This window comes from Ctenopharyngodon idella, chromosome 13 (genome assembly GCF_019924925.1).
Source record: "Ctenopharyngodon idella isolate HZGC_01 chromosome 13, HZGC01, whole genome shotgun sequence".
NCBI lineage: Eukaryota > Metazoa > Chordata > Actinopteri > Cypriniformes > Xenocyprididae > Ctenopharyngodon > Ctenopharyngodon idella.
The window spans coordinates 7,973,085-8,094,980 of NC_067232.1; the positions used below are offsets into that span (position 1 = coordinate 7,973,085).

The 121,896-nt window shown below is 37.2% G+C and overlaps 4 protein-coding genes across 17 annotated transcripts; 3 read left to right on the forward strand and 1 right to left on the reverse strand.

The window, feature by feature from the left end:
• Window positions 1-11,290: 11,290 nt before the first annotated feature.
• Window positions 11,291-31,678, forward strand: opn4a (opsin 4a (melanopsin)). The gene is made up of 11 exons (XM_051916171.1): window positions 11,291-11,825; window positions 18,462-18,604; window positions 19,776-19,909; window positions 23,539-23,742; window positions 25,339-25,510; window positions 25,727-25,888; window positions 26,430-26,537; window positions 27,785-27,980; window positions 28,065-28,235; window positions 28,594-28,641; window positions 29,187-31,678. The coding sequence occupies exons 1-11, from the start codon at window positions 11,673-11,675 to the stop codon at window positions 29,448-29,450; spliced, it is 1,755 nt and encodes a 584-aa protein (XP_051772131.1). The 5' UTR covers window positions 11,291-11,672; the 3' UTR covers window positions 29,451-31,678.
• Window positions 31,679-34,120: 2,442 nt separating this feature from the next.
• On the forward strand, window positions 34,121-78,033 carry ldb3a (LIM domain binding 3a). Of its 11 annotated transcripts, XM_051916164.1 has the most exons (16): window positions 36,802-36,967; window positions 37,094-37,286; window positions 49,995-50,146; window positions 53,279-53,354; window positions 56,538-56,560; window positions 58,243-58,446; window positions 60,638-60,804; window positions 60,901-60,937; window positions 69,482-69,640; window positions 71,714-71,770; window positions 72,711-72,883; window positions 72,989-73,361; window positions 74,403-74,583; window positions 74,685-74,805; window positions 74,917-75,032; window positions 75,123-77,669. In XM_051916164.1, the coding sequence occupies exons 2-16, from the start codon at window positions 37,191-37,193 to the stop codon at window positions 75,210-75,212; spliced, it is 2,025 nt and encodes a 674-aa protein (XP_051772124.1). In that variant the 5' UTR covers window positions 36,802-36,967; window positions 37,094-37,190; the 3' UTR covers window positions 75,213-77,669. The 11 variants fall into 11 exon arrangements, with proteins under 11 accessions (XP_051772121.1, XP_051772122.1, XP_051772124.1 ...); XM_051916161.1 differs by lacking the exons at window positions 36,802-36,967; window positions 56,538-56,560; window positions 58,243-58,446 and adding exons at window positions 34,121-34,260; window positions 54,501-54,787 and having other exon boundaries at window positions 75,123-78,033; XM_051916162.1 differs by lacking the exons at window positions 36,802-36,967; window positions 56,538-56,560; window positions 58,243-58,446 and adding exons at window positions 35,600-35,769; window positions 54,501-54,787 and having other exon boundaries at window positions 75,123-78,033.
• Window positions 78,034-78,320: 287 nt separating this feature from the next.
• Window positions 78,321-104,020, forward strand: bmpr1aa (bone morphogenetic protein receptor, type IAa). 3 transcript variants are annotated; one of them, XM_051916174.1, is made up of 13 exons: window positions 78,329-78,534; window positions 86,282-86,418; window positions 91,769-92,048; window positions 97,583-97,745; window positions 97,861-97,963; window positions 98,065-98,161; window positions 98,704-98,794; window positions 99,157-99,295; window positions 99,377-99,569; window positions 99,666-99,963; window positions 100,059-100,234; window positions 101,487-101,617; window positions 101,794-104,020. In XM_051916174.1, exons 3-13 carry the CDS (start codon window positions 91,979-91,981, stop codon window positions 101,917-101,919), a joined length of 1,587 nt encoding a protein of 528 aa, XP_051772134.1. In that variant the 5' UTR covers window positions 78,329-78,534; window positions 86,282-86,418; window positions 91,769-91,978; the 3' UTR covers window positions 101,920-104,020. The 3 variants fall into 3 exon arrangements, with proteins under 3 accessions (XP_051772135.1, XP_051772132.1, XP_051772134.1); XM_051916175.1 differs by having other exon boundaries at window positions 78,321-78,534; window positions 97,588-97,745; window positions 99,377-99,963; XM_051916172.1 differs by having other exon boundaries at window positions 78,323-78,534; window positions 99,377-99,963.
• Window positions 103,899-121,374, reverse strand: mmrn2a (multimerin 2a). Of its 2 annotated transcripts, none has more exons than XM_051916159.1 (8): window positions 120,951-121,374; window positions 112,934-113,056; window positions 112,068-112,174; window positions 110,722-110,799; window positions 109,820-110,002; window positions 107,452-107,867; window positions 105,831-107,364; window positions 103,899-104,741 (listed from the first exon to the last, which is right to left on the reverse strand). In XM_051916159.1, exons 1-8 carry the CDS (start codon window positions 121,277-121,279, stop codon window positions 104,338-104,340), a joined length of 3,174 nt encoding a protein of 1,057 aa, XP_051772119.1. In that variant the 5' UTR covers window positions 121,280-121,374; the 3' UTR covers window positions 103,899-104,337. The 2 variants fall into 2 exon arrangements, with proteins under 2 accessions (XP_051772119.1, XP_051772117.1); XM_051916157.1 differs by having other exon boundaries at window positions 110,722-110,805.
• Window positions 121,375-121,896: the final 522 nt, after the last annotated feature.

Below are 121,896 nucleotides of genomic sequence, written 5' to 3' on the forward strand. Positions count from 1 at the left end.
TTATTCGGTTACGAGATCTCAGTGACGGTCAGTTTTTATTTGGTTAGGAGAGCTCAATGACGGTAGGTTTTGCTGGGTTACGCGATCTCAATGACGGTTGGATATATTCAGTTATGAAATCTCAATGACTGTCGGTTTTTATTTGGTTATGCGCTCTCAATGACGGTTGGATATATTCGGTTATGAAATCTCAATGACTGTCGGTTTTTATTTGGTTACGCAATCTCAATGACGGTAGGTTTTGCTGGGTTACGAGAGCTCAATGACAGTTGGATTTATTCTGTTACGAGATCTCAGCGGTGGTCGGTTTTTATTCGGTTACGTGATCTTTATGACGGTAGGTTTTGCTGGGTTGCGCGATCTCAATGACGGTTGGATTTATTTGGTTACGAGATCTCAGTGACGGTCGGTTTTTATTCGGTTACGAGAGCTCAATGACGGTAGGTTTTGCTGGGTTACGCGATCTCAATGACAGTTGGATATATTCGGTTATGAAATCTCAATGACTGTCGGTTTTTATTTGGTTACGCGATCTCAATGACGGTTGGATATATTCAGTTATGAAATCTCAATGACTGTCGGTTTTTATTTGGTTACGCCATCTCAATGACGGTAGGTTTTGCTGGGTTACGAGAGCTCAATGACAGTTGGATTTATTCTGTTACGAGATCTCAGCGGTGGCCGGTTTTTATTCGGTTACGTGATCTTTATGACGGTAGGTTTTGCTGGGTTACGCGATCTCAATGACGGTTGGATTTATTCGGTTATGAGATCTCAGTGACGGTCGGTTTTTATTCGGTTACACGATCTCAAGGATGGTAGGTTTTGCTGGGTTACGAGAGCTCAATGACGGTTGGATTTATTTGGTTATGAGATCTTAGTGACGGTCAGTTTTTATTCGGTTACGCGATCTCAATGACGGTAGGTTTTGCTGGGTTACGAGATCTTAATGACGGTTGTATATATTCGGTTACGAGATCTCAGTGACGGTAGGTTTTGCTTGGTTACGAGATCTCAATGACGGTTAGATTTATTTGGTTACGAGATCTCAGTGACGGTCAGTTTTTATTCGGTTACGCGATCTCAATGACTGTAGGTTTTGCTGGGTTACGAGATCTTAATGACAGTCGATTTTATTTTGTTTTATTTGGTTACGAGATCTCAATGATGGTCGGTTTTCTGGGTTACTAGATCTCAATTATGATCGGTATTGCCGGATTACGAGATCTCGATGACAGTCGGTTTTATTCGGTTACAAGATCTCAATGACCATCGATTTTATTCAGCTTTATTCGGTTACGAGATCTCAATGACTGTCGGTTTTGCTGGGATACGAGGTCTCAATGACGGTTGGATTTTATTCGTTTGCGCGATCTCAATGACTGTCGGTTTTGCTGGGTTATGAGATCTCAATAACGGTAGGTTTTGCTGGGTTACGAGAGGTCAATGACAGTTGGATTTATTTGGTTACGAGATCTCAGTGGCGGTTGGTTTTTATTCGGTTACGCGATCTCAATGACGGTTGGTTTTATTCAGTTACGAGATCTCAATGACGGTAGGTTTTGCTGGGTTATTAAGTCGTAACAATGGTTGGATATATTCGGTTATGAAATCTCAATGACGGTTGGATTTTATTCGGTTGCGCGATCTCAATGACTGTCGGTTTTGCTGGGTTATGAGATCTCAATGACGGTAGGTTTTGCTGGGTTACGAGAGGTCAATGACAGTTGGATTTATTCAGTTACGAGATCTCAGTGGCGGTCGGTTTTTATTCGGTTACGCGATCTCAATGACGGTTGGTTTTATTCAGTTACGAGATCTCAATGACGGTAGGTTTTGCTGGGTTATTAAGTCGTAACAATGGTTGGATATATTCGGTTATGAAATCTCAATGACTGTTGGTTTTTATTTGGTTATGCCATCTCAATGACTATCGGTTTTTATTTGGTTACGCCTTTTCAATGACAGTAGGTTTTGCTGGGTTACGAGAGCTCAATGACAGTTGGATTTATTTGGTTACGAGATCTCAGTGGCGGTCGGTTTTTATTCAGTTACGCGATCTCAATGACGGTAGTTTTTGCTGGGTTACGAGATCTCAATGACGGTTGGATTTATTTGGTTACGAGATCTCAATGACTGTCGGTTTTGTTGGGTTACGAGATCTCAATGACGGTTGGATTTATTCGGTTATGAGATCTCAATGACGGTTGGATTTATTCGGTTACAAGATCTCAATGACGGTAGGTTTTGCTGGGTTATTAAGTCGTAACAACGGTTGGATATATTCGGTTATGAAATCTCAATGGCTGTCGGTTTTTATTTTATTACACCATCTCAGTGACGTTCGGTTTTTATTCGGTTACGCAATCCCAATGACGGTAGGTTTTGCTGGGTTACGAGAGATCAATGACAGTTGGATTTATTCGGTTACAAGCTCTCAGTGACGGTCGTTTTTTATTCGGTTACGCGATCTCAATGACGGTAGTTTTTGCTGGGTTACGAGATCTCAATGATAGTTGGATTTATTTGGTTACGAGATCTTAATGATGGTAGGTTTTGTTGGGTTACGAGATCTCAATGACGGTTGGATTTATTTGGTTACGAGATCTCAGTGACGGTCGGTTTTTATTCGGTTACACGATCTCAATGACGGTAGTTTTTGCTGGGTTACGAGAGCTCAATGACAGTTGGATTTATTCGGTTACGAGATCTCAGCGGTGGTCGGTTTTTATTCGGTTACGTGATCTTTATGATGGTAGGTTTTGCTGGGTTACGCGATCTCAATGACGGTTGGATTTATTTGGTTACGAGATCTTAGTGACGGTCAGTTTTTATTCGGTTACGAGATCTCAATGACTGTCGGTTTTGCTGGGTTATGAGATCTCAATGGTGGTAGGTTTTGCTGGGTTACGAGAGGTCAATGACAGTTGGATTTATTCGGTTACGAGATCTCAGTGGCGGTCGGTTTTTATTCAGTTACGCGATCTCAATGACGGTAGGTTTTGCTGGGTTATTAAGTCGTAACAACGGTTGGATATATTCGGTTATGAAATCTCAATGACTGTTGGTTTTTATTTGTTTACGCCATCTCAATGACTATCGGTTTTTATTTGGTTACGCCTTTTCAATGACAGTAGGTTTTGCTGGGTTACGAGAGCTCAATGACAGTTGGCTTTATTTGGTTACGAGATCTCAGTGGCGGTCGGTTTTTATTCAGTTACGCGATCTCAATGACGGTAGTTTTTGCTGGGTTACGAGATCTCAATGACGGTTAGATTTATTTGGTTATGAGATCTCAATGACTGTCGGTTTTGTTGGGTTACGAGATCTCAATGACGGTTGGATTTATTCGGTTATGAGATCTCAATGACGGTTGGATTTATTCGGTTACAAGATCTCAATGACGGTAGGTTTTGCTGGGTTATTAAGTCGTAACAACGGTTGGATATATTCGGTTATGAAATCTCAATGGCTGTCGGTTTTTATTTTATTACACCATCTCAGTGACGTTCGGTTTTTATTCGGTTACGCGATCCCAATGACGGTAGTTTTTGCTGGGTTACGAGATCTCAATGACGGTTAGATTTATTTGGTTATGAGATCTCAATGACTGTCGGTTTTGTTGGGTTATGAGATCTCAATGACGGTTGGATTTATTCGGTTATGAGATCTCAATGACGGTTGGATTTATTCGGTTACAAGATCTCAATGACGGTAGGTTTTGCTGGGTTATTAAGTCGTAACAACGGTTGTATATATTCGGTTATGAAATCTCAATGGCTGTCGGTTTTTATTTTATTACACCATCTCAGTGACGTTCGGTTTTTATTCGGTTACGCGATCCCAATGACGGTAGGTTTTGCTGGGTTACGAGAGCTCAATGACAGTTGGATTTATTCGGTTACAAGCTCTCAGTGACGGTCGTTTTTTATTCGGTTACGCGATCTCAATGACGGTAGTTTTTGCTGGGTTACGAGATCTCAATGATAGTTGGATTTATTTGGTTACGAGATCTTAATGACGGTTGGATTTATTCGGTTACGAGATCTCAATGACGGTAGGTTTTGTTGGGTTACGAGATCTCAATGACGGTTGGATTTATTTGGTTACGAGATCTCAGTGACGGTCGATTTTTGTTCGGTTACGCGATCTCAATGACGGTAGTTTTTGCTGGGTTACGAGATCTCAATGATAGTTGGATTTATTTGGTTACGAGATCTTAATGACGGTTGGATTTATTCGGTTACGAGATCTCAATGACGGTAGGTTTTGCTGGGTTACAAGATCTCAATGACGGTCGGTTTTTATTCGGTTACGCGATCTCAATGATGGTAGGATTCATTCGGTTGCGAGACTTCAATGACCGTTGGTTTTACTGGGTTATGATATCTTAATGACGGTCAGTTTTATTTGGTTTCATTCGGTTACGAGATCTCAATGACGGTTGGTTTTTATTTGGTTACGCCATCTCAATGACGGTAGGTTTTGCTGGGTTACTAAGTCTTAACGGTTGGTCGGTTTTATTTGGTTAAGAGACCTCAATGACGGCCGGTTTTACTGGGTTACGAGATCGCCATGACAGTTGGAATTATTTGGTTACGTGACCTTAATGACGGTTGGTTTTGCTCGGTTACGAGGTCTCAATGACGATCGTTTATATTTGGTTACGAAATGTCAATGATGGTCGGTATTGCTCGGTTATGCAATCTCAATGACGGTAGGTTTTGCTGGGTTACTAAGTCTTAACGACGGTTGGATATATTCGGTTATGAGAACTCAATGACGGTCGGTTTTTATTTGGTTACGCCATCTCAATGACGGTAGGTTTTTATTCGGTTACGCGATCTCAATGACGGTAGGTTTTGCTGGGTTACGAGATCTCAGTGACGGTTGGATTTATTCGGTTACGAGATCTCAATGACGGTCGGTTTTTATTTGGTTATGCCATCTCAATGACGATAGGTTTTGCTGAGTTACGTGATCTCAATGACGCTCGGTTTTTTTTCAGTTACGAGATCTCAATGACATTAGGTTTTGCTGGGTTACTAAGTCTTAATGATGGTTGGATATATTCGGTTATGAGATCTCAATGACCGTCGGTTTTTATTTGGTTACGCCGTCTCAATGACGATAGGTTTTGCTGGGTTACGAGATCTCTATGACAATCAGTTACATTAGGTTACGAAATCTCAATGACAGGATCTATTAACACAACCCAACAAAACCTACACTGAGATTCAGTTATCAGATCTCAATGACGGTTGGTTTTATTTGGTTGCGAGATCTCAGTGACGGTTGGATTTATTCGGTTACGAGATCTCAATGACGGTCGGTTTTTATTTGGTTGGCGTTCTGAGAGCATGCTTCATTTTCTACCTCATGCCCGTCATCCGCGCTCTTAGTTTGAGGAGTTGCGTTTCGTTGTACTTTCGCAGAAGAGTCCGATTGATTCCAAAGTGTCTTCAGTGACATTTTACACTGTTAATACACATTTCAGTCAACATGTAGAGTCAGTACAAAAGGTTTTGCAGAAATAATTGCTTAATTATTTCAGTTTGGCTTAATTAGGCGAGGAGCAAAATGCAATGCGTCTACACCATGGCACGCATCACCAGAAGTCTTATATTTAAATGTCTCCTTTTATTTTAAGTTGATTTCATCTAAGGCTTTGGCTGAAGTCAGTTGTAGCTCTTGTGTTTCTGTTTGTCTCTTTTTTCTGTTCTCTTCTTTCCTTCAGTGATTCTGCTTGTTAACAGGCTTGTTAATGCTATGATTCTATAAATAATATATAAAGATTTTGTGGCTCAGATAAGGTCCAGTTCTGGTTTATTTCTTTGCTCTTGGCTGACATGTGGCATTGCTATGGTCTGCTTATGGCTCAGATCTGGCAAACAGGAGCAGTCCGCCCAAGTGCCATCATTCCATACCATATGTGGCCCAGATCATCATACCACGCGTGGCAGATAGGCCGGATCTGGGCCGGCACAAAGTTGCTATCTGGGCCGGGCACTGGAGAAGTTGCTCGATGACGGGCAAATATTCCAATTCAGTAGAAAAATCGCTCCTCTTTTTAACATAAGGTTCACGTCCAATATATGTTGTGATTTTCTGTTTATAGGCCTACCTCTTTTGTAAAAGTGTCTAAACCAGTACATTAAGGACTTTACTTCATCTCTTCCATTTTGCTTTTCACTTTCTGCCCTCCGAGTTTTGCACGTCATCAGAATCACATGATTGCAAACAAGCAATGCTAGCAGGCTAAAGTTAGCATTTTTCCAGAACACCTACTGCACCTTTAATATGCTAATTTAGACTTGAGAGGCCCTCTAGTGGCCATATAGCTGCTGTGTGCTTGTGTTGCATTTTATTATGTGATATTTTCCCTGCTTTCCAGTCATAACAGGAAGGTTTGTTAACCTTGACCCAACGTGAGTTCTTCTCGAAAGATTTCACTTGTACTTCAAACATTAACAATCACAGTGAAATGACAATGAACTTCTATTTTGCATAACACTAATAAGGTTGTTTCAGTTCCTTAGCAACAAGAAAGAACTTGGGTAGGTCTAAAACAAGTCTCTATGTTAATTTAATGAATGTCTTTGTATAAAGTTAAGTTGAGCATAAATATGCGAAAGAAAATTTAAGTTGAAGTAATTAGATTGCTAATTGAGAAAAAGTAAGCAGGGTAATTGAAGTATGTTGTAAGTGTAGTAGGATGTTGAAAGTGACGTGACGTGTGGCCAAGTATGGTGTCCCATACTCGGAATTTGTGCTCCAAGTGCACACACACAGCAGTGAGTATTGAATACACACACCCAGAGCAGTGGACAGCCATTTTTGTTGCGCCGTCCAGGGAGCAATTGGGAGGATTAGGTGCTTTGCTCAAGGGCACCTGTGGGTAATGAGAGTGGAAGAGAGCCACATTTCCTGCTGGTACTCGAACATACAACCTTCGGGTTGCAAGTCTGACTCACTAACCATTAGGCCACAACTGTCCAGGTAAACACTCCATAAGCAAGTATAAGTAGGCCAGTTAAATGACCTACACTTATGGACTTTCATGTTGCTCTAGAATAGTGCAGGATGTCTACTAGTAAAGTGTTAACCAGTATAACACAGCAATGTCAAAATAGTCTGCAAGTCAATTGCAAAGTAAACTGCAACAGGTCAGTGGAGCAACTGCCAATTCAGTTTGGCGTGAATTGACTTGTGCTGTCTGGGAGGAAAAGAGCAAAAGGTCTTTGAGTTTCTTCCTTGCAGATTCACAAAGAACTTGATGAGTCAAAGCAGCATCTACAGATAAAGGCCAGACTGTGCTTGAGTGAAACATTAGCTCTTTATTGGAAAAGCATTTACTTCTCACAGCAGAGGACTGGACACAGGATGTTTCATAAGATGCAACATGAGGTACTGTTTTACCTTGTAAAATGCGTCTTTTTTTCTTTTTTTTTTTTTTTTGTACCAGGTTGATGAACCAGGTTAAAAGCTTTAATCTATCTCATCTACCTGTGGTGGTAATACGATTTGTGCTCTTTATGTACTCTCTCTAAGTTACTTTGGTAAGAAAGCACCTGTACATAAATGTTCTCAAAGTAATTTTCAGGGTTCATTACAATATTCTATATTCTCTACAAAGCCTCAAGTTTATTTTCTTTTTGTAAGACGCCGTCAATCAAATAATGACTGTTTTAAACACCAGCTGTTCTTCCTAACTAGCCTTATTTACAATATTGTTCTGGATGCTTGTATCCTGCAGATATGAAGATGCATTGATGTAGTGCCATTGATCCACCAAACCAGCCATCTGTGTGTCAATATTTCTCAGCAATGTTGCCTTGTCCATTCAGCTGAAAATGTAAGTGGGTCATTCTAGGGGCATATCTCATGCTGGTGGATCACCTGACATCGTTTTCTGATCAAGCAGTGAGAAATAGAGCACTTGAAAAATGGAGATGCAAACCATGCGGTGCTGGACAATCGCTGTGATTTCTCATTTGCTGTCCAGCTAAACTCCAAAAGCGTGTGAAAGCAAAAGATGCATATTTTATCATAATCTGCAAAAAGACCACGCAAACAGTTTGATCATCAGCAGGGGAGTTATGTATTTACTGAAATCTGATAAGACTGAGGGGTTATGTTGGTTTTAAATCACTGTACTTTCCTCTGTGGTGTAATGGATTTTTGTTCTGAAAGCGCTCCATTTGGAATTACTTATAAAGATTTAATGAGCATTAAACTAATCAGCATGGGAAGTCTTCATGCTGCTAATAACATGCAAAGTCTTGAATCTTCTGCAGTGACCATGAAAGTCACATTTCATTTAAGTATGAAAAAAATGCTTCTTTGAAACTTTGTTTTTGATCTCCAGGATATGAGTTGTTAGTGAAAAGGTATAATCTACTTAATAGGTGCATGGATCTTATTTTGTCTGTATTATAATTCTGTAGTTCAGAAATCCAAATCTGAGCCAAATTACTCCAAAGTTGCTTGGATATTTTTCCATCTTTGTGGACTAATAGACATGTCTGTCCACAAGAGGCGATCTAATAAAGCCATTCATTGGTTCCTGTCTTTCATTCAAAAACATGATAAGTGAGAGAACATTTGGTTCCTGAGCTCTTTTTCCTTCTATCTGGCTACTTTTTTGCTATGCCTGTTTCGGTGGTTCAGTGGTTGTTTTGAGTGAATAGAATGGATTAAGTTGTTCTATTTTATGAAACCTATTCATGTTCCTGAATTGGCAATGCTGAACTAATCCATTCTTTCACCTTTTCTTCAATAGATGACCCACAAGTAGTAGAGTGAAGATGGCTATCTTAGGCCAGGCTCTTTGTGCTCCAGAGTTTTACTGTTACATGTTCTGCTCAATATTTCTCTTACACAGAAATGATTACTAATGCCGACTGAGTCTTGACCAGTTGAATGTGTCTCTTGCTTTCATCTTTTCAGTTTTTCTGTCCTCTGTTTCCATTCAAACTAGAGCTGTTTTGTCAGCGATTTTGTGCAATGTTGTGAGGTGTAGCTTTATTACAGCTACCTATTTAGTCTTCAGTTATATGTGATTGTAGACTATTTTTAGGGGCCTTCAGCCCCCTATATTCCATTTTGAGCCACTTAAAAATCTGTGATTAACATCCAAATCTTTCCAAGAAAACAGACCAAAAATATTTATGACTCATCCACTACACAGGTTTGATTGATTTTGTGAACTAGGTCAAGCATGTTCTTGTAACACTTAGAATGGAGAATTGAAAAGAACCCATTACATCTTTCAAGGATTCCTTGAAAGACTTCATAGAATTGCTGTATGTGTATGAAGGAAAATATCAGGAAATATTTTGGAAAATATTTCTTGTATTCAGGAAAGTGTTTGTGTTATTTGATATTTAGTCTGGAAAACTGGTGGTCTGGTTTTGCACTAGACTTGTGAAGAGAAGCAATTCAGTGATGCAGGTGCCCACATTAATCCCTCATTAGCACAGCATCTGACCTCTTTCTTATTGCCCTCTGTTCACACGTCAGACTGAGATTAGGGTTATTTTAATATATGAATAATACTATTGATTTTTAGTACGTTTTTAGAATGTCATACTTTGGAGTTTGTATCTTTTTAAAAGAAGATATACATTCTTTTTAAATTTTCTAACTGTACAAAATAAGTGTTTTGAAGTGAATTTGGTGTGAATGCTGGTTACTAACAAAACAGAGAGATTTGTAGGATGAGAAAGACTACTGTTTTGCATCAAATCAGCATTCAGTGATTTACCTGTGTTACTTTTATGTGACTGCAGAAGCACAGATGTTATCATCAGCACCTTGAGCTGTTGCCTAAATTGATTACAAAGGGAGGTTTAGGAGATATGGTTCATTGTGACTGACTGATTCTGACCTGTCCGTAAGAATGATTGAAGGGAAAGTGATTTAACCCCTGCAAGGAGTGTGTTGACCGATGAGGGGGCTGTTGAACTGCCATTTGCCTCCTTAAGTGCAGGTGTGTGAGAGTGACCAGCCTTTTGGGCATCTGCACCAAAATCACACTGAGGCACCTCTGTGTTCTCTGAACTTCAAATCTTATTTTTTTTAAATAAATAAATAAAATAAAAGGCCACTTAGTTGTACTTAAAAAGAGTACACTTTCATGACTATGTTTATTAAAACACTTAAAGGATAGTTCACACAAAAATGAAAATTCTTTCATCATTTACTCCCCCTCAAGTTGTTCCAAACCTGTATAAATTTCTTTGTTCTGCTGTACACAAAGGAAGATATTTGGAAGAATGTTTGTAACCAAGCAGATCTCACCCCCCATTGACTGCCATAGTTCTTTCCTAATAATGTCAAATTAAAAGTTTTGGTTTGTTTAATTTGTCATGCTTTAAAGCACACTTATTTTGATATTGACTAAAAAAGTAAAGCATAACATTTTAATTGTATTGTGTTGTTCAATATTACATTTAAAGGGACCATATTTTAAAGGTACGCTGTAACTTTTTTTTTAGTCAGTACATCATCAATCCTTCTTCCAAACATGTTTTTGTCTGACTCTGATTCACTGTGGTAAGCCTAAGTGTTTATATTTTAGACCTGACTGGATGGTTTTCACAGGAAGTTGCATACATACATCACTCACCCTTGTGTGTCTCATCATATCTGTAAATAGAGAAATGTTGCTCCTGCTACTTTGACGCGTGTATGGTGTGGGAGTGGCATAGGTTAGTTGGCACAGCTAGTTGACGCAGAACAGACTGAGTCTGCTAGCAAAAAGAGAATGATTAGAGCTCTGACGAGCTCTAATCAACATTGGCTTAGATTTTCGGAGAGTTCATTGTAAAACACTATCTATTGTGAAGGGTCATTTCATTGTGGTTGTTGTAGCGCTGTGCTGGGATTTATTTTCAAGGAAGTACCATGTCTATATGTAGGCTATATAGTAACGTCTTCAGCTAGTCAGATTCAGGGGCCGTTTACACATCACCATTTCCAACTAAATGAACGAATGAATGAGCCATTTGTATAGGCTTTCTTTACTGTGTACACACAAAGCTTAACTAAAACGGGAAAAAAAAATTATGGGTTTTGGCCGTTCATTTTCATGAAAATGGTGTTTAGGGGGCCTGAAAATGCAAAACTTTTAAAAACGGCTTTCAAAGTGCAAGTTTTTTAAAAGATACCTTTACCGTCAAAAATGCGAATTTGCGAAAACTGTGACGTCATGCGCATGCGTATTGCGTGTTCAGTCTATAGGCGCTAGTGTTTCTCTACAAAGTGACATCGCCAACTAAATGTTTCATGTTACTTTGGTGTAAAATTAATAATCTGATAGACAAAAATGGCCATTAAATCTCGATTGCTTTATTAGTAAGCCTACCTTCACATACTTCGTAACAATTGTCTACTTACAGTATGTGGGTCACGTCACTATGTTGCTCTAATTTCCGTCTGAGTGCGTGTTAAATATGAAGGTGTGCGAGTAGTCTGTCAGAAAGCTACTACGGCGCGCGCGCTGACACAGTAATTGCCACGCGCACTTTTAGCGCTCCCATACAGTGAGTGAGTGAGCATGACTGAACAGAATCTGACATCTGTACGGCACTCGCTCTAATCGCGTGTAACGCTTTTATCTCCGCCTAAAAAGTCTTCTGGTGTGCCGCTCTCTGTCAGTTACGCGAGTGATGGTTAGCAGCGCCGTGCGCTCAGTGAGGAAGGGCATCTCGTGCCCGACACAAGACCCGAACTGCACGCGCATCGTGGAAAGCCTCTCCTCGTGGAACAACTCCGTGATGAGCGAGTACAGGCTGGTTGATTTACCCCCCACGACCACATCAGTGAGTCAAGCATATTTTTCCAACCGCTGTCTTTTGAGTGTTTTTCATCTTTTCTTTTGCAGATGTTCAGGTGTATTTATATGTGGCCAAACGCTTTAAATGTTTATCTTTTTATGTTACGGATTTGGCTCCAGTGCAAATTGCAGTAGGTATTACAATATTCTAAATATCAACATGTTGTGTTTGCAATGTACTGATTTTGGATATGTTTATGCTGTGCTTTTTAATATAGAGATAAATAGCTTAGACAAAACATCCTATATTTTAACTGTTCTGAATTTAAATACAATATGGGTGCTTAAAAAGTTCACCTCTATCAGTATGGCGAGCAAAAGCGGGAACGTTTTTTGGTAGATTCCTGATGGTGCACTCAGACTTTGAGTTACATTGCTCCTCAATGTAAACAATGTAAAAACAATATTTAATGTTATATCTATGTGATAATGTTAAACATTTAAACACAGTATAACCTTTTCAACTTTTTTCAGGTGAAGTGGGGCAGGTATTTTAAGTTTATAGCAAATTTGTTTGCTGTAGTTTAAATAGGCTACTACAGTGATGCATTTATAGAAATTTACTTCTATGAAAAGTGACAAAAGGTCTGTGTTGCTTCTAGGGTGGAAAAAAAAAACATGTCATATCAGCTTAACCAGTGTTTGCAAAATGGTAGCTGGTTTGTCACTGGGTAAGGTGGTCCACCAGCCTTAACAAGCTTGATTAATCTCTAACAGGTTGGTAGTCCAGTGCCAATCTATCACCAACATCAGCTTGGACCAGTGGATATATTTCAGTTACATGAGATTTTGATATAGTGAATTTATACTTTTCCAGGAGTTAAGATATTCTAATAAATATCATTTAAAAAAACCTCAAAAGTTACAATAATGTTACAATAATCTTATTTTAATTGTTTTAATATTAATACTTATAGTTTAGACTGTGTCTTTATGCTACTGAGTCAAGTCAGGTGGATTGCATTTTTCTCATTTGAAATCTCAATTCTTAAACACAGATGACTGAAACTGTCCTTCGCCGTTAATCACTTACTTAATTTTACCATATATGGCTCAAGTCTGTGATCTGAGCCTGAAGATGCATTTGTGAGGTTAAGTCCTTGGGGTATTCCCTGTTGAGAAAATGATTAAACACTGAGCTATGAGAGGACTTATGAAGGCATGTCATTGCTGCAGAGGAGTACCACTGAATTACATATTTATGCTAATTGGGCATGACATGTTGCATGTTGATGGTGCAGTTTCTATCTCTTTCTCCCATCATTAAATGAACTGAACAGATAGCCCGGACTGCTGCTGTATACTGATGGATGTCTTTGCCCAACAGAAAGTGTGTTGGATCTGTGTTAATTTAACCAATAAATAAATAAATTTAAAGTTAAAAGGCTGTTTTAATCCGCATATATACTCAGATCTTAAACTTTTATTAGTTGTAAGATTGTTTTTTTTTTTTTTTTTTTTTGAGTGACATCCAGGCTGCTCATTTAGTTATGTAATTGAATCTTAATGGCTAATGGCTTGTTCTCATCTTTAATTTAACATGTCTTCATCAGAAGATGAGATCTAAAAATTAGACTAAAATAACTACAATGAATTAGATTTGCTGAGAGGAAATTATGACAGGCATTGATTTAAAAGAAACGCATGATTTCAGTTAGATGAGATTATGACTTAATGACCTGGACTGGGATTTGAATGATTTCATTTTTACATAAATCGTCTACAAATTTAATAGGACTCTGTTATTGACCTAATCTCTGTTGCAGAAATGTTTTAACACAAAATGAACAGAGGGGGGTGCTGTATTTATTATATCCTGAATCTGTATTTGAGTGGAATGGGGAAGACCTTGAAACGGTCCCAAAAAGTTGTTACTGTAATGGATCACTTTTTGACCTCTCTGAAATTATTTTATGTAACTCTGAGCCTTCTTGTTTAGGAGGATACATATTTGGGTCAAGTGAGATTTATTAGGTGATGAATCATATTTGCATAAATCATACACATGCACTTGTGCTTGTGACCCGTCTGTAATAAAATGCGACCCAGAAACCCAATGACACCCAGATGATAAGATGTTTTTTCCAGACCATAGTGACATAGATTTAAGTCTATCAATAACATTAATGGGGGTTTAGCGTTCTCTTGCTCATTTGTCTCAAACTGATGGCAACAAACCTCACAGGACAACCAGCTTCTCTGACCATGAGAGATTAGGATAAAAAAAAAAAAAAAGCATCATAATCATGCGATTATGATATAATCATATTCAGGTTCATGCTCACATATTGACCTCTCAATGTGTTCTTTTCCTCCTATTGGTTAAAATAATGCTCTGTGAGCAGAGACGAATGAAGATTGTTTTGTAGATGTAGGACAGTTTATTTGGTGTAGGAGAGTTTGTTGAATTTGGGTTCTTGTGCTTAATATCGGTTTGTGTGGGCGCTTAAATGTTTATTATGAAAACTATTATTATTGTGAAACCTTCTGCAAGTTCCATTAGCATTTAGCCATTCATAATAAACAACATTAAGAAAAAAAGTGGCTGGTTGTTTGGCACTGAAACCCAATATATTGTGTATCAACCAACACAGGCTTTTTTGCAAGCCAGATTTGGACAAAATTGGCACGTCTTTTGCAGTGTTTCTCTGCAGCATTATTTCTAATTTGTAGAGAAATATGCCCCCCAAAAGGACAACTGCACACAGTGGAACTAAACAGCTTCGTTAAGGAAAAACTGTTTCAGATGAAAGAGTGGGAGGTATTGGCACTGTGTGTGTTTAGCCAAGCTCAGGCAGCTTTGCTTTCTAACGGAGCTAACTAAGTAATCATGGTAATGCAGTCAATCAAGCACAGTAGCATCTGGAGTGCAAGAGAACTTACCCAGATATGAAGGACAGCTGTGAACATCTGGTGAATGACAGTATATTCATATCTCAGTTAGTTGGGCCAAGGATGCAGTAACAATACAAAGCAATTTTCCATTTTTAAATAAACTTTTAATTTCAAGGATGACATAACAGTAATAAAATAAAAAAAAACATTGATTTTCACATAGCAGATTAATGTATCTGAAGGTTCAGAATAATGCTGTTAATTTACAGACATCTGAAGTATCATAAAAGATTAATAAAACCTCTGAAGTTGTAATGTTACTTGACTTTTGCTTCTGTCTTAACATTTTTCAGCTTAAAATAATGACACAACTAATGTTCATTAAACAGGGGAGTCAAGGTTTTGTCATTAATGTAATCATATTTGAAGGAACATATTGGTGGAGAAAAAAAGACATGCTTTTTATATTCTTTGATATGCTTTAATAATTTCAAATAATTTTCTTAATATAGGTCACTAATCACTATGTATGATTCTTTTAAATTAATTACTTATTACTTTGGCTTGGTACATCATGTTTATGAATTACTGAACTACTAAATTAATGAAATGGGGCATATCACAAATTATGTATATTATATAACAAGCATAACCTTGATGTAACACAATTCACTGTACACTTAATTTTAATGTTCAATTGTAGTTTAAAATTCTAAAGTCATTGTGTTTGAAGAAAAGCACTCATTTTATGAATCAGTAGTGTTAACCATTACAATGACATTGAGTTGTATTTGTCCTCGGGATTGAGATAAATAATGGTAAAAAATGTCATAACAGTTATTCTGCTGTGTTATGTTGCTTTTGTGGTGAGGCGATCCTGTTTCCATCGCAAATCTTTTCATAATCAATTATCCCACATTCTCAGAAAAAAATAGTGGAAAACTTGCGATACAGTAGCTTGTCACTAGGGCAGTAACAAAAAAACATCTTTGTACTTTTATTTACCCATAAACATTCTTAGGGTACATATTACTACTCTTAGGTATAATATACACTTTAGGGCTATATAAGGTACAAAGATGTCCCTTTAAGGGTAATGCCCTTGTGACGAGCTGTTTTTCTGACAGTACATTTATCACCTGCAGTAAATTAAAAATACTTTTAAAATACCCTTTCTTCTCTGGAAAAACTACATGGTTTTGAAGAGGCTGGTTCATTTTGAAACATCTTCGAAAAATCCCACCAAAATGCCTTAACACGGTTACTGTCATATTACCCTGAGTGAGAAACAGATGTGGGACTCAAACAGTATCTATTTCATTAGAATCCTTCTCATTCCAGAGAAATAAGACAGTCTTATCTCAGCCCTCAAAGTTTTTCATGGCTTAGATCTTCAGTTGATCCCAAACTCAGAAGTAATGAATGAAAACACACAGCAATGGCTACTGCTATATTTTGAAGAACCTTCAGAACAAATAAATTCACCAGTGCAGCTCAGGATGGAAGTGGTTTAATACTTGTTTTGATGACACAAAATGGCCCATGTCGGTTGAGTAAGATGAGAAACATGATTTGTATAAATTCAGCTGGGGTTTTTATAAAAGGAACCATGTTTGTACATCTTCAAGGTTTTGATCTTTGTTTCAACAAGTCGGATTTTCATCAGCTACATTCACAGTAGTTCTCAACTGGTGGTTTGTTAAACAGGGGAAATCACTTAATGCAAAAAGTAAAATTAAATAACTAAAATAATCACAAGGACAGCAAAATAAATTAAAAACTGAGGAATAAACACTTCTCATATATTGTATTTTGTTGATGTCAAAGGCTATGTGTCTAAGCAAACCTCTTTTGGCTCAAACTCATCTTTCACCTAGAAGAAACTAGCCAAATTAGACAGATTGCGTGACTTGCGTGAAAACCATGAACGCATCTACACAAAAGAAGATATGACCCAGAAAAAAAATGCATGGTTCTGTTATAGCTGACTCTGTGTTTTACATAACAAATGAATGATTTTGACAGTTTGTTGGTAAAGAGTTGCCTCCACATCATCACTTGACACATACCGAAGGCAATGACTGAATCTGCTTTGTCATATTTCCTTCGTCATGGCCACATGGTTACACTCATCTTCTTTGAAATGACTTTTCCGGGAGTGCTTGTCCTGCATACATACAGCCTTCTCGTGTGCCCAGAGCTCTGACACTTAAAGGTCTTTTCATTAAAGCGTTTCCTGAGGAAAATGCAGTAAACAAATGTCTGCCAAAGAAATGTTTGCGTTTAATCATAATTGCTCTGGGAAAGCCAAATATTTCCTCTTGTCCTCTTTTTACACTGTATCATGCCAAGCAAAATAAATAAAATACATCATGAATAATTTATTAATTATAATGACCAGCAGAATCACACAACTATTTACTATATAAATATATGGATATGAAATATTGATTTAAGTTAAAATAATTTGTTATTTTGTGGAAAACAATAGGCCTAGCAACAAGTTGGACATTGCAATGATATTACAATATTAATTTATATATTAATATATATCACTGTTTTGAGAAATAACAATTTTTATAGAAATAAAACTGACATGAGAAAGTGCAGAAAATCAATGAGTGCCCCACCTTCTAATATAATCTATTGTTTATTTTTGTTCTATTTCAGAAAAAGGGTGAAGCAATTTTAGTTTCTTTTTAGTTTCTACAAAACTTTTTTTTCAGACTTAATGCTTTGTCTTAATATGGTAAAATGCTGTCTGGTGCTGGAGAAATGCATATGATAACATCCCAGGATCTGAGAAAGCGTCTAATTGAACTGAATATTGTGAGAGATAATGCCATCAAAAACAGTACCTTTGCCACATAGTATTTCTTAAGTCTCATTCTTCTAAGTATCTGTTTCAGTTTATTTGAAATGATTTACTGCTCAAAGTGACAGAAAACTTTTCTTATTGCCTTAAATTACTGTAGATCTTGTTTATTTGTCATTTATAAATCAAGAGAAAAGCTAAAGAATAATCTATTCTATAATAAAGTTTTCAGCTATTCAAATTCATACTCTTGCTTTCATTACACATAAGACAGAAACAGATTTTTATATGAACCGATTAAATGTCCCGATCTAGACCCCTGCTTCCAATGAAAAGCTTTAAGAAATGCCAGCTCACTGTCATTTAGGCCTGTTTAAATCCCTCAAATATTGAAATGTGCAAGAAAAAGCAAATAATTGGATTTCATTGAAACTACCATTGTACAAACTTTTCAATACTAATACAATGTGTTTAGTATAAACTATAGTGAGAACTTAAAACAACTGTATTGTTCTGGTGAATAATGAATTGTTTACTGCAAATATATACAAGGAAAACAACCAAAATGAGGCTTATTGTTCACAAAAACATAGTACAACTGTATATAGGTCTATAAACATAAAAAGCCCCTAAATCCACCTTCTGTTTTCAATACTCTATTATCAGTTTGTAATATAGTGCAGATTTCCATTTAGGTGAGATACCTACAACTGGATATAAGCTTTTGAAATGAGTGATGTATTTATCATTTATCATATCAAATATACAAAAACATTACAGTGTGTCAGTATTGTTTATATATCTGCTGTCCTCCCATTTAATGCATGAATGTCTTGTTGATGTCAGCTGGGTTCAGGCTTAATGGTGTTTCTTAAACAGATTGTGCCCTCTTTGATGCAAAGGTCATTATAAAACAGCAACTGCTGCTTTTCATCTGAGCTATTAATTAATGTGTTCTTCTGTGTCTTCAAGGTTGCCATGGTAGAAGAGTCAGTTTACCCTTTCCCAACGGTGGATGTGCCTGATCATGCTCATTACACTATTGGTGCTGTCATCCTTACTGTTGGCATCACTGGCATGTTGGGCAACTTCCTGGTCATCTATGCATTTAGCAGGTGAGAAGAACAGGCAGGAAGTTGAACACGTATTATGAAAACAGTGTGTTCATTATCAAAAGAAGCCAAAATGTAGATAGATTGGTGCATTAGTAACTTACAATAGACAATTTACACAGTAGTTAGTTCCACTACTCCAATTTAATTGGTTGAGCGGCATTCCAAGATCACTGGAATTTTCACAGTTTGTGCATGTTTGTGTTTGCACGTGGTGGGGAATTTTGACAATTTCTGCCGATTTCATTGCTATTAGGTTGTGAGTAGGTGGTGACTGTCTGAGTCATTCAATGGAATTGTTCAAATACACAGATTCCTTCAACAAAGCAATTGACATTCTGAATGAGTCATGAATCATTTACTTAAAGGATTTGTTCAAAAACACTGATTCAGTCAGAAACAAAACAGTTGACTGTCTGAGTGAGTAATTCATGACTCTTAAAAAACAGACTATTTCAGGAATGAGGCAAGTGAATTTATTTATGAGTGAGTCAAGGAATAATCTACTCAACTGGTTCATTCAAAAACACAGATTACTTTTGTAACGAGACATGTGACTTTATGAGTGAGTCATGTGATTATCTACTCAACCAATTCGACTAAAAACACAGATTCATTTAGGAATGAAACAAGTGACTGTCTGAGTGAGTCATGTAACGTCGCTCATCCGATTCATTCAAAAACACTGGCTCATTCAGGAATAAAACAAGTGACTTTCTTTATAAGTCATGTAATCATCTACTTACCCAGTTTGATTAAAAACACAGATTTTTTTAGGGAACGAAACAAGTGACTGTCTGAGTGAGTCATGTATCGTCACTCATCCGATTCGTTTAAAAACACCAGTTCATTTAGGAACGAAACAAGTGACTTTGTTTATGAGTGAGTCATTGAATCATCTGCTTACCCAGTTCGATTAAAGCACTGATTTGTTAAGGAACGAAACAAGTGACTGTCAGAGTAAGTCATGAATCAGTCACTCAACTGACTCGTTCAAAAACACTGATTTAATCAGACACGTAACTCCACTATGTGTTTCTTGTAGACAGCGGTTTGACTTAGTTTGGAGCTATTTGGGTTGCACAGGGAGGTTGATTTTCTCACAGATATCATAAAACTAATATAATCTACCTAATGAAAGGAGAAATGAACAATTGATTGCATGTGTGTGTAGGAGCCGGACCCTGAGGACACCTGCCAACTTGTTTATAATAAACCTGGCCATCACAGACTTCCTCATGTGTGCCACCCAGGCACCCATTTTTTTCACCACCAGCATGCACAAGAGATGGATCTTTGGGGAGAAAGGTACACACACAAATGTACACGCACGGTTTCACTATGAGGACATGTTGATAAAATGTTTGAAGGAAAACGTGATTTGGTCAAATTATGAGCTCAAACAGGATCAATCAACTTGCAAGTACAGCCAAACTATAGACACAGAAAGTCAAATGCATAGACTTATCCAGCCTTATCTTCGCAGATAGATCATTAATGCATAGGCAGTGTCTGAAATAAAACATGCAGGTCCATGATTTATTGTACTACTGTACTTTTTGAATTATAATGAACAGATTTAAGATTAAATGAGAGTTAGATGGTTTGATTGAATGGATCAGTTCTCATGTTGAATAGGTTCAAATGAAGGAGAGGTTGCCTTTGGAGACGACCTTGGTTTCTCAGTACTAGCAAGGATTCATACCATTCTTTCTCAAGTTTTTGCTGCTAAGAATGATGAATGCATTTCTGACAGATGTATGTAACCTTTTCTAGTACAGTTGTTTCTTTGTCATCGGTTGACAAATCATAATCTCTCTAAATTGCTCTCAAAACAATTTCTTGTTGATTTTTAGCTCTAGCTAGTCATTTTGCTCAGCTGTGAAATGCTGCCTTTGTGATATTAGATGATGGAAGGCTTTTTTTTCCTTGAGGTGTTTTAAATGTCAGTTCCTATCAGGACCGAATCTTAATTGCCTTCATCAGCCTTGACTGGGTTTTGTTGGAATCTTCTGCTTGCTGACGTTTGCAATGAGAGCAAGTGCTCTGTGATTATAATTATTGTAGTGATTGATGCTGATCTTTTGTGTTCAGCAGGTTTACTGCACAGTAAAAAAACTGTGTTTTTTTTTTTTAACCCAACTGTTGGGGTACAAATATTGGGTCACTGTGTTGGGTTTTTTCCCCCCAAAAAAGGTTGGGTCATTTTTAACATTGTTAACATTATTAAGTGAGTGGACAGCCATGAAATTGTTTTCTGCTCTTCCCCTCTATGACAGGAAATCAGGTCACCCAGAGATTCAAATATTCTCAAATATTAGGAATGTTCGACTTGAAGCGGCACTGCGCAGATCGATCAGATGACATCAAAGTACACTGTATGCTTTCGTATCGCTCTCGCAATACTTTGATGTCATACACCGATTCATCTGCGCATTGTCGAACACACTTATTGTCTTATGTGGAGATGACAAATTCAAGGTCAGTTTCATTGGAAAACATGTAGCAGATCTCAAAACCAATGATATAACAATCTGAACTTTGGTGGAGACCATATAAATCAGTGGTTTTCAACCAGAGGGGCTTCAGCAAACTTCCATGGGGGCCTCAAGATGAATTAAAATCATTTAAAATAAGACAAAACAAGCACTAAAATAAGCCAAATAAGTCAACTACATTTTTCTAGTTATGCCAAGCTTAAATATTGTTTGGGTTTACAATGAGTAAAAAAAAAAAAATTAAATCCAGTAAATTATGAACAACTGGAAAAGTACCTTCAAATATTGTTCTGGACAATGGAGGACTATGGAGTCAAAAACATTGAGAACCACTGATATCGGAGACAATCAGGGGAAAAAATTACAAAGGACCACAACATGGAGTCCAGACAGATATAAATGTACTGTATGTGCAGTGTGTTATAAATCAGTCCTGCCTGTAACAAAATATTGTCATGTAAAACACCTAATTTGTCATAGCAGACACTAACATCAATATATTATGTAATTTACACTCAAAGCAGTTTATTCAGCATATTGAAGGCACCTGCCCCATTGACTTCCATTCAAACAGAACAGCCCCTGGTCTCACTTTTGGGATCCTGAGGCGTTATGCTTGTCTGAGCGGAGTTTGAAGCCTCCCTCATGGAGGAGGGGCTCTGACCCAGTTTCATTTGGTGAAAAGAGTTAAAAGATGCTCTTCCTGTTTCTGTAAGGTCTGACTGCACAAGGCACAATTATGACCACCGTTAATTCAATGGTGACAACCGTAGGCTTGATCCCTGTGAAAGCTTTCACAATCAATCAGATACAACTCACAAAAATGCTCTCTTCCAGGATTAACCTGAAAGCATAATCTACCTGACAAAGTGTGAGAGAAGACATCCTGATGTTTGAGAGGATTATCTTCAATAACAGAAGCTTCTGTTTTGTAATTATTAAAGTGCATCCAGTTAATGTGTTCTGAGAAAACAAGCACAATTACCATAAATCAGACTGAATGCATTGCCACTCATTCTGTTGTTTACATATGCTTTGACAGCACCGAAGACAGGTGTGTGTGGATATTAAGGAGGTGGCAGACTGTGTCTGTCGAGTATAATGGTGTGAAATCTCCTGTTTCTCTGCTCCACAGGTTTTTCTTCTGTTTGACATGTTTTATTGCTGACCTGATGTTTTATGAGCAATAGCCTTCAGACAGACCCATATGAGCAATAGCCTTCACACAGATCTCTTCCTTTATTTGTGTGTTTACGTGAAGTTGGCTCCACTTAGAACACTAGCGTTACTAGGTTACCATAATGTGCATTTGGATATGTGGGGTGGAAGTTAATTTAAAACCATGGTTTTCAACCAGGGGTTCGGGGCCCACTAGAGGGCCTCAGCAAAATTCCAAGATGGCCTTAAGATATCAAAACAAAACAAGCATTAAAATAAGCTAAAAATCCTTTGTAGAACCAGTGTTCCTAGAAAAAAGTGTACCTGGAAAAGTCATGTAAATCATAAATCAATATGAATCAATATACACTTTACTTGTTATGACAAGCTCTAAAATGTTTTATTGGGTAGAAATTGAGATATACTGTATCCTTAATCCTTATCCAGTAAATCAATGACAATGGGGGAGCCTTGGAATAAAAAAAGATTGAGAATCACTATTTTAAAAAGAAATCATATGTACAAACTGCACTGCAGTACAAAATAGTACGCTCAAAAAAGTTTTCCAGTGCACTTTTTTGTAACATTAAGGAGTCAGTTAACCTAAGCATATATACACACAAATCTGGTTATCAACAGAAGAAGAAAAGAAAGTGAAAAAAAAAGTGAAAGTGACATGTGAAGGCCAAGTATGGTAACCCATAATTGGAATTTGTCACAGAACACACCTTGCAAACCGTGGACACACACACACCTGGAGCAGTGGGCAGCCATTCACTGCGGCGTCTGGGGAGCGATTAGAGGTTGGTTTGCCTTGCTCAAGGACACCTTAGTCAATTCCTGCCAGTATTGAGAATTGAACCCGCAACCTTTGGGTTACAAGTCCGACTCTCTAACCATCAGGGCACAACTGTTTTGGGCAACATAAACACTGTATGTTTTTCAGACCAGAATATTTTAATGAACTGCTGCCGCAGAAGTTGGCCCTCAAATGGAGCCAGCAGTGGTCTGTGTTCCTGCCAGCCAAGAGTCTTCAGACCTAAAATCTGGTTCACCCTGCCCCTAAAAAACAATAACCAACATTTCAAACATTTTAAGAAGTTTGAGCTGGATTTAGATTTTGTTTGGAAACATAAATGTTAATTTTACACTAACCAAACATACACTAACAGGGTGAACACATTTATCCACCAAAACTGCTAGAATTTAACACAGAAATGTATCTGTATAAATAGTGCTTGGTTACAGACTCACTTAATTCTGTTCCTCCTGTCTCTCCAGGTTGTGAGTTGTATGCATTCTGTGGGGCTTTATTTGGCATCTGCTCCATGATCACACTCATGGTCATCGCCGTGGATCGATACTTCGTGATCACGCGGCCGTTAGCCTCCATCGGTGTGTTGTCTCAGAAGAGAGCTCTGCTGATCCTTCTGATAGCCTGGGCCTATTCACTTGGCTGGAGCCTGCCACCCTTCTTTGGATGGAGTAAGTGCAGTATATCTGTTGTTTTACCATTTTAAACCGACCAAAATATTTTACTTTAAAAGTGTTCTTAAAAGATTAATTCACCCCAAAATGAACGTCAAGCCCCAGTGGTAAAGACATCATAAAAGTAATCCAGGTGACTCCAGTGATTTAATCTCAATTTTATGAAGCAACACGAGTGCCTTGTTTGCACAAACAAAAAAAAAACATAATTTACCACTTTATTTATAAAATATTAATCTCCAAAGTGTGTTCAAGCAACAATGTCTGCTCTTCGGTCAACACAACACACATGCGCTGCTATGCTCTCTGGAGATTAATACTTTGTAAATAAAGTGGTGTTATCATGTTGTTGTTTTTTTGTGCAAACAAAGCACTCGTCACTTAATAAAATAAAAAATGTTTTAAGCCAGCTGTCAATGTGTCATGTCATGACTGTGCATTTGTAAGCAATTAAAGGGACAGTTCACCCAAAAATGAAAATTATCCCAAGATTTATATGATATGATTATCTTCTTTAACATAACACAATCTGAGTTATATTATTACGTCGGGGCAGAGATCACTCTTCCGCCAGAACTCGACTTGCATACAGCCATTACCGGAAGCCAGTGATTATAGTTTATAAAGTTTTAAATATGGATATTTTTCTTACAAAAACTCATCGCTTCGCTTCAGAAGGACTTCATTAACCCCCTGGAGCCATATGGATTGTGATGGATTGAATCACTTTTTTGGGCTTTAAAATCTTGAATGCCATTATGAAGATGGGAAGAGCCAGGATATTTTTTAATATAACTCCGATTGTGTTTGTCTGAAAGAAGATAGTCATATACACCTAGGATGGCTTGAGGGTGAGTAAATAATGGGATAATTTTCATTTTTGGGTGAACTGTCCTTTTAAGTGTGGTACTGTGTTAATGGAGTTGACTATACCTTTGATGCTCACTTAAAAATCCTTTCACAGGATGCACCAGTCTTTTATTAGCTCAAATATATTGGGACAGGTACTCTGAGCATTCTGGATCATCCATGTGTGAGCACACCAGCATGTGAGTTGTTAGCCAATGGCTGGCTTTGCAAACAGCGCATTGTTGGACTCTGATCTATGCCGCGTAAAGGTGGTCTCTGAGGACCGAGGCTTTTGGCTTAACAGGGATAGACTGGTAAAGCCTGGTGCTTTTGCCTCTCTAGCATTTTCTATCTCTGGTTTACAGGCAACCTGCTCTTCACACGAAGGGTGTCTGTCTCCTTTAATGCTTCTGACAGCCTATACCACGCCACGCCACACCAACCTCAAACCTCAGGAAACTGATGATTGACAGCCCGCACGCATGAAAGTCAGATTGTGATTGGTGGCGATAAGAAATATTATGATTATAGCGTACTTCAAAAATATCCTCAGCTGTGTGTGCATTGGGTTGTATTTCACTGGGTTTGCCCAGCAGCCAGACAGTAGTCTTAAATCCTTTTTCTCTGTGAGTTTGTTCCAGTTCTCACAATATTTCACTGGGTGTAAAAGGCTTAACTGCTGGCTATCCTTCACTTCCCTTTTGCAAATTCTGTTATTTTATGTTTTGTCTGTCTGTTTTGCAGGTGCTTATGTTCCTGAAGGGCTGTTGACCTCTTGCACCTGGGATTATATGACCTTTACACCCTCCGTGCGAGCTTACACTATGCTCCTCTTCACCTTCGTCTTCTTCATTCCACTTATCGTCATCATCTATTGCTATTTCTTTATTTTCCGTTCCATTCGCAGCACTAATGAGTGAGTTCTTTGATACAGATCTAACTATACAATACGAATTAATTATACCAAACGTCAGCAGTGTTCCAACGTTGTTAAAATGTCTTTTGTATTATATATTATTCTATTATACATTATTCTAGGTATAATAGGTATTATAAGGTATGACCTAGTTACATTAGATAACCAGTGGTAGGAAATTAATGTTGTTTAATTGTTGCTTTTTGTTTTTGAAAGAGCTGTGGGCAAAATTAATGGAGATAACAAGAGAGACTCAATTAAACGATTCCAACGACTGAAAAATGAGTGGAAGATGGCGAAAATTGCTCTTATTGTCATTCTCATGTATGTCATCTCCTGGTCTCCATATTCAACTGTGGCACTGACAGCCTTTGCTGGGTAAATAAATCCCAATCCTCACACACAATACAATAATATATAATATAATATAATACAATATACACTACCATTCAAAAGTTTGGGGTCTGTAAGATTTTTTTTAAAGAAATTAATTATTTTATTCTGCAAGGACACACTGATCAAAAGTGATGGTTAAGACATGTATAATGTTACATAAAATCTCTATTCTATAAGTAAATGCTCTTCTTTCTCTATTCATTTAAAAATACTGAAAGAAATGTATCATGGTTTCCACAAAAATATTAAGCAGCACAACTGTTTTCAACATTGCTAAAAATAAGAAATGTTTCTTGAGCACCAAATCAGCATATTGAGGATCATGTGACACTGAAGACTGGAGTAATGATACTGAGAATTCAGCTTTGTCATCACAGGAATAATTACATTTTAAACTTCTTTTAAATATAATATAATATATTATAATATAATATAATATACAATTTTACTGTTTTCATTTTTGAGCTATTTGATTTAGCATAATGTAAATAATGTATACACTTACTTTGCATGTGTTTTGCAGGTATGCTGACATGCTCACACCGTATATGAATTCAGTACCTGCTGTAATAGCCAAAGCATCGGCGATCCACAATCCCATCATCTATGCCATCACACACCCTAAATACAGGTACAGGAGTCTCTATTTATCATTGTCAGTTTATTTGGAACGAGATTGGTTGAATTTTGACTTCCGAAGTGGTCATGAAAAAACTTAATGGTACTATAAGTGGTTAATGGACAAACTTACTTTCCATTAACTGATTAGATTACATTACATTACCTGGTCTGGCCCCATTAAGACTAAACACCTGAGGCAAATTGTGATTGTTTTAATTTTACTAGTGTCTAGCTCACTGAGCCATTCATTCACAAATTGATCAGAAACAGGCCTTGCTTCTGGGTTAAAGTGTAAAATTCCATTTTGATTGATTTAATTAACCTAAATATCCATTTGAGCATAAAGAGTAATTAATCCAGCACCGAGCGTCCTGATGGTATGGTACCATGTGGGTACAGGCCTGTTAGCCCTTTTGATTTGATTTTCTCCCACAACACTAAACCACAGCATGTTTCCCTAAACACATGTTAGTCCCTATGCACTGACCAAATTTCCTTCCATTCATGCAATGACAAAAAGTTTGTTTTAATTTAGTTCTAAAATGTAATAATGTTGTTTTAAATGTTGCAAAATTGTGTATCTAAGGCAGAGCTCTGAAATTATTGCATATATTTTGACACAAAAGATTTTCAGTAAACTTAGTTTTGCCTGTTACCTGTATACTGTATCAACTATTGCTCCCCCAATGAGACTTTTACCACAGCTGCTGCATAAAGACCCCATTGCTGCCTTTAGAATAGATGTTTATATACACACTTCGAATTTTTACATTTCTAATCATTGTTATTTTAGTATTAATTATACACTCTTTTTTTATAGTATATTCTAATATATTTAATTTGCTATTTTTATTTTTATTTAAGTTTTAGTCATTTTGTTACATGCTTTTGTCATTTTTATTATATTTCTAATTAGCTTTAATTTATTATTAATTTCAGTTTTAGTAATTTTAGTAGTTCAGCTTAGTCGGTTGCCAATTCAAACAGGTTTTGTTTAATCTAATTTATATTTTATTTTATTTCAGCTGAATTTTAATTACTGAAAACATTTTTAATAGTTTTTGTTTTAGTTAGCAATAACAACAATACCAGTAATCTGATCAATCAATGTCTGCCAGTAATTTCTCATTAGAATTTTACACATCAATGCCAATGTTGATATGATTATTATTTTTACTGAACATATTTGGATCTAGTCATATATGGATTCACCATGTCTAAGGTGTCTTATTCCTATATCTCATCTGTGTCTGTCAGGTTGGCCATAGCGAAATACATTCCATGTCTTCGTGTGCTGTTGTGCGTCCCCAAGCGTGACCTCCACTCATTCCAGAGCAGCTTCATGTCCACACGCCGTTCCACCGTCACAAGCCAGTCCTCTGATATGTCCGGACAGTTCCGCAGAACCAGCACTGGCAAGTCCCGGCTCTCCTCAGCCTCCGACAGCGAATCTGTGAGTGTGTTTGCCTGATGGACTTCTTATGTGGGTAAATGTGATTGTAATGGTTGTATTTTATGACCTCTTTCTACTCTTCAGGGCTGGACGGACACTGAGGCTGATCTCTCGAGCGTGAGCTCCAGACCTGCCAGCCGGCAGGTGTCTTGTGACATCAGCAAGGACACTGCAGAGATCCCAGACTTCAAACCATGTAACTCATCCAGCTTCAAGTCTAAGCTCAAAAGCCATGACTCGGGTATCTTTGAAAAGGTGACCTCACAGGCTGAATGTATTCCATATGTGGCAAGTATCGAAGGAATGCAGGAATGTTACCAACATTTTTCTTCAAGATAAAAGGCTAATTCTGTCATCCTCTGTTTATCCCCATCTTGCTCTGTTGAACATAAAAGAACTAATCCAACAATGTTCCACATAATCAAAGTAGACAGTGACAAGCATGAGTCATATGGACTATAGAAAAATAATCAATATGACTCAAGTCTTCTCGAGCCTCACTGAAAAGTATGCCCAAGCTTGTTTCTTTAAAAACAAATCTTACTGACCCCAATCTTTTGAACAGGGGTGTATGTACCTAATTAGTGACCTCGCTCTCTCATTTCTGACCTAGAGCTCCTCTGATGTGGATGATGTGTCTGTGGTCGGACTCGTTCAAACTGTAAGTCTGACAGTGAATCTGTTCAATTTAATAGTTCAATATAAACCAGTCTCACTGCTGACCTGCACACCTCAAGTTGTTGCGGGATCCTGTAGGCGGTATGGTTCAAGAACATTGTGTTCTGGTGTCACTGGCAGAGCAACTCGCCCAGGCAATCAAATTTGTGCATTAAAAATCTGCAAGCATAAATTGCTAGAATGCTATTTGATGAATCATGATTTGCTGTATAGAGAACAAAATGGTAATAAGTGAATGAATCTGAATATTGATTGCAGAAGAAAAGCATATAATAAAATGACTGTTCCATTTTTCCACTTAATGTCTTTTTGTGTGGAAGAAATATGTGCCCTTAAAAGAATAATTCTAATAATCATCTTTCATACATGAATGGCTATTAATTAAACCAAGAATTATGCTGAACTATGCTGAGGTCATGTTGAGCTTAATTGCAGCAGTGTTATCTGCAGGAAAAATTAATTCTGATTTAATGTACAATAAAGGCTGATAGTCGACAATATCCAAACTTTCTTTTGTGCTAATTGCAGTCTGGTGACAGTACAGACATGCCAGTTTCAAGAGGTGCGATTGGCCGGATTCCCAGCATTGTCATCACCTCTGAGTCGAGCTCTTTCCTGCCCTCAGTACGGCCCAGCTACAGAAGCAGCCGCTCAAGTATGTCCAGTGTTGGGGCAAATCCGCCCAGAAGAGACTCTCGTGGAGGAGTCCAGCAGGGGGCAGTGCTTCTCTCCACTGCTGCTGAAACACCTGAACCTGCTCATTTAGACAACCCTCGCCCTAAACATCTCTAGTGTTTATACCAATCGCCATCTGAATCTTACCTTTAAGCTTTGTGTCAGGGTTCAGTGTTTTTTTTTTTTTTTTTTTTTTTTTAATGAGTTATCATGTTATGTGGTGTAGACATTTAGTAAGAGAGTAAGAGAGAGTTGTATTACAAAATGTAAAATGTGAAAGTCATACATTGATTATCTTTTCTTTTACATGTGTAATACAATTTTATGATGACCTCAACTGTTACAGTATGACCAGCACCTTTGTTTCCCTCTGTTTTAAAGGGATAGTTTACCCCCAAGTAATTCCAAACCTGTATAAATTTCTTAGTTCTGCTGAACACAAAGAAAGATTTTCGGAAGAATGTCCGTAACCAAACAGATCTCGCCCTCCATTTACTACCATAGTAGGTAGTCTAGATAAATAAATACTATGGTAGTCAATGGGGGGCGAGTTACTGACATGCTTACAAATATCTTCCTTTGTGTTCAGCAGAACAAAGAAATTCATACAGGTTTGGAACTACGTGAGGGTGAGTAAATGATGACAGAATTTTCATTTTGGGGTGAACTATCCCTTTAACTGAATATTTAGGAGACAGTGCTTTAAATCAGGCAAAGTTACTTATGGAGAATTGGATGGATGGAGAGAAAGGGCATCTCAAGTTATTTTAGTCTGGGCATCAATGTCAAATAGCATATACAGGTAATATCAGCTTACTTGAGTTGTTTGTGTTTGCTTTAGTATTAAGCTTTAAAGGTTTGTGTTTCGTGTACATTATACATTTTATTTCAAAAGTTGTTTCCTTTAACCTTCAGGATTTTTACAATGCCATTTTCAACCAGCATACCTGATAGTTATGTCACTATCTTCACTCAAAGTGAGACTCTGCCTGAATGTGTTTTGCTTAACAGGATCATCTTAAGACTGCGGCATGTGAGTTTTGCTCTTGAGACGCTGAAATGTTCTCTGATTGCTTCCACAGAGCCTAAATATCATAACATCCTGTTTAGAAAACATGGTGATTTCTGTTAGGATCTTATTTTAATAATTAGATCTTGAGACTTAAAGCAACACTAAGTAACTTAGTTGATAAATTACAAAATGTTATTTAATGAGAGAGTGCAAGAAAACTTCCAAACCATGTAATAAACCTATAATAATGCAAGTGTGGGTATTGGGACAGACTAAGATCTAAGGACGTTTCTGTAATTCTGCCCCTAACCTCTGATCTTTGATTTGAAAGCATTGTGTTCATTTCTTGTATGTTGTCTTTTTTTATTTGTAGCTATAGATACATGTAGTAAATGTGTGCTTTTGTTTGTAAAGGTCTTGTAATATTATTAATGGCCTCTGAAAGTAACTGTCTGGTGCAGTAGAACTCTGAGAACTTCAGCGTTAAGAATGTGGAATTCATGTTATCATACTTTGCAAATGTATGCAAACAGAGCTATTCAATTCACCATAAAGCATCAGACTTATATTATCTGTTTATTATATTTTTTAAACAATGTAATCTATTGATTGATGGGATAAAAAAGGTTTTTGTGTTGCTTTGGAAAGAACAAAGACGTAATCTCAAACAGCACAAGCCACAGAATGCATATGCTTGGAGCAGGGACACGTCATTATCTCGATAAATCACACCAACAGAGAATTCGCAACTTATGTTATACATGCTGTGTGTGTTTCCATCAATACATCATCAAGATGAATGACCCTACATGAATATCGATCAAATGCTCACATGTACATCCACCTCTACAGACATGTTGCTTTTTAATATTGTAAAAAATGTGTAGTAGAGTACGCAATCAAATTATAGTCAGCTATTAATGTTTAAACAGTTATGTTGAATTTACTCAATGACAGGTCAGAAGGACTGGCTGTACCTCAAATGTGATGGTGGCTGCTCTTCTAGATAGTTCTGGAAGACACGTTTAGCAAATAAACTTTGTGGCACTCTTTGGAGTTAGATCTAGTGTTAGGACTCAGTTGAGTGGTTTATTTGTTAATGTAAAGGAATCATTTATTTGTCCAGATGACTACAGTCTGGACTGTTTATATTGTTATATTGTATGTCTCAGATTGAATCCAAGTTTATATTTGTTAATGTGTATCCATTTAAATGAAAGACACCGTATATATATGTATCTGACACCAAGGAGAACTTTATTGTATCTTTGTAACGCTCTTATATGTGGTTGCTCCTATTTATTTATTTTTTAAATAAAACTGCAGTTCTACACATTGTTTCCTTTTTCTATAAAATATGTAGTGCACTGTAAAAAAGAATTGTTGTTTTAACTTAAGTAAGTTACCTGGTTGCCTTAAAATTTTGAGTTCATTGAAATTAAAAATTTGAGTTAATACAATGAAGGTGATTGTTTTAATCAATAGAAACACAAAATATTATGTTATCTGAACCGCATTAATTATCGAAGTTGATTTGACGAAAATAATTTTTACAGTGTGGAGCAAGTTCTTTCATAATAAAATTTGCAAGTATTGTAATTTTTCCTTTGAAAAATTATATTTACTGTGTCGAGTGACATAACTGAACTTAAAAGAATAGCTGGGTCTATTTATAGAGATGTTTCTCTAGCCTTTAGACAGTGCTGTCCTCGTCCAAATCATTACTGACAGCATCTGTGGATATCAGTTTTCTCAACCATAACTCTCAGGTTTTTTCATTTGCATTTAGGGGATCATAGCAAAAGTTGCTTCTAAGAATGAGTGGGCTTTCACATGACACAAGGCCTACTCTTACAGGAACACAATGAATAGGGAGGGATGCAGACTTTTACTAGTAGGCCTATTATTTTCTTGCTATGGTTCTGCCAGCAGTGAGTTGATTGTATGCTGCATCGACCCAAAGGATAAACACATGCTGAACTGTATGAGTCCACCTTGTGGAATGTGCACAAAGGATTGTGGGTTATTGAAAGACGTGAAAGCTACACTTGGTGCATCCTTCAAAATGAGTTGAAAGAAGGATGAAAACTGCCTTCTAAGGATCCTTTAAATTGAGGCACTTCGGCAGCACTTGATGACATGGGTGCTGAGATATGCACCCTTACTTGGATGCAGCCTTCCATTTGAGAAGCACTTATAGAGTGCATTGATGCTCCCTGGTTGTCACGGTGCATTGTGGGACTTTTTAGGGAGCAAACGTTTCAGTGCACTTTAACACCTTAATTAAAAAACATTAACTAATTTTACTGGGCCCAAACTTTTGAATGGCTGTATAAACTCTAGAATTCAGTTTAGTAAAGGCTCAGAAATATTGAGCATAAAATTTGCTGTTGTATGAGACATTTTAATCATTTCTTCTCTCAAAGGTACCCTGGATCATTCATAATGCATGTAATCATGTCTGTGCACTCTGATACGTGGTTAAAATGCTCTTACACAATGCACCATCTGCTCTTTCAGGCAATGCCCTCCTGTGGGCAACGTGCCATTTGCCAATTCAGAGGTGGTTCTTAAAAAAATACATATGACATTAAACATTACAGCAAGAAATGTTTGCACACCTCTGCCCAATAGTCCTTCATGTAAATGGGTTGGAAAAGTAAATATATATATATATAGTTTTATAACTATATATTTTGAGTCTTACCCCAAGCAGTTACTGGTTTATGTGCTCTCTAGGGAGGCAGGATCTGCATCATAACCTGATGTGGCATGGAAAACCCCCTCAAGTGTGTCACTAACAGCAGTCGTTCATTCAGCCACTGTGACTGGCGTGTCCTCTGGGGTCCATCGTTATCCTCAAACCTCTAAACCATGCCACTTGTACATCTGCGGATGTTATAAATAACATTAATTCATTACATTTAGCTTGCCGTTATGTTCCAGTTCTCAGCTTGAGAAAAAAAAAATGATTATTGCAAAATAAACAACAACAGAAGCTATCAAAATCATGGAAAAAAAGACATTACATTATGGTACACGCTGAAGTTTAGAAGATGAAGTATTGAAGCTGAAATTTAGACTAAGAGTGTTTAACTAGTCTCCAGCCTAGTCAACAGGCCTTTCAACAGGTTGGCGGACCAGCTAAACCAGTAGAGAACCAATTTGGCTGGGAGACCAGCTAGACGAGCTTAAACTATCTAATACCAGCAAACCAGCTTAGGCTGGTTTAAGGTGTTGTTGTTTTTTTTTAGGTTAACTAAAACAGTGGAAACACATAATTTAAATATTCAAAATACATAAATAGTGGCTGATAATTACGTTTTTAGTAAATTAAATATAGGGCCCCACAGAATGTCTGAAGGGTTTTGAGCCTTAAGGGTTAGACTCATTTAAGGTGCCTCATTTCCAAAACAGTTGACAAGGCCAATAGTGGGACTACTGTCTCTTTAATAATTCCTCTCTAATGAAAATCCCTCGTCCTCCGCCTCCCCGTCCCGTGTGCGAAATTACGAACTCTACTATGTAAAAGAGACTTGGCTAATTAATATTTATTAGATCATGCTGGCGTTGCTTGGTAACCCCACTAACATGTGCGTCACAAAAGCTAATTAATATTCATGTACCAAAATACTCACCACATGATGATTCGTTGATTCGCCAGGTGATTAGCTCAGCGTCTGTATTTCGGCGAATCAGGTGGACCTACCGGGGGAACGCCACATTCCTTAATTAATATTCATGAGCTAAGCCTTCAGCATAGTATGATTGGTCAATTTGCGTGCGCTGTGCTTACGTACACCGGGGGTTCCAGGGATCAGGCATGAGTGACAGAGCTCGCCTCTGGGGGAAACGGAGCGACTTAAAACTGCAAGTCTCGCGGCTGTTAGTATAAAGCAACTTTTATCATGCAATGTAGGTTGAACCAAAACTTGGAAAAAGTTGTTTGTTTTTTAATGATTTGTTGAATGGAAATGGAGGCTGCACACTGGACTCGAGACGCCCAGTGGCTGCAGTCGCGTGACAACATTCTTCTCTCTCTGCTCTCAGTTAGGTCTTGATGAGTTTTTATCATACCTACCGATATATTACTATAAATATAATGTGAGTCTAAAAATATACTATTCTGTAGTCAGTGGCGTTTCTGATAATGTTTTGAATTTGTTGAATTCGTAGGCTATTGGCTTTTGGCAACATATGATTCAGTGATGCTCATGCTCTTTGAGGTGTTTTGTCATGCCTGACGTGTGTAGTTTCTATCTGGTCAAAAATCTAGTGATATCCATAATATATGGTTATAGTAGCTACACGTAAGTATAGGTTACAATTTTGTGTATTGTGACATATCTTCAGGTGGCAAGTATTTTTTTTTTTTTTTTTTCTTGGAAGGTCAATATTTTCTTGGGAAACCTTAGTGTAAACAGTAAGTATTTATAATAGAAACTTTTTTTAACAATACAGTAATTGTTACAGACACTAAATAGACATGAGGGACATTACATAAAGACTGTTTATGCAGACAATTGACCAAATAATCAATTATTACAATATCCTGTTGCATTGTGTTTTTGTTTGGAATAATGTTGGTTGTGCTGATCATGTACAGAACAAATGGAACCCAGCTAATAATGTGGGATATATTAAAATTGCTCATGAGCAAAAAATTAATATGTGATACAAACATAATTTATAAGTGTGTGTATATATACATTTAGAGATACAGACAGATAAGAAAGAAAGAAGACAGACGCACAGAAAAATAGATAAGAAAGATACTGTAGATAGACAGATAGACTAAAGCTCTTTGAAAGTTTGTTCTCTGAAGAGTTAGCAGTTTCTACACTCACCAATTTTTAATGTAATTTTGGCCCATTTAAACATCCGTTATGGGAAAACCATAGCTCTGGTTAGAAAAGATTGAATCAGAAAAGCAAATTGAATCAAAAAGTCCTAAAAACCCTAGTGCATGTTTTTACAGTAAATAGTATTGTCTTTGTCAAGGCATTATAATGACAAGCACTATATCAGAGTAATGTCACACACTGTCCAGGATTTGCAAGCTTGTTCTCTGAAATGCTGCCTATGAAGGCCTGATTGTTGAACATTCATGTACAGTATTACTTCAAATTCTTCCACTGACAAAGAGGGCTAAACTTAGCTGCTAACTAGAGGTCTCCCAAATTAGGCAGGGCGAACAGGCAGGTCCTCAGTGGTTATCTTCTCTCTGATGTCTCAGTGCGGACCTTGTGATGGCAGGAGAGAGTGCTGGTGCACGAGAGGTCCTCTTATCTTGGTTCTCTGAGAGCAATAAGAGCATATCAGGCGTTTCTCACTGCCACTTGTTCATTGTCTAAAGCTGCTCATAAAAAAACCTCCAGATGCCTCTGGATGTTTGGGATAACATTCTCTCAGATGCCATTCAAGGTTCGTTTGCAATAAAGAAATTAAGAATAAGAGAAAATTACCTCCTACCTTAATAACTACAATGTTTTAAAAGTTAGTATGACTTTAGAGTGATTTATTGCATCTAAAGTTATTGTATTAATGAAGTTACACTACTGTTCAAAGTTCTGGGGTCGGTAAGATTTTTTTAATGTTTTTGAAAATCTCTTCTGCTCACCAAGGCTGCATTTATATGATTAAAAATACAGTAAAATCAGTAATATGTCAAATATTTTTACAATTCAAAATAACCGTTTTCTGTTTTAATATATTTTAAAATGTAATTTATTCATTTTGTGATGGCAAAACTAAATTTTTAGTAGCCATTACTCCAGTCATCAGTCTCACATGATCCTTCAGAAATCATTCTAATATTATGATTTGGTACTCAAAAAAAACATTTCTTATTATTATCAATGTTGAAAACGGTTGTGCTGCTTAATATTTTTATGGAAACTGTGATGCACTTTTTTCAATATTCTTTGAAAGAAAGTTCAAAAGAACAGCATTTATTTGACATAGAAATATTTTGCAACATTATAAATTTATATACTGTCACTTTTAAATAAATTTAATGCATCTTGGCTGAATAAAGAATATTAATTACTTAAAAAAAATTGAACAGTAGTTTTTTCAATGTATTTAAGGTGATGATAAATTGATAGGCTTTTCATTTAAACAGGTGACACCATTCAATCCAAGAATGCATTGTGAATGCATGAGATAAGCTTGTTTGTGTCTGTAGGGGCTGCCAATTAACTCTAACCTTTTGTTAACCCCTTTTCAGAATCAGCCATGTTGCACTTGCAAGCAATTGGACTCTACCAAAAAGACATATGATTAGCCCTGAATTCAGTTTTTGTACAGTCACAAACCCAGTTCCCTGTACGTGATCCAGATGAGGCACCCTAGAAGAAAGGAGTCTAGAAAAATCTTTTAGCCTAAGAGGGGGCTATATTAGCCCTGTGAATCATGGGAGGCCTGGCATACTGGGTGTCCCCTTACATGCCATATAAGTACCCCTTCCTCCCCCCTCCCCTCAATGCCATAGTGCTATCGCTCTCGGCAGAGGGGCAGCTATTCTTAGGCTGTCTGTCCAGCTCATCCGAGCAGGCAAAAATCCTCTTCCTCTGGCTGATAGCTCTTCTCTGTTGCTCCAGTTATTTTGCATTGTATTTGGGTGGGCCTGAATTCATTGTTTTACGCTGTTACCTTGACCCTTGTGGCCTGCAGTTTTTTGGCCGTTTTTTTGGAGAGGTGTGAGTGTTACAATCCTTTTACGCTTTTTTTCTTCTTCTTCTTTCAGAGGCTGTTTGGCACGTGCCCCGCCCCCTCCCAATCCATTTTCCCCATCATTTTGGAGAAATTCTGTTGCTTAAACAATACACAAGCTTTTTTGAACAATGAGTTCTTACAACGTATCACTCGCTGGACCTTCGCCTTGGGGCTTCCGGTTGCAAGGAGGCAAGGACTTCAACATGCCCCTCACCGTTTCTAGGGTAAGAACCCAAAATCTTGACCAGATAGACAGTGATTCATTAGTTCAGCACCGTTCATCTGAATCTGTATCAATGAGTCTAATAGATTTTAAGTATCGTCTGAATAAAAACTTAAGCACTTCACAACAATATGAGTTCAGTTTAATTCCAGGTCAGTTTAGACCTTCCAAATCCAATTCATTCTCTTGTAAGATTGAAAATATGATCCATCATAATATATTCACTACAATATGGCTTTTTGTAGTTGCTTTGTTCATTCATTGTTATCTTGGTACTTGATCTTGTGCTGATCTGTTGCTGATCCAGAGTTGTTTGCTTTGTATGGTTATGTTATTCATCATATAATTATAATGCTTCTTCTATATTTTATATTTTATGGTCCTGCTTGATTTGGAAGCTTGCATTGGGCATGTCTGCTTAGTGTTATAAAGAAGTGATGGGTGTCTCGGTGTAAAGTTTGTCTTTTGGTGCTGTTAGATATTGTGAAATGGCTTTCATGAATGATTTTATATTCTTTATGCAATACTGCTTTATGGGGAACCTCATAAGACCACCCTGTAAATCCATATTTACAGTGTAGATGTACAGTATTGATTGTAGTGTGTGCATTCAGTTCATTGCACTCAAGTCGATTCATCCGTGTTCTGCTGTTATTCTTGCGTGTGACATGAAGTCTGATGACTAATGCTTCTCTTAAACAGCTAGTTCTGTGAAATTATACAAGGAATTCAGCATGAATGAGTTCAAAAGATATTTTTAAGGGCTTTATTTTGCCAGTGTTGTAAGATATGAAGGTCAAATATTACAGAAGGGCGAGTTCTCATTGTACTACTGTAACAATTATATCTCAGCAAACACACATAGTAGACCTAGCAGAAGCATTCTACTTCCTGAAAGTATAAACAGCCCAGAGAACATTTGACCTGCGTTTGAATTTATCTGTTATATGTGTGACTTGTGTGTGTCTATGTGTCTTCAAAATAAAACAGCCCACATGCACTTTCCTATTCTCAGATGTCTAGTGAAGACAGATTCACTGCCCCAGTATGTTGCTGGCATTAGGGGGTCTTGAAAAAATAGATCCTCTTGTGTAAAAAATGTCAGACAGTGATTCAAGCGGTCAAACAGTGGCAATGCATGCCACAGAGAGATGATGCACTGCCATTTTGTCACCTCTGCCAACATAGCCTGCAGTCAGGAAGAATGTCTGTTCTGTACACTATCCTAGGTGGCCCACAGAGTTTGTCATTTTACAGTGACGTAAACACCCTCGACAATATCGTAATGCACATAGGAATCTTCTGATGCTTATCTAGGCCTTTTATTTGCAGCATTTGACAGCCATTTGGCCTCACTGTACTAGTTTCTAAGAATATCTAAATCAAGAGGTGTGTGGCAGGTCTGTTTGTCTTCCCTACAGGAAAAGACCAGTAGCACAGGGCCCAGTCAGTCACTGTAGAGTGACAGGTGGGACCCAATAATTACTGTTGTTCTGGCTGTTGGGTGGCTCAACAGGGGGCTTTTCTATAAAAGCACCTCACAGGTGTGTGGGCCTGCTGTAAAGGAGGCAAGAAGTGCTCGGTTATTCTGTATTTGAATCAAGACGTAGATCTGCTGTGAGTATCACATTAGTAGGTCTGAGGACGATCCTTGTAACTTAAGAGGATGAATATTATTCTCCAGCCCACAGGAGACAGACGGCCTGGGTGCTATTTACTGATCAGCCGGTGAGAATTCCAGTTCAGTGCTGGAGACTTTGCTCTGAATGTTAACACTTGCGATACTGTATTGGACCTGTTGCTGCTTCTGGGCTGTCAAGATTAAGGAATAATTAGATGTATATATTTTTTAATAATATAATATATACAGGGATGCATTAAATTGATCAACAGCATGTAAATATTTAGCTGCGCAACTGTTTTCAATATTGATAAGAAGAAGAAATGTTTCTTGAGCAGCAAATCAGCATATTAGAATGGTTTCTGAAAGATCATGTGACACTGCAACAGGGCTGTGCACAGACATTTTGGGGGGCAGGTGCTCAAGTAAAAAAAGACACCCCTCTTATAATTATTTATGAAAAGTTACATATTTTTGACCATATTTTACACACTATAGGGCTGTTATATACCAATTAAATGAAATCAGTATCAACAAAATCCTTCTTACCATTTATCAAAATCCATCCATATTGCAATTACAATTGCCTAAATAATGTTGTGAAATTATTGTACTAAATATAACATTTTGAATACAGAAATATGAAATTTTGAAAAAATGAAATGGTAATATTAAACTAAAACCAACAGTAGGTGGCTGCAAGGCGTAATAAGTAAATCATAGAATCATTCATTCAACCAATTCATTCACAAAAGAAGCAAGTGTCCACTGATTTTATGAATGGATCATTGAATCATTGACTCACCCGATTGATTCAAAAATGGTGAATCATTCAAGAACAAAACACCTTTGTGTTTTGCTGGGAGACACAACCTCTGCTTTGTTTGGAAATATTTTCATTGGAAAAATAGAGCAATAACAGTCAAAATTGACAGCGTTGTGTCTAAAAAATATTGTTTATTAAACAATTTTATAAAATTAATATCACATTTTGCAATTGTGCTGATATTCGAGAAAATAGCTCTCTTGCTCGTGTGATATTGCTTAACTATATTATGTTATAAACACAAAATAGGGCAATTCATATCTTAAATTGTGGGAGCATTATTATTAATTTTGGTGGCATTTCCACACTTGCTTGACACCATTTTACGTCAAAAGCAGACTAGCTTGTTTGTTGTTAAGTTTAATGGAGGGCTATTGCCTAAGTTAGGCTGGCTGTATTGAGATGTTTTAATAGTGGTTTAATTTCACATCGGTGACAAACAGTGCTGAAGTTTAGGGCAAACAGGATCGTTGTCTGGCTGTCACCAATGAAAGCAGGTCCGGGAGTCGTGGATGCTGTTCGTCTGCTCTGCAGAGCGCTGTGGTGGCTGTGACAAGGGATGTTGGAGAGTGGGAGGGGCTTGTGCGGTCTCGTAGAATTATTCAGAATAAGTTTAAAGCTTAAGGTAAGAAGATATATGATTTTATGCAGATCCCACATTTCTTTTTATTTTATTTATTTAAAACTATACTTTTATTTTGCCATCAATCAGTATTCCAGACTGATGAGAAGTCTTGTCTTGTTGGTTTTGTTTACATTATACTTAATTTTACAGTGTTTTGAAGTGTGCTTTTATATGTTTTCATATGCTTTTATACGTAGCAGACGATATACAATTTTTACGTTTTAACTTTCTTGGGATAATATACTGGTCCTTCTGAATTGGGTGAAATGTTGGCAGATGCTCCTGTGTATGACTGTGTATGCTCTCATTCAGCGCTAGGTGCTGAAATGAGGGTTTCTCCTGGCTGAGAGCAGCTCAGACTGTAACAGATGGCACACAGAAAGCATGAACTTGCAATTCAGTTCAAACTGAAAGCAGCAGATGAGGGATATAAATACCTCTGGGTGGTTTGGATGAAAAGAAACTGCTAAGGAAAATAACACTTTTTATCTGGAGAATGCATTAGACAGTAATTAAGTAACATGGTTCTACTTTATTTTAAGTGTCTTTAACTATTATGTACTATGTATGATACAATGCACTTTTTCTGTACATACATACATATGGTGAATTCAGGTTGATTGGGACACATTTTCCCAGTCATTTCAATGGCAAAAAGTGTCCCAATCAACCTGAATTCACCCTTACATCTTTTTACGTTGTACTTGTTCGCGTATTTAAACATAGATGTATGTAATTAATTTCTTATTATTTATAATTACTGTTGACCCTTCCCTTACCCCTTAACTCACCCTTAAACCTAACCATACCACCAAACCTGTCCGTAACCTTACACTGTAAAAAAAAATATGGTAGCAACTAGTTAGCACAACTTAAAATTTAGCATTTTTTTTTATTGAGGTAACTCAAATATCCAAATTGTATTGACTCTTATTATCACGTCCATCACCAATAAAATCCACCCACACTCATCTCTGAGACCTGCTCAATTTTACTGCACAAAAAATTGACTGAACTTTTAAGGCAGCACAAACACTTGCTTTTTTAGTTGAAACATTACTTATTAGTTATTCTAATGTTGAATTTTTAGTTGTGATAACTAATTGCAGCAGTATTTTTGTATTCCACCTCAATAGTAGCAAAAGTGTTTTGCAATACATTGCATAAGCACAAAAAGTACATTGTACCCAACATTTTTTTTTTATGTAAGTACATAGTACTTAAGGACACCTAATAACATAAAATGTGACTAGAAACAGCAACAAAAAAGACATTGGCAAATGGTAGAAATGGCTTTGGAAGTTATAAAAGGTCAGCTGTGTAAAATTATCCAAAAATGTTAAAATAAAATCTTATCTAAGAAGTCACTAAAGGCATTAAAACAATGCCAGTTGAGAGGTTCTTAATTAAAAAAAAAAAAAAAAAAATGTAGCTATATTTAGCTATTTTTTGCATTATTCTACAGAAGTTGAGGTCTAAGCTTGTTTAAGCCATTGTGTTGTCACTAGTGACTAGCATGTACAGTATAGCACAGATGACAAAATCTTTTGACACTGAATTAGGTACTGGTAGGAATGGAGGCGGGTTGAGACCTCGAGTATAAAAGAGGAAAGTTATGGGCTTACCCAGCACTAAATTACATTATACTAATGTTCTGTGACATTTCATTTGACACTGTGGTGTCATTAGAAATGCATTTGCTTCTGAAATGATGTTACATTTAAATGTCAGCATTGATCCACTGTTTAGGATCTGCCAAAATAATTTGAGAATGTCTCATCCAGTGAAGGGCACTTGCAGTAGCCTTTTAATATAAAACACAGCATAATATTATTAAAGCTCTCTTGATGTCCCTTAGAGCACCAACTGGTGGAATAGTGTTTCACCAAGTGGTATTAGGGGTTCAAATATGGAAGTTTCAAATTAAGGTTCACTCTCATTCACATGGTATTCACTGAGCATCCAGTTAAAGCTTGTGAAGATTGGGTTTTATGGTTGGCATGAATTTGATCTGCATTAATACTCTGAGTGTGTTGGAATAATGACACAAATGTAGCTGTCTCTTCACTTGGAAAGCATTCAAAGTTGTGGGATTTTTTTTTTTTTTCTAGATTTCTAGAAATAGCACAACACTCCTGATGAGAGTGTTCCCAACAGTGTTGATTTTCATTGTGGCTTTCCAATGCTGGACTGCTTATATGACATCTCTCCACACTCCCATTCTCTAATGAGCCGAGGGAAATTGTACATTCCAGTCAGTCTTCAAGAAGATTGATGCTGGCAGATGAACACAAATCCACTTCATTTTTAAAGCTGATTACTGCTTTTTTTGTTCCCATGAGATAGATGACAGAAAGGCTGTATTAGTCTTTTCTGTCTTTTATGGTTGCTTGATTTTTGTGTAATGTATATTTAACTGTATTTATAAATTGTTTTATAATATATATTTTCACTGGTCACACTACAAATATTGATATTTAGCAACATATACTGCCGTTCAAAAGTTAGATATTTTTTCTTGAAAGAAATTAATACTTATATTCAGTAAGGACATTAAATTAATCAAAAACATGTATAATTTTATAAAAGATTTATATTTCAAATCAATGCTGTTGTTTTGAACTTTTCTATTTATCATAGTATTCTGAAAAAAATGTATCATGCTTTCCACAAAAATATTAAACAGCACATTGATAATAATAATAAATGTTTCTTAAGCACCAAATCAGCATATAAGAATGATTTCTGAAGAATCATGTGACACTGAGGACTGGAGTAATGATGCTGAAAATTCAGCTTTGCCATCACAGGGAGAAATTACATTTTAAAATATTAAAATAGAAAACAGTTATTTTAAATTGTAAAAACATTTCATAATATTACTGTGTTTACTGTATTTTTGATAAAATAAATGCAGCCTTGGTTGGTGAGCATAGGATAAGTGTTTCAAAAACAATTATAAATCTCACAGATTTAATAGGTTTTATTTAATGTTTTCTTAACAAAAATATAATCTACTAGAAATAATAGGTTTTTAATTTTTTTAATAGTAGGTTTTTAATTTTCAGTATTGCTTGAAATTATACCACTATAATCAAGCTATGTATGAATTCATTTCTTGAATAACAAGTCCATGTTGTGCAAAACATTCAGATTTGTTTGACTGCAACAATGTTTTGTTGATTGTTCTATTTTTGCGTCATCATGCTGGTTAGGTTATTGTGAAATGTCCTTGGTTCATAATCACACTCTATGTAACATCCAATATCTTCTTATAGATTGAGGTTGTGCCACTTCGCACAGCAGTTTTGTGTTCATTGGACAGACAAATCGCTTGTCACTGGAAACATCGCACCAGGTTAGGACATGGTGTTATTCTGTTCTGGTGTACTAGACTAATCTGATGTTGTTTGTACACACGTCATAAAGAATGCAATTAACTGAACCCAAAGTATTAAGTCAGGGAAAAAAAACACTCATGTTCTTCATGAAGTTTGAAAATAAGTCTGTAGCAAGTTGTGTGATCCTTAAATAGTGATGTTAATCATGTTAATATAGAATAGTCTCTCTCAGATAGTCCCAAACAAGTAGGCAGCAAGTACCCATGGTGTGTGCCATGACAGCCTGAAGCTGGTGCTGCTGACAGGCAGAGCTGTTTTTAGATGGCTGCTGAAGGTCAAGTCAGTCGTGCTGGGCAAGACTATTACATACCAGCATCCACCAAAACTACATGCTTCCTTCCAGCAATACAGAAATGTGGGGTGTTTTTAACCAAAGCTTGTTCTCAGACAACTCATCAGGTTGGCTTTGATGTGCTGTGATTAAGATTTCAGTCTTTTTCACATGTGTTTTATTCATTTGCTGTTGGGAAGGTTTATATGAGGCTCTTATATGAGGGGTGCTACAGCAAGGGAGGATCAGATCGCATTGCATTCATATGGTGTCGGATACTTTTCGGTCTTGTTAGCATAAATGAGCCCATCTGGTTAAGTACTCAGGCCTCAATCATGAGTAAGTACTGCTACTTTAGTCTTATGTAACTGATCAAGTCTTCACCATTTCAGATGTTTAGACACTATGACTCAATTCAAACTATGACTGGTGTAGATCTTAGTGTGTTCACTTAGACATCGCAGAGAACAAGAATATACTAATTCAAAACTTACCTAAAGAACTGGTTTCATCCTCAGCTGTACATACCGGGAAAATTATATATATTTCTTTTTTTATGCAGAACACAAAAAAGGAAACAATTTGAAAGGTGTTTTCTCTACCATTTTGCAATTACAATGAAGTAATTTCAGCACATAATTTGATGTTGTAACGTGTATGTTCTGAATCAGTTAATGATTCTGTTCAGCTGTTCTTGTTTAGCTCCCTCATTTGGTCTGTCTATAATATACTCCCTGTTTTGTTCAGTTGAAGTTCTTTGTCCGTTCTTGTTGATGTTAAGTGGTTTGTGTAGCGTTGTTTCTTCTGCCTACGTTTATTTTGGTGGATTATATCTTTTGTTTTTTAATCTTCTATGTCGTGCAATTTATATTTACACCCACCTGACAGATGTACACTACCATTCAAATATTCAGGTTCAGTAAGATAATGTTTCACAATATTACTGTTTTTGCTTTGATTAAATAAATGCAGCCTTGGTGAGCATAATAGACTTATTTCAAAAACATTTTACCAACCTCAAATGTTTGAATGGTAGTTTATGCTGAGTGAAACAGGATATTCCCTAAAAACAAAAACAAAAAAGTATGGTGATTTTATCCATCGGGAGTTGATTGGATCATGCAAAGTGGAAAGATTACAATCACATTTTGCATTGGAATGATGCATAGCAATCGTGCACAAGACCAGGAATGTTTATTAAGAAAGTATAGGATGTATTTTGATTTCATGTTGACTTATTTTGCAAGTCCATCTGTCTATCCATCCAGCCATCCAATTTCTCTCTCTAGTTTTCTCTGTGACCCCCCCACCCCCACCCCCCGTGATTCACTTGACCCACAGAACAGCTCCTTTGTGCTGTTGTGAGTGAGCAGGAGATTGGAGCTGGCATATCAGCCACTCATTCATCCAGGCATCAATTGGAATGAGCTGAGAATGGAGAGTTAATGCATGTTTTGTGTGCCAGGCCTGGTAATCCACCCTCAGTCTCTCCAAGCCTTTGTTTTCCCATGCTCCCTTCCTTTTCCTCCTGCCGTTAGTTTTGCTAACCCCGGCACAAAGCAACAGTATCATGCATTCCTTAAAACATGCAAATCTGAATTAAAAATGTTTTTGCAAAACGTCTTTATCCATATTTTTTTTTCTGCCATGAAGGTTTTATATGATGTGACCTAATATTCAACATAATTTAATGAAGCCTTAAAGGGATACTTAACCCAGAAATGAAAATTCTGTCATCATTTACTCACCTTCATGTAGTTCCAAACCTATATGAATTACATTTTTTCCATTTAATTTGCTGCACAGGTCAGAAGTCACTTTATGAGGACGTTGCCCCCAGCACATGAACACTACCATCACAGTGGCCTTTCTAAAGGTGACAGGACACTCGCCTTGCTAGATGAGGCAATTAGACTTGACATTTATAGAGGAAGACGACTCTTAAAACAACCGCAGCACTCTAGTGGCTAGCACCCATTTACACAGACACAATTAGTGCAGCTGTCAAGCAGGAAAAAGACTGCAATTGCTACCCAATGTGGGTAGTTATATGTACAGAACATTTTTTTTTTAATGAAGGAGGAAGAAGCCTATCATTTAAAGCTATTTTGGACTTATCGCAGCCATCTAACTGCAAACATATTCATTCCAACCTCGATTTAACCAAAGGTTAGACGGACGTATCCAGACCAGCAGATTTTTTTTTTTTTTTTTTGCAAAACCTAGTATGGCTTATTTTTACAGGCCTGTACCCCAATAAGCAAATGAGACAGACTTCAGTTATTTGTGAATTTGTGCCAGAGTATGAGAGAGCTATTCAGTTGGGGGCTGCAGTTATATTCAGTTCATAAACTTGGGAAGTGAACTTGAGCTGGTTAATTATTTTGAGAAAAAGATTATCAAATACAGTGCCATGTAGTCTACAAGAAGGGCAACTACAATCTGTCATATTTGCTCATGAGTATGTGCAAAGTGCCTGGATATATAGTACATCTAGGTGTCGTATTGCATTGATCATGTTAAGCTCATCCACAGTGTGGACGTGACCACAGTAGTGGAAACACAGCTGTCACATACCGATGCATTTTTAAAGATATTACACACAGTAGCCACACGCTGCAAGGTATTCCTCTAACAATGGCACTGATTTATGAGACACCAACTGAATTATCAGTAACACTTTAGTTTAGGGTCCAATTCTCACTATTAACTAGTTGCTTATTAGCATGCATATTACTAGGATATTGGCTGTTTATTAGCACTTATAAAGCACATATTAATGCCTTATTCTGCATGACCATATTCTACATCCCATAATCCTACCCAATACCTAAACTTAACAACTACCTTACTAACTATTAATAAGCAGTAATTAGGATTTTATTGAGACAAAAGTTGTAGTTAATAGTTAGTTAATACTGAGAATTGGACCCGAATCTAAAGTATGACCGATCTATTTTAATATTATCAAACCCAGATTAAATCTGCAGATTGAATCCATATTTTTTGATCATTGTGTAAAAATATGCATAATGGATAAACATGATCAAATAAGATAAACACAGCAAAGAGTACTACACTCTTATTGAAAGCTGAAAGCATAATCAAATTAAAACTGGGAAAAAAACAAAAACAAAACCTAATAAGCAAACACTCGAGGGGGGCAGTCAAAGATTTTGTGTTTGCCTAATAATGATCAGCTTTATGCTAATAACTAGATTTCCTTGATTATTAGTTCATCCCTATATTATTATTTGTCTTGTCATTGATGTACCAGAATGAGGGCCGGTTCACACAGAATGTGTTTTTTCTGTTAAAAACGAGAGATGCAGGTCAGTAGAATAAAAAATGTGGAAGGTCTAGAGACGTGTTTTTCAAAAGTTGCATTTCTTTTAACTTGAGCACTGCATTTTTAGAACAGCGCGTCATAGGCTAGACGCTGCAAAAGACGCAAGCGCAACAGTTAAAGACGTTCGTCTAGCACGTGTTTACATTTAAAAACAATGGAAAAGTAGCACAGTGGAATGGAAAAAGTAAAGAGTCTGTAAAGAGTATTAGATGAGAATAACAACAACAGCAATAAAGTTGTGGCCCCTGCTGAAAAATCCAGCATGAATTCCATGTTGGTCCAGGCGGGTTTATGCTGGTTAGAGCTGGCTAATGCTGTTATAGTGCTTGTCTAGCTGGTGGACCATGCTGTTCTCAAGTAAAACTAAGCTGGTGTAGCTGGTCCACCATGCAAAACATGCCTTATGCTGGTGACCAGCGATACTGGAATTTTCTGCAGGGGCCACATTTACCATTGCTTGGCGAAATCCAGTTGATTCAAAAGACATCCATGCGATCAGAAATTTTGCTTTAGGGTGAAAGATTTCACCACAACAGTTCTTGCAGCAGGTTCAAGTTGGTTTTATAAGAGTGATTTGTATAAGTGCCTGAAAGTTTTGTCTCAACAGTATTTTCATTGCATCATACTTTGTAACCACATAGTGCATAATGATGTTGTTTCACCTGTTCTGCTGCTCCACTCTGTCTGTCAGTCTGGTATTCCTGCTGGACCCTTTGCTGGTTTGTCAAAGGCTCAATCTAGGCACCACAGGCTTTCGAAGCTTCCCTGTAGTTAATGAGAATCAAAGGGCAGACACTGATCAATGTCTGACACTGATCTAGATAATTGAAAACCATATACTGAATTATGACTGCTGGAGGACTGGTTCATAATGGAATTTCTAAAGATCTTGGCACAAATATTTCAGGTAAGATACAGAGGTGACCCATTAAATTAGTTGATTTGATTGCTCTGTTATTATTGTGGCTTAGAGTGAAGCATTTAAAGGGAAAGTTCACCCAAAAATGACATTTCTGTTATCATTTGCTTGCCCTCATGTCGTTTAAAAACTGAATGAATTTCATTCTTCTGTGAAGCACAAAAGATGATATTTTGAAGAATGTTCTGTTTGGTTACCACTGACTTCCATTATGGACAAAAAATACTGATGTCAGATAATTAACAGCAAGCTAACTAGCATGTGCATGTGTCCTGATGCCATTTCAGACTTCTCATTTTCTTGTTATAGCTGGTCTAGCTCTCAGGCTATAGGCTTTGCAGTCTTGGCACTTTTTAGACCAAATCCTTGGCTCAGATGTGCATGCATTTTTAAAAAAAAAAAATCAAAACAGATGGAAATACAAAAAAAATACACTCACACAGAGAGCTTTTCAGTTTTTCTCAATGGGAGTTTTAGTAAAAGTCCCTCAGGGAGCAAAACATAACACAGTGTCAAAAATTCCTCATCTAGCCAGAGGAGATTAGAGAGAGAAACATGCACACATCTGAAATCAGCTTTATTCATTTTGCATTCACATCAGTTTTCTGTAAATTAGACAGATCTGCACAGCCATGCACAGTGACACTTTGGCTAAGGAGATGCTTCTGGCTCAAAACACAGCTAAAACCTCGCCAGTGCCACCCATTTGTTCAGGCTGTAGCTTTCCTGTATCAGTATCACAGAATCACAAATGGTGGTCCTCAACATTCTCCTTACATGTAATGGAGGAGCAGACTTGATCCATTTTTCATTACTAGTTCCATTGTAGAAGTTAGTTTTTCATCAATAAAGTGTCCAATAATGAGTGATTTGTTGTCCTAATTTAAACTGTGTGAAATTCTCACAAAACCTTTTGGTAATTTTGAAAACAGCTGTTCTGATTAATATTTTTGTGGAAACCATGATACATTTTTTTTTTCAGGATTCTTTGATGAATAGAAAGTTCAAAAGAACAGCATTTATTTTGAAATAGAAATCTTTTATAACATTATAAAAGTCTTTACTGTAACTTTTGATCCATTTAATACATCCTTGCTGAATAAAAGTATTAATTTCTTTAAAAAACAAATCTTACTGACACTAAACTATTGAACAGTCGTGTGTGTATATATAATTTCTATATTACTATAAGTTCAATGGAAGATGTAAAGGTATTACTCACAAAGCCTGTCATGTGAAACATGTGAAATATGACCCAGAAATGTTCTTTGCTTCGTTCACATTATGTTCATACACATTTTATCAGATTGACTTAGGGTCTGTAGACTAAGAGCACCTTTATTCTGCAGTCACAATTCTATTTTTAGCAAGAGGAACACATTATCTGTTCTAGTACTAAGCATGCAGCATGCCAAATGTGTGATTGAGATCTCATTGTGCACCCAGCTGTCATGGATTCAGAATATATGTGTGTGTTTTTATCCTCCACTGATTTTATTGAGAGGGTATCAAGCAAGTACCTGCAGAGCCTTCCGCTTTGTTCACCTTTATTTATACATCCAACCTTCATTATTAATCCCATAAGGAGGCAGGCAAATAAAAAACAAATGATTATCTTGTCCAAGTTTTGTGTTTGCAGAGGTGCTGACCTGTCATTATTTCATTTAAAGGCTCATTTGGTTTTTTTTGTTTTTCAGATTACACCAGGGAGCAAGGCAGCCTCCAGCAACCTGAATCAGGGTGATATCATCGTGGCCATTGATGGGGTCAGCACAGAGGGGATGACACACCTGGAGGCCCAAAACAAGATCAAGTCTGCCAACTTCAATCTGGCCCTCACCATGCAAAAGTACAGTGCATTGTTGATGTTTTGGAGATGTGTGTGTGTGTGTGTGTGTGTGTGTGTGTGTGTGTGTGTGTGTGTGTGTGTGTGTCCAAAAGTTTGAATGATGACATTTGAAGAAGGATGTGGCAGTAATGGAAAATTCAATATTGTCTACAACATAAGTAACATTTACAGTTTGGAGAATAGAATAGAATAGAATAGAATAGAATAGAATAGAAGTGTCCCTGTTGGATAGAATTGTCCATCCTGATTAAAATGACACCAGGAAGTTTTGCTCAGGGATAACATCATGATTCCCATTTGAGTTTCTTCTAGGCTTCCATTCTGGTGAAGTTAGTAAAATGATCTGCCATGTTTACACTATGATCCACACTGATATTTCATCTCTCTTGGCGACCATAAGCTTGTATCAGTATCTTCACTGACAGCTCTGGGACAGCCTAGTTTTTCTTATCCTCTTGTGCGATTCTGCAGCTACAGCCCAATTATTAATTTAAATGATTATATTGAATGCAGATGTTAGTGGGTCTCATGGGTGACTGTGATGAAGGTGCTATTGTTCACTCATTCACTGCAGTGTAATAAAAGCAGGCTTTGACTGTTAAATGTAATCAATCATGGGATTAACTTTTATGAACCGTAAACAGACCGCAGCTTCAGTATATCACAAACATATGTGACTGAGATTGTGTGTGAGTTTAGATGAGCTGTCCAGCTGTGTTTTTATTCAGGGAAAGGTCATGTGATTTTATTGCCTTCATGTTTCCTCTGTTAGTCGAAAAAGAAGATATAAAGAGTATTATGACACATTCTGACAACTCACTGGCCTTATCAGATCAGACTAGCTGCTGAGTCATCATGTTACGTGTTGCCAACATTATTCAACAAGCGCCCTATAGCCAAGCATACACACATTTCAAAAGCTCTTCAAAACAGACAATATATCAATAATTCAGTAGCTCTAGCTTTTAGGAGCTTTCTTAATGGGCTCTGACGAGTGTCCATTCATCCATCAGCAGCTTCATACTCCATTTAACTTGATAAGCTATTTTCCAGCTTTGTTCTTCAACTCAAGGCTGGCCAGCACTGACACAACATACATAGCAATAAACAAAGCTATGTTCACTCTGCAGTTGATCAAGATCACTTTCTTATTCTTACATGGATCTGATTTTTGCACTATTTGCACTATTACACAACAGTTAGATTAGAATTCATGCTCTTTTTTTTTACCTTAACATTCACTTAACTAACTCAGTATTCATCATAATTGCATGCTAGATTTACCCATAAAATGAATATATGAATTGCACTTGGTGAAGAATTTAACCGAAAGGTAATAAATAAAGGGAAAAAAGTATGTGAAAAATACATTGATGGACATTGTGTAAATACACTACCGTTCAAAAGTTTACCGTTCAAAAAAATACTTTTATTCAATCTTGCATTAAATTGATCAAAATTGACAGTAAAGACTTACATTGTTACAGAAAATGCTTGTTTTAAATAAATGTTGTTTTAAACTGTCTATTCATCAAAGAATCCTGAAATTTTTTTATCATAGTTTCCACAAAACTGCTGATAATATTTTATTACATTTATTACATTACATTTTAAAGTTTTTTTTCTGTAAAATAGAAAACAGTCATTTTAAATTGTAATAACATTTTGCAATATTACTGTTTTTACTGTATTTTTGATCAAATAAATACAGCCTTGGTGAGCATAAGTGTCATTAACAAAATCTTATTGACCCCAAATTTTATATACATATGTTGATGCCAAATGTTGCTTGCTTCGAACATTGGCAAAAAAAAACTAAAATGTTAATGTTCTAAATGCTAATGTAAAAATTTGAGACTGGAAGACTATGTTCTAATGTCTTATTCATGTAACAAAATATGGTATCATATTAATTATGAAATGTGTTGATGGTGTTATGATGAACATGACAGGCTAGGGTGCATTACATTGGATGTTTAGACTGTCTGGTATGGGCCACATTTAAAAGGTCATGTGAACAGCTTTATATCTGAACAACATCAGATTTGAGCAAATAAAAAAATTATTTGGGTCATAATTGTTATTGGGTTGCATTAGAGGCCCTTGTGAGTTACATTGATCAACTAATCAACAAAGCGTCTTGAAAGATATCTTCTGGGCATGTTGTACAAATATCAAATATTAATGCAGAAGACCAAAGCCACTTTTCTCGTTAAGTTTTCTGTGTTGTGTGATGCATGACCCATGCAGAGGGAGAGCCACACCTGGGTTAGCGTATCTTCTTCATGTCTGCACCAGTCGTCCGTAAGATCCTTGAAGTTTTTGAGTTTAAAAACATCCTTGATCTCTCCAGTGCAGGTTGCAATTCTGATGTATCTTAGTGCTTAAGTCAGGTTTGCTGTTAGTTCACTTTATCATGAGCAAAACCCCAAAAAAGGCATGTTCACCTTCCTTTCCCCTCTCTGTGCATACCTGCAGGGATTACACTGGACCATCCTTCCTTTACTTTAACACTCTTAATAGATCCCAGAGTTCCCTCTGCAAGGATTGTGATATAAAATGGACATGTAGGAAGAGATACACTGTAACAGTTGTCACAAAACATTATCTACTTTGTTGTCAGCCTCTACTGTGATGTTCCAAGGACTTCTCTTACTTTTACAAGAAAGAAAACACATTGTCATTTGTCTTTATGCTTTTCATTTTGCACAAATTTTCAAACTGTGTGTGCTATAAAGTTTGTTTGTTTTTTCCCCCTTTGTGTACAAGGCTTGTAATGATTTAATTTTTTTCTTCTGAAAAGGTTCAATTTGGCACAGAGTCTGTATGGACAAAAGCATTTTTCTGATAGCTGTAACAAAACCTGCTTCTGCTGTAGATGGGATTCATAATTATGTTGTTATTGTGACAGTGTTCAATCTCAAAAGAAAGATGTGAGAGCAGGAAAACTGAAAATATTTGCCACAAGTTTGTACATAGGTGAATTATGTATCTTGAACTGCGCTTGAGATGTTTATAGTTGACTACTGGACATTGATTTTTTTTTTTTTCTTTTTTTTCTAAATTGTCTAAGATGTGATCCAGACACTCTGTCATTTTCTTCAAATATTTATTTTCTCTATTTTATCACAGGTCTAAGCGACCCACCCCTGTTCACATGACAACACCAAGGATTGACTCCCCTATGACTGTGATACCCCATCAGAAGGTTTGTCACACATTACTCTATTCTACATAAATCTGCAAACAGTATACTGTATGTCCATGTATTCAGATATTATAAATCAAGCACAGGTCATACATTCCACATTCTCTTATTCTGATTAATTTCATTAAGATTCATGTGTAATTTAGGCCTTGGAGTAAGCTTCAGCTGAAGTCCACAGTAAAAAGGGGGATTTTTTTACAGGATTGAATTAAATATTCTTTCAAGAGGTTAAGATAATAGATTCTGGACTTTGTGTTCCTCACAACTCAGGATGAATTTTTCATAGGACATCCTTACAAATGTTCTGTCACCTGTAAAAAGCCTTATGATGCCCCCTGCTGGTTTTCACTTTGCATACTCCAGCAAAAAGTTAACTAAACATTGTAAATATAATGTTTTTCATAATCAGTTTTGCTTTTAAATAAAAACATTGTGTTACAGGCACACAAAAGGAGAGATTATTCATAAAGCCTCTGTTTCAGAATCCTGATTAGTACATAAAGTACACTACCGTTCAAAAGTTTGGGGTCAGTTTTTTTTAGGACATTAATACATAAATTCAGAAATGTATGCAATAATTGATCAACAGTGACAGTAAAGACATTTATAAGATTTCATGGTTAATCAGGTTTTCACAAAAATATTAAGCAGCACAACTGTTTTCAACATTGATAATAACAAGAAATGTTTCTTGAGCACCAAATTAGCATATTAGAATTATTCTGAAGGATCACGTGACACTGAAGACTGGAGTAATGATGCTTAAAATTCAGCTTTGCCATCAAAGGAATAAATTACATTTTAAAATATATTCAAATTGAAAGCAGTTATTTTAAATTGTAATAATATTTCACAATATTTAAATGCAGCCTTGTTAAGCATAAGAGACATATTTCAGAAACATTATTTCACAAACACAAAAATCTTCTGACTGATCTTTTTGAACGGTAGTCTGCAAACACTTTATATTATGTTTATGAAGTTAAAGGTTTGTTATTTCATCAAAAAAGGCCATTTTCTTTTTTGGGGATCTTTTTTACTTTCAGTAAGTTATTAAATCATTCTCATTCTCAGCTTTCCTCTGACCTGCTCCTTCTGTTCTTTCCTTCTCAACACTGTCCACACACATGCACATTTCCCTTTAAGGATCAGCCTGTGCAAATGAATGGGGGTCTCTCAGGTTCTGCTAAAACAAACTCCAGCTACTCAAGCAAACACACAAACCAGTTGGTGTATAGCGCGGTGGTCAGCAGTAGCGGAGATGCTTTTTTCCCTGCTCAAAGACATTTAGCTGCTCCGAGGGAAAAATCTACCTCTGGACAAAAAAAACAGCAGTATAACTCCCCCATTGGTCTGTACTCTGCCGAGACATTGCAAGAGATGGCCATGCTGCAGGAAAGGGCTAAGAGCTCGGGGTCAGGCAAGCCTAGTGGGTATGTAATCATGAATAGAGCGAGATGTGACGCTAGCAGCCAGGTGTGGTAAAACTTAACCAGTCCTATTTAAAAAATATGGTGTTAATTGCTAAATTAACTGGTTAGAGTTTCAGGTTAGAATCAGTGGGTCGGTTATAGGTCAGGCCCACCTGGCTGCTAACTTCGCTCTTTGACAGAAGAATGACAGCGGCCATACAGCATTCAGAAAAAAAGAGGTTACATCTGTTACATTGACCCCATTCCCCACTAGCATTAACAGGCCAGAGAGGGATCTAGTTAAGGCTTCAAGGCTCTAAAGGAATGTGTAAGACAAATTTGAGCTGAGGCTTCAGTTGTCCTTACTGTGACCCTCCTTCAGGTACAGTGATCAGGTTATACCAGATAATGCATCCGCCAGAGGGTTTCGATTGAAAAATTGGCTGACAAACTAGAAAATACACTACCATTCAAAAGTTTGGAGTTTTTTTCTTTGAAAGAAATTAATACTTTTATTTAGCAAGGGCGCATTACATTGAAAAATGTGACAGTAAAGACATTTATAATGATTTCAAATAAATGCTGTTGTTTTAACTTTCTATTGCCTAAAGAATCCAGAAAAAATGTATCACAGTTTCCATAAAACAATTAAGAAGCAAAACTATTTTCAACAATAATAATAAGAAATGTTTCTTGAGCACCATATCAGCATATTAGAATGATTTCTGAAGGGTCATGTGACACTGAAGACTGGAGTAATGATGCTGAAAATTCAGCTTTGTCATCACAAGAATTGATTACATTTTAAAATATATTAAAATAGAAAACAGTTATTTAAAATCATAGTAACATTTCACAATATTACTGTTTTACTGTATTTTTGATCAAATAAATGCAGTCTTGGTGAACATAAGAGAATTCTTTCAAAAACATAAAAAAATCTTACAGACTCCAAATGTATCAAATCTTGACAACCAATGCAAGCTGTTGTTAAAAGCACTATATCACTTTCCAGGTTTCAGTTCTGCATTGTAACCTCAAAGCAATGCACTTTGGCAGTACTATGGTGGATTAGGGAAATGGATGACAATGTCCTGTACCCCTCTCTGTTTACTCTCTTCCTCATATGCAGCGAAAAAGGTCTTAGCATGTGCCACGGCACAGAGGAAATCTCAGGCTGACGAGTGATACGGTTAGAGATGGGTGAGAGAGCACCTGTCGCAGATCTCTATAAACGGTCATGGAATGTCAGGGTTCAGTTTCCTAACTACACTGATACATCCCCCTCACTCCCTCCTGTCACATCTTTGCAAGGAGACACTCGTATGAAAACTTTTTTTCTCTTTTGTCAGATGTTGCCAGTGACGCACTAGTCTTTTGCTTTCAGTTTTTTATTCATTTGTCACTTTAAAAGGTGACTTCACTACTGTGTGTGTGCGCACACAAACACGTTATATTTCAATCACGCCAAACACACACACAATGGCACTCGAACACACTAACGTTTTCCTTTTTCTTAAAGGTGAAGTGTGTAATTTCTGTGCAACAAACAGAATTAATTTTTTTCTTTGGGGCAGCCCAACTGGGTCAGTGTTGGGTGAACCAATGGCTTGAGCTACTCATTATTTTTGCAGATTACACCATTTCACCTTTAAAAAATTGAGGAGATTCCACATCTTGAATAACTTTCATTGGCACAACCCTTCCATGTTAAATCTTAAATGAGTTGCTAACCAATGCACTTGTTTCTGTTTCCTTTCGCCCATTGTAGGTTATTACCAACACTCCTGCCAAGTTAGTAACAGCCTCCTGGCATAACGTTGTAGTGCTCTGTGTGGTATACGTGCATGGAATTGTTTGGAACTGCCTTTGTGGTGTGTTATCAACAATACAGTGTGGTTAGTGAGATTTGTCTTCCTGTGCAATCAAAGCTTGCTTTAATGGTGTACTAATGCTTAATGTAAACCTATACTACAACACAGAGAAATATATCAGAATCAGTGCTGGGTATATATTAAACACACTTCTTTGGAATATATATGTGTGTGTTTTAGAGGTCTAGAGGTTTGTTTGCTGAAGTCATGTTTAGCATAGAAATTGTTTTTGTCATAATTCTATTGGTCCTTTTTGGGCACTTTTAGTATTCGGGTTGGGAATCGAGAACTGTTTCTTATGCTGCATTCATGGCATGTCAAAATTACTGCATTTACTAAATGGCAACCCGCGACGTTCTACTCAGAGCTGTTCACATCCTCGGACTAGGAATTATGTCTCTATTGCAACACTAAATGCAAAATAAACCTGTGTAATTTCAGTAATCAGCAGACAAAACCACAACATAAGTAACAGTCGTTATTCAGAATGCCTTTTTTATAAACTTTATTTAAAGTTTGTTTAGCGGGACATAGTTGTTCAGCTTTGTGCTTAATACATTAAACTGTCTTTTGTTTATTTTCAGATTATTCTTGCATTATTAAAACATTAACGATAGTCAATTATAGAAATTATTCAACAGAAATATTACAAAATAACTGCTTAACTACATTTCACTGCTGAAGCCGCTGCTATTTTGAGTGTTTCCGCATGCCCAGTTGGTACAAGCCAGAGCTCTGTTGTGAATTATGAATTCTGCAAGGATGTGAGCCGACATTACAGTAATTCTGACATGGCAAGAATGCACCATTATTTACATCTGGTTTCCCTATATTTTAAAAATACTGTAAGCAACTGATGTCCAATTCCGTTAATGGTTCTTGCACATGTATGCATTACCATACTAAAATACTCTGAACATATTTTTCGCAAGAATTGTTGTACATGTATTTATTATTGAAATCATCTTGTCATTTGGCTATGGAATAACTTTTTTCTTCAGATGTTTTACTTTAAAGTACTAAAAGAATTGTAAATGGAACCGTTAAGGAAGTGGAATGGTTAAGTAAAATTAGAATTGGAACTGGATTTGTTAAATTCTTGCTGATTCCCTTCCCTTTTTGTATGTTATGTTGTACTGCTTGCTGTAGTTATGCAAGTCATTGTATGCGTCATGTGTGCAGTAGTAATCTTTTGCTGTGTAAAACAAGTTTTTGATGTATTGTTTCTGCCTTAAAAATTAGACTGGGTCTTTATTAATTTATCTATTTAATTATTACTACAATAGTTTAACTCCTTTTGTAACTTGCATTTCACCTGCAACACCTTCCATCATGAATTTCCATGCTGGTTTAGGCTGGTCTTGCTGAACTGGTCGACCAGCATGGTTTTTCTGCTGGTTAATCTAATCAAGAAGCTTTGTTGAAATACCAGCATGCCAGCATACAAAACACAACATATGCTGGTATTATCAACTGGGTTCTTACCTTTCATTCCCAATTCACTTTCCACACTCCCTCCCTCTCACTCTAACCTCCATTTTATCTTTTTTGTCTCTCTTCTACCCATACTCATCCCTTATAACCTTTCCCTCACTTGCACAGCAATGAGTACCTGTCCAGCTTCAATCCTATAGCTCTGAAGGACTCTGCCCTCTCCACCCATAAGCCCATTGAGGTGAAGGGGCCTGGAGGCAAGGCCACCATCATCCATGCCCAGTACAACACCCCCATCAGCATGTACTCCCAGGATGCTATTATGGATGCCATTGCTGGCCAATCCCAGGCCAGGGGTAGCGAGATGTCCGGGTAAGACCTGCTACACCTAACTGCATCTTCTACCTCCTCCCATGCCCTGCATGACACACGTTTGCCATAACGCCTGTCAAACAGCCACGCTTGAGTAGGCCAGTGCTATCTGCTAATGCTCACGAGGCTAAAGACTTCCCAAGGATGTCTGATCATAGACTGGATATAGTCTCACTCTTCCTAAATTTAACATTATCAAACTGATAGTGAAGTAAATTGTATGATGTGAACATGTTGCCATACAGAAGCAGAAGAAAGGCAGTTTTCGAAGTCTTCAATGTTAGCATATGTTATGAATATGTGTAGTTTCTGTGGAACCAGCTGGGTTTTTGTGTGCTTGTCAAGTCAAGTCAAGTCACCTTTATTTATATAGCACAGTACAGATTGTTTCAAGACAGCTTTACAGTGATAAACAGGAAAATAACGATTCAGTGATGCAAACAAATAGGAATGATGATGGGAATGCTCATTTGCACAAGTTAGTGATCATGGTTTATGGGTAAAATACTGTTCAAAAGTTTTTGGTCAGTAAGATTTTTTATTTTTCAAAAGAAATTAATACTTTTATTTAGTAAGGGTGCATTCAATTGATCAAAAGTGACAGTAAAGACATTTATAATGCTACAAAATATTTATATTTCAAATGTATGCTGTGCATCACTTTCTATTCATCAAAGACTACTCAAAAAAATGTATTGCGTTTTTCTACAAAAATATTAAGCAGCATATGATAATAATAAGAAATGTTTCTTGAGCAGCAAATCAGCATATTAAAATGATTTCTAAAGGATTGTGAAGATTGGAATGACTGCTGAAAAATCAACTTTAAAATCATGAGTAAATTAAATTTTAAAATGTATTAAAATGGTAAACAGTTATTTTAAATTGTCATATTATTATTTTACAATATTACTGTTTTACTGTATTTTGATCAAATACATGAAGTCTTGGTGAGCATAAAAGACTTTTTTCAAAAACAAACAAAGAAAATTCTTACCAATCCCAAACTTTTGAACTGTAGTGTATGCATTTAAATAGTTGTCTTAGTAAGTTGTGCACTTTTTTTTTTCCTGTATACACACTGGGAATGAGTTTTAGCAGTTTGGAATATGATCTACATATTTTTATGTTTGTTGGTGCCAGTATTTTGATGTTTATGGTCTTTTTATGGTTTGACATCATGAAAATGAGAGATTAGGCTTTCGGTCTCGTGTCAGAAGCCTTCTCTAATGCATAACATAGAAGCTTTATCTAATTTTCCCTCTCTCGCTCCATTCCCGACCCATCCTTTCATCCTTTGCTTCCTCTATCCATCACACTGCACATCATGTACCCTGTCCCCACTCTACCTGTGTCCAATCTCAATGGCCCTGCCTGGCAGCAATGAAGCTGCTTCTTCGCTATCGTAAGTAGCCTGATCCATCTGTTTGAAATGAGCACTCTCTTTTCGTCTCCTCCCTTGCGCATTGCATGCCTGATCACCACATTATCCATTTCTCTCTCATCTCTTCCTCTAACCTCTCTTTGATTGATCTGGAGCATCTTGACTTCTGAAATGCACCTGGTATTCATGAGCAGAGACTTTCCTGTAACTTTTGAAATAGTTGGATTTTGCCTTTTTATTTAGCCGAATGCAATGATGACATCACATACTACTACTCCTTTTCAGACTGCACCTTTCAGTTCCATTTCACTGGTTTTTGGTGAAAATGTGTTTAAATGGTAAGGTTTACAGAAGGAGGGTCTGCTAATGTGGAAACAGAAAATCAGTCAGCGATTGAGTTTTAGATGTCAACAAACAGATTTCTGAATGCTCTGCTCTGTCATTCTTCTGGCTAAGAGATACTGTATAGTGTGTGATAAGCAAGCTTCTGGCCACATTGTTCATGCTTCTCTGTTTATTAGCACATTTATGAAGTATGCTGCATATTTATCAACCTATATATATTAAAAAGTCAGTGTTAACAGACATATGTTATACAGTACACCGTAAATTAGTGATAATGGCAGTAAATTAGTCAGAATAGATAAATTTGCATCCCAGTGCATCCATACAATTTTAACTTAAAAATGACAACAACAAAAAAACGCATTTAATGTCGTAATACATGAAAATTTTTTTGCTGATGTTCCCAGTCATACTGAAAAGAAAGTGTGTGTTTCACAAGACCGGCTTTTTCTGTGGTTGCAGTAATCTGCCAGTTAAAGACCATGTTATAGACAGTGCTTCCCCAGTGTATCAGGCCGTCATTCCCAGTGAAACCAATGAACTGGGGCCCTCTGATTGGACTAAAAGAGCCGCCCAGCTGCAGTCCAAGTCCTTCCGCATCCTCGCCCACATTACTGGAACTGAATACAGTGAGTCTGCCTGCCTATTTTTGTCACTTTCCTTTTGTTTGGATATAGATTTTGATTTGTCTGACATGTTCTCTCTTTGTCTTTTCTCCTCTGCAGTGCAAGACCCTGATGAGGAAGCTCTGAGAAAATCAAGGTAGGCATCTAGCAGCAGCATATGATGGCCACATATTTGACCTGTACTGAAATCCAGCCCTCTGCCTCTTAAAACCCGAAAGGCTTTTTGAAAAGCTGACATATGATCAGAACCCCCCAACCAAACCCTCATAATCGGACACCACTCTCTGTGCTGAACTTGATCCGCACACATTAGATGCATCAATCTAATACAGCTAGATATGTTATTCATAGTAGCCTGTGTCAGGGGTGTAAAAAGTACAGAGAAATTGTACTTTTTGTTAAAGAAATTGTATTTGGTAAAGTTTGGCTACTGAAATATCTGAGTGAAAAGTTTTCATATTTAATTGTGCTTAAGTATCAAGATCGCAAACCTATATCCAATCTTTCAAACTGAATATACAAATAATATAACCCAGTTACTCCTACTGTAGCCAGGAAGGATGTGAATTACATAGAGCATAACCAAAAGATTATCCTCCTAGAAAAGTAATTCACCTCTGAAAAGACAACAAACTTTTTTAACTAAATAATGAAGAATAAACTTGAAAAACCTTTTGATTAAGTAATTAAAAATAAAATAGGAAGGGCAGTTGTGTTTGGGAATCCTGTTTGCAATTACAATTATGATTTTTGCAATTGCACACTAATGATATGTATTTTGAACTGTAAAGATATTCTTTAAAATCAAATTCCAAAGAATAAAATGTATAATTTTATGATTAGGTATTAAGTTTTAGTTTGAGTACAAGTACAAATTCCAAATAATAATACTTTAGTAATGAAGTACAATTACTCAAATACTTTACACCCCTGGTCTGTAGTATTTACATCAAGCTTCATTCTTCATATATCTTTAGCTGTCATTTATTTCACAATGTCATTACACTTCGGACACAATAAAATGCAAAATGTGACCTCTAGCATTTGGCAGAACATTTAGTAGGTACATGTAAATTTTACAACACCTTAAGGCAGCCACAAATATTTCACACATCTTGGGCAGGGGAGAGAAGGCCATATTCCCTAACCCATTTTTCCACCCTCTCTTTTCTCTCTTTCCTTCCTCTTTTTTTTTTTCCTGTATATATGTCTTGATGTCACAGGGAAATGTTTGAATCTGAAGCCAAAGGCCCTCGTTTCGCTAAACTGAAAAACTGGCACCATGGCCTGTCGGCACAAATACTTAATGTGCCTCAGTAAAATGCCCTAAGATAGAGAGAGTTTGACAAGTGGCATAGACAGACTGAAGTGCTGGAGTAAGAGGAAAGTCAAAGCATGTGAGAGGAAAGCAGAAATGATGAAGATGAAAGTCATTTATGTTGTTTGGCTCATCACTAGTTTCAAGCTAGTTGTTCACTCTATAGGATAGGAATTGTTCAAGAGAATGTTGCCGCGATTTAAATTCTCTCTCTTGTATCGGATTGTTTGATTATTGATGGTTGTTGAGAACATCATTGCATATGTGCACAAGTCTTTCAAATCCATCAAATAAAAGAAATGTTGTGAACTAATCATGTGGAAAGGCTTTTTTGGCAATGGGATTCATCTGGGTATGAGAGTACACGTGGATTCAAGAGATTTAAATCTGCAGAAGGGAAATAAGCAAAAAATAAAAATAAGCATTATTAACTAACGCTCTTTGAAAGTGTGTCCTAATTTTTAGCTTTAAATTTTAGCCTGATAACTTTTGTTTAAACTCTTTTTTTCTGGGTTTTCTCTTCTCTTCTCTTCTCTTCTCTTCTCTTCTCTTCTCTTCTCTTCTCTTCTCTTCTCTTCTCTTCTCTTCTCTTCTCTTCTCTTCTATCTATCTATCTATCTATCTATAAAAAAAAAGATGTAAACTGAAATAATATATATTATTAACCTCAACTATTGTTTTATTAAAGAACATGCAGAATCAAAACCTTGAATTTTCTGGAATTACAAAATTAAAAAAAAAATTAAAAAAGAAAGCTTTGAAAGCAAGCAGTGTTATCATAATTAGAGCAGAAATACCGGAGGAAATATTTCATGCAGTATGAAGGGCCTTCGAATATTATGTTGGACAATGGGGAGCCTTTGAATCAAAAAGGTTGAAATCCACTGGATTAGATAATTTGTTATTTTTTTTGTAGATCTAAGAATCTAAGCCTTTTCGATATGTAATAGCATTTCAGTGATTACATAAGGATAAGTTTGTTAAAAAGGTTTGCAAATGTTGAAATCCTTTGCACATGCAGTCAGTTTTATTTCAGGAGTCTGTTATCTGGTGAAAAGCTAAATCCTGACAGACAGCAAAAGCTTTAGCTTTAGACCAAACTTTGAATCACCAACACTATTATCCTATTGAAGAAAATACTTTTGTTGATGTTCTGAAACTTGTTAGACATTTCTTACTTAAGCCTGTGGTTAAATATTAGACTACCTAGGGGTTTTGGGTGATAAAGATGTCAATCTGTCTGTCAGCTTTCCATATGCTCTGGGATGAAACTGAAAAAAAATGTGTTACTTTTACTTTTTAGAATCTAGTGGTGTCACTTAATCGAGAAAATGAGGCTGTTAGTAAGACTTTATGGTATGACTGTATAAGTTTATATCTGTAGGAAGAGTAATAACCTTTAGCTAGATCAGTGGTGGCTGAAGGGACGAGCTCTGTGTCTGGAAGATGAACGAAGGCACATGAAGCCATCAGAACTTCAAGCGGTTGAGCAAGATGGAAGTCAATGTCTGTGAGTAGAGAGAGTCAATAAACCAGGACTTTTCCTCCAGGTAATTCTGCCTGTCTGGTTGTCACATAGGGAAATGGTGTTATCTCTGCTGTGATTGCGCTAGATTGTTTTAAGAAAAGAAAAATGTTTCTGCTAACCATGTCCTTCTCTCATATCATCTCACCATTGGATTACTTCACTTCTGAGCCTCCCACTTGCATGCAGTGCATGCTGGGAAGACTGTGTGACTGCACTGGAGTGCTTGTGGCTCTGGGTGGCTGGCCCCTCCTCCACTCTTCATCCTTTTCTTATTTATTCAGATCTCTGCCTTCATGTACATATGAACATGTCATGCTAGGTTGCACAGACATATGTTGCATCAGTCAGCTCTTTTGTATGTTGTGCTGTCATTTCCCCCATATTTTCTGTCTCCAATATTTCATCAGACTCTCCTCAACTTGACTGAAACAAAAACAGATAAGCAATTTCGCTTATTTCATTGCACATCACTGCAGTGCTGTTTCCTGCTGTTTGTTAAGTCGTATGTTTGTTTTGCTCATTCTGGTAATAGTTTTGTCTTTAATATGTCTTATCAAATTTGCCACTTTATTAGTATCTGTTAATTGCAGTGTTATTTTAACATTATTTATATACTGTTATGGTATTTAATAATATTTTGAATTTTATTTTTAGGTTTAATTTTAGTTTTAGTAATTTTGTTATGTGCTTTTGTCATTTTTTTCCCCTTTCAGCTTTAATTTTTTATTTCAGTTTTCATTTAGTAATTTTAGAACTTCAACTTATTTTATTTAAGTTCGTTGCCAAGGCAACATTTCTAGTTTTCAAGTTTTATGTAGTTCCAAACGTAGGTTCGGGAGGAGCCTAAACATTCTGTCCTGTCAATCATCATTACGAGCGTATATAAGCAGCAGTCACTGCGTCATTCCAGCGACAATTCTTCCAGCATCCCTCCTCCTCCCCATCTCCTCCTCTATTTTTCTTATTCTCCCTCTACGCAGTACTGTTATAGGGGGGGTTTAACTCAGAACTCAAGCCGAGCCTTGGGTTCGAGCCTCCTTCGAGGACAGCAAGCCAAGTTTGTTTTACCATTAACCATTCAGACTGAATGGGCAGGCGAACTCGTGAATTAAGGCCTTGACCACACTGAGGATACATTTACACAACAACGATGTACTAAAATGGAAACGTTTTTCTTTTGCATTTTTCGCATACAGACAACAACAACATCCAAATGATCCCTGTTCACACGGATCTGCCAAAACATCTAAAAACACTGTATTATTCATGCCAGGCCAGTAGTTGGCGATGTCACTTTGTAAAGAAACACTACGCGCCTATAGACTGAACATGTAATACGCATGCGTCACCATTTTCACAAATTTGTGTTTTTGTAGTTTACACATAGACGATAACGGTATTTTCAAATACTTGCACTTTGAAACTTATTTTCAAAAGTTTGCATTTTCAGGCCCCCAAAACGTCGTTGTCATGTAAATGAACGGCCAAAATGCATAAAAAGTTTTTTTGTTTGTTTTTTTTGTTTTTTTTTTAGTTAACGGTGTCGTGTAAATGGCCCCTCCGTTCTCCGTTTTGGCCTTCCATCCACACTGAGCTATAGAGAAATGTTCCTTTGTAGAATCTTCCTATTACATTCCTGCAAAAATTGACTCGCAGTTGCTGTCCTGTGGCAAAACATGACAATTGCGTTTTAGATTATATGATTTTGAGTGCGTCCTGGACGCAACAGTGAGTGGTGGGATATTTTGTTAATAAAATGATTGTGCTAGAAGAATAGCGTGAGAACTTTATTTGATGATAATTGGAAATATTTCACATTCACATAAAAATATTTTATCAATAATATGTTAAATAATTTAGACTTAGACTATTATTATCATTATTATTGTAGTTTTTAAAGCTTTTTTTGGTTAAAAATTATCCAAAATCAATTTTTGAGTGAGTACATAACCAGCCAGTGTTCAAAACTATCTCCTTACCTTAGCCCGATTCACAACGTTAAGCTTGTTATAATGTTTTATAATTCGGATGGTACTGGTTGGTTTTCACTGGAAATTTGAGCATGCAGCCGTTTTTGCGTCATTACGTCACGTCTGTTTATATAAAGAACAAGTCCCAGCTAGTAGGCTATATCGCATGTGAGGTGGATCATTTATAGCCTTTTCTCACAGCAGCTGCAATAATTAAACTTATCATTTGGATGGCGGATTTTATGGTATGACAAATTAACGTTAGAGATTAGACTGTACAGAAATCGAAATCTACATGTAATGCTAATACACACTAAATACACGTAGTCACGCAATGCTGATGTTGTTAACATTACCAATTTGAGAACAAAGTATAACAATAATGATCATTTGCACGCTTTGACATGATCCGAGCTAAGCGATCGTTAGATTTAATCACCATTGGCAGCACGATTTATTGTAATGCTTTTTTTTTCCTCAGTTGGTCAGAACAAAAGTGGCAGACATGTTACTTACTTGTTCAGATAACAATTTCCAGTGAAAATTCTTACTTTGGTCATACTTCAAGACTACAATCTGTGATTCTGAAGTACAGTATCCACACCGGTGCGGTGACTGACAGCAAACATTAGATTAATCCACGCTGAGGAGCCGCGTCGACGCACAAACCACGTAAAGATGATAATTCCGCAAACAACTGCAATTGCAGGTTTCAAACAGAGATGACGACAAAGAGGCAAAACTTACGAACTGCAGCTTTAAATGAAATGTTTTGAAATGTCAAGTCAGCAGAGTGCCACCATTATTTCCAATTTGTCATGAAACAATGATTTTGGTGTTTTATGACAAATTTCTCTTTTCTGTCATGCTAATCTTGTCTGTAGTGCCATATATGGTCCAAGCAGCTCTGTATGAATCTTGAATTGTATGTTTGTTGCTGTTTTGCTGTACTAGTCTGTATCTTTTTATGTTGTGTGTTGCAGTTATTCAGTGTGCTTTACTTCATTAGTATTAACTCATTTAGAGATATTCTATAATCTTGTCAGAAAGCCTCCCCTGGATCCTCTTATATATTGAAGGATTGGTTTGGTGTTATTAACCTCATAATGGTTGTTTCCTGTCCGAATGATTGTAAGTAGATAAATGCAGCTAAATGGGCATTTATTTAAAGCTTTCAAAAACCCAAGATAAGTCTTTTCAATAACTCGATGTCTCTTTTCTGTATTTTGTGTTAATAGAACTTAATATTTTCCTCAAAACAGTTATATAATTGGAAACAAATACTTAATACTGCATGGGTTGGAAAAATCGAACCTATCCAACATTCAAAGCATTACAGTTCCTCCAATGTGTGGATGTTATTATTGCATGAACGTCATATTTCATTCAGTAATCATTCAGTTTATCTTCGCAACCCTCTACTATGGCAGTTTTGTTCATGCTTATTTGCATGTGTGAATGTGAAGAGAGGAACAGTGATAGTCTACATGTTAGGCTGCTTCTCATGAGACTGTGTTGCACTAACCTGCTCCTAGGGTGAAAACACACTTTCCCTATGTGTCAAGCGTATAATGCCAGCAGGTGGCACTGCAGTATCTTGTCTGAATTACCCTCTGCCTGTCTTGACTCTCTTTGCTCTCTGGTCCTGTTCCACGAATTAGCAAGTTACATGTTTGCAAATAGAATAGTACATGTTTCAATTACAACCCTTCATTCTGAAGGCATTGTCTGCTTCTGTGATCTGTATTTCATTGTTCTCTGAATCTGTGCTGAGATTCAAGATTTTGCTAATATAACTAAAAGTGTCACAGTTTGACAGCATAGCCAGTTGAGAAATACATTGTTAGGACATTATGCCCTATATAATGTTTGTTTGTGTGTGTGTGTGTGTGTGTGTGTGTGTGTGTGTGTCTGTGTGTGTGAGAGAGAGAGAGAAGAGAGAGAGAGAGAGGAAAAGAGCGACTAAAGAGTAATGTAAACAGTTTTTAAAGTTATACATTTTTGTTCACATTTTTTCAAATCATTTCTCTTATTCCAGTCTCTCACAGCTTGCTATAATTGCTAATCTGTGTTTGCTTTCTGCCACAACACACCTTCCTCAAAGCCCCTCCAATTCACACACATACATGCTTCTCAAATTGTACCTTCAAAATAACAGAAAGGGACTCAATACGCACACAAGTTCACCACAGAAAGTGTTTAAATCTTCATGAAGGCTTCATAAATGTCTGCAACCAGCATTTACAGACCTTTCTCTCTGTTCCATCACCATAACTCAGTATAATCCACAGAATGACATTAAAGCAGAAGTGTGTAATTTCTGAGCCATTAAATTCACAGATTAGAATTGTAAACATAACAATTGCTTTTAAATGTAGTTCCAAACGTAGGTTCAGGAGGAGCTTAAACATTCAGTCCTGTCAATCATCATTACGAGCGTATATAAGCAGCAGTCACTGCGTCATCCCAGCGACAATTCTTCCAGCATCCCTCCTCCTTCCCTTCTCCTCCTCTATTTCTCTTATTCTCCCTCTATGCAGTACTGTTATAAGGGGGTTTAACTCAGAGCTCGAGCCGATCCTCGGGTTTGAGCCTCCTTCGAGGACAGCAAGCCAAGTTTGTTTTACCATTAACCATTCAGACTGAATGGGCAGGCGAACTTGTGAAATGGCTTTCCAGATCAGTCCTGCTGTTCACCGCTGGTTAAGCTAACACACTCTCATAGCATTTCATAACTATTTTACATGGCTAATTCATACATTTTCGTATGATCTGCTTATGCTTCTAAACTTGTTAGGTTTAGGGGTGAATCTTTAGACTTCTTTATCTTTAGACTTTAGTTTTTATTTAAAATTGTACATTTTCGTATGAATCACATCGCATGAGTTCAAACAAAATCACCACTTCAAAAAAATAGTTATGTTTTCTTATGAGATTGTGTTGGTTTATCCAGTTTTGCTGCTTTGTCTGGTCGGAATACTCAAGTAAATGTAGTGTCAATCATCAGGAATGGTTTACTTATAGGTAGATATTATTTAAAATAAATTAAATTTAAACACACTTCAGCTTTAAATGCTCTCTTTATTTCATCTTTTCCCTCACCCCTCCCTGTGGGCAGTTTTACTATAAACTGAGTCAGTAAGAGAGAGATGGTCAGAAAGGATGGTTGCGGAGTGTGTGAAGGGGGTCAGTCATCGGTCCACCACCAGGCCTGCTGCTACTAGGTGCCTGTCTCTTATCTTCTCTTTCCTGCCTGGGCGGCTCCAACACCAATATATTTTCTTCATTTAATTGTGTTTGATTATGTATAGGGGATGCCAAATGATTAAATAAATGTCTATTTGTGAATAATGCACTTTTCTTTGCTTGGATCACAGGGGAGTATCATTTATCACTAATCTACTGCTCTCTAACCACTGAATTGTGTTTTATGGACAGACTAAGAGGGTTTACATAACCTCTTTACTCTGCGTCACTTTAAAATGGTGAGGTCCTGCCATCTGCAGTTCATTGCCCCTGATCAAGCACGTAATTGATTGTAGTCCTAATGTCTGGATTCTTTTAATTCATCCTAGAATAGCACTTACAGTTGTCTCTGCTGCCGAGACATCCTTCGATGACAAAATAGATAAGAGTAGTCTAATGAGAAGAAAGCAATTAACATTTCCTTCCCCCTGATGGACATCCTTGCATTGTGATCAGACATGTTTTATGCATGAGAATGAAGCAGCTGCTTATAAAAAAATTTGACTTTCAAATCAAGGCATATATACATACACAGCCTGAGCCATGGCTGCTGTCTGTATTTATGGCTTCAGCCTGACATCAGTTTCTGACATCACTGCAACCTAACCTTGTATCTAGTACTCCTGCTGAGCATGCTCCAGTTTCCACCAGCATTGCATCTGTATGTGCACCTATTATCGCTGCTTCGCCCAATGAGCTCCTTTCGGAGCCACAGATAGTCAATCAGGCACCTGAGCCTGATGCGGAGCAGATTCCTGAGCAAACCACTGTAAGCAGGTAAAGTTGCATGCGTTGCATTTTTTTCTTGCTTTATTGTTACTTAGTTTATTGTATTCCCATCGGTATGTATACGTGTAATGCATACCATTCAAAAGTTTGGGGTCAGTATGATTTTTGTTTTTTTGGGGGTTTTTTTAGAAGAAAAGAAAGAAAGAAATACTTTTATTCAGCAAGAATGCATTAAATTGTCCAAAAGTGACAGTAAAGACTTTTAAAATGTTAAACAGATTTCTATTTCAAATTCTATTAATCAAAGTATCCTGAAAAAAAGTACCACTGTCTCCACAAAAATGTTTTCAACATTGATAACAAGAAATGTTTCTTGATAGACATATTTCTGAAGGATCATGTGACACTGACTGGAGTAATGGCTGCTGAAAATCCAGCTTTGCCATCACATGAATAAAGTGTGTTTTAAAATTTAAAATAGAAAAGGTTTTTCTTGAAAAAATTGTAATAATATTTCTGGGTATTAGCTGTTTTTTTTTTTCTTCTGTGTTTTCGATCAAATAAATGCAGCCTTGATTTTTCAAAAACATTTAAAAATCCTATACCGACCTCAAACATTTGTAGTGTATGTATATTTATGTTTATGTTAAGTTGTTTTGCTTTTTTCTAGATTTCTGGGGTTATTTATTCATGTTTTGAATGTGATTACTTGCAGGTCATCTGTTTGACTGTGTGTAGCACATACAGCATTAGCGAGATATTCCAATGTTAATTAACTTCTATTAGTGGAGACATGTGATAGATATTATTGCTTTTAGATTTTAGCCTAACATTTGAAAGATTGTTGGACAAAATCCATTGAACCTGGAGACTCAAAGCAAAGCCATCCTCCAGTCCTATTAATGTTAAAATCAATAACTTTAATCCTCTATAATGATCTTCTTTGTCTTAACTCAATTTCTTGTTGCAGCTGCTTCCTTTGCTACTGCTTATTACTACTAATACTCTTCCCCATAAGGAAGCTAGAAACGCACATTTGATTTAGTCCATGTTTACATTGCCATGTTGGCTATTTGTTTTGAGCTTCTGCTTTTATGAATGGCATCTCTTTATCACTGTATTGTTCGACAACAGGACTTGACCCAAATAAAAACCTTTCCTAGACTTCCTTGAACTACTTTTTTAAGCTTAAGATTACTGTACAGTAAGACCCAGGCATTTATGAAACTAGAGATAAAATTAATAAATACGTTCCCTCTGGGGCTTTCCTGGCATGTTTTTTTCTTTTAAAGAGTACTGCATTTGTACTACAGCACTAGATGCTGTAATGTGAGCCTCAAGTCTCAGATCTCCAATTTCACAGTGTACCCTCTTCAATTTAATTTTATACAGTAGAACCCCTTTCAGCACAATTGATTTCTTATATTTAATATTAAATATTAGTATTAAATATTTATTATTTCTCTCCATTGCTAACACTGACCAAGCAGGCTATTACGTTTATTGCATGCAGACTGGAGTGAACTTCATATTTTCAAGATATACTTGTTAGAAACCCTTGTCATATTTATTGTTAGTTGAGATTTCGATGACTATCTTTTATTTGTCTCCTACTATGGGAGGTGACATTAAAACTGTTATTATTTAGGTCCTCTCTGTCAGAATCAGTCCTGAAATATATATTTTAAATGTAAAATTTTAGTTATTTTAGTTACTGAAATATAGTAGTTGTTGGGTCTTTGCTTTAAATGCACCTTCATTTTTGTGTGTGTGTGTGTGTCTGCATCTAGATGATTTGTTCATGGTCTATTTGTTGCCATATCCACTCATACTTTATACTGTACTCAGTGTACTACTGTTTTATTCAGACAAAACAAGAACAGAATAAACATCTGAGTAGTTCTTTAAAGGGTTATTGCATATTCATTTAATTTCCATATGCATTTGATTTGGAAAACCAAAGTATCTAATCCTGTTTATATTTTTTCATATAGACACAAAAACGCAATATTTGAAACACTTTGGCAGTCGTACAGATATGAGTGCATATGGCCTCTCTCAGGTTTAATCTAGGCATGATAAGTTTGACTGTCCACCATTTTTGTCTTTGTTACACTATAGCTTCAACTTGCAGACCTCTATGGGTTACACTTCTCAGTACAAAACCTCCATCTCCAGGTACTGCTGTGGACCAGCTCTGCATTCAATCAGCAAGCGTTCTTTCTCCCTCTCAGTGTCAGTGTGGCCTGTCACATGTGCAATAACACATCTTTTCTCCCTTACTGTTTTTTTTTTTTTTTTTTACCCAACTGACTCAAAGGATAATACTTGTGTTTGGGATATTTTTCTTTAACCTTTAATGTTATGACCATTTTTGAATGTGTATCTTTATGTATATGAGTGGAAAAGACTTGTGTAACCTGGTAATTTTGCTCTAAACAATGGAGGCTCTCTCTTCTAACACTGTTTTTGGTCTCTATCGCTCTTTCTAGTCGCTCCTCTGTTAAAATAACACTAACTTTTGCATTAAAATTGTAATGAAGGGATGTAACATAATAAGGTAAGACACTCGCAAATGTGTGTGTCATGGATTATGTGGTCAGACATCCTTGGGTAATATTAGAAGTAAAGTCTTCAAGAACTGAATGTGCATCCAGACTCACTTAAGGCTATAGGCAAATTAAGTTGCTGAAAGCTATAATACTCTTTTTCCATTTGTAGATATTTTTAGGTGACTATAGATTTTTTAAAACAGCTAATATACATATATAGGCTACTGTACAAATAGACAAACTTAGAAAGAGCTTATGACAACTTACTGGGTAATGTGTTGTGGTAACTTTAAAAAGAAAATAGGTTAGGTTAAGGGTTGTAAATGTGTAGATGATTTTTTACAGAATATCAATAATGTTATATCATTTAAATATAATGTGTCTAGTTGAGCATGATGCTATTGTCATGGTCCTGGGTTTGATTGCCAAAGAATGCAAAATGTCTGGAATGCAATGCAAGTGGCTTTGGATGAAAGTTTAATGTGAATGTTTTAAATTGTTTAAGAAAAGCTGAGTAACTTCTCATTTGAACTGAAATGTTGAGTTCCTGGTTTGTCCCTCTGTAGTCCTTACGGCCAGCCTCCACCTATGCAGCAGCATCCACCCATGCAGCAGCATCCACCCATGCAGCAGCCACCACCCATGCAGCACAGCTCCATCCAGATCCCTGTAGGTCCACCTCCACCTAAAGTGGTCAGCACTGCCACCATTATGCCCACAGCCTATCCAGCCGGCCCAGGTAGCCATTGCACATATGTGATTATGTATAATTCAGTGTATGTGTGTGTCCATCTTTGGATGACTCTGCTGTATGATGCAATACTAATTCATGGGCATCTTTTAGCACCAGCTCCTCCAATGGTTTACAAACCTGCTCCACCTCCACCTGCTCCTGTCGCAGCTCCAGCGTCTTCCAACAGGCCTCCTTGGGTTACTGATGAGAACTTTGCCCAGAAATTTGACCCTAGCAAACCCACCACCACCACACATATCAAAGTGCAGCCTCTTCCTCAGGCGGCACCACCACCACCAGCCTACATCCCCAACCCAGTCCCTGCTCCTGCTCCTGTTGCACCCAGCCCTGCATTCAACCCTTCCCCTGCTCCGTTCAGCCCCGCTCCCTTCCCACCTGTGGCTCGTGGAGTTGCTCAAAGGGCAGAGCGGTTTGCAGCCAGCAACAGAACACCTCTGTGTGGATCCTGCAACAACATCATCAGGTATGATTACACTTATGCAAAATTTATCACAAGACCCTTTGTAATATATAGGTGTTTTTATTCAGCTTCAGGCATGGAGTTTAATTTTTATTTTAGTTATATGAAGGTCATATTAACATTGCCCTGGATTGTTATTACCACTCCTTCATTTTACTTATTTTTAAATGCATTTTATTTTGTGTTTTTTATTTATTTATGTTTTTTTTTTTTTTCATATATACCTTTTATCACAAACCCAGGTGTTCAATCTTAAACTATAAAAATCCATTATAAAAATATTAATTATTAAATGAATACAATTATGATAATCTAAACAAAGGAGAAATAAGCATTTCCTTATTTAACATTTCCATATTTAAAATGTTTAAGTAGTTTTTCTACTTTCTCAGATGTGGTGACACTTTTTTGCCCTTTGTTTTATTCCAAAAAAAAGTTTAAAACATAATTTTTCATCACAGAAATCTATTAAACACAATATATACACCACTGTTCAAACATTTGGGGTCAGTAAGACTTTTTTGTAAAGAAATTAATACTTGAGCAAGGATGCATTAAATCAAAAGTGAATTTTTACACTGTTTACATTTTTTCAAATAAATGCTGCTCTTACACAGAAATATGAAGCAGCACAACTGTTTTCAGCATTGATAATAAGAAATGTTTCTTGGGCATCAAATCAGCATAGAATGATTTCTGAAGGATCATGTGACACTGAAGACTTGAGTAATGATGCTGAAAATTCAGCTTTGTCTTCACAAGAATAAATTACTTTTTAAAATATATTGAAATAGAAAACAGTTCAGTTAAATTGTAATAAGACTTCATGACATTACTGTTTTACTGTATTTTTATTCAAATAATTGCAGCCTTGGTAAGCAAAAGAGACTTCTTTCAAAAATATGTTTAAAATATTACCTTTTGAACAGTAGTGTATTTAATTTGAGATGTTCAGGACTTAAAAAAATTAAAAATGACAATGTACATGAATATCCAAGGACATTTTTCATGAGCCCTGATGCCACAGTGTTTTTGACTCCTCAGGGGACCATTCCTGGTGGCATTGGGTCGTTCCTGGCATCCAGAGGAGTTCAACTGCCATTATTGCCACACGTCTCTGGCTGATGTCAGCTTTGTGGAGGAGCAGAATAATGTTTACTGTGAGAACTGCTACGGAGAGTTCTTTGCACCTACCTGTGCCCGCTGCAACACCAAGATCATGGGAGTACGTCAAAAACCATTAACATTGCACACACATGCACAGACATTAATGTAAACACACTTCACAGAAACTGACAGTTAATCCGCTCAACATCTGCTCAATAGGAAGTGATGCATGCACTGCGGCAGACCTGGCACACCACTTGCTTTGTGTGTGCGGCTTGTGGAAAGCCCTTTGGAAACAGCCTCTTCCATATGGAGGATGGTGAGCCATATTGTGAGAAAGGTATGAAAGCCACTGGCTATGTCTAACACAAATTTGTATATTTATAAGTTTGGTGTATTCGATTTTACAGCCCAGACTACAATATTTTTCACTACTTGTTTCTGTCACCAGATTATATCGCACTCTTCAGCACAAAGTGCCATGGATGTGACTTTCCAGTTGAGGCAGGAGACAAATTTATTGAAGCTCTTGGCCACACATGGCATGATACCTGCTTTGTTTGTGCGGTAGGTTCAAAATCAGTGTTATAGCACCCATATGGTTTATAAATGACTAAACACTGAGGAATTATGACACGTTTCTGTCTCAACATTCAGGTGTGCCATGTGAACCTGGAAGGACAACCTTTCTACTCCAAGAAGGACAAGCCCTTATGCAAGAAGCATGCACATGCCATCAATGTGTAGATGCTTCAACAGTGCATCAAAAGCTGTCAGTGAAGGAACTAAATGCAATTAATGTAACATCTGCATGACATTGGTGCCAATCCAAATGACACAAAAACTAATAAAAAGACATACAGTATTTCATTTATTAAACAGCATATTAGTAAACGATGACTGAATGATACATAAACTAGGTGCTTTGACATTTTTTAATCCAAATCCAATGTGCGCATAAAGTATAGGTTATTTTAGGTCATTCTTTTATTATATCCCGAATACATTTGCATGCATGCACTTGTATGCCTGATAAATATTAATTTAAGAGATACAACTTTTTTTTTTTTTTTTTTTGATTTAGTGAATTTATACAACATACAATTTTTATGCTATTAGTGACTAAAACCTTTTTTTTTAAATGAATAGGTTATACACGGATGTTGAAGATTGCCTGCATATGTAGTTCCTCGTGACCAGACATAGTCTTTCATTTCACACATCATTTACAAACCAGAAACAGCCTGAAAAAAAGTCTATGCATTTTATTATGCCTTAAATTCTAAAGTAAACTTAAATGTTTTTATTGCATTTGTTTTCATAAACAATAATGAGGCCTATAGATCCCTGACTTGCAAATCGATCACAAAAAGATGTTAAATAGATTGAGACCGAATGTTTTTGTGCAGTCTTTTTAATGCTGAATGGGTGATACAGTCAAACCAAAATGTATTCAGACACCTTGAACATTTCATTCATTATTATTATTCACTATAGTTTAAAAAAAATGGTAATCTAATATGACAAGATCTCAGAGTTAAAGAGTGTCAGAAAAAATTAATCTTAATTATGTCAGATAACACTTAAGCAAAACATGGTCAGGTCAAAGGGTCTGAATAATTTTTGGTTCCGAATTTTTATCAATTTTACTGGTAGTCCACTGTATGAAGAATTTTTGGGTATAATATGTCACAGTTTACTTTATTTTGCTATCCTCACTTACATAAATGAACTATAGTGTCCTGCACCCACTAGTAAAAATATGTCAAAAATGTCTGAATAATTTTTGGTTTGACTGTATATGTTACTAATTTTGTTTATTTGTGTTTTTAGTGTGTTTGAAAGCTTGCAAGGGAGTTAATTGATCCATTTCTGATGTCAACATTAGCATTAAGTTGTCAATGGTTTCATCAAACTATTTTAAGAAAACACCATACGCAGGGCATCTGAAAAGCTAACAGTATGTGCTGTATAATGTCCAGCTGTCAAGGCTTAACAGAGTATTTTAAACTGTTCATGTTTGGCCTTGTCACCTATGATAGTTCATTTTTCTGTTATTTATTGCGTGTTAAACCTCAACATTTACATACTCTTTGCAAATGGTGTACTCTACTGATTTTGCATAGATAATTTACTTGTTTTCTTTGCCAAGAGTGCGGGATTGTTAATTTAATTTAATAAATAATTTAATTTTTAAGACAGAGCCACATACACAGAGGATTCAAGTTGTATTCTTAATTTGTTCCTTAAAATGAATAATGAATGTAGTTCCTGAGACTTTATTCTTTTTATTCTCTGTGGGTAGATGCTACCAAACTCTGACATGCAACTGTAGGGTTACAGTAAAGGTTTTGTTTCGTGCCACATGACTATTAAAGAACAAGGTCAAATTCTGAGATTGCAATTGCAGACAGTTGTGTTTTCCTAAAGGCTGTGTGATATTGAAAATTTGTATGCATACAATTCACTTGAACAAGATGGCTTTTATTTAGACACATTTTAGGATTGTGTCATTGACGTGTCAGTATATTTTCACTGCCATATATTAATCTTTAAAAGTTAATCTAACCCACCACATCAGTTAAGATGTATTCTTAGGGCTACTTTTGATTTTGGCTTGTTTTTTTGTTTTGAATATTACTAACACAAACAATGGTTTTGCATGTCATAATTGCCTCTCTTAAATTTAATAAATTGTTAGCTTTTTTACACAACATTAGTAAGTTATTTAAAATTACATTTGTAGCAGTGTTGGGTTCAGGAGTGAGTATCTTTTTAGCTTTTTTCAAGAACAGATGTAATTTAACGCTATTGAATGTAGTCATATTACACATATGAGGTGTAATATGTAGTCATATTACAGTCATATTACACATAATGTATTATCACTATTTGTCATCTGCTATATCTGCAGTTCACTTGGGAATTACAAGAAGACAAAACAGTGATCCATAATTTCATAAATTTGCAGTGATAATGCAATAAGGAAAACAATTAAGAACCATACAGTATGTTTTACATGACACCCATGTGTTAACAAGTGCCTTTTATGCAGTTTTCTTCTGTTGAATAATACAAAGTTTGTATGAGAGTTCAAACTGAGATATGGCTCTACGGAATACTGAAAATTTACTTTATGTAGTATCTTAAATATGAGCTGTATGTTTTTTCAAGATAGATTGATAAACTAACTTGTACTACTAATGGTGTTGTCTTTTTTGTATTATGAAATTATGTTGTGAAAACAGCCTTACTTTGTACTTATTCAATACATTACTTAAATGTCCAAAAAAAAAATCCACCTGTATATTCACTGATATGTTAAACATGACTAATACAAATATTAAGTTGCTTTATAAACTAAAAATAGCTCATAAAACATCAAATTTTATGGGCACTGTTTTCTATGTATGATTAAATATAAAACTGTACTGCAGACTGGACAGCCTAATTGACATTACTAAATGACATTTGTAATATTTAAATCTCATTGTTTTATTTAAATCTAAATCATAATCATCCTGTTTAACTTGAAACACTATCAAATAAAATTATGTTTAAAACTGTCTTTTAAAGGATGTATGCATTGTACAGAATACACAAATGACATACAAAACATACAAAAAGAGTGTACGTATAATGTTAATCATTCATGTGTGAATTAAAAATGAAATAAAACAAACTGATATGATTTCTATCTTTAAAAACTGCGTGTTAAATGTTTTACGTAATGTATTAATACATTTTATTAGGACTTGAAAATTAACTGTAGTGTATAGCATCGGTTATTCATTGCACGTTAATCGCCACTGTTTAGTTTCAGTCACCTGGTGGCGCTACGGAGTTGGTCAATCAGCGCGCTCGCTGCCGTGAGCTGCTGTCCGCTGACTGCGTGCAATCAGTGAGTGCAGTACGCTCTACGGTGATGGTCAGTGCTAGACCCTTAACGGACCTCAGTCAGAGTCAATCACGACCACAACTACAACCGACCCTCTGAATTATTCGAGTGTCGAGAGCTCATTAAATTGACGGAGTACACGAAAATACGATTTACTGGAGAATCTTTTCGGTAAGTGAAATGGAAAGTGTTAGCTTGGCTAAGCTAACGCTGCCTCACGAAAGTTTGTTGAGCTGAATTTTCCATTTTCCACGTAATATTTTAAACGACTTGCCAAGGCAAAAGCGACTGTCGTGGCGTGTTATATTTTTCACTAAACAGTACACAACTGTACAAGGCTTAAAGAGAAAAAACGGTGGGCGTTTACAGGTTTATTAAATAATTTTGTTGTAAAATTTTCTCAAGAGTGCGGCGAGTTGAACTATAGCTAGTGAGCTATCGCTGTTAGCAAGTCAAAATACGTTTAAATGTACTAACTTAACTAACAATAAGGATTGTCTTTTCTCAAAACAATACCGTATCCTCGTAATTTTACGTGTTATCATATGTTTAAAATACCATTATTATTGTTGGAAGAAAAACTGTCACTGTAAAAGTCTGAGTGAAAAGTTATTAACGCGATCGTCGCGTAATGCTAGCAACAACTTCCCTAATAATCTGACAGCTGTGCGTTACCTATAAATGTTGATTTATCATTCGTATGGGAACTGCTTTACATGTTTTGTTTGCTTCTTTTCACTATTTAGCAATATCTTTATATTTTGGATTATATATTCTTATCGTGGATTGTTTTTATCTTCAGGCTGTTCTGGTCACGTATCCGCCTCTGAATACAAGCTGCATCTGTGGGTGGAAATTTATTACATTTAAATTTTCCTAGTTTAACTGTACAGTGTGTACTCCTTTTTTTCAGGTTTTAGTCTTTCTTGTGGCTATACTTCTAGCCCTCAATACAAAAGCTGCTTTTAATTTATGGGTTCTGGGGGGGAGGGGTCTGTTCAGCTCCTTTACCTTCTCGAGGAGGTCAAAAAACAGATGGTAACACTGCCTGTGAAGCAGTCCTGCTTCGAGAGGCCTGGAGGAGAGAGAGGCTTAGTCTGAGGAAAGTGGATTTATTTTAGAAAATTAAAGCTAAAGGCTCACAGTATATACATGCCAGACATCTGTGCATTCCACAGCTTGATTCAAAATCTCCTCTGAAAAAAAAAAAATATTAGTCAAACTCTGGGAGCTCTGTGCTGATGAGAACAGAACCAGGTTGGTTAAAGAGTTAGTTCATTCAGAAATGAAAATGTCTGTCATCATTTACTCATCCTCACGTCGTTCTAAACCTGTAGGAGTTTCTGAAGATGTTACGCAGACCATTAGGGAGTGGAGTCACCATTCACTTTCACTGTATCTTTTTTCCCATACAATAAAGAATAATGGTGACTGGTTACATCTTATTTTATTTTCCACAAACATATGAAAGTCATACAGGTTTAGAATGACATGAGGATTAGCAAATGATGACAGAATGTAAATTTCTGGATGATTATTATGTTAATAAATGCAAAACACTGAGTGATTGTATGTCCTGATATTTGTGTGTGTGTGTGTGTGTGTGTAGCATGTGTTTATTTACTCTAACTGCTAGAGCAATTATTTGTTCTGTCTTTCTTTGAATGTTAATGAATTATTAATTGTTATGCAGATGTGATGGTCATGCTCTTTGTGTCCAGAGTAAAAAGATGTTTTAGTTCAGGGGTTTTCAATCTTTTATTTAGATGCCACAGACCCGCAAATATGAGCATCCTCACGTGAAGGACCTCCTTCTGAAAATGTAAATGCTTCTGTATAGTTTCTTGTATAAAGACCTAATTTATACTGTAAAAAATATTATAAAATAGCTAAATATTACATTTTATATTCATACCAAAGTAGTGTTCAATGTATTTTTTGTCATCTTAATCTATGTTATTTATTTATTTTTTTTAAAATCTATGCTGTTTTTTCTTAAGCATTTCCACGAACCCCCTAGCACTCCCTTGCAGCCCCCTGGAGTTCCCCGGACCCCAGGTCGAAAATTCTTATTGGCATATTTTCACTGGCACAGATCTATCCCCTCGTATAATGTGCAAAATCTATAAATTAATTGCTTAAAATGCTGCAATATCATACAACAATAAGCACAGATGTTTTTCCTTACTTATTTGTTTTTTAAAATATCAGCCAGGCCCAGATTAAGTTGCCCTGGAGCCCTCTAGGAGTGTGTTTCAATCTCAGCCACAGTGCGAGGGATCGGATTGCAGTGGGAGTCTGTGGCGAGGTGGCAGCGCGGGGAGCTTGGAGGGGAGGAGGGGGGAATGGGGGCGGGAGGGTTAAGAGGCAGTATAGATCAGGTTTCACATCCCTGCCTGCGTTCCTCAGGCTTCTGCACCATCTAAAGTCAGCCCCCCACCCCTCCCTAACTCGCTCTGGAGACAGGATGGCTAAGCAAGAGGGAAAAACACACACGGCCACCTCAGACCTGGTCCTGAGTGTATCACCCATCCCATCGTAAAGGTGCTGATGTATCACCCTCGCCATTTAGTCATATCATTCTGATCTAAAAGGTGGAAAACTAATCCTAGATGAGCTTGGCTATTTGATACACACTACTGAGCTTTTACTGAACAGACTTTTCTTTAACGTTTACTGTAGGCTTGGATGGTAGAAAAGTGAGGGAGAGCCATTGATTTCTTTAACTCTTTCTATGCCACTGTTGGTTAGTGTGATGGCAGATCAGATAAAGATAGATTGGATAAAGCTATGCAGTGGGTGGTTGGTGTAGTGCTGGAGAGTGGTCTCTGTTTGTTCAGTATGCCCCAGCTGTCCTTTAATGGTATTGATCTGCTTTAAATACACTTGGCTATTGGAGTAAATTATTTAGAGTGGCACCGGATAGGGTGAATTCAATGATGGGTTGGGTTAGTGCAAAGATTTCTGTCTGGTTTTGTAATGAGTTAGATAACTGGTTTTCCATGTTATTTAGGAGATTTCATTTTGTTGTAGAGATCTAGAAAATTTAATTACAAGTGCCTGTTTTTTTTTTTGTTGTTGTTGTTTTTTGTTAAAAAATGTCATGTGATGAACATCTTGTGTGACTTGTAATGCCTGGAATGCCTTTCACTCCAGGCCTTGTTTATAGACTTTGTGCACTAGGGAAACAAGCCAGCAGCCATCTTTAGAATTTTTAGTTTGAATCTGTTTTTGCGGTAGCCCTGTATTAGGGTTGGGCGATATCTACCAAATTGGCATCGGACAATGTCTACAGTGAAACATCACGATGGACGATGACATCGGGGTGGGGGGGGATTTAATTCATCGGCACACGTCTGGAGAAAGAGAGAACGCGCATGGAGCTAGACATGCCAATATTCGGTAATGCGATATATCACGATAATGAATATGCACGATATTGTTATCGTGGGACTTCGAAATACCGTAAATAATAATTTATCACCAATTATTAAAATTTTTATAATGCATTTAAGAATACTTCCCCCATCAACTGTATATAATGCACAACACCGCTGTATTCTGCGTCAAAGGGACACGCGCTCAGATATAAACAAGCCCAACGTGTATGAGAAGCACATGGCGGAATGAGTGAAGGTGACACGCTGAATGAAAGTGCACGTTCAATCTCTGACAGCAGAGGGCACTGATGGAACCGCAGAATGCAGCGGTTACCCCGCAAACAAAGCAACTGCGCTAGTGAAGTTTTTAAAGTGCTTCAAATAGCCATTCATTTTTTGTAATCTCAATGTTGTACATCACAGCACCTAATACTTAAAGACTTAATAGGCTATTTATTTTCAAACTTAATCATTTTTATATTTTAATCTGGACTACAACATGTCCTAATGATTAGAAATGTTCTGATTATTTGTTATTGTTCAGTAAAACTTTGAGACATACGGCTTCATTAGTTAACATGTTAGTTCATTATTAGCAAACTGACAATGAAAAATACTTATAAAGCATTAATTATACTTAGTTAATGTTAATGTCTTAGTTACTGTTTAATAACATTACTAAAATCAAAATAACTTATTTAATGGACCTGAGATAATACTAACAATGATCAGTTGTTTTTCTTAACTGACATTAACAAAAAATAATACTTTCTGTAACAAATGTAGCTATTGCTCAATCTTCTGCTCGCTTCAACTAGAAGCAGTAAAATGGTGCTACCGTTCTGTCTTGCGGTCCGGATGGAAACATGCCAGGGTCCGGAAGCGAACCGCAGTCCGCCATTTGAATATCAGTGCTTTAGTTCGTATAAAACATCTAGTAGCCTATAATCCGTTTGGCGTTTTTTGCACAATAAAATCTTTACTGTTTAAATTGTGTTCATTTAACTGTTTCAAGTGTGATTTGTAATGTGATCGGGAACAAGTTCATAATGTTATTGTTACTGTGCGGAAATTAAAAGCATGCATTGAACTGGGCGATATAGTGTGATTAATTAAGATGTTTGGTTTTTGGATCCCGTTGCCGGCTCAACATCGTGATGGCTGTCAGCATCGGCGATGGACAATGGCATTGTCTATCGGCCCAACCCTACTGTGTATATTTCTATGACATTGCTGTCAAAGATTTATTAGCTAGTGCGAAGTGAATTAACTTATTGTAAAGTTAACGAAAGTCAAGAGCATTGTAATGTTTGAAGCAGATGTCAATTACAAATGTCGTTTTTAAACGAGCTGTTTATTCATAAATTCATAAGATCTTACCTTCATGCTGCGGAAATACAAACCAGAAGACAGAGCGCAAAACTGAAAAGGGGCGGTGCTACATAAGGTCTATACCAGCACTTGTCTCTTTGTAAAAATAACTAGTCTAATTTCACTCTGTGGCAGACTTTAGATATAAACTTTAGATGTTGTCTCTCTTTCTTTCTGCTTAAAAAAGCCAGAATGCTGATGTTAACCCAACCAAAGTAGCCAAAAAGCTTAATTACTTGTCAAAGATACCTTTTAAAGTATGAGTATTGTTAGGTAATTCAGTCAAGTTCTGTGTACAGCATCAGATGAACACCTTTCTGTTTTTTCTGCGTTTCCACATCCTGCCCAGTGTTCTCCAAACCATGTGCAATTTTGCTATAAAAGCAAATATAAATGTAGGCTACACAAAACAAACAAAAAATGCTTTGTTCATATAAAGCTGCAAGACAGTCACTAAATTATAGATAATAAAGGAAACAAAGCCACAAACCATGTGTTAGAGTTTCTGAGGTCTTCTGAACAGGAACGTGTATCAGTTCTTTTCTCTGTATATGTAACAGATATTTTATGATTATTCTGTTCAAGTTGCTGTTCTTCTGATATCATTGTCAAACAAAAGGATTTTTAAAAATGTCCAACAGATATGTTAATAATTTTAATAATTCATATTTTAGTCAGTTACAGTGTACACCTTGTTGAGCTTTTTTGGGGGGGCTTGCTGCACGTGTACATGTGTACAAGTCTTTGAAGTTTAACAATGACTCACTTTCTGTTAGGATGAGCTGTTTTGCAAATTTAAATATGAATTTATTACATTTATGGATAAGAATATATCTCAAAAATCTAAGTTGTGCACAGTTCTCCCCCATCCCATTAATCTTTTCAATGAAGCTATGTTGCAGACAGTGTTGAGTAAGTTACTTTAAAGAGTAATTAATTACTAATTACTAATTACATCATCAATGTTGTATTTAAAATACTTTTCTAATTACTCTGTCTGAAAAGTAATTTAATTACTCAATAAGTAACTCAACTCATTACTAATTACTTCTTAAAATCCCTATAAACATTGACTTGATAGATAATAGAAAGGAAACTCTTAATAATTTATAATAACTTAATAACTTTTAATAATTTTAAATATGAGTCAAACATGGAATAGTTTAGCCTTTTATAGCTTTTTAGAACATTTTAGCTTTATTAAAACATACTATAATACTTAAAATTTTTTAGTAACAAATAGGGATGTCATGGTACCAAAAATCTAGTAGTTGGTACCGACACCACCAAAAGTGCACAATACTCGATACCTCGGTAAAAATATTTAAAGATACAAATAAAACAATGCTTTTTTCTTTTCTTCCAGGTAGGTCTAATAGTAGTAAGTAAAAATACCACAGAAATTGAATAATCAAATATAAACTAACTCTGCATAGTTATAACTGTACAAATTAAATATAGATTAATCCTTATTTAAGCTTTTCTTTTGTTGTTTGAATATCATTTATAATACAGACAGCCAATAGTAGACAGTAGCGTGTTTTAAAGTCTGCTGTCACTAAGACCTAATGGACGGAGAAAATATGCTTTTACACATGCTGTTCACATTCACATAACCAATGCGAATATACGCCGAGATGGGCATTTTGACATAACTGTGTGTATTTGAACGTTTATGTGTAATAAACTGCAAAAATCTGACACTCGCGAGAGGCGGCTATGTGTGTGCGCTTTGGTTGAGAGCACACTGACTGAAGACCGTCTCTCAGAGAGCGCGCGCAGTTTTTTCTCCCTAGGACATAGCTTACATTTGTAATGTTCTTACCTACCTGTGTCAAAAAAGTGAAGTAATTGGAATATTTCCATTCTGCAAAACAGCCACTCGCTTCAGCCGACATCTTCAGACAGCGACTACGCAGCCAACTGGTGCGAAATTGCGAACAACTGCACTACAGCTAACGATTTTAAAGAGGCAGCGTTCACGTTTACCTTTAGATGACAAATTTAGATTTTAAATTCAATGCTGATTTATACAGAACTGTTGAACTAATTTACAGTATGTAACGCAAGTACATTATAAGTAACTGTAATTAAATTACCTAAAAATGAACAGTAATCCCTTACTTTTTCAGTGGGTAAGTCATTTAATTACAGTAACGCGTTACACCCAACACTGGTTGCAGATTACACTCTTAGCAGGTGCGACAGGACACTTTCTGCAACATTTTTTCTTTTCACACTGAAATTGAAATGCTGCCATTAGCAACAAAATGCTTCAAAACAAGTACTGTAATGTAGTAGTACTTGGTCTGAGTTGCTATAGGTTAGACTCACTGGATAATAAAAATAGAGTGGGTGGTTTGGATCCAATTATTAACTGGTGTCTCAAGTTAACTTGATTTAAATATGCAGTCAAATATTTAATATTCATAAACTCCCTCCCATTTTTCTTTTTCAGTTTATTAAACTGATTGCAAAAAAATTACAACTCTAACATCCTTTACTAAATAAAATATTCTGTTCTTTATTAGGGCTGGGTATTCACACAAATTTCACAAATTGATTTTGATTCACAATCTTGCAATTCGATTCAATAACGAATAATTATTTGGGGTATATATATCAACAAATGTTTCTACTAATTTTTTTAAATATGAACATTTAAATGGTGACTAATAAAAACATGAAGGATTTATTCACACATATATTAAATATTGAAAAATGGGTTATAAAAACAATGAATTTCAGTAAGTTGTACTGTGTCTTTCAATGCATCTTCTGATGTTCATTCATGTTAAAATCATGCTGAAGCTAGTAGTAAAGGGGAAGAGATAAGTTCATCCGCGGTGCCGCTTCTGTACAGTGATCTATCACGCCACATTGAAGAGTGCCAAAACTGTATTTATTGTAAGAATTTTGTAATAAAATTGACAGAATTTGAAATCTGAGACTGTTTTATATCAAAAGTAACAAAGCACAAAGCTTATTGCGATCTATTGAATGGGAGGCATGCTACAAAGTTTTGTTCATTCATCAACTGAAATCAGCATAGACTAAAAGATCGGTTCTTGGGATTTAAGAATTGATATCGATCCATCAAAGTGACAATCGATTTAAAATCGAGAAATCAGTATTTTATTTAACCCAGCCCTATTCTTTGTTAACAGGGTTTTGTGGTACTATGCCAGAATCCAAATGCCATTTGGACATTCAGCCACCTGGATCCGAATGACACCTGTAGCCAGCCTCCGTGCTTACCAAACACTATGCCAACATGCTTCACAGAAATGGATCTTTCTGTACGGTAAGAAAACCTCTGATAAAAGATACAGTTCTTCTTGACCTCTCTTATAGGCAGACACCCCCTGCAGAACAAGCAAGAAGTGTGTTTTCATGTGGTGATTACATGACCACAGTAGATAGAAATGCTCCCTACATCAGTGATGGCCAGACTGCAACAAATGGTTTCCACATGTTTGGATCTGGGAATTCATTTTAGAGAAATAACATTTACAGGCCAAAGTTCATCCACGTGTGACTGGTTTCCATGGCAACAGCTCCACCTAGTTTCTCTCACACTTGTGGTGCAGACTTGTGCTCAGCAGATGCAAAGCTGTGAAATATACAGGAAGGAATTTTCACAGAGGGAAAAAGGATTTTCCTTTAGAAAAAAGAAGTCGAGATTGATAGTGTTATGTCTGAATATATACAATGATAAATAAAGTCCATTTATTTAATAGAGACCATTAGAGGTGTTATGCCCAGCTGTATGATACAATGTGTCCCTTGAAGTAAAGGGGATCCCAGTGCAGGGTCATAAGTTTGGAGATGGTTCACTAGAGTTGAAAACTAGATGGGGAGTACTGCAGGTCTCTGTGTTGAACCTGTCTCTCATCAAACCCCAGCACACCTACTTGCTCTGATCCTTCGGAGGAATGTGTGCGGCAGGTAATGGAAAATACATTTGCAATAAACCTCTGCTGCTCCAGTAATTCCAGGAAATTTGTGGATTTTTCCATCTCCATATTTGTTCCTTTGTAAATACTAAGAAATAGAAAAAAAATATTATTTTATCAGGTTAAAAACAGAAGTGTAATAATACAGTTCAGAAAGAACCTTGGGAGAACTTATCAATAATTAAAATCTCCATGAAATCAAAACAGAACATTAATCAGAACATTAACCTCTCCTCCCTCTCCCAACAATATCTCTTCTCTGATGATGTGTGCATTGGCTTAGGGCAGGACAATAATCCAGTTTACTTTAAAATTGGGAGGAAAAGACAATCACGTGTTTTATTTCATGCCGACTTTGTTTTTAAACCAGTGCACTTAGTTACAGTAATGATAAATTACATCAATAACAGAATTTTGTGATGATAAATACCAACAATAATTCTAATGTAATACATTCTATTACAAACATTATATTTATACAAATATTTGTATCATAAATGGTGCAGCTATATTTTTTAAAAATGGGCATACAACTGGAGCTGAACAAAAAGTTTTATTTTCAACAACTGACAAATCTTCTTGGCTAATTAAGAAAATTAGGAAACAACATTCAGGCTGTAAAAGTAATGACGAATCAAGCACACAGCACTTTGAAGTCATTGTGTGGTAACTGGTCCAGTTATAAGCACTAAGATCAAATCAGCTTCTTTAGTCAGATGTATTTAATGTGTCACAGACGAGCTGTTGTTGAGCTGAGTTTCTTAAATTCTCAGCCAAAATGTGCTCAGATTTTGGGGGCTTTGTTCTAGGAATGGTGTCTCAACCCATTACCCCTCCAGAGGAATCTGGCCGGAGGAGCTCATATTGCACCCAAGTGCTCCACAGATTAACTTTTGTTCTTCTCCTGCAATCCACTGCTGTGACACCAAAGACTCTGGAGTCTTGTGCTATGTTCAAAGTCTCTGCTTGACTGACTCTCCACGATGCAGCTGCTTGACAGTGATTGGTGTGGTGTCAGGAAGAGATGTGGGACTTCAGTGAGGATGAGAAGAAGTGAGGATGATAGGAGAGAGAGAGTTGGTCGTGGGGCACATCTCAATGTGCCTAAGTATTCTTATGCTAATCCTTTCCTGGGATGAGGCGCAAAGCAGCCAAGCAAACAATGGCAGCGGAGCCAGAAAGTCTGCCCTGCAGTCTAGCAGGCCTTGAAAGGCATGTCGGGCATAGCGCCGACACTGAGGGAAGGCAGCCTCCAGTACTGGGAGCCCTGCTGTAAGGAGGGGCCCCAGGAGGGACCAGAGATCCGGGCCAAAGCGGGCTGAGAGAGCGGGGGTGAGGGGGAGACAAACACCAGACCTCTCTGGTCGTCATGCAGGCTGTAGTTACAAGTGATAAGAAAGGCAAAGTGAGATTTATTTCACAGATTGTTTGTATTTCATAATATTATAATACATTGGCCTTTTCTAGTTGTTACCCCCACCAAAAACGCCTGTATGCTGTGGTAAACTGTCGGTTATGTTGTATCATTGACATGAGGAAGCCCTGAGTTCTACACATGAGGAAAAACAGAAAAATATTACTCCCTCCTCAGGGATTGAGAGATATCCATGGTCAGGCATAAGGTTGACTGCAAAGGTGCACCTTAGTTACACATCACCGTACAATACCGCTATTCATTCAGCCTCCATACTCCTTATGGCGCCACCAAAACCTTTCAGAGGGCAGAGCTCCGGGAGTGTCTGATGAAACACTGAAACATAGTGTGCCTTTATATTGCTTTAAGATCCATGATATTTTAGAAGCAATAATAGTGATAGATGTCCATTCAAGACACATGACTGCTTGGCTTAAACTGCCTAAACTTAATATCAAAGTCCCCAAGGTTTATTAGTGAATGTGACCAGTCTAAAATTAGAAGTATAATAAGCTACTGTCAGGGGTGTCCTTCTCTCCATTTCTTTCTCGCCTTTTTTTTTTTTTTTGTAGATCTAAGTTTTGTCTTCATCAAGTCAGGACGTGACCGAACTTGCTTAGCCATTCATGTATAAGAAACATCTGAATGAAAGTGGGTTTTACCTGCAGAATGTGAGTGATTTCATTGGCCTTTTAGGATAGTTCTCTATGTGTTGTGCTTTTTAGATAAATGCATTGGTAACTGAAGAGCTTTTTACATTAAAATCAGGGATTGAAAACAAAAAAAAAAATCGTTTCACTTCGAGCAGAATCGGTATTTTAACGTTTCTGTTCCAGCGTTCCTTCTGTATTATTAACGTTCCGAAACCGGTTTGATCAGAAAAAATAACAGTTAATAACGCTATTTTTTTAAACTTTTTTTTTTGTTTGCATGTAGCCTACTTAATAATAATAATAATAATAATAATTTAATAATAGTAATAATACGTAGAGCATTTTTATTTACACTTTTTATTTATTAAAAAACAAAGAGAGTATTTGCCGTCTTAGCCAATAGGCCTACAATTATCTTTATAACAAGACTCTGTCCTAATGTAAACCTATTAAACAAAATGAAAAACAACGGTTTAGAAATTGAAAGTATTTTTTCAAGATATTTTAAAATGTTTGTTGCATGGTTAAAAATACTGATGCTATTCCTGAGAGGAAAAAAGATAAGTCGCGTAGGCTATACGCCGCATTTTATTATTCAGAAATAATGTAATTTATCGTCATACAGGTAAAAGCAAGACATAATTCATACATTTACAAAAGACACCCAAATAACGAAAACAAGCAGAATGTCTGTTTCCTTTCCTAGATCTTTGGAGTGCGCCACAATGAACCACTTTCGTTTTGTTAATAGACCTAATTATTTAAGTGAAATATTTCGCATAGCCTATAGGCCTATTCCCTTTTATTTTATATGTGTTATGTAGGCCTATTGTTTTATTCTGTTTTCTGTGTTCACAGCGTTCAAAACGCACAACAAGCTGCATATTACTTGACATTCATTTTCACTTAAATGTAGGCCTAATGCTTGACGGTTGGTGACATATATCATCGGAAAAACGTTACGTTACGTTCGTTCGTTTCCGGTTTTCGTTGTCGTTCCTTGAACCGGTTCAGAGCCCTGGTTAAAATAAATAAATAAATAAAATCAGTAAGTAGAGTACATTTACATGTACAGTAATCAAGCTACAGTCAGTGATGCAGACTATTACATGAAATTTTTAAAGACCATATTACTGTTTTAGCTGAATGAACTATGTAACCATGTACCATGAGTTTGGTTTCATAATTATCACTTTTTTGAAAGAAATTATTACCTTTTATTTAGCAAGGACACATTAAATTGATCAAAAGTGACAGTAAAGACAGTAAATAATTATAAAATAAATGCTGTTTTATATGAACTTTCTATTCATCAAAGATTCCTGAAAAAAATTTATCAAGGTTTCCTCAAAAATATTAAGCATCACAGCTGTTTTTCCAACATTGATAAAAATAGGAAATGTTTCTTGATCACCAAATCAGTATGTTAGAATGATTTTTGAAGGACTGAAGACTGGGATCTTTCAAAAACATTAATTGTACTGACCCCAAAATTTTGAACAGTAGTGTAAACGTTGGCAGTTTAGTAACTAACACCTCTAAACATCCTCCTGTACTGTGTTGACTTTCTTCCCATTATTTTAACCATGAAAGTTATGGTTTCAGCCCCATATTTCATTCCTGATGCAAGAGAGAAACTTCCGTTGTGCTTGACTAAAATAGTATCTACACCATACCTGTGTACACTTTCAAATTTAAAGTAGTTTTTATACCATTTGGGGTTTGAACCTGGTAAGTTGTGGGGTATCTCATCCATGTCTTTTGCAGCAGGCCTCAACTTTCCCTGGTTGTGATCCTGCTTCTTGTGTACCACTTAACCTAGCACACACACTTAGCCGCAGCTTCTTGTCTCTGTGTGTAGGTGCCTGCACAGCTATCTTGTCCCCTGCCTTGCGGAGGCTAGCTTTGTTCCCTTGTTATCCAGTCAGGGATGTGTGAAAGTGGGGCACAGGTCGGGGCTCTTTGTCCCCCTTGGGCAAATCAGAAGTGACAGACACCGGCCCACTCCGCCACTAATTTGTCCCCCCCTCAGCACAGACTTCGCTCAAGGCCACTAATTGCAGCGAGACGCACAGGCCTACAAGGGAACAGACACATCACGTTATTAACGCTGGAAGGGGCCAACGGGGTAATTGCGGAACATCCTTCATCAAATTATTTGGGCATGTTTCAGCATTCAAGAGTAGCGCCGGCCTGACGGGTTGAGGGGTCAAGCCCAGAAAAAACAAGGGGGCAATGATGTTCGGTGCTACCAAGAAAAATTACAACATTGCCTAATCAAAAGCGGAGTATGTGCATTTTTCATAAGATTGGGAGTTTATTATTATGTTTAAAGATATTTGTTGTATGTCTAAAAATTACCCTGCAGGTTCTTTTCTTCTATTATGTTACACTTTATTACAAAAAGGTCATATAGGACCATAAAAATGAGTTCACAAGATTACATTATTCACATGATTACATTGCGGACCAAAGGTATGCCTGTTTGAAAGTGAAACCTCACAAAGTGTAACTAAAGCAAAGCAATTTTGGACTATGTGTTTTAGACATTGTTCAAACTTATCTAGAAAGATGCATTGAGACTGGTATCTGCTCATCACATGTGCTTTGTCTTTTTTTATTTTTTTCTAGTGCCGTGGACCCCGTGAGAAGGGACCTTTGAGTTTGTAGTGCCATCGACATCCTCCTACCTCTTCCTCTTATCCTCTGCTTTTGTCCCTTGAGCCATAACTTTGATTGCTCCACCTGTACGTTAGTGTTCACTGGGATTTTAGGAGCATAAGCTTCTGTCATCACTGATCTCATCCTCACCCTCAACGGTTACGGCAAGGCTGTTTGACAATGGCACAGCTTTTGTCTGTTACTGTGGTTTTGACTGGAGTCTACCTTCTTCTCAGGCTCTGCGCTGGAGGTAAGGGTGTTTTTTTTCTTCCCTTCGCACCATTTTCCTTTCTTTCATATTACAATTCACAGTAGCTTTAGCTTATATTCATACTCATTTCATAAACCATGCCTAGTCTTAAACGTATAGTAGGTATTCAGATATGGTGCTTGGAGTTTGTCTAGCTATTTGCGCCTCCTCTATGCAAACTCAAGCTGAACAGCTCCAACGATTATTACATGTAAACACTTCGCATGAATGTAATCTCCAGAGATACTGAAACTCACAAGCGTTTCGATATTTAATTCTGAACAAGGAGCTTATCAAATACTCATTATATTCACACAGTAACAGGAAAATTGTTAGTGCTGTAAAAGGTCAAATACATGACATCCAATTAAATTACCTCATCCTTTGCAGTGCAGAGTATGCTGCCCTAGCAAATCAGGCTACATTATTGCCATTCTCGACAATGTACGTTTGTAAAAGTGGGGATTTAGCACTTACTAGCATGAAGAACAAATATAGAGACAGAGAGTGCGTAGGGACCGATTTTAAGACTCGAACTCTTTGAAACAGAAACAGAGTTCTTGTTTTTAATATTGGTCATATATTATATGAGCAAGAATGCAATTTTTCCCAAATATCCACATGATTGCAAATGTGACATTGATTTTATACAACAGTTCAACAAACAAAGTTAATATTAAGTGACATATATTTTAAACACAGTATTGTCAATATTGTTTGCCCTAATTTGAAACAAAATAAAAGTTCCAATGCAAGCCACAGCAGAACTGTTGTGTATCTCCAACAAATAGCAGTTTTGTTAGTGAACGAATTTACAGCTTTAAACGAATCAGGGGAGTCGATTCAGTGACCCATTCATAAATACAGCCACTTGTAATTGCATTCAGGCCACCTCTGAGCAACACTAAATACATCTAGATTCAGCTTGTGCCACTGCACTGCAGGCTTTTGGCTTTTGTTGATACTGATTTCATTTGATTGAAATAATTGATTTACTTGAATTTATTGCTTTATTTATTATATTAATAATTAAATTATTGGAATTTTCGGAATTTGACTAAAAGAGAGGGGGTACGCAGAAGGATGTTAAATGCCTCAGGGGATTACGTCACGTTTTAGAACCACTGCCATGCTGAAAGCTCAAACATGATGGCTGTTGTTGTGATTAGAGTAGGTCCAGGGGAAAATCCTTCACTTTCTTTAAGGTACTAGTTTAAAGCTTTGGCACACTGGTTGTTTTGAGCTTTGCATTTTCTTGAGATGTAAGATTGTGGTGAGATGTAAATTGCAGTACAGCAGGGCAGGATCTATGTGCTCATCTAAACGTTTCTATATGCTTGATAACGTGATGTTTACTGATGTCAAAGAAAACTGATACCTTTGTTTAATAAAAACGCCCTCCCTGAATCAAACTAAACTCTATTTTCCCATTGAACTCTGATGGTTGCCTGTGGACAGTCAATGAGCTGTGAAGGCAAACAGCAACAGCCAATTGCTTGGAAAGCAGTTTTAGGGCACAGAAAAAAAAAAGTTTGAGTTAAAACTTGCCTACAGCTTTATACTTTAGCTCACATTGTTGATGTTAACATACTTTAATTCTGAATGTCTGTCTGTGTGCAGACAATAGTTTGTGCTGAGGTTTAGAACACCGTCTGATATCTCTGATGTGTTTACTCATGCCAGGGAGTTCAAAAGACATCTTTCCCATCGTGACTCACTCCTGAACCATGAGCCTCTCAGAGGCCCCCCACTAAAGGAAGCTGTTGAAGTGATTGTTGCTACTCTCTCTTCCTTTTTTAGCACATTAACAATTTCCTCTATGACACTGTCACAATTGCTAGTGGGTACAAACTATTCCAAACACTCTGTGCTCTCCGGAAATACTTTAACCCTTTTGTGTTGTTGATCTTCAGATTTAAGCCCCTAATAAGTGTGCTCAGATTTTAGATATAACAAATGGCTTCCTTGCTGTTCCACACTGACTAAAAAACATGAGCAGTTTATAAATGTTATTATTATTAATGTATTAATAATAAAGTTTTTTTTATTCACCTAAATTTTTGAATTAACAAATTAAGCTTTTATTTATTATTTATTTATTTACATATCAGATATGTATGTTTGAGAAGTTTTAAATCATCTTATTTAATCCAGACTTAGATTGAACACTAGCCACTGCAGATTAACTCTGTAGTTTTAATGGCCTTTACGGTGCTGTCTTTTATTTGATTCTGATGAATTAGTTGAGAGAAAGGGAAGAAGTCTTGTAACATGCCCAGTAGTCAGATTTTCAAACAGCTCAGTTTTCCTTTAGAGTTCATATTATATCAAACATCAGTCTAATGTCCTTGTCGGTGTATTTTTGTACAGATGCAGCAGAAAAGTAGGAGATGGTTGAAACTAGAGACGCGGCATGAAGGCGAGGACATTTGACTTTTCAATGCGCTGTTGTTTCTCCCAGTGTTAGAGTTGTGTAACAGCTAGTTAAATACCCCTATAGTACATCTTTTTTACCTTGCTCATCAGATGCACCCCTGAGATGTAATTTCAGGCAGGTGTCTGCACCTCTGAAACATAATCTTCAAGAAACAGAGAGGTGACATTGCACTATGGAGGCAACTGAGGGCTTTCAGTCGCCAATGTTATTTTTTCCCCCCCAAGCAATTGTAGACTTCTAGCTGGACTGAATAGTGAATGGGGTTAGCACTCCTCCTAGGGGAGAAGAAAACGTGTTTAAATGCAGGCAGGCTTTTAACTTGCTTTCCCTGAGGTGAACGCATTAAAATACATGTAAATTTGCCCAAGAAATGACACATTGACAATTTACTCCACTATATCGACTTAATTCAATTTTATTTTACATAATGTTAGTCTTCATTGCTTCCAGATGAAGGTTTCTGCTACTTGAAACTACCATTTCAAGTATGTGTAAAGATTGAACAAACAATTAATGTTAAGTGTGATATAGGCTTGTCAATGATACAGTGAATTGCTCTGAGACGAAATGGTATAATTCAACTTTGCTGTAGACTCAAATCTACTAGGGAGAGAGAGAACGAGAGAGAGTAATGGTGTGCATCTGCTAGAGTCTCATTATGGGGATGCTCTGCCAGACCTCAGACTCCACTGTAACTGGCGGCAGAATTAGGCACACATGTGAATGTGTAGGCTCTTATGGGCCCCGGACACATCAATCATCGCCCACAACCAGTCACAGTCAAGCAGTGGGCAAAGATTTCCTTTGCCCAGTCAGAAAGACTACTTTGCATCTTTAAGAGCTTGAGAGTTTTGAAATCCTGACATTGTTGCAAGTTACACTTTCTGCCACTCCCATAGATTTTTGTACCGTTGCACTGAAAACAAGATCCTTCAAGGATTCCCTCAAGCACTGACCCTGAGTGAAGAGAATGAAGGAAAAAAAGGAGTAAAGAGTGATAGAGAAGGGATCCCCAGGGTTCCTCTTTGGGACTTTGCCTGTTTGATCATTGTCCAGCCTTCTAATGCGAAATTTCCATGCTGGCCCTGTGCATCAGGGTTTGCCGCCATAAAGGTGGACTGTCTCCCTTAGCCTGGGCTCAAGGCCACACAACCTCTTACATTTGCTTTATGAGTAGCTCAATTACAGAAATGACCTCATTGAAATCCCTTGCGAGCAGTTGAATAAGATTAAGTCTAGACAGTGTAATTCTCTTTAAGAGTTGATTTTTATAGTTTAGTAAAGTAAGATGAGACAGTGTGTTTGATCTACTTAAGAAAGATATGGAGTCTGTCCGCACTCTGAACGAGAACACTCGAAAGGCTGAATGCGTCATTTAGTTTGCGGTCTAGAATCGTTGTGACAGACTGAGCGTATCAAAGGCAGCGTCTCGCAGGTCCACAAGCTTTATCTGGACTTTTAACTGCACTGCCTCCTTCAGCTCTGTTTTCTCAGGGTGTTTCTCCAGCACCCTTATTTGTGTTGTGATCGGCTGTCTTGCTAATGTTTCCTGCTGTCACGCATTCTGTCTTTGACCCCTTAATGACGCTTCTGTGGGAGACCACCACAGTTTACTTGTTTGTTTTTTTAGTATCCACAGCATGGTAAAATGTTTCAAATTGATATTTAAAAAAAAAAAAGTCATTCAAATAGTAAAAGTAAACGTTTGTGAATTAGACATCAGTGGTCATGATGTATGTTTATTATTGCATGCTGCCAGCGAAGACAACGCAGTAGAATCATGCAGTTTCCGACCCGTTTAACTTGCTACATTTACTTCAAGTATGTTTACTTTTGCCGTGGCACTGAAGATTTAACAGTGGTGCAGCAATCGCTGCTGTGATATGCTTAAACAGGCTTGGAAAAGTAAATGTTATTCATGATACCATATTTCTAGTGGCATTTCCTTCAGACTGCCTATTTTGTTAGGTTCATACTGTTTATATTGAGTTTTGTGTACTCATCAAGCACATTTTCAGTGTATGTACATAGTAGACGATCCATTGAATTACGCAGTAAATTGAAGATCAGAAGCTCCTTTATCTTGACCAGCTCTCTATTTAATCACTGAGTCCTAATAGAATTAGTCCAAGAGGAGAGTCCAGTCTAATTGTAAGATAGGCAGCACACAGAGAGGCTATATAAGACAGACTCGTAATGGGATCTGAGGATGGAATGCAGCTGATAAAGCGAGCGCCGTGTTGCCCTGCCGCCCAATCTCTCAAACTGCTGCTTTGTGAGTGATTAGCTGTTTAACCGACAAGTCTAGACTGGAACATCTGCAGTGGAGTCATGCTCAACAGAAAGCTAAAGCAGTACATACTCGTGCACTGTGACAGGATAAAAGATTGTAAAGTCAGTAGCGCTATGTCTCAGAGGCCTTTTATTTTAACTGAAATTCAAATAAAAAGAAAAATAAATGTTTGTGATGGTGTAAGGCAGAAAGGGACATGGTGATCTGGTTGTACATGTTAGTTGGTCTGGATTTGAACAGGAGCAGGTTTGCTGTCAAATACAGAGGAGCAAAGGTTGGGAAATTAAAAATGTAGGACATCATGGATTGATGGATTGATACAATACCTAAATTTTAGTAGTCAGTAATTTCAATGATTATTAATTCTATTTCAGTACTATACCAAAGACTAATGTCCTATTAAAATAAACCAATATTATGTAGACCTCTTGTGTTTTGAATTAAATAAACATTGCTTCAACATTTATTATTCAAGTAAATATTAAATGCATTTTGTTTATATTAAAATCTCACCAACATGAATGGCCACATGACTTACAAAATGAGGGTTCAAAAGCAGCCAACTGTCAAACAGCTACTGAATTGAGTATAGAAAGTTCAAAAGATCATTTTTGATCAACTTAATGCATCCTTGCTGAATAAAGTATTCATTTTAATATCTAAAAATCTTCCTAACCCCAAACCTCTGAACAGTAGTATAGTAAAGTTTCTGAAACCACAGATGCAGGTTTATGAAGCGCTACTGGTCATTTAGTGTCTCTGTGCACCTAGCTTGTCATTAATTGTGATTGTCACTTAAACCAGGGCAGAATCCTGACCACGTGCTGCAGGGCACTGGAGTGAAGCCTGGCTCAGATTCCAGAAGGCCCGGGGACGACTCTACTGTGGCACCAGAAGATGCTGCCCGCTTTCTTAGCTGCTATTGCCAAGGTCACTGCCCTGATGACGCTAAGAACAACACCTGCGAGTAAGTGTCACAGGCTATTGCACATTTTTAAGTGATCGTTGTTTAATGTGATTATATGTTTGTGCTTTGTTTATATGTATTCAAAAAAATTTACTTTTTCTTTGAAACCCAACAGGACAAATGGGCAGTGCTTCGCCATCATTGAAGAAGATGAAAATGGAGACGTGATCTTAAGCTCAGGCTGTATGAAATATGAAGGCTCCCATTTTCAGTGCAAGGTAAGGGAAGCTGTTTTTCTTAAGAGTCTTGTACTTTTAGTTGCACAAATAAATATCAGACTTTGTAAGTTTTACTCACTTGAGACATGGATTTGTCACAGGATTCTCAGTTTGCACAGACACGTCGAACCATCGAGTGCTGCCAGTTAGACTTTTGTAATCGAGACCTAAAGCCAGAGTTGCCACCTCGAGACTCGGGTAAGCTTCAGTACTGTCTGCCTGGCAGTTGCATGGCATTGTATGGTTATTTTCTGTGAAGATTGTTAATTTAAAATTTTTAGTAGCGTATAGTTATCTAGCTATCTGAAATAGATCGTAGTGAAAACTGTGAGTAACTTGTAGTCTATTAAGCATCAGAATCATTTGAAAATTCCTTTTTGAAAGACATTAATACTTAGCAAGGTTGTAATAAATTGATCAAACGTGACAGAAATCTTTTGTAACATTTTAAATATCTTTACTATTTCAAATTAATGCTGTTATTGATCTGTTATTTCTATTCATCATAGAATCCTGAAAAAAAATGTGTCATGGTTTTCGATAACAATATTAAGCAGCACAACTGTTTTCAACAGTTCAATTTTAAAATGTATTAACAGATATATGATTAAAATATGATTAAATTTGCCCATTTATATTGTTGACAGAGCAAGTAAAAATCTGAACAGGCCTGCTGATTGAGCCCAGGCTAACCTAATGCCTTAATGACGGACATGTGTTTTCTCTTGACCTTTTTGCAGAACCACCAGACCCTCACTGGCTGGCCTTCCTCATTTCAGTGTCTGTGTGCTTCTGCACCCTCATCTGTGTCACTGTCATCTGTTATTACAGGTGAGATCATCACTGAAGCTCCTACATATAATAGCCGCTTGTGACGTGCCTGTTTTCCCACATCACTGAACTGCTATGATTTTGCACAGCACTGTTGAAAACACATGCCACCCACATTACGGCCTGTTGTTGTTAAAAGACAAACACTTCCGTTACTGCAAGTAGGGGCAAGACTCCATACCTTGGCATGGGTAGACAACTGTGAAAAAGTTTGCCTTTATAACAAATGAATCTTTTAAAGTGTCTGTTTACTGAACTATCTGTTAAAAAGTGTTTTGTCTTGATATTAAAAGAGTCGGGAAAGAGCTTTCTGACGTCAGGCATAGATGTAAAAAAAGATGTTTGACTGTGTCCTGTGTCAGGTATAAGTGGCAGACAGAGAGGCAGCGCTACCACAGAGACCTGGAGCAGGACGAGGCCTTTATCCCAGCAGGAGAATCTCTGAAAGATCTCATCAACCAGTCTCAAACCTCAGGCAGTGGCTCTGGGCTCCCCCTGCTGGTGAGAAATTAGAAATGCAGACTGTAGGATTTTAGTGTCAACAGCTTGCTTTTTTTAACTGTTTCTATTCACATCTTACAGGTGCAGCGCACCATTGCGAAGCAGATCCAGACAGTGCGCCTTATTGGAAAAGGGCGATATGGAGAGGTGTGGCTTGGTCGGTGGCGGGGGGAGAAGGTAGCAGTGAAAGTGTTCTTTACTCGAGAGGAGGCCAGCTGGTTCAGAGAGACAGAGATCTACCAAACCGTGCTCATGAGACACGAGAACGTACTAGGTACGCTTCATGTCATTCAAAATAGTGTGGTGTTTTTAATTGTGTATCAATGCCATGTTTTCCTATGTGACGCGATTCTCTTTAATCTGCCCGAAGGCTTCATTGCTGCTGATATAAATGGCACTGGAGCCTCTACACAGCTGTACCTGATCACAGACTACCATGAGAACGGCTCTTTGTATGACTATTTGAAGTTCACCACTCTGGACACACAGGCCTTGCTCAGACTGGCCTACTCTGCAGCCTGTGGCTTGTGTCACCTGCATACGGAGATCTACGGCACACAGGGAAAACCAGCCATTGCTCACAGAGACTTGAAGAGCAAGAACATCCTCATAAAGAAAAACGGCACCTGTTGCATTGCTGACCTTGGGCTTGCTGTGAAATTCAACAGGTGCATTGTCACTTTGCATTCGTTTTAAAGGCTAGTTTTAAGTGGTTTGTTCAGTCATTTTGAGGAAGTAACTTTTTTTTTCTTTTTTTTCATAGTGACACAAATGAAGTGGACATCCCACTGAGCACACGTATGGGGACCCGACGCTATATGGCTCCAGAAGTCCTGGACGAGACTCTGAACAAGAACCACTTCCAGGCCTACATTATGGCGGACATCTACAGCTACGGGCTGGTTATATGGGAAATGGCCCGACGCTGTGTCACTGGAGGTATTCATGAGACAATGAAAAAATTCACTGTCAAATGTTTCTTTTATTTTGCTTTATGCATATGTTAAGAGCCTTTTCATACCCAAGCCATATCATTTTAAAGTCAATATGAAATGGAAAAGCAACCGATTTCCTAAATGTACTTATTGTGATCGATTCAATCATGTATTTTAAATTTTTATTTAAATCTTTAAATCTTAAAAGGGTTAGTTCACCCAAAAATGAAAATTCTGTCATCGTTTACTCACCTGTTGAGTTGTTCCAAACCCATAAGACACTTGTTCATCTTCGGAACACAAATGAAAATATTTTTAATGAAATCTTTCTGTCCCTCCGTCGACAGCTACACAACTGACACATCAAATAGTTCATAAAGAGATCTTAAAACTAATCCATATGAATAGAGCAGTTTAGTCCACATCTTCTGAAGAGACACAATCATTTTATACGCTAAACAGATTTAATTTAGGCATATAAACATAAACTTTCAATGGAAGCTCAAGAATACTTGCTTGACATCCGAGAGCCAATGAGGTTCGTTCTCGTATGTTAAACAGCACGTTTGAGCTTCTGAACCAATTTGTTCTTGCACTTCAAGCTGGTTTGGTTGAGCTTGTTTATGTTTGCTGATCAATGTTTATGTGTGAATAAAAGCCACTTAATTAATTTGGATTTTTTTTTTTTATGAACTCTTTCTGAACTTTTTGAAGCGTCAAAGTGGTTGTTGTGTAGACTGTCAATGGAGGAACAGAAATTTCTCAGATTTCATTAAAAATATCCTCATTTGTGTTCTGAAGATGAAAGAAAGTCTTACAGGTTTGGAATGACATGAGGCTGAGAAAATGATGACAGAATCTTCAATTTTGGGTGAACTAATCCTTTAAGATCTTCTGGCGAAACAAGAGACTACTCTCTGGTGATGCATGCCAGACTTATCTAGTCATTTAGTCAGCTTAAACTCCGCCCCTTTCTTACAGTCAACTGCAAGCTTGCATTCAGGTCTGCCTCTATCCAATCAACAACTGATTAATTGAACCAAGCTTTACATTTTTCCCCACCCTACATTTTTCTTTTTGATAATTAATTTCACTCAGATGTACATAACAATAAAGAAGAAAAGATTTGTCACTACTTCCGTTACATCACAACTTTAAATATTTTGATCTAAATCTAAAATAAAAATGGTTCCTGTTGTGGGTGTTTACAAAATTCAAACTGTAGTTCATGAATACATCCATTGATTGTTTCCCAGGTATCGTTGAGGACTATCAACTACCATATTATGAGATGGTGCCATCAGACCCATCTTATGAGGATATGTTGGAGGTTGTGTGCGTCAAAGGACTGCGGCCCACCATATCCAATAGATGGAATAGTGATGAGGTGAGCCATTAAGAAGATTCTGACCAGCAGATGGCAGTATATTTACAGATTTTATTTGCAGCATCTTTACAGATTTAGTAGCTTTAATATTTGTAGCTTTGCATAGAAGCTTGAGGTCATAAATATGTAGTGAAGAGAAATGTATGTTGTGATCTGAGAAGAGTTTGTCTCCCCAGTGCTTGAGGGCCATGTTGAAGCTGATGTCAGAATGCTGGGCCCACAATCCTGCATCACGCCTGACCATCCTACGAGTCAAGAAGACTTTGGCAAAAATGGTGGAATCTCAAGACATTAAAATCTGATCAGCGGAGTGGCTTTTATTTAGTTTTTGACATCTTTGTCCCCTTCAGGAGAAACAAGCCCTCTTTTTCTGTTGGATTAGGCATGGTGCCTTTGCTGCTTTCTGTGAAAGCTATATCACTGCGAAGTTGGATCAGAGGATTACTGCAACAAACAAAAACAGCAGAGTGGGACCTTCTGGAGATTTTGGGAGAGAAAGTAAACCCCACTGCCTTAAAATACACTCAGTTGTTCTGAATATGTTTCTTTAGATTCTGGGATAAACCTCCTGCCATATGGATGAAATGCTGTTGACTTCTCATGGAATCTGTGTAAAGCATACTGTGATTTAATGTATGACATGTAAATATATTATAGTAGTAAATGAACTGAAAACAGAGCAAAACAATATACTATCAATATAATCTCGTTCAGTTAACAGCCGTTGTAGGATATCTAGAGGAAGATTCTGTGCCTCTTGCAGCCTAATGTGTGGCTTTTAAAAATCTTAATTCAACTATATAGTAGATCTTCTCTCAACATGTTCTCTGATGAAAATAAGTTTTTTATGAAATAAGACCCCTGACAGAAGTTTAAAGATAAAGAGATGCATGCCATTCATGATTTGTTGCATGAAACAATATATTGTTTGCAATGTTTAAAGCATGCCATTTTTAACATCCTCAGAATAGAAAACATTGTCAGTTGAATCTTTCACTAAGAATTGACCATATTTTTAGAAAGTAAACCAGCTGTCAAAAAGCTCATTTTAATTAAGAAAACTGTTCATACTCACTGATGTTTGCAGTCGAGTGGGATCTCCTACTAGCAGCAATTTGGCAATCTTGAATACCACTTCAGAGTTGCCAAACTCAATGCAGTGTTTGTGGGAAGGATATCTGCTTTCTGGTTGGTGTGATACAGTTGATACATTCCTGAGTTTCCTTCATTCAGAGAAGCTGGTTGTTTTTTTTTGTTTTTTGGTACAGGAGGCTATCAGTGTAAATGTGACTTGCTTTAAAGTACAAATATTTAAGGATTTGGTGATGTTCTGATCGTATGTCCTTGCCAATGTTATTAATCACATTTTGAACTGTTTGTTTGTGAAGTGCCAGAAGTTGAAGGGTACGACCGCAAGTAACATCTGTTAGTCATCAGGTCTTAATGTTTCAGTTGGGCTGCCAAAATACGATCTCGGTAACTAGTATAGTCCAAAATACACATTATTGTTACGTAACATGTTTACAGAACTCCCATGCAGATTTAATTTTATTATTCTTTTAAAAAATGCAATGTTGTATCCCAGAATACTTGTTATTATTCTTAGTGCCATTGAAAAGACCAATGCTATTTGTTAATAGCAACAAAACAACAATTCACAATAGCTCTTTACACCAATATGTGGGCCCTTAAAGACAGGAAGTGTGAATGTACAACGCTTTGATAATGTCAGTGCCAGACTAAGGTGCTTTGTCATGATTTTAATACAGTATGCCCTGAAACGGCAAACGGGCATCTCGATTAAAACAAAACAATTTAAAATATTCTGAAAATAAATAATAGATCTAAGAAAGGAAACATTATCTCACCTCAGCGTGGTTAACTTCAACATACACTACAATATGCTAGAGAAACACTAAATTTAGTGTATATGAAAATACATTTGTAGCTTTTACTATACAATCTAAATCTAAAGATGAATCTGTGAAATCTATATCAAATGCTTTTCTGTGGCTGAAAAGGGATTTTCAAATGGACCGTCAAGTTACCATTTGATTGCATTAAAGAGAAATCTTATTGTGACTATTCAAATTGTTTTGCTTCCATCCCTTATGGCTTCTGTTCTTCACCCGAAAACCGACAATGCGGCTTCTCACCATAATTAGTTATGAAGTATGTTGATTGGACATGAGATTTAACATACTGTATATATGTCTGTAGATATTTCAATGTGCTTTTAGCCCACCTCTGTGTAATATATTAAATGACCTTTACTCTCTAATTCGGAAAAATGTTTTGGTTTATTCAGCCCCATGTTGAAAGGGTACCTTATAAGTAGGCCTCATACTCTGTATAATATTTGTCCATGTAATCTTTTAAAAAATATATAATTTTAGTACACAATTTTTTTTTCTGTGTTTTTGGTGTGTCTTATATTTTACTGAAAAAGTACAATATTTTGAAATCTGTTTAGGGCACAGCGCATGTAAGGAATATAATGTAGTTGTCACATTGAAGCCAAATGTAAGACTTCTGCTATTCCACCAGACAGGGCCACATCATCTAAATCTTGCTCCATGTCTCAATAACCTGTCCCTATTATTAACAACATGAGCTGTTATTTTAGTTTCTCAGATCCTGAAAGAAAAATTTAAATGATGGGCAGTGCAAAAAAAAAAAGAGTTTCTTTCAGTCTTTCACCTTTAGAGTGTCGCATGTTCTCAGGTGGTCTGCAGCATTAGTAGGCCAGCAAATGTGTTATCTTGTGGGTTGTTGCGCTCTATAGTTCCCTGCACCAGCTCTAGACGGAGTTCCTCTCCTTGCTCCATCTGCAGGATGCAGACACGTGTTGCAGGTGCACCCAACTTCCTCGGGTTCTGCCTTAAGGAGGCAGCTACCTCTCCACCTCTCTTTAATTGAGCCAGAGAGGGACCTGGTCCAAAGTCAAGTGTCACCACAAAGAGATAGACACCAGAAGTAGGAGCACGAAATATGCCTGTTTTTGGTGAGTATAGCTGTCCATGATTTAGGGCCACGCTTTCAAAAAGGATTGTGCCAGATCCATTAGCACCTTCTGTACTGCTGGCCAGGAACATAATTGGACTATCTGGGAGCTGACGAAGCACTGTTTGGAATCAAATAATAATGGTAAGGTATTAAAATGTGAATGCTGAGAGAAAGGAAAAAGGGGCCGTGATAGTGCAATTGCAAATTACTTTCACTGGGGGTGCTCTTGTCATGCAAATAAAACATCAACTAACGTGTACTCTAGATACAATATGAATCAATCCTGGCCACGATTTAACTAAAACAAAGTTGTGGGAATGAATTCTTAATTTGTGGCCATGATATCTTGTTTTTATTGGCATGTCATGTGGGACTAATTATAATTATGAAACAAGAATATTAAAACAAGTGCAGTGCTTTAACAGAGTAACCCCTGAGGTGACATTTGCAGGGGAAAAAAAAACAAGATGAATTTAGAACGTAATTCATGAAAAAGAAGAAAATTGTTTAAGGGATAGTTCACCCAAAAATGAAAATTCTGTCATTAATTACACACCTTCTTGTCGTTCCAAACCCGTAAGACTTTCCTTCATCTTCGGAATACAAATAAAGAACTTTTTGATGAAATCTGAGAGCTTTCTGTCCTTCTCTTTACAGCTACACAACTGACAGAAATAGTACTACTATTTCTACATAACTGTCATAAAGAGATCATAAAACAAATCCATAGGAATTGAGTAGTTTAGTCCAAATTTTCTGAAGAGACACTGTCACTTTATATGATGAACAGACTGAAGCAATGAGGTTTGTTCTAACGCATCACACAGGTTCGGTTGAGCTTTTGTTTATGTTCTCTGATCAATGTTTATATGTGGATAAAAGCCTAAATTAAATGTTCATCATATAAAGCGATCGTGTCTCCAGAAAATTTGGACTAAACTGCTCAATTCATATGGATTAGTTTTACGATCTCTTTATAAACTTTTTGAAGCGTCAAAGTGGTAGTTGCAAAGCTGTCAACGGAGGGACAGAAAGCTCTCAGATTTCATCAAAAATATACAAATTTGTGTTCTGAAGATGAACGAAAGTCTTACTGGTTTGGAATAACATAAGAGTGAGTAATTAATTGACAGAATTTTCATTTTTGGGTGAACTATCAGAGTTTGAAAAGTTTTACATGGTACTATATGTTTAAATATCTCCTTACCTGCAGACTCCAGAGATGCATCTCTCTTGCTGCGGAAATACACTTGGTCTCCTGTCTGAACAGCTCTTTTGTCTGCTCTCTTTTGTTTCTTGTTTTGTTGCTTTGCTTCCTTTCTCTTCATCAAAGCTGACAATTCATCCAAATCCACCGACACCCCAGAGTCAGCAAGTCCCTCTGTGTTACTGAAAATGCTGTTAAAAACTCCAAGGTGGGTCTCGAGGTCCTTACGCAAAGTATCCACCTCGGACTGCAGTTTCACCTCCACACCACCAGTGGTAGCAGTTTTATTGCAGTTGCAGCAAGAAGGGCATTGATATTCCTCAAGCTGTTTGATGTGAGCTCCAAGCTCTTTTACCGTTTTCTCTAATGTCCAGAAGTCATCATCAGAGTACTCCGGCAGTTCCTCGGAGAGGTCAAATCTTTCATCCCCATGTCTCCTTTTGGTGCCCACCGAGGCCCAGTCTGCAAGCACAGAGGGCTCATCTGCTGCCGTCACCTGAGGGGTAGCAGAGTTCACCATTGAGGCTAAGCTGGGGCTGTGTTTATTGATCTGCTCTTGCATGACTCTAATGCTTTCCCTCAATTCTGGTATAGAGTAACGTTTCTGGTCCTGATGAGAACCGTTTCTGGTCCTGCGTATGAACTCCAGCACCTCTTCCCCAAGCAAAATCTGTAGCACCTCCGAGTGACGAACGGCATCCTGAAGCAAGGTGTCGAAAATGCTACTTAGGTGCTCGATCTTCTCGAAAGTGGTCCTGTTCTGCTTCTGGAGTGTTTTAATATCCTGCTTGCTGTCCAGGAAAGAGGTCAGGAGCTGAGTCACATTGTGCTGTAACATTCTGCTCTTTTCCTGCTCAAAAGAAAGGGACCGTTGCACATTCAGTAGCCCTAGTTTGAGGTCTTCCACAGATGGGACCCAAGCGCCATTGTCCCGATTGTCCAACATCTCTTGCACCTCACGCTCCTGTGACAACTTGTTTTCATTCGCTATCGCCATCACATTAGCTACAGTTTGTTCCAACTGCGTCACAGATACTCCAAGAGCGATACAGTCACATTCCCCTCTTGCTGAACTTATATTCTTGTAATACTCTGTAAAAAGATAGTCAACATCGGTTTCCATCTCCTGCAGGGCTTGCTGGAGAAGGCTAATGTTGCTGCTCAGCTCATTAATACGGTCAAGGACTGCTACCTTCGCTGCCTCCACCTCCAAACCAGTCTCCATAAACTGAATCTGGCTGTTGCGGCCAGTCTGGACTATTTTATTGTCCAGTTCTCTCCAACCATTCTGGAGGTCCTTGATGTTTGCAGTCACTTGTTCGTGGCCTTCAATCAAGGCACTAAGTACCACTGTGTTGTTGATGACTTTGTTATCCAGACGCGTGATGGCCTCCCAGACAGCTGTGCTATCATGAGACTGACTCTGTATGGGATCAACCTTATTTTCAGGCCGAATCTTCTGAAATTCCTCGTCCAGCCTCTCTTGCTCTTGTATCACTTCAGACATTGATGTGTTCAGAGACTGGAGATTTACCTAGAGCGAGATATACACATTCAGTACAATTATTATGCATGTGCAAAAATCATCTGAGGTTGTTTGAGGTTGAGTAAAAATTCTGACCTGCAACATCTTTTGGTGACGTTTGATTTTGACGTCTAAGTCCGTCTTGAAATTTGTCAGGTTGTAGTGTAACATGGTATGCTGTGCATGGAGCCTTGCTTCTACCTCATGGCGATGGTTGTGAAACTGAGCTTTCACCTCCTCCAGTTTCTGTAAACTCTCCCTCAACTCAACCTCAACAGCCTCCTGTAGATTGTGCTCCTCACCACCAACCTCTAGAGGCTCAACGACCCTTCCCTGCAACTGATCAGATCGGATTTGGGCCATGTCCTGCTGCAAACCCTGCACCTCCTGAAAGAGCCGTTCCAGGGTTAGATTGAAGTTTTCCAACACAGGTTGCAGCTGAGACAGCACAGCCTCTTTCAAGAGCCCGTAGTGATCAGGGTGAAGAAAGCCTTCATTTACAGCATGAGGGTCTGAAAAATGATGGACAGACATCTGCTAGACATGTGAACTTTGAATTGGCCTTGTTTAGAAAGAATCTTAGGAACATTCTAGGCAACTTACAAAGAGGAGAATCCCAGAAACAGTAATGTTTTGGAGAATAATAACCACATTGCCAATATAGAAATTTGATACTATTCTTGGATAATAATTTTCCCTGTGGTACTGTTTGTCCGGTTTGATTTTCTATGCAGCTCATGAGGAAACATCAATATCATGTCGGAAAGATTTATATCTCAATTTCCAGTTAAGGCTGGGTCATTCATCTGAACTTTGAACCTTTAATTGACCAGTCAACAGCCCAGGGTCTTTTACATCCCATGTGTTGAAATAAAGTATGTGTGTGGTACATTTTGATCATGAGTGCATAAGATTTAGGGAAGAGTTTTAAGCAAGAAGAGATCTCTACATGCATTAGTTCCCTGCTGGGAACCTGACATAGAGGTCATGTGCCGTTTTTATTCATTTTATTCACATGCTGTCAAAACACTGTCTGGAAAAGCTTCAGAATTTATGCTCCTGCTGCTTTTTTTCTCATGTTGTAAAGTCTAGGATATATGACTGAGTCATGCTTTATTACCCTGACAACATTGTTTTTACTATTTGAACCACATTTCACAAAGACACAAAAGCTCTGCTCCTACCCAGAACAACAGGGTAACAAGGGGAAAATTCTCTATTCAAACTTCAAAGGTTTTTTTCTTTCTTTTGTCTTCTTTTTGGAAGAGAATAAACTTTTAAAAGAGCCTCTCAAGCGTTATTTATGTGACAAATATGTCCTTACATCGATAATGCTGCAGTTAGGGTTGTGTGTGGCTGTATTCATTCTATATCTGAAGCAATATGTCATTTCCATAGACCATTACATCACGCTCACAACCATACAATGTATGACTTTTTCCCAGGGAAAGAGAGGATATCCTGTGCAGGAACTAGTAATGTGAAGGGATGGTGAGGAGCTGTTATCAAAGAGGAATGGAGGCTTTTCCATTATTTACTGTTAATCTGGCATCCTCTGCATAGTAGGATATAAGAGAGACCGGCACTTGACGAGACAGACAGAATAATATCCCCATAATATCTCTGACAATGCATATTACAACCAAAGGAATTGTCTAGTAACCATTTTGGTATGGATTACACACGTGTTGTGTTTGTATTTACAAGAGATTGGGAAGAGAAGCCTTTTTTTTTTCTTTTTTTTTTTCTTTTTTTGAGAATATTACAAGAGGATATTGTAGATGAAAATGGATAATTGCCTATATAGAGTGCTACTGGAATTACATATTGTTGTAGGCCAACCCAGAAGTTAGCATCACCCTGGTTCCCTCAACAAAAACCCAATAGGATTTTTCCATTAACTTATTGTGACCAACAAAAGTTTGCACGTTTTGTTCATCAAGGTAATCTTCACAATAAAAACATTTTATGACTCATGAAACTTAAAAACAATTATCAGAAGTGAAAAGCAAAAGTTAGGCTATAAATAAACTACACTTTTCAATTTTTATTTAAAATCCATAAGTTTGAAGAAAATCCAAAAGTTGAAGTTAAAATAGTTTGCAAGTATGTGAGTATGAACACAAGGAGGGAGTAAAAGCGGACTAATGATATATGTTTTTCTTGAGTGGGAACTCTGGAGTCCCATTTACACTTGTTAGTGGGGTATTACTGATATATTTTATGTTGTAGAATAAAAGTGAGCCTGTGAGAATAAAATCTTGAGCTTGTGTTTAACCACAGACCTTAGCAAAGCCAGTAAGCTTTTACAATAAATGACAGCTGTCATTTTTGGAGGCAAAATACTTATTTGTAAGTTTTAGACATACAAGCATACAAAATTGTTTCTAACTGTTGAATCAAATGGCATTTTCTTAAATTCTCATAGTTTGTATGAGTGTGTTGCATGTAAAACTTAACATACCTCTCCTCTCAAAGTGGTGACTGTTATGGTGGTCACGGCCAGCATGAGGGCTGTGATCATAATCATCGACGGGCTCCGTTGCAGTTTGATTCTCTAAATCAGGTTGTTGAGCTTCATACTGTGGACCGCCAAACATTTGGAAATCATTCTGCTCTCTGTTCTCTTGATTTAGTTTGTTATATCCTTAAGAGAAAGAAGAAAAAATGTAGAACCAAATGTTATGTGACGTTTCACCACTGTATTGACTGATGGAACCTTTGCCATCAGACCGTTTTGTTACTTTGTTATTCACTGCATGAATGTAACCTGTGCACAGTGACCTGTGCATTTGAATCTCAGGAAGGTCATTAGTAGGAGTGCTTAGTATCAGATTAATCAGCAGCATGGGAGTTTCCAAGTTTGTGTCCAAAGCCTTTGTTTGTGTCCCAACAACCAGCTCAAAGGATTATTTTTAGAGCTGTGGATTTGACGGCCTCCTCTGAAACTTGCTATTATTCTAGTGTGCTCCATTGCATGTGTGTATTTACCCAAGACCATTTTTGTTTTGTCCATGCTCGGACTGAAGCGCGGTCACACACGTTAACACTCTGTGTGGGCTCGCCCCTTGCCTTCAGAATACTCATACGCCCTTTTCCGTCCTCCCATGTGGGGCAATAACATTCCCATAGCCAGCTAATATTTGCACAAACACACTTTTGTCATTTCCTCAGTTTGTTTCAGCGGCCAGGCCAATGTCTGTCTGTCAGGTATAGAGTCATGCTCGGCTAGAATGCTGTATTAACCAATCAGTATCCAGTGCTTCAACTAACCATGCTGTATTAGAGACTATTCATTTACAGACTGCAAATATTGAGATTAACTGTAACTTATTTTAAAGCTTGAAACGTTTTTACATTACATACGTCTGCCTGTCGCTTCAAGTCCTCCCGGATGTGGTCTGCCTGCCATGGTGGGGTCTTGAGACTCAGAGACATGGCCATCTGTGACTGACATAGAGCACAGAAAAAACAGAGAGAATGCAATATATATTTTTATGTGTTCAAGAACATATGGCACTTCACCAGTGGAAAGCATCTTTTACGCAAGCCATTTTACATCCAATTAAGACAATCTAGTCCAATTTACAGCAATTACCAATGAAAGAGAAGGGGGTTGTTCGCATACAGTACTTTTGGCCAAGCAGTGTATTCAAATCTATGGAAGCTTGTTTCTGCCACTGAATAAAAAATAAAAAGGTATAATTGTGACTTTTTATCTCGCAATTCTGACTCTTTTTTTTCAAATGCGAGTTATAAAGTCAGAATTGCGAGATATAAACTCGCAATTCTGACTTTTTTTTCTCAGAATTGGACTTTATAACTCGCCATTGCGAGTTTATATCTTACAATTCTGAGAAAAGTAAGAATTGCGAGTTTATATCTCACAATTGTGAGTTTATATCTCACAATTCTGACATTTTAACTCACAATTCTGACTTTATTTCTCGCAATTCTGACTTTATATCTCACAATTCTGACATTTTAACTCGCAATTCTGAGAAAATATGTCAAAATTGTGAGTTTATATCTCGCAATTGTGTTTATACATCGCAATTCTGACTTTATTTCTCGCAATTGTGAGGTTATATCTTGCAATTTATTTATATCTATATATCGCAATTCTGACATTTTAACTTTAGCAAAGAATTCAGAATTGAAAAGTCAGAATTGTGAGATAAAAAGTTGCAATTATCTTTTTATGTTTTATTTAGTGGCGGAAACAAGCTTGCATACAAATCTCTACTGTTGCTATATATATATACAAAAGAGAAGAAAGACCATATCAAAACTTTTGGAAATTGTGACACCATTGTTGCAAATCAATTTATCACTGACTTATGAAGCAAGTCATGCATAATATTGCAAGCACCTCTTATAAACACAATATAATTAAAGTCATTAGCATTTAAAGAGCACCAGTCAACATCCAAATCATTTACTTTGAGAACGGCGAGCGGCAAGAATTGCTTAGCTTTCCAAATACCTGCAGTACTCCTCTCTGCCACAAGGAAAAGTGCGGGGTCTGCTTGGACCCTGATGTGACGCTAAGCACTTTTTCACGTCAAAGACCATTTTTATAAATATAAACGTTGGCATGGATTTCAAAGTACGGACACTCTAAGTTCAAATCTGTGTGCACAATGAGGCCCCTTGTTTTTGGTTCCAGCATAACCTGTTGCGTCATATTGTTGTGGAAAGCTCATCAGTACCTGTCTCCTCACAGTTTTTCCCAGCATGCCCGGGGCAGCATCGCCACAGCAGTGCAGTGTATATTTTCTGCTTCTCTCTGTACACTGGCCGAGTGGACAGCTTGTACCTGCATACAAATTAAGAGATTTGATTAAGTCAAGCTACGCACTTTGCAGATTAAGTTATAAGGTATAAGAAATGTTATGTTAAAATACCTTTTCTATTCCTACATAATATACTTTATATTTATTGCAAAATAAGCATGTATATACAAATATTTAAGTAGTTTGAGAGCATTAGGAAACTGACTAACTCAGTGCTTAAAATAAAGTGTTCTGTGATTGGTGGTGATTTCTCTGCAGAATCAATGTAGTTTTCCACCAATGTAGTTTTCCATTGTTGAGCATGATTATTTAAAAAATAAGTTGAAATAATACAGTCTGGTGGCTTCAGCAACATTTACCATTGATTAACAACCTTGTATCTCACAGTAGGTCTGTTCAAAATCAATTAACCTATGGAGAAAATGAATGGGATTTTTACTTCTGGAACCCGACTGCTGTACTCAGGGACAGATTATGACACGGTAGTGCCCTGGGCACGAACCTGTCTAAAGTCCCCAGGTACTCCGTTAAGCGGGGGCAGGGTGGCGCTCCAATTTCTTGTTCAGCAGAGGGGGCAGGGGGATATTTGACAGCTTGTCTGGGCTGCCCCCACTGGTCTAGTGCCCTGTGCACGTGCCTGGAAGGCCTGAGCGTTAATCCGTCACACTCTATAGCAGGTGAGGGGAGCGTTTGAAAACAGCCCTTATTTTTGCAGTTCTGTTTGTTGCCTCTAGCAGCGCAGAAACTACACACTTCACATTTGAGATATGTAATTCACTTACATGACTAGCTGGCAATCTGGGGTGCCGCTAGGACAGGGACTCTGGGACTTGATGGTGTATTTCTCAGTTCCACAGGATACTGCCACAGTAACAGCACGCTTGTGAACAAACGCACACCAATTCCTGGAAGGGAGAATGAACGTCAGCCACACAGCCTAATATGTACATTCTGTAGTTAGGAAACATCGGAAGTATCCAGTTCGGTCAAGGCCAGAGGTTCATTGTACTAATACACTTAGAAATAATACAGTTATATTTGTGGGCTTGTGTTTAGCTGAACCTTCTCTCCTAGTTCTCAGGGTCAAACCCAAAGATATTTCATTATCTAGAGGAAAATATCAAACTACAAATGACACATTAAGCCCTGTATTGTATTTCTTGGATTGCATCCATGATAATCTCAAATTAGTTTGATGAATCAATGGCCGGATGTTTTCCTCAAAGCTCTTGGAATAAATGCAGTTTACAGCAACATTAAGAGTAAATACTCTGAGATTCCTACACTAGTGCTATACATCAAGTAAGCATTTCAAAATTTAACGTTTACCCAGGGTAATTTTTGAGAGTTTCCCTCAGCATATAAACTATACAAAGCACATGCATATTTAATGAGGCTGTTTATGATTGCAGTCTGATGTTACATTCTCACACACTGTATACCTTTGTATATAACCTCTTTCAAGGGTATTCTTAAGCCACCTTTCTACTATCTCCAACAAACAACAGACTTGAAGTCACTCATTTAGAAAGGGAAAGTAGTACGGGAGCTGAGTGGAGCTCAGATCATACGTGTATGCAGAATTTTTGGATGCAGTTTGAGCTTCTGATGTGTTAAAATATTTGAACTTTTGCATCAAGACCAATCAAAACTATGAGATTAGAGAAAAACATTCATAAATTAATTATTCACTCATTTTACCATGGTTAATATGCAAAGTGTAACGGCTGCTTCATAACTAATTTGAAAGTCCTGTGCAACTATCACAAAGGGGAGAAAAATGACAATTGTATGCGAAAAGGCAGCTTTAGGTACAGGTTGAAACATCTTGGTGCATTAATAATATACTGTAATGCAAACACCTAATCCAATGAGAGTGAATCTGAACTATCCTTTTAAAAAGACGTTAACCCAGGGATAAGCGAAATGTGAAAAGCCTAACTTTGTTATTCTTTTTTACTGGAAGTAAAACATGCTTTGTTTGTAATATGGCAAACATTTGCATTTATATCAACACATTGTGTCCACCCTATCCACCTCGTTTTGGCACACAGTTGTTTCTTTTTAAACCAGGAACCAAAGAAAGGGTATCTGTGTGCCAACGGCCATGACTCATTGTTAACAGAACTAAGAGCATGGCGTCCTTGAACTGATTGGAAGTGAGGGAGAAAAAAGTTCTCCATTGACTTACAATGATGTAAATAATAGAGCCCCTTCTGACCTGGGCAAGTCCAAACACCCTGTTCCTGCTGCAACCATTAGGCAGTTGAGGCCTAATTGTTAGAGAGTCGGACTTGTAACCAGAAGGTCACGGGTTCAAATCTCAGTACCGTCAGGAACCGTAGGTCGGGGGAGTGAATGAACAGCGCTCTCTTACACTCTAATTACCCACAACTGAGGTGCCCAAGGCACCTAACCCCCAATCACTCCCTAGGCGCTGCAGCAAAAATGGCTGCCCACTGCTGGGTGTTCACAGTGTGTGTGTGTTCAATACTCACTGCTTTGTGTGTGTACTTGGATGGGTGAAATGCAGAGCACAAATTGGGACACCATATTTGGCTACATGTCACGTCACTTTTTTCACTTTCATAAAAACAAGGATCTCCATTAGGAGATATATAAAACAGAAGGGTCACTGCTTCACACAAAGGTCAGAGAAGGTCCGTACCACGTCACAGGTTTATAAGGGTTGGTTATGTACACTGCCTGAGGGTGGCTGACCAGAAAGACAAAACAGAGAGCTGATATTTCATTGGGTTCAGCTATGGGGTCCTTTTTCTGAGGTCACGGCAGTGCTGATGGTGATGGGCTGCAGTTATTTTACATCAATAGAGCTGATCTTTGACATGAGTCTTTGTAACTGATTATGAGTAAAGCATCAAGAATGACCAGAGATCATGGGTTTGTTGAAATTAAAGGCTGGACAGATAAGGCTTTGTGGGCAGATGTATTTGGAAATGGTCCTTTGAGGAGGAACATCGGCCTGCTATTGGTTTTTTTAACTTGCTCAATCGTCTTGATGTATGATTCATAGTCCACAAGTAAAACAGGTCAAAACCTCCCAGTCAAATCCCTCACATCCACTGCCAAGTTGTTAATTGTTTGGGGTGTAATTGTTCAGTCTTTGGTCAATGGTTAATGCGTTCGGTATGAGTTTCAGAATGAGAAATGCTGTATTCTTCTCTCCATTAATCAAACGTGAACTCAGGGCAGATCAGGTCAATGGGATCGGTACTTTTTGAAAGAATTTTGATGATTAAATGACTGGGAATATGCCAGGTTGAGGTTTTGATTTGTGTAACATATCTTGTGGTTTTAAACCCACAGGCCATGACACATCCAACAAAGCCAAATGAATCAGTTAGGCAAAGTTGCACTTTGGTTATAAGCCAAAACACAACAAAAACAATTGTTCCAACACTATTGGTTCTTGCAATGGTTACATGGAGAGAAACAAGTAACAGCACTGTTTTTGGACGATTAGTAATACTTAGTAATACATTTTAGACCGTAAAACCGTTAAACTTGAAACGATCTAGACTATGTAACTTACAGAATCACTTATCCTTGAGAGCTTTACACAAGGTCTGAGCTGAAACTAAATGACTAAACTAAACTAAATGAAACTAAAGGTGTCTGTGTGCCAACGGCCATGACTCATTGTTAACAGAACTAAGAGCATAGCGTCCTTGATGTGATTGGAAGTGAGAGAGAAAAAAGTTCTCCATTGACTTACAATGATGTAAATAATAGAGCCCCTTCTGACCTGGGTAAGTCCAAACACCTTGTTTCTGCTGCAACCATTAGGCAGTTGAGGCCTAACGGTTAGAGAGTCGGACTTGTAACCAGAAGGTCACGGGTTCAAGTCTCAGTACCATCAGGAACTGTAGGTCGGGGGAGTGAATGAACAGCGCTCTCTTACACTCTCATTACCCACAACTGAGGTGCCCAAGGCACCTAACCCCCAATCACTCCCTGGGCGCTGCAGCAAAAATGGCTGCCCACTGCTGGGTGTGTTCATGGTGTGTGTGTGTGTGTGTGTTCAATACTCACTGCTTGTGTGTGTACTTGCAATTAGACCATTGCAAGTACACAAGTGCATTTTAGACCATTAGACTATGAAACTTACAGCATGACTTATCCTTGAGAGCTTTACACAAGGTCTGAGCTGAAACTAAACACAACTATATACCATACATGCCACAGTTAGACTTAAATAAACAGCTTTAGTGCTTGTTTCCAAATAGAATAAACTATGTGACAAAAAACAACTCACATTTCAGTATACAATGTGTCAGAATAAGGCAAACATGCGGTCATTCTTGTGCAACACAATGATTTTTCTGGTAATGCACACAAACCGAAAATGTCAAACAGAGGGGACTTGTTTTGCAGTTGTAAAGGTGTTTGTCTCTGTTGTTGTCTTTTTGAGTGGAGTTAATGCAAGGGGTATTTTAAGCATGACTTGGTCATTTCTCTGACATTATATATGTCTTGATCACTAAGCTGACTGTAATGTGATCAATGATTAATAGGATCTGAAGGTAAAGGGATTAAATGTCTCAAGAGAAGTTACCTTGTAAAGCATGTGAATCATTATAGTTTACAAGCCTGTGATTTTGCTTCATTCTGGGGCAGACTGGGATTAAAGGATTAAAGGATGGGGCACAACAGGCTTCCTTCTAGTCTGCCTTCACCTCGGGCTTACGTTATCTTCTATAACCCTAAGAAGGGGTTAAATTGGACTGGAATGATCTGGAACAGCATTCTGGCACCATTGATTCAACAACAAATTAGGCAGTTTGTTTGTCAGTCCATTCCATTTACTGTATGATCCAGTCCAGTTTTAGTTGGATTCACAGTATACACATTCTGTCTCCATGAGTCCAATTTCACTATATCAAACATTTTTTAGGTTGAAAAAAAGCTATGTACACAGATGGGTAGAATTCTGGACCACTTGCGTTAAAAGTCACATATCTTTTTTGCGTTAAAAACATGACACATATACTTAAGTGCTAAAAGCTTATTATATATACTGTATAAATCAGACTTGTTTTATGTCACTTCCGGACATGTCTATGGATGGACATCTCTGTAAGCACATTGCTTTTCTTCCTGCTTTCTGTCGATTAGTGTCCCCTCACAGGAAGGAAGTGTCTGATGCTCTCTTCCTCCTGCAAACTTCCCTCATCCTGGGAACCTTACCCAACGAAGATACCCACAGACTTCCACGCATACAGACTGACATGACCTCTAACCTTAAGCCCCTTCGTTTCATAGTTTCCTCTGGTCATGTGAATTTCCAGAGAGTACTGCAAAAAAAATAACTTTCTTAATCAGTATTTTTTTTGTCTTGTTTTTAATAAAAACATCTAAAAATTATTACGATATATTTATTCAAGAAGCCAAACTGTACAAGATATCACTTATTTTTAGAGAATGTAAATTACTATTTAAAAGTTTGGGGTTGATAAGATGTTGTTGTTGTTGTTGTTTTGTTTGTTTGATTTTTTTGCTAAAAAATTCTGCATTTATTTGATGAAAAATACAGTAAGAATGGTAATGAAATATTATTACAATTATTACAAGTAATATTGAAATTAGTCTTTAAAGTTGTAGTACTGCAGTGTATCTTGAATGAAGTCTAATTTTCTTGAAACAGTGAACATCCCAAGCTATAACATATTACACGTTAGAGTACTGGCCTGTTACAAATCAAAGAGCTTTGAAAAGTTGCTTTGATGCTTTTATCAGCAGATGTTTATCCTACTGTTTACAGAACTGAAATATTAAGGCTGAATATTAATGTTATTGTTTGACTTTTTAATCCTCTATACAGGATTCTCATTGCCTCTCACTGTTGTCCAACAGCTGCAATAGATAGAATTCTCCCCATCCATGTCATGCTCTTGATTCTAGTCCAAGAAATAAAGCCCATTATAAGCTAGTGAAGTGGTCAGTTTATATTGACTTGAACACAAAAGGAAACAAGGCTTTCGATGGACAGGACCTCTGTTGAGATTGGTTGAGACCCAAGAAATATACTGTATGCAAAACTTTTTTAGGGCCAAATCGTAAGCTAGAGCAGCTTCCTGAGACAGACACAGGATGAAAGCAGATTAACTCAAACCACAACAGAGAAAGAAGTGTGTGTGAGAGGTTTTGGAATATAGAAACCTCACACACAGGCATGGACAGAAGTACACTGGAGTGTCAGGTCAGAACATCCATGATCAGATGAATACAGGGGATTTCAATGGCAAAAGACAAGTGTCATGTTTATTTGACTATGGCAAAACAAGGTTTAATTTCAAGAGAACATGTAATTTGTTTTGACATTTGATTTGTTGTGATATTCCAACAGATGTTTCTGTTCAGAAAGCTTGACTTTGTGAAGTGAAATTTCTACTTAAGCTATTTCCATCAATTTTTATTTAATTTTCTACAAAAGTACAAAAAGTCATTTTCCTTCCTGTCCATAAATACTCCAGCTCCCTCCAATTCTCTGCACCTGGACATCAAACTCTCTCTTTGTCTCAACTCCTTTCTTTCTAGCTTTTCAGAGCTGCCCATGCATGCCGAGACATCGCATCACTAAAAAGGATCTTTTCTTTCATCCACAGACTCGCACCTCCCCTAAAGACCACCTGTTATTTAACAAGCCTTTTATGTTTACCCTAATGTAGGCTTTAATGATAAAAGATCAAATTATAAATTATATATAGGTTATTGTAACAAAATAAAGACACTTATTAAAAAAATATTGACATTAAATTATAGCATGGGAATTAATTTCTGCTATAAATTGAACATTATTTTATACAAGTCTAATGTAGGTGGCATTTCAATGGCAAATGATTATTAAAGGATTAGTTCACTTTCAAATAAAAATTTCCTGATAATTTACTCACCCCCATGTCATCCAAGATGTCAATGTCCTTCTTTCTTCATTCGAAAAGAAATTAAGGTTTTTGATGAATCAACTTATGGAAAAATCCGAACTGGCGCCGCATTCGTTCCGTAAGTTGAATAGGGAAGGTGTAGGACATACAGCGTAAGCTTTTTGAAGAATACGGAAGGCGGTCTGGCGGAAGTACTTGCGAGGCGATCATTTGTGTTGATAAAGCATAAACATTTTTTTTTTTTTTTTAGAAAATGACCGATCGTTTCGCTAGATAAGACCCTTATTCCTCGTCTGGTATCATTTAAAGCCCTTTGAAGCTACACTAAAACTGTAATTTTTACCTTCAACTGTTTGGGGCCAATTGAAGTCCACTATAAGGAGAAAAATCCTGGAATGTTTTCATCAAAAACCTTAATTTCTTTTCAACTGAAGAAAGAAGGACATGGACATCTTGGATGACATGGGGGTGAGTCAATTATCAGGAAATTTTAATTTGAATGTGGACTAATCCTTTAATATCATCTGTTTCTGTAAATACCCCGTATGTTTTATGTATGATGATATGTATTACATATTCTTATTAAAAACATTTTATTTATTTATTAAAAAATGTATTTATATTGAAAAATATATATTTCATCCAATATACAAGTTCTGTAGGTAGCATTAAAGTAATTGATTATTAACATCATGTAATGTTTCTATAAATACCCATGTGTCTGATGACGTTTGTTGTTACTTAATTTTGGAAAAAAAAATTTCTTTGTATTTCATTCCTTAAATTCTTTTTTTTTATATATATATAATTACAACTGTGTAATTAATAAATTACTGTACAATATTTGCTACCTCAAATCAAATTTAATCCAAATTCAGTAACGGCATGAATTGCAGTTAAACAGGTATTCTCAATTCAATTCAGAACGGGGCAGACCCCTTTGTACCATTAATCAGACCCAAACCAGATGTTCGTCCTTTAATCACAACATGAATTACAACATGTTGAATAAAAACACTGTAGGGAGGATGTTATCAGAGACTCAAGCCTGCTGCTGAGCAATCTGGGGTGTACTCTATGTATTTGAGTTGAGGTAACAAGCGACCCAACTCTTGTGCAAAGATTAAACTGAGGCAGATCTCAAAGTGCAGGAAACATTCAGCTCTTATGTGTTCCAGGTAATTAGGCTGAATTACTATGGATTAGCCAGAGTTAAGAGAAAACATATGGGCACTCTTGAGTCTTGACACTTTGAGGAGAAGAGGGGTCAGAGGAGACCTTTAAGTACAGAATTTTCTTAGCAACCCAGGTACTTCCAAGTGTTTGCTGAAATGCTTTTCCTGTTTAGTTTCCACATCAGTTAAAAACGTTGATTGTAACAAGGATGGGAAAGATAAGAAACTTGAGGAAGTGATGGAGAGGAACCCAACTTTACTATGTTTTTACAGTCATTCACAAGCTTCTCTGCTTCAACCTCATGTGCCATATACACTACAGTTTAAAAGTTTGGGGTCAGTTTTTTCCCCTTTTATTCAGCAAAGATGTATTGAATTGATCGAATGTGATAATAAAGACATTGTTACAAAAATTATCTTTGATAAGAAGATAAGACACTTGAGGAAGCGATGGAGAGGAACTCAACTTCACTTTGTTTTTACAGCCATTGCTTCACAAGCTGCTCTGCTTCAACATGGGTGGCTCTCCAGAGAAAAAAAGGGATCTCTAAAACCATTTAAACCATGCATGTTTTTTATGACATGCATATAATGAGCCAAATTATGGCAGAATTACCCTGGTGGACAACCCTCTTTACCACAAAAACATCAAGAAATGACTTTGTTTTTGTACAGTGCGGTCATGATTATGTGTTTGAATCAAATGGAGCAACACTTACCCAGTGCGTGGAAGAGAGCCCTTCCTCTCAGTTGTAGATGATGTTTCCTCAGGCACATCCGGAGAAAGATGTCCACGGCTTGGATCTTGGTGTCCATGACCCAGAGGATGGTGGACAGCTCCATAGACATCAGGGCTCTGCCTGTTTAGTCCTTCACCATGCTGAGGTGCTCCAAACCCTACTAGTGGAACTCTATGGTCCCATCCACCACCATCCGACATGTCTTTCAGCTCATCTTCCTCCTCTACCTCCGGGTCTCTGGCTCTGACCTCACACCGTGCTGCAAGAAGCAGCCCCTGGAGTAATACGACCAACCTCAGCACCACCATATCTGTATGCTCCTCAAAACGCACAGGAACTGGCAAAAAGGAAAGGAGAACAAGATGTTGTGAAGCCGTTGCTCAGTTGTGCCGTATGGAAACTCTCCGCCCCCCATCTCGAAAATTATCCTCTCCCTCCCTTCTCCTGTCAGGCGCTCCTCGGAGTCCACTCCCCCCCCCCCCTCTCTTCCTCTCCCTCCTCTTAATAGTTTCAAAGACCTCCAACAATCCTCGGAAATGAACCCCCCACCCACATTCAGCTTACTCCCCGTTGAAAGGTCGCTGAGCCTGGAACAATGAGGCCCGTCAGCTCTCAGGCTTCACATGCTCAGAGGTGCTGGACACACACACTTGACTGTTTGAGTGAGAAAGCAGGCCATTTCTCTTGGCTGGTCACCAGAATTTTTATGCTCTTATCACCTCTTGCTGCTCATCTCTCCACTCAGAGTTAAGTAGCTCAGGAAAGAGATGTTAAAGCTGAATTTAAGTGAATTATAAGATAAAAAGGCAATGGTTTTTATATAAAAATAATATCCTGTCTTTCTATATATTTTATTCAGTTACAAAGAGCTTGAAGGGATAGAAAAATGAAAATTCTGTCATCATTTACTCACTATCATATTGTT

Coding starts and splice junctions, on each gene's coding strand:
- opn4a (XM_051916171.1), top strand. CDS start 11,673: ATGGTTAGCAGCGCCGTGCGCTCAGTGAGGAAGGGCATCTCGTGCCCG. Junction 18,605..19,775: donor GTCATCTATGCATTTAGCAG/GTGAGAAGAACA, acceptor ATGTGTGTGTAG/GAGCCGGACCCTGAGGACAC. Junction 28,642..29,186: donor TGGTCGGACTCGTTCAAACT/GTAAGTCTGACA, acceptor TGCTAATTGCAG/TCTGGTGACAGTACAGACAT.
- ldb3a (XM_051916161.1), top strand. CDS start 37,191: ATGAGTTCTTACAACGTATCACTCGCTGGACCTTCGCCTTGGGGCTTC. Junction 60,938..69,481: donor GAAGCTCTGAGAAAATCAAG/GTAGGCATCTAG, acceptor CCTTGTATCTAG/TACTCCTGCTGAGCATGCTC. Junction 75,033..75,122: donor ATACCTGCTTTGTTTGTGCG/GTAGGTTCAAAA, acceptor CTCAACATTCAG/GTGTGCCATGTGAACCTGGA.
- bmpr1aa (XM_051916172.1), top strand. CDS start 91,979: ATGGCACAGCTTTTGTCTGTTACTGTGGTTTTGACTGGAGTCTACCTT. Junction 97,746..97,860: donor GCTAAGAACAACACCTGCGA/GTAAGTGTCACA, acceptor GAAACCCAACAG/GACAAATGGGCAGTGCTTCG. Junction 101,618..101,793: donor ATAGATGGAATAGTGATGAG/GTGAGCCATTAA, acceptor TTGTCTCCCCAG/TGCTTGAGGGCCATGTTGAA.
- mmrn2a (XM_051916157.1), bottom strand. CDS start 121,279: ATGGTGGTGCTGAGGTTGGTCGTATTACTCCAGGGGCTGCTTCTTGCA. Junction 113,057..120,950: donor GGCTCTCTTCCACGCACTGG/GTAAGTGTTGCT, acceptor TCTCCCTTCCAG/GAATTGGTGTGCGTTTGTTC. Junction 110,806..112,067: donor GAAAAACTGTGAGGAGACAG/GTACTGATGAGC, acceptor GCTCTATGTCAG/TCACAGATGGCCATGTCTCT.